Source organism: Arachis stenosperma, chromosome 5 (genome assembly GCF_014773155.1).
Source record: "Arachis stenosperma cultivar V10309 chromosome 5, arast.V10309.gnm1.PFL2, whole genome shotgun sequence".
NCBI lineage: Eukaryota > Viridiplantae > Streptophyta > Magnoliopsida > Fabales > Fabaceae > Arachis > Arachis stenosperma.
This window is the reverse complement of record NC_080381.1, coordinates 25209766-25353944: the sequence shown is the minus strand read 5'-3', so window position 1 is coordinate 25353944 and position 144179 is coordinate 25209766. Positions and strand designations below refer to the sequence as shown.

The following is a 144179-nucleotide window of genomic DNA, read 5'->3' as shown; positions in this document are numbered from 1 at the left end:
ACTTTAAAAAAAGTCTATAGCAGGCTGCAGGTGTAAAACCCTCGAAATTAATAAATAATTAGCCAATAAATTATTTATCATTTAAAGAAATAAAAAATTTAATTTAATAGTTTAGAAGGGAAGAAATAATTAAAATACGCAATACTAATTTTAAAAATTTTGACCCAAAATTAAACCAACAGGTCGAACCGATTAGACCGGAGCCAAGGCCTAACCTATTTCAACCTCCCTTATTAAGCTTCATCTCTTCTTCCCGTTTTTCATACGAAATGTGCTGGAAAGAAATGAAACCCTTGCTTCAAAGATTCAATTCTATGTAATTTTTAACTCGGAGCTCCGATTGACGAGCCGTCAGCGACCACATATTCGTTTCAGAATTCTCTTCAATTTTATTCGAACAAAGTGGTAAGAGATTTACATTTTTCACGCAGTTCTTCTCCTCCTCAATTTCGTAGGTTTTGAGTTTGGGTATTGAGGAATTGAATTATTTTGATGGTTTAGGTGAACTCTAATAGTGGGTAATCACTAGGTTTTATCCAATTGATTCGTGGGTAAGCTAAGAAACTGTTGAACTCTTGTGAATCATTGAATTAGTGAATCCTATGATGATTATAGTGATATTGTGTGAATTAGATTGTGCACTTGTTGATTTGAAGTTCAATTGGACGGTTCGGAACAAAATTTGGGTGATCAAGTTTGAGAAATTGACGTTTGGAAGCTTGAAGCTTGTGAAAGGAGATATTTTTAAGGAGTTTCGAGCTTAGAGCAGAATCAGCAAGGTATGGTTTTGGTTTTTCGTAGTTAATGTTTAATATCACGTGAAAACTTAGGCTAGAAGCCCTTAAGATAAAAATAAATTGAATGAATTATTGATGGATTGTGTATATAGTATATGATGTGTGTACAAAGGATGAATAAATTTGTATGAGTTGGATTATGATTCTGATGAGTATAAATTAATGATGATTGTTGATATGTTGAGGGTTGATGGTAGATTTGTGAAATTAAATTGAATGGATTGATTGAGAAATGTGCGATTTGATTTTGTAAACCATTTGATATTGGAGTTGGTTGCTTTTGAAAAAAGATTTAATATTGAAATTGGTTTGATTTTGAAATAATTTGATACTGGGAATGATTTAAATGACTGATAGGTATTTGGTTTGGTGGTTGAGACCCTTGAGGGGTGGCAGAAGTTTGAATTTTAGAAGAGATGTCGAAATTTTTATAAAAATTGGAGATTTGGTTTGAAGTATTATTTAGACAAGTATGGATAAAAGAATTACATTATTTGACTTCGATTTATAAAGAAAAAAAATGCATTATGTTTTGGAATTTGATTTATTAAGAAAAGTATTATGTTGGAGTTTCAATTTATCAAGAAAAGTATTATGTTTTGAGTTTTATTTAGTTAAGAAGAAAATTATGTTTTGAGTGTGAATTATTGATGAACGGAATGAGAAGTGTGATGATGATAATTGTTGAATGAATTGAATGATGATAGTTTGATATGGAAATGTTTTGTGGGGATTGTGGTTATTTACCACCCACAAGATTTTAAAGAAATTTGTTTTGTGGGAATCGTGGTTATTTACCGCCCACATGCGTGCTATTTTCCAATTGAAATTTTTTGTGGGGATCGAGGTGGTTTACCGCCTGCAGATGGTGGGGATCGAGGTGTTTTACCGCTCATCAGGTGAGGATCGTGGTACTGTACTGCTCACCAATTTTCAAGAGGACGATGTTCGGGTTAGCTATCGGACATGTCAGATTGGCTATATAACCGACAGATGAGACTCATTAGCCATAAGACAATTATACATCATATGCATTTGTTTGTTTTGTTTAAGTGTGCATTGTTTTTGTTTGCTTAACTGCTTAACTCTGCTTATCTGTTACTTGTTCTACTTGCTGTAATTGCACATCTATCTGTATTTTTCTTGCTTGAATTGTATGTGTATATTTTCTGAGAGACTCCTCTTGGCGGAGGTGTGAGGGAGTTGTTCCACTGGTAATTCGGAGGATTAAAAAAGACAGAAAGTGGAGTGTTAGGTTAAATTTAGATTCAGAACTTGAAATACCTTAGATAACTTACTTAATTTCTGGTTTAGTTGAATCTTTAAGCTGAAATCTGAGTATCGGAGTTCTAGGAATACCTCTGGATTTTCTGAGACATTTTATATTAACTATACGGGCATCTTTACCATGCTAAGAACTTCTAGTTCTCATTCCATACATATTTCTGTTGTTTTCCAGATGCAGGTCGAGAGATACCTCACTGAGCGTCTGGAATTTCCTGTGCAAGCGAAGTTTGATTATTTTGGGTTGCTGTATTTTGTATTGATGCTATGTATATAAATTCTCCTTCGTATATATTTTTTGTCCCTCCTAGAGGTTGACTTGGAGAAACAGGTATTTATTTTGTAGTATGAGTTATATTTTGGGTTGTATAAACATATATAATTATATATTCTGGCTGGCCTTAGCTTCGTAGGTCGAGTCTGGAGCTTGATATCTGTATTTTGGAAATCCGATTTGTATATTATGTTTTTAGCCTTCTTTTGATCTTACCTATCTGTTTTACGCTTATTTGTACGAGTGTGACGATTTTCTATTTTCGCTTTTGCTTAACTTCTCTTTCAAGACTACTAGATATGAATTTTTTTAGCTATATTTATATATGTCTTTTCTTTTAAAGGTCGTAATATGTCGCCACCTCTGTTTTACGACTTAAGCGTAAGGCTCTGTGTGTTAGGGTGTTACATTATGGTATCAGAGCAGTTCGTTTCTGTAGAGCCTAAGGGATGGACTGACTATGCTTATGAGCATACTCTGAGTCGTGTTTATGTGCTATTTAGAATATCTGACTGATAAATATGGCATGAATGTTCATGAGCATAAATTTGGGACTTTAAAGTATTAGACTTGCGATATTGAGACTGATCACCTTGATATCACTTGTTTGGTGTTAATAGGAACCAGATTGCGACTCGTGGACACAGTCGCGGGTGAGGCAGGGGTAGGATAGGTACCACAGACCCTGAAACAATGGGAGACGACCCTGTGAACTTTATGGCTGTCTTGGAAAACATGGCTGCGGCTATGCAAGCAACAGTCGAAGTGCTAGGGAATTAAGCTGGAAATGGGAATGCCGCTAATGGGATAATGGGCTAATGACGGTTGCAACTTTTCTGACGATACATCTACCGATCTTCGGAGGAACCAAGAACCCCACTGAGGCCGATAACTGGTTTCAAGCAATCGAGCGGGCTTTACAAGCACAACAAGTCCTTGAAGATCAGCATGTTGAGTTTGCAACTTATCAGTTAGTGGGTGAAGCTCAGTATTGGTGGCAATGACGCGACACCTTCTGTAGTAGGTTGATGCTATTATACCCTGGGATGCATTCCGAACTGAGTTTTACAAGAAATACTTTTCTAACTCGGTCAGAATGGCTAAGAAGCTTGAACTACTGCAATTAAAATAGGGTCATATGTCAGTCGCTGAATACACGAACAAGTTTGAGAAATTGTGCCGATTCTCTAGGATTTGTCAAGGGGCTCCAAGAGACTTTGAGGAGTGGAAGTGCATCAAATATGAAGGAGGACTTCAAAGTGATATATTGAGTTCTGTGGGCCCGATAAAAATAAGAGTTTTATCAGAAGATTGTTTAAAGAAGGCTGCTTTGGCAAGGGGTGAAAGCCGGGAGTTCCGCTGAAGGGACCACAAGCAGAATTTTACACCGAGAGGTCAAGAGTTCAAGAGAAGTGGCAGTGGCCAAGGGAGTGATAAAGGGAAGCAAGTAACGCCTTACCCAGAGGATGTGAGGTGCCAAAGTTGCGAAAGTTTTCATCCGAATAGGCCATGCCAAAAGGATTTAGGTCTGTGTTATAGGTGCGGGGCACCAGGTCATATCTCCAGAGATTGCTCCCACAGAAAGGCTCAAGACGCTGATCAATCGTGAGCACAAGAAGGAGGTAATCTTCAAAATGTTAACAGAATTCTAATTGCATTATATGATATTGGGAGTGCCGCGTTTAGACATAGTGTTAAGACTTAGTTGTGACTCTATTGTGTGTATACCAACTTCGCAACTTATAATATTTAGGCTCGAGGTTCCTTCTTGCTTGCCGCTGATAAGATTAGACTGGTTATCAATACACCACGTGCTACTGGATTGCTTTGAATATACAATTCGATTTATGTTCGAAGGGTCTGAAAAAGCTGATGGTCATGAGGGGTAGTGTTTGAATTCTATTACGGTGAGCTATAATAGAGAGAGATTGATTATGCGATAGGCTTATTATCCATGGACCTTCGTGACCCAATCGATTCTTTTTCCCTTATAACTTGCTCGAGGTTTCGTCTTCGATTCTTTGTTTACAAAAGATTTAATTGTCTCCCCAATTCTATTTCTTACTCACACGTAATTGTGCATGAACTTTGTACTCTCCGAAGTGAACCAAATTTTTTTTGGTACAACCAAGTGACTCTTGAATCTTTGAAAACTAGCAGTCGAATTGCTTTTCTCTGTGAACCTGTGATTCTTCAAAAATCGACGGAGACTTACTTAATTCAATATGCATTGCTTCTTTCTAAACAGAGTGTTTGATTTGGCTTCCCTCCGTGAGATACATCTTAATTCTTATCCTGTGTATTTAGTAAAATTTTCTACAACTTTATTTAATCAGAACACAAGACATCCTTCTGATTTCTTGCGAACACCATTTGGGTTGTTCCTTCGTCTGTCCTTTGAGCTTAGAATCTTTTTGGAAATCAACTCGAGCTTGATTTTGTATCATGCATAATTCTTAGATATAACCCTCGGAGCGTTAGTTCCTTAAAATACAATTGGTGGACGCAGAAGATGAAGCTTGAGCATGTGCAGGATCATGGGGAGTTGTGAAGTTTAATTTCCACAGATTGAACCGTAAGGATACACCTTTTGTTGGATGCCTGAATGCGAATGAAGCTTTCGAACCTTGAGAGAAAGGAATTAACTACAACATCATTACTCACGATTACCTGAACCTAATGAACTATTTAAGGCTTACTACGATACATTACCAAAGGGCTTAGGAGATATGCTGATGCAATGTTATGATCTATTGGTGATTCCCTGAGCAGGAAGTCTCTGAGTATTGTTTGGAGGACAATTAAGGAGAATGAACCATTAAGTAAGTTCGGAATATGAGGTTGGAAGATGAGAAAGTGGATGGAGGTGTTAGACTGGATCGATTGCAAATGTTAGACAATTGTGAGGCTGGGATTCAGAAAGCACAGTAAGACGATAAAGAGCTACCAAGAATACCGAAGCTTGTTGGGCAAGGGAATCAAGAGGAGATCAATAAAAAATAGGAATGGAATTTAAATGTAAAAGGAAAAACTTAGTGTGCCAAATGTCGAAAGTAGACACGTAAACCATTATCCGAAGCACACATGAGCGAACCTTTGATTCACCTTAAAGTTACTAAGATGTATCATGAAAGATAAAGTAGCGGTGCATATAACTCAGTGTTTTGACAGGTTTTAGGGAAGACTATTTCTTGGAAGCTCAAGCGTCCTAGGTCTCAAATCGAAAGCCAAGACACGGAGAAAAACTAAACGAATTCAAGTTAAGCTTTTAACTGAGCAAAGCCAATAGGAAATTTATGCAGACTGGGATAGAAAACCTAGATAGTTTAAGGAAAGAAGTTATGCATTCTTTGAGGTTGCTTCAATAGGCTGGAATTAAGGGGCAATCAAGATTAAGTGGATAAAACCGAGGTGTATCGAGCCGTTTGAAGTATTAAGACGGATTGGTGGCCGGCGATATATCAAATATTTTTACTACCGTATCAGTTCAAATAGAAAAAGATTTAACGTTTTAAGTACTTCCAGTTAGAATGAACGATACCAGTGTTGAGCAATGTTCTGAAAACCGGTTCAAACTGACCGGTTGAACTCGAAACCATTGGCAAACAAGGTTCAGGCAGAAGGCAAAACTGCCAGATTTAAAAACCAAAGTTGGACTGCCGAACTGGCTGGGAACCGGTCGATCAAACCGAACTGTGACCCGGCCAGTTTTTTAAATTTGGCCAAAAATGCTCTGTTTTGCTTTTGCATACTGAAAATAACCTTAGTCAATTAGTCACCCACAGACCCACTCACCCCTCTGGCCTTCTCCTTCTCCTCTTTAGCCTCCAGCCCTCCACTCTCACCTCTCGCTCTCAGTCTCCACCTCGAGCTTCCAGCAAAGAAGAGAACTCAAACGCAGCTTGGAAGAAGCACCGAAGCAGCCCTCCATCTCGTCTCCGTTCTTCAACTTCCAACCATTGCCGCCGTCCGCATTGCTACAGCTTCGGCGCAACATCGCCCTTGTTCGTCGTGCGACCGCCTCCTTTTTGTTCAAACTTTTACCTCTATTTTTTGGCCAACTCTTGTTCTTTCCCTGTTCGAGCTACTTAGCCCTCTGTTCAGCAATCTACGCCGCATGTTTGAGCCTCTGTTTTGCCACAATTCTGCCGTTGTTCAACCTCTGTTCAGCCATCTCCGTCGCATTTTAAAGCTCCTCCCTCTCCTTGTGCTGTTTGAATTTTAGAACTGCTCCATCCTAGGGTGATTTTTTTTCTTCTTCTTGTTCTATCTTGTATTAATTATTAAGTTATTGTTTTATTTGATTGTCGTGTTCATGATTAGTATGTTTTTTTCTAGTTCTTATTTTGTTGTTGGCTTGTTGTAGTTTAAAATTTTAATTTTTCTTGTTATTTTGATTTTCTATTTTAATTGATCTTATTAATTTTTTAATTTAATAAATTATTATTTTAGTGTTGTTCTTGACCTTTTAATTGTTATATTGTGTTTTGCCATTGTTGATTTAATAAATTGTTCATTGAGTGGAAGATGAAAACCTGCCATGTTAAAATTGTTCTTATTGGTTTAATATGGCTCAATCCATGCTTCCAAAGAGATTCTACCACCATGCTTGAACCTTCTCTCTGAGGTTGGCCCTGTGATGATTAAGGATATAAATCTTGTGACTCACTTTAGGAATTAACTTTTTAGTTTCTTTTTTAAATTGGATGTGTAATTTTGTTTGTTAATGTGTGAATATATTCTTTCATATTCCTCACTAAGTCATAGTAATCTATATGCCTTTGATCCCATAGTCTTTGTTAGTTATTGTTGTATATTGGTAGATAGAAGGCATTAAATTTTGTGACATATGGTAGTAACTAGTAAGTAGAATAGTTTATTCTTTTCTTTTCTTTTATAGATATGCCATATAGAACAATGTATATACTTTTGAAAACCAAATTGTTTCTTTTGAACCAAAATTTGGGTGACTACTCTTTTCTAAATAGGCAAGCAATTTTGTCTAGTTGGCTGTAAAAGCTTTCATTTTCTTTTTAGTACTAGCTCATGTTGTAAATGACATTGTTTTGCAAATAAAACTGTTGTGAAGTTAATGTGAAATAGTGGCGTGGAATAGTCTCTCACTCTTTCTCTAATTTATTTTCTATTTTTCCCTTTGAAAAATAATATATTAGGTATTTCCTTTGATTGGAATGTAGAAGATAGTTGATGAGCGGATATTTTATACGCTTTTTGGTAGTATTTTCATATAGTTTTTAGCATATTTCATTCACTTTTTGTTATGTTTTTATTAATTTTTAGTCAAAAATCATATTTCTAGACTTCACTATGGGTTTGTGTATTTTTCTGTAATTTCAGGTATTTTCTGGCTGAAATTAAGGGACCTGAGCAAAAATCTAATTCAGAGGATGAGAAAGGACTGCAGATGCTGTTGGATTCTGACCCTCCTGCACTCGAAATGGATTTTATCGAGCTACAGAAGTCCAATTGGTACGCTCTCAATTGCGTTGGAAAGTAGACATCTTGGGCTTTCCAACAATGTATAATAGTCCATACTTTGCCCAAGATTTGATGGCCCAAACTAGCGTTAAACGCCAGCCAAAAATCATTTTCTAGCGTAAAACGCTAGAACTGGCACCAAATCTGGCGTTTAACTCCAAGAATGGCCTATACACGTGAAAGCTTCAAAGATCAGCCCAAACACTCACCAAGTGGACTCCGGAAGTGAATTTCTGCACTATCTGCACTTAGTTACTCATTTTCTGTAAACATAGGTTACTAGTTTAGTATAAAAACTACTTTTAGAGATTCATTTAGGGACTTATGACATTTTCTACATTTCATATTGTATCTTCTACAACATGAGTCTCTAAACCCCATAGGTGAGGGTGAGGAGCTATGCTGTGTTTCAATGGATTAATGCAAGTACTACTATTTTCTATTCAATCACACTTGCTTCCGTTCTAAGATACTCATTCGTACTTCAATATGATGAATGTGGTGATCCGTGACAATCATCATCATTCTCAAACTTATGAACGCGTGCTTGACAACCACTTCCGTTCTATCTGAGCTCAACGTAGTCATTGGGCGACAGCTTGAATGCATATCTCTTGGGTTTCTGATCCATGAGTTTGATTTGCCTCTCCTGACAACAGAGCATTAGAATCCGTGAGATCAGAACCTTCGTGGTAGAGACTAGAACCAATTGGCAGCATTCTTGAGATTCGAAAAGTCTAAACCTTGTCTGTGGTATTCCGAGTAGGATCTAGGAAGAGATGACTATAACGAGCTTCAAACTCACGAATGTTGGGCGCAGTGACAGTGTGCAAAAGGATAAATGTATCCTATTCTGACACAAGTGAGAACCGACAGATGATTAGTCATGCGGAAACATACCTGGACCATTTTCACTGAGAGGACGGATGGTAGCCATTGACAACGGTGATCCACCAACATATAGCTTGCCGTAGAAGTAGCCTTGCGCGTTTGGAAGAAGAAGACAGTAGGAAAGCAGAAATTCAGAAGACAGAGCATCTCCGAAAACTCAACCTGTTCTCCATTACTGATTAACAAGTATCATTCCTTTCATGCTCTTTTACTTTTTGCAAACAAAACCCTTTTTATCATTAATCTCCTGACTGAGAGTTACAAGATAACCATACCTTGCTTCAAGCCGACAATCTCCGTGGGATCGACCCTTACTCACGTAAGGTATTACTTGGATGACCCAGTGCACTTGCTGGTTAGTTGTGCGGAGTTGCAAAAGTGTGATTGCAATTTCGTGCACCAAGTTTTTGGCGCCATTGCCGGGGATTGATCGAGTTTGGACAACTGACGGTTCATCTTGTTGCTTAGATTAGGAATAATTTATTTTTGTTGGTTTAGAGTTTTCTGTTTGAGTCTAGTTTCATGTTTTAAGTTTGGTGTCAATTGCATATTTTTTATCATTATTCGTCATAGTTTCGAATTTTTGTGTTCCTTGTTTGATCTTCAGTTTTTCTTGTTTGGTGTCTTTCCTTGTTTTTCTTGTGCATTTTTGATTTATTAGTATCCAAAGTATAAAAATTTTTAAGTTTAGTGTCCTTTGTGTTTTTGTTTTCTTGAAAATTTTCAAAAAGTGTTCTTGGTGTTCATCTTGACATTCAAAGTTTTCTTGTTTGTTTTCTTTGTTTTGATCTAAAAATTCTAAGTTTGATGTCATTTTATTGTTTTTCTCTTTCCTCATTAAATTCAAAAAATATCTTTTCCTTTATTTACTCATCATTTTCGAAATTCCTTAGGTTGACTTAGTCAAAATTTTAAATTTGGTAGTTTCTTGTTAGTCAAGTCAAGATTTCAATTTTAAAAATTTTATCTTTTTAAATCTTTTTTAAAACAAAGTCTTTTCCAAATTTCTTTTTATATTTTTCGAAAATCTTTGATAAAAATTTTCAAAATCCTTTTTCTTTTATTCCTTGTCCCATTTTCTTAATTTGATTGAAAAATTTTACGTTTGGTGTTTTCTTGTTAAGAAAATCTCAATCTTCAAAATTTTAAAATAATATCTTTTTCAAATCTTTTCTTTTATTTATTTTCTTACAAGTATTAATTTTCAAATATCTTTTTTAGGATATATCTTTTTCAAAACTTTCTAACCACTTTTTCTCTCTTCATTTTTCAAACTTATATTCAAATTTTTTTATTATTTTATTTTATTTTATTTTCGGTATATAAAAAAAAGAGAGAAAATTGTTTATTTACAATTCACATCATCTCTCTTTCTCCATCATGGACCTAAGTGGAAATGAACAGTCCAGAAGGACTCTGGGGTCATATGCCAACCCCACTACTGCTTCGTATGGAAGTAATATATGTATACCCTCCATCAGAGCCAGCAGTTTTGAGTTAAATCCTCAGCTCATTATCATGGTGCAGCAAAATTACCAGTATTCTGGTCTTCCACAGGAAGAACCTACTGAGTTTCTGGCACAGTTCTTACAAATTGCTGACATAGTACATGATAAGGAAGTGGATCAGGATGTCTACAGATTATTACTGTTTTCATTTGTTGTAAAAGACCAAGCTAAGAGGTGGTTAAACAACCAACCCAAAGTTAGCATAAGAACATGAAAACAGTTATCAGACAAATTTTTGAATCAATATTTCCTCCCAAAAAGGATGACACAGTTAAGGCTGGACATCCAAGGCTTTAAACAAGAGGATAGTGAATCCCTTTATGATGCCTGGGAGAGGTACAGAGAGATGCTAAGGAAATGTCCCTCTGAAATATTTTTAGAGTGGGTGCAGTTAGACATCTTCTACTACGGGCTTACAGAAAAGGCCCAGATATCTCTAGACCACTCAGCTGGTGGGTCTATACATATGAGAAAGACAATTGAAAAGGCTAAATAGCTCATAGATACGGTTGATAGAAATAAGCATCTGTACTTAAGTAGTAAGTCCTCCATGAAAGAAGAGGCTAAAATAGTATCCACTGAACTTAGTCTCCCAGAACAAGTTGCTGAATTCAATCAGCAACTATTTTCTATAACAAAACAATTAGCAGAATTTAAGGAGATGCTACAAGAGACCAAAGAGGCTAACCAGAATGTAGAAAAACAATTGAATCAGATAAAACAGCAGTTATCTAAACAGATAACAGAAGAATGCCAAGCTGTTCATTTAAGGAATGGAAAGACATTAAATGCCTCAACTCAAAGCAGCAGAAAGCCAAGAGAGAAACATTTGACAGAGGATAACAAATTCACTGCCCAAAATCCCTTTGAGGACAGTAAGAGCCCAAAGAAGAATGATTCTGGCATTCAAACGCCAGAAAAGGGCAGCAACCTGGCATTAAACGCCCATTCAGCAGCCAATTCTGGTGTTCAAACGCCAGAACAGGGCAGCAACCTGGCGTTAAACGCCCAAAAAGCACCCAGTTCTGGCGTTCAAATGCCAATTAGGGATCAGACACCTGCAAGTGCTGATAACAACCCCCTTAAGCAGGCTTCTCCAACCACTTCTGTAGGTAAGTTATCAGGATCAAGAGAAAACAGCATTCACATGTCCATCTGGAGTATTCACCTACAGAAGGATGCCATTTGGTCTGTGCAATGCACCCGCAACCTTTCAGAGGGGCATGCTTTCCATCTTTTCTGATATGGTAGAAAAATTTTTGGAAGTCTTCATGGATGACTTTTCAGTATTTGGAGACTCATTCAGCTCCTGTCTTGACCATCTAGCACTTATTCTGAAAAGGTGCCAAGAGACTAACCTGGTTTTAAACTGGGAGAAATGTCACTTCATGGTGACTGAAGGAATTTTTCTTGGGTACAAAATTTTGAACAAGGGAATAGAGGTGGATCAAGTTAAGGTATAGGTAATTGAAAAATTACCACCACCTGCCAATGTTAAGGCAATCAGAAGCTTTCTGGGGCACGCAGGATTCTATAGGAGGTTTATAAAGAATTTTTCAAAAATTGCAAAACCTCTGAGCCATCTGCTAGCTGCTGACACACCATTTGTCTTTGACCCAGAGTGTCTGCAGGTGTTTGAGACTCTGAAAGCTAAGCTGGTCACAGCACCAGTCATTTCTGTACCAAACTAGACATTACCATTCGAACTAATGTGTGATGCCAGTGACCATGCCATTGGTGTAGTATTGGGACAGAGGCATGACAAGCTTTTGCATGTCATTTATTATGCTAGCCGTGTTTTAATTGACGCGCAGAAAAATTACACAACCACAGAAAAGGAGTTGCTTGCCATGGTTTATGCCATTAACAAGTTCAGATATTATTTGGTAGGATCAAAAGTGATTGTGTACACTGACCATGATGCTCTAAAATATCTCCTCACAAAGAAGGATTCAAAACCCAGACTCATAAGATGGGTGTTGCTTCTGCAAGAGTTTGATATAGAAATAAGAGACAGAAAAGGGACAGAGAACCAAGTAGCCGATCACCTGTACCGGATAGAACCAGCAGCAGGAGCGTTCCTCCCTCCTACTGAGATCTCTGAAACATTTTCGGAATAGTAAATGTTTGCCATTCAGGAAGCATCATGGTTTGCAGACATTGCAAACTATAAAGCTGTGAGATTCGTACCCAAAGAGTATAGTAGGCAGCAAACAAAAAAATTGGTTTCTGATGCAAAGTACTACTTGTGGGATGAACCATATCTCTTTAAGAGGTGTGCAGACGGAATAATCCGTAGATATGTGCCTAGAGAAGAGGCACAGAAGATCCTTTGGCACTGCCATGGATCACAATATGGAGGACATTTTGGAAGTGAGCGAACAGCCACAAGGGTTCTCCAATGTGGCTTCTACTGGCCTACTCTCTACAGAGACTCCCGAGAGTTTGTACGTAACTGTTACAGTTGCCAGAGAGCTGGTAATCTGCCTCACTGTTATGCCATGCCTCAGCAAGGGATCTTAGAGATTGAATTATTTGATGTATGGGGTATTGACTTCATGGGACTTTTTCCACCATCATATTCAAACACTTATATTCTGGTGGCAGTAGACTATGTATATAAATGGGTAGAGGCAATTGCAACACCCACTAACGATACTAAGACAGCGATAAAGTTCCTCTAGAAGCATATCATCAGCAGGTTTGGTGTCCCTAGGGTACTGATTAGTGATGGAGGCACTCGTTTCTGCAATAAGCAGCTTGACTCTGCTCTGATCCAATATGGAATTAACCACAGAGTGGCAACTCCATATCACCCACAGACAAATGGGCAGGCTGAAGTCTCAAATAGAGAACTAAAATGAATCCTGGAACGAACTGTAAATACCCATAGAAGAGATTGGGCAAGAAGTCTGGATGATGCTCTATGGGCATATAGAACCGCATTCAAGACTCATATAAGAACCTCTCCATACCAGCTTGTGTATGGAAAAGCCTGTCATTTACCAGTGGAGCTAGAACACAAGGCCTACTGGGCAACCAGGTTCCTAAACCATGATGCTAAGGTAGCTGGAGAGAAGAGATTACTCCAGTTGAATGAGCTAGAGGAGTTCAGACTCAATGCTTTCGAAAATGCTAAAATTTACAAGGAGAAAGCAAAAAGGTGGCATGACAGAAAGCTGTCATCTAGAGTCTTTGAGCCAGGATAGAAAGTTCTGCTATTTAACTCTAGGCTCAGATTATTCCCTGGGAAACTGAAATCTCAGTGGAAGGGACCATATGTGATTACAAGTGTGTCACCATATGGATATGTAGAGCTTCAGGATATTGACTCTAACAAAAAGTTCATTGTTAATGGACAAAGAGTTAAGCATTATCTTGAAGGTAATGTTGAGCAAGAATGCTCAAGACTGAGACTGGATTAAAGCTCAGTAAAGTCCAGCTAAAGACAGTAAAGAAGCGCTTGCTGGGAGGCAACCCAGCCATTAGCGAAGGTCTTGTTATTCAAATAATAATTATACGAGTTTAATATAGTTTATTTTTAAGGTTTATGGTCAGTTGCAGAGGTTTACAGAGTAATAGAAGAGTCCAGAACAGAAAAATAGAGAAGCCAATGGAAAAGAAGCTTACTGGCGCTCAAACGCCAGTAAAGGTAGCAAACTGGGCGTTAATCGCTAGAATGGCTATCATTCTGGGCGTTAAACGCCAGAATGGGTAGTATTCTGGGCGTTTAATGCCAGAATGAATAGCCTCCTGGGCGTTTTGAAAAATGCCCAGTGATAAAGGTTTTTTGGCGTTTAACGCCAGCCAGGGTACCTGGCTGGGCGTTTAACGCCAGAACATCAAAAGGGAGGGAATTTTGTTGCCAATTCAAATTTTTTCGAATTTTCTTGCTTTAATTCATAATTTTCTACATAAAAATAATACAATTCTTCATCTTTCAATCTCCATTTCAAAAAATTAATAATCTTATAAAATCTTTGCAATTCCTTTTCAATTCTTTTTCGAAACTTTTTTTTTCAAAACTCATTTATCTCTCCAATTTCTTCCCAAATATTTTTCATTCATCCATATTATCTTTTTTTATGCATTAACAAAAATTCAGATTTTACTACCTCATATCTTTTTCATATCTTTTAAATTTTCAAATCCTATCTTTTTCACATCATATCTATCTTTTCTCAATCATATCTTTCTATCTTTTCTTTTTCAAAAAAAAAAAAAAATTTGAAACCCATTTCCCCCTCCCTTTTTAAAACACATTCGGCCACCCCCTAGACCCATCATTCGAATCTATCTATCCCTCTCTTCCTCTTCTTTCTTTCTTTTGCTTGAGGACAAGCAAAACTCTAAGTTTGGTGTATTTTTCCGTGATCACTAAGTCAAAATAGACCAAGATCATGACCCCTAAAGGAAAACAAACCACTCCAAGAGGCAAGAAAGAAAACAATTTAAAACCTTAGATACATGAGAGGTTCTGCACCAAAGAACATGCAGACCATTACTTCAAAATTGTGTGCCAAAGATCAGTGATCCTGGAAGTTAAATTTGATCTGAAAGAAGACGAATATCCGGAGATCCTAGAGCAGATTCAAAACAGGGGCTGGGAAATCCTGGCTAATCCTGAGATACATGTTGAAAGAAACATGATCCATGAATTCTATGTAAATCTGTGGATGACAGATAAGTAAAGAATGGAGGGAACTGCCTTCCACACCTTTCGGACTGTGGTCAGAGGAAAGATTATTTACTTCCATCTTGATAAAGTGAGAGAAGTCCTCAAACTTCCTCAGCTACAAGATGATCCAGAATCCTTTAATAGGAGAATGGCTAAAGATAAAAAGCTGGATCAAGTTCTAGAAAACATATGCCTCCCTGGAACCAAGTGGATAACCAACTCAAAAGGTTTCCCAAACCAGCTGAAGATAGGAGATCTCAAACCAATCGCTAGGGACTGGCTGGATTTCATTGGGCATTCTATACTTCCCACCAATAACCAGTCTGAAGTCACTGTCAAAAGGGCAGTGATGATTCACTGTATTATGCTGGGAAAAGAAGTGGAGGTTCATCAGCTGATTCCTTGTGAGATTTACATATTTGCAAACAAGGAATCCACTGAGGCCAAATTGGCTTACCCAAGCTTGATCAGTCTGTTATGTAAATATACGGGGGTGAAGATAGAAGTGGATGATTACATCCCAGTTGAACACCCAATCACCAAAAAGGTAATGGATGGACCTCAAATTCAAGACAACCTCATCAAGAGGAGGGCGCATGAGCTCCTCCCAGAAATTCCTCAATTTGACTATTGGGCCTGCTTAGAAGCATCTGTCACCAAGCTGCAAGAAGCTATGGATCAACTCAAAGAAGAGCAGCAGAATCAGAATAGCATGCTCTGCAAACTACTCAAAGAACAGGAGAAGCAAGGGAGTAAGATACAGGAGCTAAAGCGCCAGAAGCTGTCCTTTGATGAGCTAGCCGTCCCACAGATTGAGGGAGTACCTCTCTCTCAGAATAAAGGTTGTTGAGTCCCAACTCTATGATAACTTCTGTTATCAGAGACCTATTTTAGGATTGCATGAGTATTAGTATTAGAGTTGCATGAGCATTAATATTATTTTTATCAATTTGGGTATAATTTACTCCTCTTATAATCATCAAACATGAATAAAATAGTAGATTTTTTAGTAGAGCAAGGGTGCAAATATTTTGAGTACAAAATAAGAAAAATTCGAATTATTTATATGTGGTGGCATTACTTTAGCTCTCTGAATGAATGCTTGAACAATGCATATTTTTTATAGTGAAGTTTATGAATGTTAAAATTGTTGGCTCTTGAAAGAATAATGAAAAAAGAGAAATGTTATTGATAATCTGAAAAATCATAAAATTGATTCTTAAAGCAAGAAAAAGCAGTGAAAAATACAAAGCTTGCGAAAAAAAAAAGAAAAAAAAGAAAAAATATAGGCCAAAAAAAAGAAGAAAAAGCATGCAGAAAAAGCCAGTAACCCTTTAAACTAAAAGGCAAGGGTAAAGAGGATCCAAGGCTTTGCGCATCAGTGGATAAGAGGGCCCAAGGGAATAAAATCCTGGCCTAAGCTGCTAAATCAAGTTGTCCCTAACCATGTGCTTGTGTCATGAAGGTCCAAGTGAAGAGCTTGGGACTGAGTGGTTAAAGTCGTGATCCAAAGTAAAAGAGTGTGCTTAAGAACTCTGAACACCTCTAACTGGAGACTCTAGCAAAGCTGAGTCACAATCTGAAAAAGTTCACTCAGTTATGTGTCAGTGGCATTTATGTATCCGGTGGTAATACTGGAAAACAAGATGCTTAGGGTCACAGCCAAGACTCATAAGTAGCTGTGTTTAAGAATCGACATATTTAACTAGGAGAATCAATAATACTATCTGAATTCTGAGTTCCTATGGATGCCAATCATTCTGATCTTCAAAGGATCAAAGGAGATGCCAAAACTATTCAGAAGCAAAAAGCTCTAAGCCCCACTCATCTAATTTGAATTTGAGCTTCATTAAAGACTCTGAGATGTTATTGCACCATAATCTTCTTTTTATCCTATTTTATTTGTCTAGTTGCTTGGGGACAAGCAACAGTTTAAGTTTGGTGTTGTGATGAGCGGATATTTTATACGCTTTTTGGTAGTATTTTCATATAGTTTTTAGCATGTTTCATTCACTTTTTGTTATGTTTTTATTAATTTTTAGTCAAAAATCACATTTCTGGACTTCACTATGGGTTTGTGTATTTTTCTGTAATTTCAGGTATTTTCTGGTTGAAATTGAGGGACCTGAGCAAAAATCTGATTCAGAGGCTGAGAAAAGACTGCAGATGCTGTTGGATTCTGACCCTCCTACACTCGAAATGAATTTTCTGGAGCTACAAAAGCCCAATTGGTACGCTCTTAATTGCGTTGAAAAGTAGACATCTTGGGCTTTCCAGCAATGTATAATAATTCATACTTTGTTCGAGATTTGATGGCCCAAACTTGCGTTAAACGCCAGCCAGAAACCCTTTTCTGGCGTAAAACGCTAGAACTGGCACCAAAGCTGACGTTTAACTCCAAGAATGGCCTATGCACGTGAAAGCTTCAAAGCTCAGCCCAAACACTCACCAAGTGGACCCCGAAAGTGGATTTCTGCACTATCTGCACTTAGTTACTCATTTCCTGTAAACCTAGGTTACTAGTTTAGTAGAAAAACTACTTTTAGAGATTCATTTAGGGACTTATGACATTTTTTTTACATTTCATATTGTATCTTCTACAGCATGAGTCTTTAAACCCCATAGGAGAGGGAGAGGAGCTCTGCTGTGTTTCAATTGATTAATGCAAGTACTACTATTTTCTATTCAATCACGCTTGCTTCCGTTCTAAGATACTCATTCGTACTTCAATATGATGAATGTGGTGATCCATGACAATCATCATCATTCTCAAACTTATGAACGCGTGCTTGACAACCACTTCCGTTCTATCTGAACTCAACGTAGTCATTAGGCGACAGCTTGAATGTGTATCTCTTGGGTTTCTGATCCATGAGTTTGATTTGCCTCTCCTGACAACAGAGCATTCGAATCCGTGAGATTAAAATCTTCGTGGTAGAGGCTAGAACCAATTGGCAGCATTCCTGAGATCCAGAACATCTAAACCTTATCTATGGTATTCCGAGTAGGATTTGGGAAGGGATGACTGTGACGAGCTTCAAACTCACGAATGTTGGGCGCAGTGACAGTGTGCAAAAGGATAAATGTATCCTATTCCGACACAAGTGAGAACCGACAGATGATTAACTGTGCGAAAATGTACCTGGACCATTTTCACTGAGAGGATAGATGGTAGCCATTGACAATGGTGATCCACCAACATATAGCTTGCCGTAGAAGTAGCCTTGCGCATTTGGAAGAAGAAGATAGTAGGAAAGCAAAAATTCAGAAGACATAGCATCTCCGAAACCTCAACCTGTTCTCCATTACTGATTAACAAGTATCATTCATTTCATGCTCTTTTACTTTTTGCAAACAAAACCCTTTTTATCATTAATCTCCTGACTGAGAGTTACAAGATAACCATAACTTGCTTCAAGCTGGAAATCTTCGTGGGATCGACCCTTACTCACGTAAGGTATTACTTGGACGACCCAGTGCACTTGCTGGTTAGTTGTGCGGAGTTGCAAAACTGTGATTGAAATTTCGTGCACCAATAGTACATATTTTTATAGTTTTATTCTTTATTGTAACAATTTTTGAATAATTGTTGTTAGTTAATATGGAAACCTTGTTGATAGTTAGCTTATTTATTATTTTATTATAAAATTTATTTCGGTTGAACTACGGTTGAATTGGTTAGACCAGTAAACCAGTGAATCAGTAGCTAGAACGGTTCAATGATCGGTTCGGTGTTTAGAGCCTTGATCTGTTGTAGTGAGTGCTATGGTAAATTGAATTGATTAATTTCCAGATATACACTTGGTTAATCGGATGAAATATTGCGGGGATAGAGGTTTGTCCCACCTGCAGTGAGGACGGTAGTTTTATCTTGCTCACGAAAATATGAGGTTGATTAGTAATGAATAAATGGGGTTATGTTAGGCTGTATCTTCCAAAACTGGATGAAATTGTGACTTGGGTTTAAATGTGATATTGACTTTTTACCTCATAAGGACGGTGGTATTATTCAGCTTGCTCAATGCATAATTTACTGTGTGGAACAGTAGATTTTCACCCATGGTGAGGACGATAGTGTTATCTCGCTCACGAGAGAACAAAATTGAGTAATTGATGATAAAGAACTGGAGTTAATGAATCTAATAACTCATGAAATTGATTAAAGTAAATGATATGACTGATTGTGGTCTGAATGACCGATTTGATAAGGACGGTGGTGTTATTTGCTTGCGTGTTTGAAATCGATAATGATTATTGATTGGCAAGGACAGTGGCATTATCCCGCTTGCATGGCAAGCTTGTGGGTTTCGTTCCGCTTGCGTATTGATTTAATATTTGTTTCGGACAAGGTCGGTGGTTATATCCCGCTTGTTCGTGGTTGTTGATTTGGCGGCTGCACCAGGCAAGACGGTGGTTTCATCTCGCTTGTTTTTTCCTACACTCTCTTTGTCTGTAAGGTGGTAGGGCACTAATCCCTCTATTTGTATGGCACGACCTCACAAGAAAATGTAGTAGGACACTCTCCCTCGATTTATTTTTTCATGATGATTGCCTCCAAGAGAAGGTAGTGGGGCACACTCCCTCGATTATATGCCTCCTAGGGATGCACAACAGAGAGACAATATCCGAGTTAGCTACTGGGTATGTTGGGTTCTAGCAGTTTAACCGACACATGAACTCGTGGTCAGTATGACAGACATGCATCATGTGTATTTATTTGAAATTATTTGAGTGTGCATATTATACTTAATTTGCCTACTTGAATATTCTGTTAATTACTAATTGTATTACTTGCTATATTTATTTTCTAGCTGTGTTTGATTTGTATTGACTATTAATTGTGTATGCTACTACTAAATTGGATACTGAATTAAGAAATTACAATATCAAAAGTAATGATGACTTAGTAGTTGAGAGTATGTTAAGCTTAGCACTTTAACCACATATTGATTATTAATTATGATTGATCCAACTGTGAGATTGAGATTGTATTTGAGATATTGACTGCTTGAGATTTGGTGAGACTGGTAATAAATTAAATCATTGAATTGAATACCAGAATGAATAATTGGATATTAGAGTGATGCTGAGGTTATACTAAAAATGACTGAGACTAGAGATAGTTACAGAGTTGAGACTTAGTAATTTAACCCTGTTGGGATTAGTTGAACCTTAGGATTGAACTTGTGAATTTGGAGACTAGGACTGTCAAGTGGGTTTATGTATCTTTATATAGTCTCTATTTGGAACTAATACCCTATTAGGAATCTTTGGATTCTCACCCATTGTGAAAATTTCTATTTTACAGATACAGGACGTGACACATCTCATTAAGAGTGCAGGACTTGTTGGCGAAGTGAAGAAGACTGATAGCTTTACTTTATTTTGACTTATGTAGCATTTTTCTCTACTTTTAAATATTGTATTGTATATTCCTCTTAGAGGTTTTATTTTGAAGAAGTATAATGTATTTTTGTATATTTTTTATTTTTGTAATATTCTAACCAGTCTTTTCTTTGCAGGTCAAACCTAGATCCTATTATGTGTCTTATTCCAAAGCTTATATATATATATATATATATATATATATATATATATACCAACTCTTATTAGTATCATATTAATAATATAAATATTTAAATTAAGAAGAAATAGAGTACAAAAAAGTACTGTCAATAGGATAATAAAATCTAACAAACCAATAATGAACTAAATATTAATACTCACTTGATGATGGGATAATATGAACTTGTATTATAATTCAGAGGCTTGAACAAAATACAAAGGATGAATCTTTTAATACAAAGATTGCAAACGAAAGCTTAAAAGTGTTTCAGAGTATGAGAGGATGTGTGTAAAATTATGGATGATCTACAACCCCCTCCCCCTCCCCTTTTATAGTGGGCTATGCCCTTTATTCTTTTACAATTTAACCCCTGGATTTGCTAATCTGTTTGCTCTTTCTGTGGCTAATTCGGAGGCCCTGTCTTCGAGTTAATGTCTTCTGTTCTAGTTTTTTGAAAACTAGTAGCTAGTTTTATTTTTTCTGCTGTGATTTTGTTAGAATTCTGCTGATGACTTTTGTTCTTTTCTGCATGCGATGCTTTTGTTGCTTTCTGGGTTTGTCTTGACACCTTCTTTCTTGATTTTGTATAAGTGTCTGTTTTCTGATTTCATGACTCTTTTTTTTTACTCTTCAAATGGATCTTGGTATCTAGTATGTACAGTCCTGGGCTGGACTGGACTTCTTCATCTTCATCTGTTGATTCTGGTTTTATTGCTTTTAGAGAATGGATTTCTTCTTCTGAGGTGGCCACTGCAAGGGCTGCCATCATTTGTTTTTTATGGGCTAGAAAGCGAGTTTCTTTTTCGAATGATATTTTTTCGAACCCTGAACTGTGGCTCGGGGGTTCTGCTCTTTTTTGGGATATAGTCATCCAATTATCAATTGCTCTTTTATTAATTAAGTTTAGGTCAAATTTATTCTACCATTTCACTTTTATGTTTCTAATTAAATATTGCACGCTTGGAGTGTCTTCATATCCTGCGGAATCATATTCCTAGGTCATTATCCAGCATATTTCTATAGTGGGAATAAGAAAAATCAGCTTATATCCATCCAAAAATGATGTTTCGTTTTTGAAATATTTATAAGCCATGCTGGCTTCTTTTGGAAAAATTGCTTCTATTGGTCCAAACTCTTGAAACCATATCTGGAACCATTTGTGAAATTGTAGAGAAATCCCTTTACGGAACCATATGAACCAAGAGTGAAAATTTGGAGAAAGATACAGGGCGTTCCACGAGGCATCTATATAATCATAATAGGAGTAGTGTTGTGGTTCAAATTTTCTAGTAAAACTTTTACAATGAAAGAGAGGTTTTTCCCATTCTGATAAGGTTATTACTTTCATAATCTTAATTTTTGAGAATATTGTATCTTTAGTAGTCGGGTCTTTATTATGAGTTAATTCAATAGATCTTGTGTCCACTAAGATAAATTCATAAAAGGTTCGGATCTTTTGGATATTTGTTAGAGGATAATGAAATGTATTTGGAAAAACTATTTTATAAATGGTTCTTCTATCCATCTTAAACCACTCTTTTTCTAAAGCCATTATTTTTAGAGGTATGGGTTTTTCATGGTAAGGATGTTCTTCAGATAATGGTTTAGTTTGGAACAAATCTGATGGCTGCAATAATGTATATTTGTTAACTGTAGGAACCTCATATAAGCTCTTAGTTGATGCTGATGATTTTTCACTTTTAACAACCTGTGACATCGTCAAGGGTTTAATAGATAGTTGTTTAACTTGTATTGATGTTGCTGGTTGGTCAAGAGGTTGACCATAATCTTCACTGCTTACTTGTTTCTTGCTCATTTTTACCTTGCAAAAATTCTCTTGCTAGAAAATCAGGTAATGCGCATTTGATTCTCCTTTAATATGCTTAATAGTAAAATCAAAGCATGATAATATAGCTTGCCATCTAACAAATATTTGTTTAGAAACTAGATTTTTAACATCATTCTTTAATACACTAGGAGCTGCTTTGCAATCAGTTCTGATCAAGAAGATTGTATTGAACAAATCTTCTTGAAAATGTGAAACACATAGAACAATGGCTAATATTTCTTTTTTAATGGTAGCATAATATTTTTGGGCTGAATTCCATACACTCGAATGATATTTAACTATTTATTTTTTTGAGAAGTTTGGAAGAACTTGTTTAAGTATTTCTCCATACCCTAATTCTGAAGCATCTGTTTCTACGATTAGACTTGCCTTAGGGTCTGGTATACTCAGACAGGAAACTTCTTTTACTAAAGATTTAATTTTTTGAACTATTTTAGACATGTCTTCTGTCCAAGGAGAAGGTTGTTTTCTTAGCCTTTTATATAAATGTTCACATAAAGTTTTTATTCCTGGTAGAAATTCGGCTACATAATTAAGATATCCTAAGAATCTTTGTAATTGTTTCTTGTCGATAATTTCATTTGGAAACTTTTCTGCAAATTCAACAGATCTCTTAATCGGAGTAATTATTCCTTGAAAAATTTCATATCATAGAAATCTTACTTTTGTTATAAATATTTTCATTTTCTTTTTAGATAGGACAATACCATTTTCTTTTATAATATTAATAATTTTTTTAGGTGTTGAATATGTTGGTTTATGCTTTTAGAGTATACAAGAACATCATCTAAGTAGACTATGGTAAAATCTACATATGAATAAAAAATATTATTCATAATTTTTTAAAATTCACTTGGTGTATTTTTTAATCCTTGGAACATTACATTTCATTCATAATGTCCAAAAGATAATATAAAAGTTTTTTTATATCCATCTTCTTTTTTTACTGATATTGGATAGTATCTGAATTTTAAATCAAATTTAGAAAATACAGTAGCCTTACTTAGTATTTTAATTAAGTCATTTTTGTTTGGTAAGGAGTATCTTATCCATTTTAAGGCTTTATCTAAAGGCTTATATTAATTACTAAACTTGGAGTTCCTCTTTTGATTTCTAAAACTTTCATTACATAAAATCTTGTGCAACTCCAAGAAGATTTTGATGGCCTGATTAGTCTTTTATCTAAGTATTCTTGGATTTTTTTTACACTATGTCAATAATTCTTTGTTTATTTGTATCGATTTAACTTTAGTGGGGATATCTTTTTCATTAAAGTCATCTTCATAGGGTAGAGATATTTCATGTAATTTTCTATAATGAAAAGTTTTTGGGTTTAGGCTGCACAAGTCCTTTTTTATCCTATCTTCTATCCCTTTTATTAGAGTTTGAATTTTTTGGTTTTTTAATTATTGTTCTATTTTCTTATATACAATTTCTTGGTTTAGATAATTAATTTGTTTCTTTTTTCTTTCTATTATATTAATTTGTGAGGTAGCCATTTGTTGTAGTAAATTTAGTTCCTTTCTTTTGAATTTTTATATAAATTCAAATAGAATAGGTTGGTTTGGTATACAATAGGTGGTTACACCATCTACATCGACCGTAAAAAAGTATAATAGCAGTGTGAAAAAATTTTCTAATATAACTTGTTAAGATATTCTTTTTGCTAGGAAAAAGGTAGGTGAAAAGCATACATTTTTCTTACAAATTTTTGCTTTATAAGTCTTATAGTTTATAGTCATTTTATCATTTTCTGCTTTGACAATAGTTTCAGTTATTTTTTTATAGTACTTGGTAGGTATTAATCCTTCTTCGATACAATGTACATCTGCCCCTGAGTCTATTATAGCCACAAACTCAAATTTCTCTATTCCGATCATTATGACTATAGGGGTATACTATTTCTGGTTAATTAATAATATTAATTCATTAATATAATTAATTGGAGTTATAGTTTTTTCTTCTTCTTCTTCTTCTATTGATTCTAATCTTTCTTTTCCTTTTTGTAATCTTACTATGTTATCTCCTTCTAATTTTAGTATTCTATTGTCAAGAGATATATTTTGTTGTTTCAATTCAAAAATTTTGAATTTTAATATTTTTATTTCTTTTTGTAAATATTTTAAAGAAGTTTTTTCTTTAGGTATTCTAAACCTATTATATATTTCTTTCATTTCTACTAGCCTTATTTATTCTTTAGATTTTTCTTCCTTCCTAATCAGATCATTTAATTGAAATTAGAATTCATCTTTTAAGGAAGAATCTCCTAATTTATCTATTATAGAAATTAAAGTGTTTGTTTGTTTTCTAATTAATGTATTGATTGACTTTTAAGTTCACATAATTATATTTAAAGATTTTATACAACTATCACAGTTATATATTCCTTGTCTTAGACACAAATCTTCCTCTATTTTAGAAGACTCTGAAGAAGATGGTATATCTAATTGTTGTATAAAATTATATGAATCATCAGAAGAATATTCTTTTTTCATTTCAATTTCTGATTCACTATCAATTAGTATAGCCACTAAAGCTTTTCTTACTTCTTTATTATTAATTTTGTTTATTTTTTCTTCTATTTTGCAGTTATTAGCGTAATGACCTGATTTTTTACATTTTCAACAAACTATTTGTTTCTTATTACTTTTCTTTTGATTATTCCATTTTTGTTTTTTCCTGTAATTTTCTTTTGGCTTATTTTCTGTTGTGTAAGGTTCTTTTGATTGATACCTATACCTATTTTCATAATTTTTTGTGTAAGACCCAAAACTTTTGAAAAGTCTTATTATGATCAAGTCTCAAATCATATGGTTATTTATAGCCTTAATTTCAGAAATTATTTTATTAAAGGTAATTAAGACAAGTTTTGATTTATTGGACTTGAGATGAGTTATGATTATTATCCAATTTTATAATTATTGGATTATTTTCTATATTTGAATTATAAAGTTGGTAATTGTGAAATAATAAGAATTTTATATGTTTTGGACTAAGTAATTAATATTTTAAATATTAATACTGCTATTTTGGAAAATGAAGAAATTAATTATATTATTTCTAATTATTTGATTTGGACATTTTATTGAAAATAATTGTGATATTGATGAACAAATAGTATTTTATACATTATTATTGTTGGATTAGAATTTATTTCTAATTACTATACTATCCCTACTTTTATTTGAAATTACAAAATTAACCCTATTACCCTAATTCTTGTTGTCTAAATTACCAAATTACCCCCCTTAGCTAAACCCTAACCAGTTGCCCTCTTCCCCTAACCCAGTCAGCAACCGCAACCTCCTTATCCTGAACACATACACTCAGCTCACTGAAAGAAAGGAAAACAGAAAAGAAAGTATGGGAATGAGAGAAAGCAGGGAAGGAAGAGATGCACGGGCTAGCAACGGTGGGCATCGCCGTCACCGTCGAGTTACCAGCCGCCGCTGCCATGGCACACCGAAGGAAGAACGGGCGTGAGAGAACTCAGTCGCGGGAAGAGGAGGCGCGGGTCTGACCCGTCACTGTCACGAGGAGAAGAAGTCGCCGTCGCCGTTCCGTGTGGCTGCGCCATCTTCGCTGTCCTCGGAGATCCATAAGCAGAGGGTGCACACGCGGGGGTGAAGGACGGCGCTGCTGTCGCTGCCGTTAGAGCCACCGCCAGCTGCGCCGCCATCGTGCCTTGGCTCGCCACCATCGATCCCGCCGCAGTCCACTGCCTCCGGAGCTCATGTCACCGCCGTTAGAACCACGAAGAACAGAGAGCATGCTCGATGAGTGAGAAGGGGTGGAGGCTGGGTTTTGTCGCTGTATTGCTACCTCTGCCGTGCCCTGCTGAGGCTTCTGGAGCCGCTGCCATCACTGCTGGAACGGGCTGGAGCTCATCGCGAAAGGAGAGAGAGGCTAGAGCTGGCACCGTCTTGCCTGGGTTGTTACCATCGATTTAGAGTTGCCATAAAAGTGGCTGTTTCACTTTTAGTATTCATCCTTCTATGGTTAGAGTTGCTACGAGTTGGGGCCACTGGAAGAGTGTGGTTGTTGCCGGAACCACCACTTGGACTGTCGCTATATGGTTCAGTCACTTCTTCCTATTTGCGGTAAGCGTTTACGTTCTGGTAACCCCTTTAATTGCTGTCCTGTATACGTTGAGGTGTTGTGGCATTCATTATTATGAGAGTTAATCTCAATTGTTATATGTCACGATTAGAGTTGCTGGAGTTGCTACGAAAGTGGCTTGGAGCTGAGGTTTTGGTTGCCGGTAATTTCGAGTTGAGGCGGAAAGGACTCTATGAGACGTTTGAGTTACGGATTTGCGTTTTGAGGTAGGGGCACTTTCCAAAAACTATGTTTTATGTATTGGAATTATTACATATGGATACTGATGTGAGATATTGTGTATTTGGTGATTATATCTGCCTTATGTATTATTTGATTTGACTCGAATGATTATGGATGTTGATTTGGCTGAATTGTTGTACGGTTTGTGAAATGTAATGTTTTGAAGTTGATTCTTTAAAGATTTGAAATATGAGTTTAATCCGCTGAGGATTGATTTGGTTTGAGTTAATTATTTTGATGATTTGAAAAGTCGAATGCACTTTCGAATTCAGCCTGGTTTACTTTAATTGACTTGGTTTTGGACAAATGATTTGTTATTGAACCGTTTCTTTAAAGCTTTAGAAATGAGTTAAATCGGTTGATATTGATTTGATTTTAAAACGGTTTCCTTGAGATATGCCAATGAGGCGACTGTTGGATTTAGCTTGATTTTGAATTGATTTTTGGATTCTGGACTGTTGAAAGGGATTGAGGAACGGTTTAGTTGGGACCCGAACCGGGTGGCAAAGTCCAACTTTTAGGGGAGATGCTGCCGAAATTTTTATAAAATCCGAGGCTTTATTTGAAATGTTATTTGGGAAATTTTGAGTTTAATGCCTTTCCTATTTACTCGGAGGATTGTGAATTTAGGGCTTCTCTTATTATCTTTGCTTAGAACGATTATGAAAGCGATGAAGCTATGCTTTGAAAGAATTATCGAAAAAAGAGAATCATAATTTCTCCTTGTTTTCTAAGAAGAATAGTATGTTTTTGGGTACAAGTTATTCGGAAGAGAATTTTGCCTTGGGGCTGTTTTAAAAGGTGAAACGGGTTTATGTTTTTCTCTATTAAACATAAAGAGTGTCCATTGGAAGAGTTTTTGTGATTTTAAAGGGAATTGGATTTCGATTGATGAACCTCATTATTTTGACGTTTTGAATAAGATTCAGAGTACCCTTTGAACTCTAGTTTAACACAACAAAAAATGATTCTCTTAGCAGTTTGAAACGCTTCAGATTTAATTATGGAATTGAAGCCGGTTTTGTTTAAGTAAAGGAAATGGCTTTGAAAAGAGTAATTGATTACATGACTCGGATTGGCTTAGATCCTATTTTATTACTCAATTCGGAAAGCCAATGTTTTAATGATTTTAAATGAATTTGGCGAACTGAGTTTTATTATTCTCCCCTAAAGACTTGGGACTCTACCGAGAAGCTTTTGTTATAAAATCCCATTGTTGGATGGGTGATTTTGAATTCTTTGAATTAAATCCTTAACTTGCCATGGTTTTGGAAGTTTTGGAAAGAGAATGCCGAGAGTGGCTTTATTTTAAAAACAGAACTCACTTTGAGTAAATTTGGCCTATGAGCCTGAGGTGATTTGAGAAATGAGATCTTTAAAGCCAATGCTGAAAAGAGTTGAAATTTGATTTCAAAGTGAAATGCCTTGAGAAAAGTGATTTATGGCTTAAATGCCGGTTTTATGAATTTGATGATGTTGAATGGTGGAAGTGCTATTTTGTTATGGGCCGGAATGGCTATGTATGATTATGAATATTGGCTGGTTCTAGATTGAACCGTAAGCCGGAATGGCTGTGTATGATATTGATTTATGGCTGATTACCGAATGAGTTATGGGCCGTATGGCTGACTATGAATTATGAATTTAAGCCGAATGGCTGAGATGGATGTTGATCCATGGGTGGAATTGAATGAATATATGCTTGAGATACTGACAAACCCCGATTTGACGGTTTATCTTGTATTGATTTTAGGGGATTTTATAACCTTTTATCCTTATTTATCCATTGAAATAGCATGGTTTTGTGATTGTCTCTTTATTTGTGCTTAGATGTGAAAACATGCTTTTCAACCCTTAATTTGATGGTTTTAATCTCCCTTTGATTCCACTAGATGCCTTGATATGTTTGTTAGTGATTTCAGATTGAAAAGGCTAGGAATGGATCAAAGGAGTGAAGAGGGAAAGCATGCAAAGTGGAGAAATCATGAAAAGTCAAAGAAGTTGAACTCGCCCATGGATGCGCGCGCGCACCTGGCGCTTGCGCGCACCTGCGAATCACCCCATGGACGCGTACGCGTGCTGTGCGCGTACGCGTCGGTGCTGATATATAATTTTTTAATGAATTCGCAACCAACGAATTCTAAAGGGTTGTGGGGCCCAATTGCAACCAACTTTGGCACCAAAGATGCTATTTAAAGCCAAGGATTGAAGAGCAAAGGGGATTCAATTCAATATACACACTCATTAGGATTAGTTTAGAAGTAGTTTCTAGAGAGAGAAGCTCTCACTTCTCTCTAGAATTAGGATTAGTTCTTAGATCTAGGTTTTACACTTTGCTTTCTTCTACTTCTACATTTCAATTCTTTGTTGTTAGATTCATCTTCTTCTACTCTTTTGTTGTAATTGCCTTTATGTTGTTCTTGCATTTTGTTGTAGATCTACTATTGTTCCTTCCATTTTCTTTCAATTCAATAAGAGGTAATTCATAATAATTGTTCTTCTTTGCTTTTCCTTTGTTAATCTCTTTCCTTTGTAGTTAGATCTCTCTTTAATTCTTGCAATTTATGTTGTTTACTTTTATTGCACTTTATGTGTTTGTTAAAATGTCTCTTTTAGTTTTAGTGTAGATTTTGTTCCTCTTGGCTTAGGTAGAGTAATTAGTGATACTTGAGTTATCTAATTCCTTTGTTGATTGATAATTGGAGAGATTGCTAATTGGTTTGGAGTGCACTAAAGCTAGTCTTTCCTTGGGAGTTGGCTAGAACTTGTGGCTCAAGTCAATTCATCCACTTGACTTTCCTTTATTTAGTAAGGGTTAACTAAGTGGTAGCAATGAACAATTCTCATCACAATTGAGAAGGATAACTAGGATAGAACTTCTAGTTCTCATACCTTGCCAAGAGCCTTGTATAGTTGTTAGTTTATTTTCATTGCCATTTACTTTCATGCCTCTTATCAAAACCCCAAAACAACTCAAACCAATAACAAGACACTTTATTGTAATTCCTAGGGAGAACGACCCGAGGTTTGAATACTTCGGTTATTAATTTTAGGGGTTTGTTACTTGTGACAAACAATCTTTTGTATGAAAGGATTATTGTTGGTTTAGAAACTATACTTGCAACGAGAATTCATTTGTGAAATTCTATACCATCAAAAATCCAATCATCAAAATGGCGCCGTTGCCGGGGACTTGCAATGGTGTTGTGTTATTGGTTATTGTATATATGTGAATATTGTGAATAGCTTGATTTTTTTGATTGCTTGTTAGTTTTTGCTAGTCTTAGTATTTTGTTTCATTATTTCTTATTAGTTTTTGTTTCTTATTTTCTCTTGCTACCATGAATTCTCACTTTGGCTATGAGTGTAATTACAACTATGTTGTAGGTAATGAGAGCTTCAATGAGAATGTGTATCAAGAACGGGACAATCAAAGGTGGGAGGAGCCATATGCATATGATCAATCTTCATGGCAACAACCACCACCAATGCACTATGAAGAAGAGCCATTCTATGATGCATATCAATCCAATGGCTATGGTGAATTACCTTGTGACTTTCAAGAACCACCACCATATGCCTATGAACCATATCCTCAACATGACCCCCAACCACACTCACAAGCCTCTTTTTACCAACCACCTTCATATGATCCTAATCCATATCCACCATTCCAGCAACCATATGAGCCATATGAACCACACATAGAGCCACCACCATTCCAACATCAACATTTTCAAGAGCCACCCCCTCCATATTATTACCAAGATGAACCACCGCCAATATACGAAAATTCTCAACCACAAGATGAATACTACTTTCCACCACAACCTCCCATGGAAGAATACTCATATCCATTGAACCAAGAGCCACATGATCCTAATCATATTATCCAAGAGGAACAAGAGTCAAGGGATCATCTCAAGGAAGCATTGGATCAATTTCAAGCAACCATGGAGTGTGTTGTGCAACAAGTGGAAAGAATGGAAAACATTAAACCACCACAACTCTACCAAGAAGAACCACCTTCCTACTATGAACCCTTCCCCCAAAATGATGAACCCTTCCACCCACCCCAATCTCTAATGGATGAAACCCTTGGTGTTCTTGTTCAAGGGCAAGAAGAGATAAAAAGGGATGTGCAAAATTTCATGGCCGCCTTGGATGCGGTAACAAATCAATTAGCCTCCCAATGCTTGAACACTCAAGGAACTCCCATGGCTACATGTGGAGAATCAAATGAAGAGCATAGCATGAAGGAGAGATTGGAAACTCCGGTGGGAAATGAAGGAAGTTGCTTTGTATTGGAACAATTGGAGGAAGCTTTAATTGTTGAGGACAAGAAAGAAGTGGTAGAAGACTTAGGAGATGCGGATTCTCCATGGGAACATAAAGTTGAAGAAAATCCCTCCAAGATGATTGAAATTGATGCTAGGGAGGAAAGTGCACACCTTCCAAGGCATATTCCATATGAAGACTTGGATGGGATAGAGCAAGAATTGAGTTCCCATGGCAATGAAGAGCAAGCATCAAGTCCTAGTGGTGGAGAATCCTTTGAACTTGAAGAACCTTCTCCCGGTGCATTTGAAAACGTTGTGGAGGTAAACTTCTTTCACCCTCCCAATTATAGTTTGATTAAGGGAAAAGGCTTAGATAGTATTAATGAACAAAGGATTGAATTAGAGAAATCTTGTGAAGAGGTGGAAGTCTTTAGAAATAGAAGGATGGGAGTGGAATACGCTTTATCAAGATCGTTAGAAGCATCTTTGCCTAGGTTGTCATCTACTCCTTCACTTGAGTGGGTAAAATTCATTTCTATTAGCTTTATTGTCCCACTTGAGTATGGCTTGCTTGAAACGGATGGTCAACTTAGGATGCTTTGTGGGATGAAGCGTAAGCGAAAGATGTTTCGTGGTTGGCGTTGCAAATCAAGGCTCATTTTGGTTGATACTTCAAGAGTTGAATACAAAGGTGGGAATAGTGCTCAAATAGATGGGTCTAGGAGGATTGTTGGGCACTTCATAAAGAATTCATCTTATTCACTACCCGGATGGACTAATAATGATGATCAACCTCAAGATGGGTGTAGAAACAAGATATGGGATCCCGGTATACATGAGGATCAACTTTGGGAGCCCCAAGCTTGTGAAGAACTCCATCAACACTTGGTGCAACAAATAAGAAGTCTTGGGGCACAATGGAGAACCAAGCATTGGTGGGAGTTCCAAGATGAGTACAAGCACAAGCCACCTTGAGAGGAGCTCCCCATAAGTCCAACTTAAGGACAATAAACAAAAGTGCTAGGTGGGAGACACCCCACCATGGTAAAATCCTTTCATTTTCTCTTTTGTACATATTGGTAGAACTAGTTTAATTTCATGTCTACATTAGTTGGTTGAGTTTAATTAGTATTTTAACATGTTAAATAAGGTTTTAGGGTGTTTTGGTAGTAGCTTGGAGGTTTGGAATGCTTGGATTGGTGCAAAAACATAGCAAATATTTTTTGAAAAAAAACAGAACACTATCCACGCGTGCGCGCATTTAACGCGTACGCGCACCTGAGCATTTTTTTTACCATCCACGCAGACGCGCACTGTACGCGTACGCGTGGATGCAAAAAATTCGACCCCAACCAAAAACCCGAGAGTTAGGCCTGCGTTGTGCGAACATTGGGCCTAGGGCACAAGTCTATGCACGCGTGCGCGCACCTGGCGCGTACGCGCACATGATCTTAAACTCGCAATGCACGCGCACGCGCACTGTGCGCGCGTGCGTCGATTGCACAATCTGCACCCCCGGTACTTTACCCGAGAGTTGTGCCAGACTTGGGCCGACACTATGCCTCTGGCCTAACTCGATGCACGCGTGCGCGCACCTGGCGCGTACGCGTCCTTCGACCAATATACCCATCGACGCATAAACGTGCATGACGCGCACGCGTCGGTAAAAAAAAGAGTTTTTTTTCTCATCTTCCATTTTCTTTTGTTCACTGCATTCGCATACTTCTACTCTTTCCATTTTCATTTTGTTTCTATAGCATGTTTTCAGTTTTTTTTCTAAGTGTCATTTCAATAATGGTGTTGGATTCTTCCACTCAATTGTTGAGAAATTCTTGCATTATATTGGTGCTTCTTGACTTGTTTGATATTGTTGGGTGATGAAACTTTTAAATCAATGCTTCATCTTGTATGACTCTTATGTCTTTGTGCATTGATATGACCTCATATTGTCTTTCATGACCCACTTCTTCTTATGTGAACTTGATGTGCCATATGCTCTTCATGCTTCGATTTTACTCTTGCATCAAGTATTAGTTCATATGCCATTAGCTTATATTGTTTTCTCACTTACATGCGTAGCTAACATGTAGTGAGAACCTTACTCTTCTTTGGCATTAGCCCCGTCTATGTTCTATTCGCTTCGATATCTTTGTTATAGGCTTAACTTTTTTTCTTTTTCTTTCCTTTTTGGTTGGCCACCAAGGAGGGAGAAAGGAAAAGCTTTTAAATGGGGCAACAAACAAGTCCTCCGTACAACCTTGTGCAGAAGCTCATCAATTGCTACAACCCGTCCACCCTGCTCTTCTTTGTATGCACCGAGGACGGTGCAAACTTTTAAGTGTGGGGAGGTCGTCCGACCGATCGGCGATTTTGGGTGACAAACTTCTAATCCCAACACTTTTGCATTTCATTTTAGGTTTTTAGGATTCTTATTGCATATATATACACAATAAGCTTAGTCAAAATAATGAAAATTTTCAAGATTTCTATCTATAGGGCACCTTAATCCATTTGAGTGAAAACTTTTTCATAAAACTTGCTTGAATTATATATATTGTGGATCATGTTTTTGAGCTAAGAACACAAGCGAGTGAGATTTGAGCCTAATGGTGTGGTTACATCTTATAACCACTTATTTTTCCTTCTTGTGTGCATTATTCTCTTTCTATGATTGTAATCTTTGATTTGTTTGATTCTTTATGTCCATTATTTTGTGTATTCATGCATTTATATGATTGAGGCCATCATTTCATTAGCTCACTTACCCAAATAGCCTTACCTTCTATCTTCCATTGTTAGCCAACTTTGAGCCTACGATTAACCCACTTGTTCTTATTTTAGCACATTACAAGCCTTAAAGCGAAAAATAATAAATGTCCTTATTTGGATCTTTGATTAGCTTAGGCTAGAGTGTGTGAGCACCATTCAAGTGTGGGAACCTTGGGACATTGGGGGAATAAAAGGGTAGTTTTGTATTATTATTGGAAATATTGGGAATCGGGTATATGCTCATGTATTGATCAAATGTAAAACCTTATGCATTGATGCTCTTGTATATAGAAAGAAAAAAAAATGAGAAAAACAAAAGAAAAAGAAAAGAAAAAAATAATATGAAAAAGAATAAAAAAAATAGAAAAAGAAAGAAACAAAAAAAAGGAGAAAGAAATGAAAAAGGGGACAAAATGCCCCAAAGCAAAGTGTAGCTTAATAAAATCAATGCATATGTGTTGTGAAACGAAAAGGGATACATGAGCATGTGAAAAAGTGAGAAATGGGTAATTATGTTAGAACTTAATTGCATAGATTGTCATAGGTTAGGTGGAAAGTTTAAGCTTATCAAAGATTCAAATTTCAAATCCACTTGACCAAATATGCATCCTACCTTGACCCTAACCCCATTACAACCAAAGAAAAGACCTCATGATAGATGTATGCATGCATGAGATATATGTTGATTGTTAGAAGAAAAACAAATCTTAGAAAGCATGATTAGGAGAGAATTGAGAGAATCAACCCTAAACACTTGAGCAAATAGAGTGCAAACACATCCGGTGAGGGTTTGATGCTCAATTACATGTTTCCACCTATGATCATCTCTTCTCATGCAAGTTTGTAAAAATATTTAATAACTCAATTCAATTGTGGATTAGACTTGCTAGTCCTTAGCCCTTGTGCATATATGCTTCTTGAGAATTGATTTATTTTGACCAAGCAATTGCATTCATTTAGATAGTTGCATATAGGTAGATTGCATTTAGTTAGTTTCCATTGAATAAATGCCATACCCTTACTTCATTCTTATTTTAGCATGAGGACATGCTAAGGCTTAAGTGTGGGGAGGTTGACAAACCCCGATTTGACGGTTTATCTTGTATTGATTTTAGGGGATTTTATAACCTTTTACCCTCATTTATCCATTGAAATAGCATGGTTTGTGATTGTCTCCTTATTTGTGCTTAGATGTGAAAACATGCTTTTCAACCCTTAATTTGATGGTTTTAATCTCCCTTTTATTCCACTAGATGCCTTGATATGTTTGTTAGTGATTTCAGATTGAAAAGGCTAGGAATGGATCAAAGGAGTGAAGAGGAAAAGCATGCAAAGTGGAGAAATCATGAAAAGTCAAAGAAATTGAACTCGCCCATGGACGCGCGCGCGCACCTGGCGCTTGCGCGCACCTGCGAATCACCCCATGGACGCGTACGCGTGCTGTGCGCGTACGCGTCGGTGCTGATATATGATTTTTTAATGAATTCGCAACCAACGAATTCTGAAGGGTTGTGGGGCCCAATTGCAACCAACTTTGGCGCCAAAGATGCTATTTAAAGCCAAGGATTGAAGAGCAAAGGGGATTCAATTCAATATACACACTCATTAGGATTAGTTTAGAAGTAGTTTCTAGAGAGAGAAGCTCTCACTTCTCTCTAGAATTAGGATTATGATTAGGATTAGTTCTTAGATCTAGGTTTTACTCTTTGCTTTCTTCTACTTCTACATTTCAATTCTTTGTTGTTAAATTCATCTTCTTCTACTCATTTGTTGTAATTGCCTTTATGTTGTTCTTGCATTTTGTTGTAGATCTACTATTGTTCCTTCTATTTCCTTTCAATTCAATAAGAGGTAATTCATAATAATTGTTCTTCTTTGATTTTCCTTTGTTAATCTCTTGCCTTTGTAGTTAGATCTCTCTTTAATTCTTGCAATTTATGTTGTTTACTTTTATTGCACTTTATGTGTTTGTTAAAATGTCTCTTTTAGTTTTAGTGTAGATTTTGTTCCTCTTGGCTTAGGTAGAATAATTAGTGATACTTGAGTTATCTAATTCCTTTGTTGATTGATAATTGGAGAGATTGCTAATTGGTTTGGAGTGCACTAAAGCTAGTCTTTCCTTGGGAGTTGGCTAGGACTTGTGGCTCAAGTCAATTCATCCACTTGACTTTCCTTTATTTAGTAAGGGTTAACTAAGTGGTAGCAATGAACAATTCTCATCACAATTGAGAAGGATAACTAGGATAGAACTTCTAGTTCTCATACCTTGCCAAGAGCCTTGTATAGTTGTTAGTTTATTTTCATTGCCATTTACTTTCATGCCTCTTATCAAAACCCCAAAAGAACTCAAACCAATAACAAGACACTTTATTGTAATTCCTAGGGAGAACGACCCGAGGTTTGAATACTTCGGTTATTAATTTTAGGGGTTTGTTACTTGTGACAAACAATCTTTTGTATGAAAGGATTATTGTTGGTTTAGAAACTATACTTGCAACGAGAATTCATTTGTGAAATTCTATACCATCAAAAATCCAATCATCAGATACCTGGGTAGTAGCAAGGGTTGTGGTTTGTCCCACTTGCTCCAGGTCAGAGATTGTGACGCCTGGGTAGTAGCGGTAGTAGTGGTGATTCTACTCGCTCCAGGTTGAGCTTTTAAACACCCGCCTGGGTAGTAGCCGCAGTAGTGGTTATTCCACTGGCTCTGGGTTGAGCGGGTAGTAGCAAGGGGGTTGTAGCTCAAACTTACTTGCTCCGTGATGGGTGTTTCTGTCCATGGTTAGCTACCAGGACGTGTCGGGTTGGCTATATAACCGACATATGATATCATCAGTCACTAGGGACAGGCATGCATCATATGAATCTATATGACATTGTTTGGGTGTGCATATTGTACTTGGTTTGCCTATGTGATTACTTGTGATTTCCTGCTACTTGTTCTACTTGCTGTAACTGTTTGTTTGTGCTTGAACTTCCTATCTGTGTTTGCAACTGGGACTCTGTTGGTTTGTGGTGATTGGTTGTTGGATTGGATTGTTTGGGCCTAGGGCCGTGGATGGAATGAGATGAACCGATGGTTGATTTCGGTTTTATGTTTCTGGTTTGGAATAAAATATGAAAGGCTATTTTGGTTTGGCATAGATAAACCGTTTTAAAAGGCTTTTGAGTTTTGAGAATTGAATGGTTCCTCTTTTGGAAAAAGATTTCAGATTTCTCTTTTATTGTAAACCGTTGTTTTTGAAAAGAGGCATAAGACGGTTATTAATCACTGGTACGGTTTATCTTCATGTATCCTATTACAGTAATTCCCAATAATCCTCTACTGAGAACCCTTTCGAGGATGATGTTCTCACCCCCCTTATATTTTTCCCCTTTATCTTGAGATGTTCTGTAAGAGGGTTAGGAATTGTATTGGGTAATATTTGTAGTATTATTTATATATATGTATGTATGTATGTATGGATGTACTCTTGATGAGCTTTTGTAAGTTGTATGGTATCTATGGATGTATGTTATCCAACGAAAGTAATTTTTGGAGCGGTATTGCGGTTTAAAGTTTTTAAACAGGCTCATATTTTAGTATTAAATAGTATAAGTGTCGTCGTAATGTCCGAGCTATCAGAGTTGCGCAGCCGGAAGCGTGAGCTTTGGTAGTTAGGGTGTTACATTTTGTATTTCTTCTCTTAATGACTTTATTTTGGTTGCTAAGTGCTTTTTCAGTTGTAATGCCATTTTGTTGACAAAAATTTCCTAATTCTCTTTTATTGCTCATATTTTCTTTTCGCACTTTCTCTTGTAATCTAGTGTCAGTGCATATTTCTATTCCGATTTGTACTACTATATTATGTATTTGGCAAAAAATTAGGCCTTCATATGGTATTTGAGGACCAAATAGAAATTGTAGTTTTTGTAAAACTTTTTCTGAAAAGAATTTGGGTAGGGCAGCTATAAATATTTCTTTCTAAAAAAGGGTTGCTGCATCATCTCTCATCATAACTTTAGAAATAAGAACATCCTTATACCATCGATAGTCAGTCATTGTAGGGCATTGTAAGTTCATTAGTTGGGTTCCTATTCTATCTTTAAAATATTTGGGTCTCCTAGAAAATTTTTTATAATTGTAAACATTAAGGTTGATGTGGCGTCTTGTGATTGGTCTTCTGGTTTTATACTACTTAAGATTAATTCTCTTTCTGGTATAGTTAAAAATTTATCCCACCATCCTTTTAATTGTCCCATGAACTCTTGTGTGATCATGACTGCTGCTTCTCTATCAGTAGCTCGTTTTGCCTTATAAGCAGTTGCTGCTATAGTCATACTACACATTAGGTCTAAAATGGCTTGTTCACTTAAACCATCTAAATTCCATTCTACTAACTCGGATCCAATAAAACTATTTTGTACTAATTGTGTTCTTTCTTCAAGGCTTACATTAGTCGGGGTTGGTCTTGGATAATAATTTCTTAGCTTTGGATAATACTGATTCTTATGTGTCATTTTGTTAATTTCTATTGTATTAACAGCTATTTTTTCTAGACTTATAGACTTAAGTTTTTTTTAACTCATTAATGTCTGCTTTCACATTTGTTTTGAGTTTGATTACATTAAAACTTTGAAACTTATATATAGGTTTTTCTATAGGATTAAGTTGTTCATGTTTATGTTCAATTTTTTTAACTGATTTTTCATAATATCTAGGACTGTATTGGTGTAGTTAAGTTGTTGATGTATCTTTTTAATGTCTCTTTTGTCTACACTTCCTTCTATTCCATAATCTTTATATGGGATGGCTTCTAGTTCTAAATTGTGTGCTATGTAAAACCCAAAACTTTTTGAAAATCTCATTACGAGTCAATTTCAAATTATTTATTCATTAAGGATTTTAATTAGAAATTATTTTATTAAGGCTAATTAAATCAAGTGTTGATAATTAAATTTGAATTTTTATCTAATTTCATAATTATTGGATAATTTTCATATTTAAATTATAAAATTTAGTAATAGTAAAATAATAAAGATTTTATGATTTACTTTAAATAATTGAGATTTTAGAAATTAATACTTTAATTTTTATGAATAAAAAATTAATTATATTATCTCTAATTATTGAGTTAGAGCATTTTCTTGAAATTAATTTGTAATTTATGATCAAATAATATTTCCTTTAAAAATATTTTTTTTGAATTAAAATTTGTTTTCAATTACTCTATTACCCCCTAATTTTATTAAAAATTACCTAAACTACCTCTGCGGAACCCTAACCCTAATTTTCAAAAAAAATGAAATCATAACCCAGCTACCCTTTCCCCCCAGAACCCAGCAGCATCAGCACAGACACGGTTTTCCTTTTCCATGAAAGAAAGAAACAGAAGCAGAAAGAGAAAGGGAGACAGAGAGCTGCGGTAGGAGAAAATGGGAGGGACGAGCCAGCGTCGGTGGGGCCTCGCCATCGCCACTGAGCTGCTCGCTGCTCGCCGCCATCGTCACTGGTGTGATGCGGAGGAGGGAGCCAGAGGAGAAGAAGAACGACGCCGTTCCTTGTCGCGGCTGAAGCTCACCGCGTCGCGCTTGCCACAACCTCGCTGTCGCCGTGGAGCCATTACTGTCGAGCTGAGTCCAGATGAGGGTTCGAGGGAGCAGCTTCTGCACGTGAGCCAGAGGAGCCCGCTCTCGCCGATCTGCCGCCATTGGAATCGCGCATAGAGGACGCGCGAAAGGGAGTCGCCGTGAAGCCCGTCGTCGCCGTCACTTATGGCCAAGCCAGAGAGAGCTCGGGAGAAGAGGAGAGAGAGAGAGAGAGAGAGAGAGAGAGAGAGAGAGAGAGAGAGAGAGAGATCTGAGGCTGAGCTGGGGTCCAACCACCGTGCCCAACCGCTGCTCGCATCACCGGTGTCACCTCCGTCGGAACCCCCGCCGTTACTGCCAGCTTTCATCTCCGTCGTGGTAGATTATGGATGAGAGGAGATGGAGCTGCCTCTGCCATCGGAGAACGCTCTACTGGTAAGGGTTTTAATTGTGATTTATGTCCTTTTTAGATTCGAGAAGGTTTTGATGCTGCGTGGTTATTATAGCTGATCCACTGGAGCTTCTGGTCGCTACCGGAGCTGCTGCCGGGTCAGTTTGGGATGGCGACTCGTCCGTTCGGCTGTTATCGTAAGTATATTTTATTTCGAACTCTCGGTGTTAGTATTCGGTTATCAATTATTGAGAATTTTGCGATGATAATATCTCAGGGTTGAGTTTCGGAAATTGTATGATGAAATGAAAGCTGCTGCGATGTCGTCTTGCTTCGTTTCTCGTGATGAGACTAATTGGTTTCGTTCCTTGTTACCCCAATGTTCTATTAACAATTATGTTCTAATTTCATTTAATATCCATTTCTTATAATTCCAATTTACGTCAGATAAGTCGTCGTTGCTTTGAACCTCGATTGTCGCTGTTGGTATTGCTTGGAATCACTGAGGTTGCTGCCGCGAGTTAGGAATAGAAAGAGGACTCTTGACGCATTAACTTTAAAGGGTTCGACTTTGAGGTAGGAGTTTTTCTAAGGAGCCATTTTATATTTTAGGATTGTTATAAATGGATACTGATGTGAGAATTATATACTTTTTAGTAATTGTATAAGTCTTATGTATTGCCTGGCTGGCTTGGATGAATATAATTATATGTTTGATTGGATTATTGTTTGGTTTTGATAAATGGATTGTTGCTTAATTGTTTCTTTAATGTTTTAGAAATGAGTTTAATCGGTTGATAATGATTTGTTCTTGAAACGGTTTTCTTGAGATATGAAAATGAGGTGATTGTTGGATTTAGCTTGATTTTAAATTGATTTTGGATTTTGGACTGTTGAAAAGGATTGTGGAGTGGTTTGGTTAGGACCCGAACCGGGTGGCAAGTCCAAGTTTTAGAGGAGGTGCTACCAAAATTTCTATAAAAATCTTAGACTTTGTTTGAAAAGTTATTTAGAAAGGCTTGGATTTGAGAAATTATATTATTTGATTGAAATGAATTAGCTCTGTTTCAAGTGAATTAGTTTTGGATTGGGTTGGGACTTGTGACTTTATATGATTCGAATTTATAATAAATTCTGTTTCTATTTTCTTAAACCAAGAATCTATGATTTTAAGAGTTTCAATAAAATTTTAAGAAAATTCAGATAGGTTGTCCTTCCTTAAAGTTTTGAGACTCTGCTGAAAAATTTTTATTACCAAATTCTATTTTTGGATGACTGATTTTTGGGTCTTTTAAAAGAGATTTTTTATTTGGCCTAGTTACTGAATCGTCTGGATATTTTAGAAGGATGTTGTGGAGATATGACTTTTGAAAGAGGAAACTTCTTTTGAGAAAGATGGCTTATAAGCTATAAGTGATTTGAGAAATGTGGATTTTTAAAGTTAAGGCTGGAAGGAATTGATTTTAATTTCTAAGAAAAGAGATTTGAGAAGTGATTTATGGCTTGAATGATGATTTTATGAGTTTGATAATGTTGGATAGTGGAAGTGCTATTATGTTATGAGCCGGAATGACTATATATAATAATGAATTACTACTGATTGTGGAATATGTTATGAGTCGGAATGACTGTATATGATAATGAATTATGGCTGATTGTGGAGTATGTTATGAGCCGAATGGTTGAGTATGAATATGAATGATTTCTAGTTGATAAAGTGATTGTTGCACTTCCAATTATCTGAGATACGAGTTTTCCTGGGTGAAAGCAGTGGCTAGCCACCACGTGCTCCAGGTTGAGACTCGATACTCTGTTGACCCTATGTTGTAAGTGTGGTCAAACACTTTAAAAGTTCCGGATGAGCTCGTCCCCGTGAATATACACCAGTGAGGGTGTTGGATGTGAATTATGATTATGATTGTGAATAACTCGAGTTGGGGATGCACGACAGAGGGACAGTCCAGTGGTTAGCTACCAAGACTTGTCGGGTTGGTTTTGTAACCGACAGATGAAACTCATCAGCCACTAGGGCAAGCATTCATCATATGCATCTATGTGACATTGTTTGGGTGTTCATATTATACTTGGTTTGCCTATGTGATTAATTATGTTTAATTGCTATTTGCTCTACTTGAAGTAATTGTTTGCTTGTGCTTGAACTTTTCTACTTGTGTTTGCGACTAAAATTTTGTTGGATTGTGGTGATTGGTTGTTGTTTGGACTGTTTGGGGTTAGGGCCGTGGTTGATCATGAGGTGGGCCAAAGGCCATGTTTGGTTAATGTTTCTAGTTTAGAAAAGTATGAAAAACTAAGCTGGTTCAGCATATATAAACCTTTCGGAAGGCTTTTGAATTTTTAAGAAACAAAGAGTTTTCTCTTCCAGAAAAGATTTAAGCTTTTTAATAGTAAACTTCTACTTTTGAAAAGATGCATAAGATGGTTATTAATCACTGTAACGAATTCATCTTGCATATCATATTATAGTAATTCTGCAACCCTATAGTAAGAACCCTTTCGAGGATGATGTTCTCACTCCCCTACAGGTCTTTTCTTTTTCAGGTTACGGACGACGAAGTTCGGAAGAGCTTATTTCTTTTCTGTTAAACGATATTTTTGTTTTGTTTTAGTATTTATGTTTTTCTCGCCTTTAACTTTGCAAGTTTTGTAAGAGCTAGGGATAGGATTTTGATATGAGATGCTTGTAAATTAATATGTATATGTAAATATATATGTATTTCCTGTGAGTATTGTACTTTATATTGTAAGTATGAATGTATGTTATTGAATTATTCGGTTTAAGATTTGAACAGGCTCATATTTTAGTATTAAATATTATAAGAGTCGTCGTAATACCCAAACTATCAGAGTGGCACAGCTGGAAGCGTGACATTTTGATAGTTAGGGTGTTACATGTTACCTGTAGTTTTATGGTTTCTTTTGGTGGATATTGGAATTCTATCGTTTGTCCTGTATTTGTTTTTCAAGTAGTGGTTGTCTTAGTTAAAGGACAAAATTCTTTTTTGAAATCGTGAAAGTAATTTTTTAACCAGTCAAAGAAATATAAATTGATTTTATTTTTTATTAAGTAATCATAAAATTCTTTTCTTATTTCTATAGTTTTCTCTTCAGAATATCTAGTAAAATACCATTTTCTTAATCCTGTATTATATTCTGCATTAAAATCTTTACTAATCCAATTTTTAACAATCTCAAAAGGTTCTTTTTTTATTATAACTCTTAGGATTTGAGAGGTAGTTGGTGAATAATTATTTTCTGTCCCATATAAAGGAGTTGCTATATGTGGTCTATTATTATTTATTCCTGTAACTTCATCATTTATGACGGAATTATCTATAGAATGTCTAGGTAAAATTTTTTTTTTATTCTGGTAGTTTGGTATTCTAACTAAGTGTGACTTATTCATTCTTAGTCTAATATTTGGATCTTCTCTAATAATATCCGTAATTTCTATATTTTCTATTTTATCTTCTTCTACTATATCTTCTAAAATCCATTCTTCAAGAATATTCTTCATTAGTTCTTTATGTTAGAATTTTTTAGGTGTTTGAACAAAAGACCTTTGTAAATAAGTATAGATAATAATAGTTTCGTCTTTTGATGATTCTCTTCTAACCTTAAAGTTATATATATATATATATATATATATATATATATATATATATAATGTTTTCTATCTTTGATGCTTTGAGTGTAATGACAATTATCGTTTTTGTTTATTTTTTTTCATAAACTCCTAGATATATTATTCTTCTTTAAATATTATGTACTTTTTTTTTATTTAGGTGTCATAATGTTTTACTACCGTTACTTTACCACTTAAGTGTAAAATTTTGTGTGTAAGAAAATTACAAATAACATGACAATAAATATTCAATTACATAATAAATAGTTAAAATCAAATGTTCTAGTACATATTCATTTTTATTTGTTTAAACTCTCAATTTCAAATTTCTTTGAAGACAATACTTAATTTTTCACTTTATTACTTAAAATGGCGAGTGTATTTGCCAAAAAATGTGTGCAAGTGGTAACATTCATCTTTTCTCAAACAATTCCATTAAAAAGTTGTTAGCTATAAACATTTAGCTTGATTGAAAAGTTACAAAATGAAAAGAACCCAGAGGCCACAATATTCAGTAGTCATCAAACAAAGCAAATAATAATCAATAATAAGAAGTTAAGTATTCATAGTAAAAAGGCATCTTTATATATCGATTTTTCTTTCCTGTTGATAGAAGTTATCATTAACATACACACATACTTTAACAAGAATATGAATAATAATTACAACAACAATAATAATAGTAATATAATACTATAAAAGTAATAATCAATTATTGGTGGACCTACAAGTCTTCCTAACTTCTCCAAGAAGACCAGTGAGCACATTAAAAGTAGTCATCTTAGTGAACAACTCAGCAAACCTCTTTGGGAACAACGTATCATCTTCCGCCATCTGTCTCACGGTGGGACCCGTCCTAGGATCATCTTTTAACGAAGAATCCGACAGCAACAAAGCCTTGTTCTGTACAAGGTTCTTAAAGTAGCGGTTGTCCAATGCATAAGGCGTTTCATCAAAGTTCACATTAGGGTTTCTGAATTGTGGTGTTCCAGGATTAGCGCAAAGTCTCCTCAAATCTTCCACATATGGCAATGGAAGCACTGGATCAGGCTTCTGCGTATTTCTGAAGTTGTAAACCCTATCCATGAAAAGATCACAGTGTGCTGTACCAACGGAGTGTGCACCCAAGAGCACCACCATTTCCTCTTGATTGAAACCTAGCCTCCTAAAGATGGCGGACATCTGGTCTATCGTGGCAGTCGGGGAGGCCAGGTTCTGATCTGCCGCCGTAGCCAGGGAGTTGAGGGCGTCCCTGCGTCCTCCTAGAGGACGCTGGCGGACTCCCCCAGCTATTGCCATCGCCTCGTTGGCTGAAAAAGCAATTGCATCTGCACATGACACTGTCTGTGGACACTCTTCCTCCAATCTCATTTTTAGGTCGTCGATCAGATCGGCACCTTTGAGGCTCATTCCGTTGAAGATTGAACCCTTCTCCACTTTATCTCCTTGCCCAATGGAGTCTAGCAAGATCGAGGCATCACAACCCTATTAAAAATCATTCCCACAAATATAATTATTAAATGAGAAATGTAACATATCAATTATAGGTAAAAAAGGATAAATTTTGTTAATCATATAACTCTGTTCTTGTTAAATTAAGGTAAAAATTCACATTTTATTTTTACATAAAATTAATAGTTAAAAATTGTTGCATAATAATTTAATAAAATATATCAAATCATCTAATAATTCATAATTATTAACTTTACATGAAAATAACTGCATTGAATTTTTACTTTAAATTAACTTCTTTTTATATCAACATAAAATATTATCCATAAAACAAAGGTGATTGAATGAATGGATAAATTATGTTTCTTTATCTAAATTAAACTCTACATGTATATACAGTTACATAGGTTTTAAATAATTTTTTAGCAAAGTGCCTCATTAGAATAATCAAATGTTTTTATGGTGAACATTCATATATAGCTGTGAGGTTGATAGTTAAAACCCCTAGACGAACACAACTAAGTTTCGAATTTTGAATATAATAATATTAGTTTGGAAAGACTTACACCAACAGCACAATCATGGAATGCAAGACGAATAATGTTAGCAGGTGCAGATGGATTTGTCTTTATAAGTTCTGCCAACCAATCAGCCACAATCTTCTCTGCATTAGGGCAACTTCTATCGTAGAACCCCACCGACAGACCACCTAAGTTATTAGTAATAACCATCTGTGCAGGCTTAAAATCAGCCGGCTCTGCAGGCTGAACAGCCGGATCAGGAATTATCACTGCTTGAGGTGGCGGCGGCGATCCTCCCATGCCGTATGCACCAGCAATATATGAACCCCTGGGCTCGTTTACTTGGGCTCCCGGCGGGTCTTGATTATCATTTCCTTGAGCCTGTTGTTCTTGTTGTTGTTGTTGTTGTTGTTGTTGTTGTTGTCGTCCATGTCTGAAGTGAAAGCCGAAGCCGTTGAAAAAGTCATCCAGATCTGCCTTTGAAGGAACGACGATCAGGCTCAGCACCAAAAGCGCCACCAGCAGTGGCCGTGGCAACTTCATTTTAAGCAAAATAATGATAACTCGATTGGTTTGAGGTATGAGAAATTGAGGAAGCCTTTTTATAATTCAATAGAGTTTTAGCTCAAAACAACTATGATGAGTTGGTAGTTTCTAATATTGTTATGGTTAATTTTCTTCAAGTAACTATAAGGGAAATTGTTGTGTTCGCAAGAGCGAATAGAACATTGCTTTAGTTTGACGGTGTGTTTTATTAGGTTGCTGTCTATATATGGAGATTGAAAACCGTTGTGTTGGTTATTATGAACCTGTGTTAGTTTGTTTTGCGTTCAGAGATTGGCATGGGAAATTCCGTTTGGGTTTTCCAGATAAGAGAGAAGCCTTAAAATGGTGGATATAGATAAATTTGAGGAAAATTAATTAGGCTGCTAATTATAGTTTGAGGCTACAATTCATTTTTTCCACTTTTGATATTTAGTTTATGTGCGGTGGGCCTCCTCTCTTCCCTTTTTCTTATCCCATGGTTGAGAGCGAGACAATAATGTATGTTAAAAGTATTTCTACCCTCGTATCATTTAGAATTTTATAAGAATATATAAATATAAAGAGGGAATATATTTTCAAGTGAAAATTTTAATAATTGAGGGATGTTAAATACAAATTCAGTTAGATAAATTAAATTATTTAATAATTTTTAATTATTAATTTCACATAAAATTAACTATACTTAAATTTTTACGTATTTTTATTTGGAGCTTTATTGAGCCCTCGATGTTGGTTTAGGTTATGCGGCATTTATATTAACTAGCGTCTTGCTTAGCAATATTTTCCTGTTCTTTTGTGGGCATTTATTTTCTCTTTTACTATGACAAAAAGAAAGATGAACAAAATTAAGAGAATCTTCAAATTCAAGTCCAATACCAGGAGCTCGAGGTCAAATTATCAGTCAAGTACCATGTGAAGCGCGGTAGTTATAAAATCTCATCTAGAAATAATGAAAAAATAAGTTAAGGAAATAAAAAAAATAATAATTAAAAATCATCAAATATTTTAATATGTTTAACTAAACTGTTATATTTAACAGGTATCTATATCTTAATTATTATTCATAAAAAGAGATTTCTTATAAATAGTCACTTAAATATTAACTTGAGTTTAAAATATAAATATCACTTTTTTGTAAACTTCTTTTATATACATTATAATTTAGTGTTAAGAATGATTAATAAAAAATTAGAGAAGAGAAAAAAAAAGTATGCCATAAAAAGAAAATATACCAAATATAAATATAAGTTAAATATCATTTAACGTTCGAACTAATACTGCCAAAGCACACATCATGAATTAATGATAAACATCGTCACATTTTTTCATTGCAACACTGTTGGATTTTTTTTTCTCTTCATTGTGAGGTTCAAGTTTAGTTTTTTGGAATGTTTCTTTATACTCATTACGTCACAATTCTAATAAGATTTTTAGGAATTATTTTGATAGTAAGATTATAGCTATCAAAGTGAGAGAGAAAAGAAAAAATAGAATTTTTGTTTTTATGCAAAGCAGTAAATTTTAAATAACAGTTTCTCATTTATTCACCGTTGGATCGGTTTAAAATTTGAACTGCATTTTTCTCTTATTTTGTTCTCCATTTTTTATTTCTGGAGATGTTGATTAGAAATCTGCAGTAAGAGAAATTGGCTTTACAAGAGAGAAAATAGATTTCTCATTTTCATGCAAAGCATCAATTTTTGAATAGCAATTTCTCATTCATTCACCGTTGGATCAATGTGAAATTTGGGCTGCAGATTCTTCTCATTTTGGATGGTGGAGATTTAGATTTGAGATCTACAAAGGAAAAAATAGGCTTCAAACAACAGCTCTATTTTTTGGATATTTTTCATCTTATTGCTTCTCATTTGTAAGCTTTGTTGTTTTGATGTTTTGACTAGTTATATGCACGATTTGTGCTTTGTTTAAGATTCTCTTGTACCTCATTTGATTATAGTGAAGCTATTTTATTGGTCTGGATGACTTATGATTTTTACCTCTCACGTTGAGGAGGTTTTCCATGTTAAAATCTTGGTGTGTTCTTGTTATTGCTTTACTTGCTATATTTGCTTGTTCATAGTTAGTGCCATATTATGTTGTGAGTGCTTTTATATTATTCTCGTGTTGGATATTTGTGTTGTTTCCGCTGTTGTACTCTTTCATACTGGCATAAAAGCTTGTTGGTATTTTTTTGGGCTTGTGATTTTGTGAACAATGGAAGCTAATACTAATACTAGTAGAATGATCACTCTTAATGGTCCTAATTATGATTTGTGGAAATAAAAAATAGAAGATCTGCTTTATGTCAAGAATTTTAATTTCATCAACCAGTTTTTGGTACAGAAAATTCTAATGATAAATCTGATGACGATTGGACTTTGTTACATAGACAAGTTTGTGGATATATCAGGCAGTGGGTTAACGATAATGTGTTGAACCATATTATTGGAGAGACACATGCTCAGAGCCTTTGGATTAAGTTTGAATAGTTGTATACTCAAAAAACTAAGAATAACAAGATGTTTTTGATCAAGCAGTTGTTGGCTTTGAAATATACAGATGGGACATCAATGACAGATTACTTGAATAACTTTCAATGAATAATGAATCAGTTATCTTCTATGGGTATCAAGTTTGATGAAGAGGTTCAAGGATTGTTACTTCTTAGCTCCTTACTAGACTCGTGGAAAATTCTAAGAATTTCATTGTCCAATTCTGCTCCTGATGATGTAATCTCTATGGATCTTGCCAAGAGCAGTGTTTTGAATGAAGATATGAGAAAAAACTTACAAGACACATCGAATACACATTCAGATGTTCTTGTTTTTGAGTCTAGATAAAAATATTGAATGTCATCATTGTGGTCAAAAAGGACATGTGAAAAGATTTTGTTGGCAGCTAAAGAAGGAGAAATCCAAGGCAAGTAAATACAAGAGCAAAAATAAAGATGATGGTAGCAATGAAGACAAGGTTAATGTAACTTATGATAATTTTCTTCTTGTTGAGAAGTTTGAATCTGTTAACCTTGTTGATAATGGTGCTAATTGGATGATTGATAGTTGTGCTTCTATTTATGTTACATCTAGGAGGGATTTTTTTACATCTTATACTTCTGGTAATTTTGGTGATGTGAAAATAGCTCATCAAGGAGTTACAAAATGTGTCCGTGTTGGACAGGTTTGCTTAGAAACCTCCAATGGTACCAAGTTGACTTTGAAGCGTGTATAGCATATTCCAGATATTCGGTTGAACTTACTTTCTGTTGGTAAGTTGTATGACGAAAACTTAGATAGCTCATTCTCTCGTGATAGTTGGAAGCTCACCAAAGGTTCTATGATTGTTGCTAGAGGTACACGACACTCTACTCTTTATTTAACTCATGCAAAGATCGTGAAATATGTTATTAATGCTGCTGAGTTTGTTGATGGAACTGATTTATGGTATAAGAGATTACGTCATATGAGTGAGAAATGTATGAATATGTTATCCAAGAGGAATCTTTTATCTAGTTGCAAGATTCTTTTACAAAAGTGCAACCATTGCTTTGCTGGAAAACAAAACAAGATTTCTTTCAAGAGCCATCCACCTTTAAAGAAGTCGGAGATACTTGACTTAGTGCATTAATTCTAATGTATGTGGGCCGATGAAGACAATAACACTTGGAGGATCTATCTATTTTGTAACCTTTATTGATGACCATTCTAGAAAATTATAGGTTTACACTTTGAAGACCAAAGATCAAGTTTTGAATGTGTTCAAGCAATTTCAAATTTCTGTTAAAAGAGAAACTGGAAAAAAGTTGAAATGTATTCGTACTGACAATGATGGTGAGTACTCAGATCCATTTGATACTTATTGTAAAGAGCATGGTATAAGATATCAGAAGACTCTTCCTAAGACTCCTAAGTTGAATGGCTTGGTTGAAAGGATGAACAGAACATTGGTTGAAAGAGTTAGGTACTTATTGTGACAGTCTGGATTGACAAAATCCTTTTGGGGTGAAGCTTTGAGCACATGTCTTGAACCAGACACCATGTGTTTTCTTGCAATTTAAAGTGTCAGAGAATATATGGTCAAGTAAAAATGTTTCTTATGATCGTTTAAGAGTGTTTGGATGTAAAGCCTTTGTTCATATTCCCAAAGATGAGAGATCCAAGTTTGATTTAAAAACTAGGCAGTGTATTTTTATTGCCTATGGCATGGATGAGTTTGGTTACAGATTTTATGATCGTGTTAGTAAGAAGATGATTCGTAGTAGAGATGTTGTCTTTGTTAAAGACCAAACATTGAAGGATATTGATAATGTGGAGAAGCCAATGGCCCAGTCTAGTGATGATTTTTCTGACTTAGATTCCCTCTATGCTTATGGTAGAAGATGGTAAAGTTAAAGCTCAAAATAATGAGCATGATACAGGTGCAGGGGAAGATGGAACAGTTGATCCAACCCTTAATAAAGTTGGTGATGATGATTAAGATGAACAACTATCTTTGAAAATTTCTGCAAATGCACTCAGAAGATCTATAAGAGAGGGGAAGCTTTCGTCAAAGTATTCTCCACATGAGTTTGTTTTGTTGACTGATGGGAGAAAACTTGAATGTTTTGGAGAGGCTGTTGAAGATAGAAGCAAATTTCAATAGATTGAAGCTATGCAAGAAGAAATAAAGTCCTTGCCTGAGAATAATACCTATGAGTTGGTGAAACTACCGAAGGGTATGCGAGTTTTGAAGAACAAATGGATATTCAGGATCAAGAATGAAGAACACAATTCTAAGCCTCGATATAAAGCCAGATTGGTTGTTAGAGGCTTTAGTCAGAGAAAAGGTGTTGATTATGAGGAGATTTTTTCTCCTTTTGTGAGGATGTCATCTATTCGTGCTGTGCTCGAATTAGCAGCTTCTCTTGATCTGGAGATTGAGAAAATGGATGTAAAGCTAGCTTTTCTTAATGGTGATTTAGATAAGGAGATCTACATGAAGCAACTGGAGGACTTTGTTGTTAAAAGAAAGGAAGATTTTATGTTCAGGTTTAAGAAGAGTCTTTATGGGTTAAAGCAAGCTCCAAGACACTGGTACAAGAAGTTTAAATCTGTTATGGGAGAGCATGGTTACCGTAAGATAACTTCATATCATTGTGTATTTGTGCAAAATATTTATGATGGTGCTTTATTATTCTTTTGCTTTATGTGGATGATATTTTAATTGTGGGTAAGAATGCTTTGAGGATTAATAAGTTGAAGAAACAGTTGAACAAGTTCTTTGCTATAAAGAACTTGTATCTTACCAAACAGATTTTAGGCATGTTTATTACTCATTATAGAGATTCCAAGAAGCTTTATTTGTCACAGGAGAAGTACATAAAGAAGGTGCTTCAAAGGTTTGGCATGAATAATGCCAAATGTGTTGCCAGTTCTTTTGCTCCTCCTCATTTTAAGTTGAGTACCAAGTAGTTTCCAACCACTGATGAGGAGAAATAAGTAATGAATGTTCCTTATACCTCAGTTGTTGGAAGCTTGATGTATGATATGGTGTGTACTAGACCAGATATTGCTCATGCGATTGGTACTATGAGTCGTTTTCTCTCTAATTCATACATGGCAGGAGATGTTGATTCTCGAAAGTCTACTTCAAGTTATTTGGTCAAATTTGCAGGGGAAGCTATTTCATGATAGTCAAGGCTACAGAAGTGTGTTGTAATTTCTACCACAGAAATAAAGTTTATTGCAGCAACTAAAGTATGTAAAGAGTTATTGTGGATGAAGAAGTTTCTTGTAGTACTTAGTTTTAAGCAAGACCGTTATGTGTTGTTGTGTGATAGTCAAAGTGCTATTCATTTTGCCAAGAATTCTACTTTTCATGCAAGATCTAAATATATTGATGTTAGATATCACTAGATGCGGAATATGTTAGATTCCAAGTTGTTGAAACTTGAGAAAATTCACACTGATGATGGTGCAGACAAAAGCAATGTCAAGAGATAAACTTGAAACATGTTGTTTGATCGCCAGAATGGTGAGGGCCTCCTCCTAGTCGAGAAGGGGGAGATTTGTTGGGCTTTTTTTCTCTCCTTTCTGAGACCCAAGCCTAATTTTTTGGAAGTTTTTCTTTGCTCCCATTATGTCGCAACCCTAATTAGATTTTTTAGGGTTATTTTGAGAGTAAGAGTATAGCTATCAAAGTGAGAGAGAAGAGGGAAAATAGAATTTCTATTTTTATGCAAAACAGTAAATTTCAAATAGTATTTTCTCATTCATTCACCGTTAAATCCACCTAAAATTTGAACTACGATTTTCTCTTATATTGTTCTCCTTTCTGGACGGTGGAGATGTAGATTAGAGGTTTGCAGTGGGAGAAATTAGTTTCGCAAGAGAGAAAATATATTTTTCATTTTTATGAAGAGTAGCAATCTTTGAATAAACGCTTCTCATTTGTTCACTGTTGGATCAATGTGAAATTTGGACTACAGATTCTTTTCATCTTATTCTTCATTCTGGACGGTAGAGATTTGGATTTGAGGTCTTTAGAAGGAGAAATAAGATTCAAACAGCAGCTCCTTTTTTGGAAATTTTTCATCTTCTTCCTTCTCATTTGTAAGCTTTAGTGCTTTGATGTTTTGGCTGGTTATATGCACGATTTGTGCTTTGTTTGAGATTCTTGTATACCTCATTTGATTATAGTAAAGTTATTTTATTAGTCTGGACGATTCATAGTTTTTATCTCTCATATTAAAAAATTTTTTACGTTAAAATTTTGGTGTATTCTTATTATTAATTTACTTGCTATATTTATTTATTTAAAATTATTATCATATTATATTGTGAATATTTTTATATTAAAAATTTGTGTTATTTCTGCTGCTAGCTTCTTTCACACACTGCATGGATATATGTTTTTGACAGAAATATATGAATGAGAACGTTATTTAGTGAAATAGAGTGAAATAAGTGGTCATTATGCAGAAGAATAAGAAAAAGATGAAATATTATTAAAAGATAGTACTAATTCTTTTGCACTTTGACCAAAAATGTCATTAAAAAATTCATTATTAATAGATCTTAAAATTTTATTAGACATGAGATGACACATTATTTTTAAGGAGTTATACGAGAAAGACTATGCTATTACAATTGAAATATAGATGGTAGTAAAAAACAACACACATTTGATATAGTGGAAACATAAATTCTTGAAGTTTTTTTTAATTAAAAGGGGCCATAGGCCAAAGACAAAACAAAAATTAAGCTACAACTACTTTTGGGAATTAGCGCTGACAATGAGTAAGGTAGAAGTTTGAACCTTAATCTAATTCTATTCGCGAGTTGAGAATTTCATTAAAATTCTATTCTATTTTATCCATGAGTTAAAAATCTCTTAACCCTAACTCTACCAACACTCTAAAATTATAAACCCTATTCGCAAAAATATCAATTTTTTTTAAAAACAAATACAAAATTCAGTCATTCTAAATTTTATACATATTAATAAAATAAAAAATAAAAAATCAAATTAAAATTAAAATTAAAAATAATAAAATATTAAAAAAATCCAACATAAAATTATAAACATACATATTATTATATTAATAAAATAAAAAATAAAAAATTAAATTTAAATTAAAATATTTTATAATTATTTTTACTTTTATAATTATAAATGATTTATTTGTATATTTATTCTTTTCTTCTGGACAGCTCTTTTTAAATTTGAGTAAATAATTAAATTAATTTTGAAAAAATTATGTGATCTCTAAATTAATTTTTAAAATTTTTTTAATTAAATATATCTTTAAAAAATTTTAAATTAATCACATTAATAATTCTATCGCATTTTTTACTAAAGGAGTTAACAAAAATTGACCTTGTCATTTAAGTTGCCTAAACGACGTTTTTACGATAGAGGAGGAGTTAAATTAAATTAAAAATTAAAAAATAAAACTGAAAAAAATAAAACCCTTTTTTTCCTCTCGCTCTCGGGTAAGGGGACTCTTTTATGGTTTGTTTATGCTGTACTTTTTTCATGTTCATGAACTTAAGAGTGGTGGAGTGTTGTTTTTTCCTTATAGCCTTGGTTTTTCTCCCTCTTTCATGAGTAGAATCTGCTCTTCACTGTTGGGATCTCGTCCTCGTCTGTTCTTCAGAGGCCACGCCACGCAGAAACCAGGCCGTACAATGCGGGGGATGCGGAGGCTAAACAACCGACAGCTTTGTGTGCTTTAAGGAGAAGAACCCATGTGAGTTATTTTGCGTTTTTGCCTCTTCTTTTCTCCCATACGCGACTTGAATGTTCACGATTACCACCACCACCAATGAGCAAGTCTTCATCGGAAGGACCCTCGAGCTCTCCCATGCACCAGTTTGGGTTTTCCATCTTGACCACCACCGGTGTTCTACGGTGGCTCTCTTTTTCACCCAGCTGAACAAAGGTGCCATTTTTGTATATATTTTTATGTTTTTTAGAGGACTTTGATCTCTCTGACGAAATTAACCAGAAACACCACAGCCTTAAAAAAAGAAAGAAACAAACAATGGAAGAAGAAGAAGGAGGGTGAGGAAAAGGGACTAGAAGTTAAATGTCATTGTTGGTAAAGAAAAATAGAAAGAGGAATGATAATAGTGAGAGACGCACGATAAGAGCAGAGCAAAGCATCACTACACCATTATGACATTGGCAGCTAGAGAGACATCCATGGCTACTCAGGCAAGAGTTAGTGGCTACGGAGTTTCAGTAATGAGGAACAGATTCAACAAGGGAGAAGATGACTAATGGGTGAAATTTTTGGGGTGAGTGAGACTGGGTAGGTCAAGTTTACGTATTTGTTGAGCTAGCTCATGAAAAGAACAGCGCCTTTAGCACCGTCACTGGGAGCGACGGAAAGAGTAAGACTAACTTAAAATTTTTTAAAGATAAATTTAATTAAAAAAAAATTAGGAACTAATGTAAAGAATCCATAATTTTTAAAGACGGATTTTTTATCATTTATTTTTTTAAGGTTTTAAATTTATTGTATTGTATCTTAACTCTTAAGCTTCTTACTACACAACTATCAATCTATATTATTATTTATGTTTATTTTTGGGATTATAGGATGTATTTATTTTTGAGAATATAATAAGATAAGACATTGAAAATAAAACAAAACATAGAAGAGGGAGATATAAAATTTTATGTTTTTATATTTTGTTTGGTAATAAATTAGAACAAATTATAAAAATTTAATTTATTTTTATTTTTTCATTTAAAAATTTAAAAAAATATATAATAATAAAAAAATATAATTATAAAAGATTTACAAGAATAATAAAAAAAATAAAAAATAAGTTGTGTCTTTTGTAAATGTCTCTGTGTCATTCCTGTTAAGATAGAGACAAAATACACTAATTCAGTATCTTAATGTCCCGTAAACAAATGCAGCCTATAGGTAAAATTTGATCACTTTGAGTGATCAACAAGATTTAAACTGTATATTTGTAACATCTGAAAAAGTGAAAATTAATTTTAGAATCAGAAAATAAATAATGTGATAATTTCTAAAATATAATCTTATCATAATTAGAAAAAACATATATATGTACATATTTGAAAATCATTAATTTAGAGAGAACTATTTTGCATAAAGGGTTAGAGCATATTGGAGGAGACATGTTTAAAAGTGTTCCAAAAGGCGATGCCATTTTGCTCAAGGTTAGGTTATTAGCATTGTAGCTACAATTTAAAGCATTCAAATTTATTTATTTATATAACAAAATCTAATATATTGTCATCATTTCAGCATGTATGTCATAATTGGGGAGACGAAGAATTTGTGATGTTTTTAAGAAACTGCTATGAAGCTTTGCCAGCACATGGGAAGGTCATAGTTTTGGATACTTTATTGCCTGAAATTCTCACATGAAGATGTTTCTTCCCTTCATCACCGTATACCATCTCCATTTCGAATTTAACCTGTATGATTCTAGTAACTGCATCAATCTTTTTCTGGTTTTTGGCGCTTGAGAGTTGAGATTGTGGATCCTCAATCATTACTTCAATCTTCTCAGGTTGGAACCAGAGGTGCACAAATCAGCATTCATTATTCTTGTACATTTACACACAAAGAAGACACTAAAGATTTAAACTACCAAAATCCAAAAGGCCAAGAAAAAAAGGTACATCCGTACATGATTATGTTTAATAAACTATTTTCTATTAACAATCATTAAGCTGCATGAAAGCAAATCAAGGTAGATGTTGGCCTTGGCAAAGCTTCATTTTTCTTTTTTTTACCCCTTTGAAAGCTGCTAGAAAAAGCCGCATGCTAAAAGAGCTCTATCTCTATGAAGAGGATTTTCTACTTCTTTTGTCCTTATTTATTTTGAGGATGAAATTAATAATAATAACATTGTGTTCCTTTTTCAGATTTGGAGACTGGCTGATATAGAGCTTGCAAGGCTGAGAACCTCAAATGGCGGCTTGTTCGTCACCTCCTTCACTGTCAATGGGCATGAATCTGTGATCCAGAAGTAGGTGAATGCACTCTCTGGATGCCCTGGAGTGTTAGAGGTAAGACATATAAGTAAACATTAGATTGCCCTTGTGAGTTTTTCTTAGTACTCATTTGGAACTCATTATATTATTATCATAGGATAGAGAGTGAGGTTCCACTTCCACCCTATAGTGTTAAAAATGACAAAGTTTCAATTGAGTACATAAAACATGAGTCATTTTTATCACTACTTATAAATGAAATCCTCATTTTAACACACAATAGTATTCAAACTTAAACCACAGTTCACCTAGATGTGTTAGTGAAAGATTTAAAAACACACGAGTTTACAAATGTAATGTAAAATCTGCTGTAAATATATTGATACTTCAAAATGAAAAAACTACACAATGACAAGAAACTCATGCTGAAATATGGTCAATGAACCAAGTGAAAAGTGACTGGATATCTGAACTTTTTCAAGTCGATGGGATCTTGAAGAGAAGTGTGACATGACTAAAGAATGTTCATGGAGTATAATGCCATATAATACCCAGTAAATTTTCAAGAAAAATTCAACTAAATCAAATAAATAAAGGGAAATGGATTAACAAGTTCATGGATATTTCATATGAATTTATGTTCCTCTATGACAAAGGAGAGGCAATGAACATGGATCTATGAAAAAAAGCAATGCAAATGAAGCACTACCTCCATTGTCATGTTCAAAGCGTGCCCATGATTTATTTGGAAAAATGCCATGCGTTACATAAGCACTAATCTTTTCCGCTCCATGAGCTGCCAAAACTTTCTGAAAGATGAAAAACTTACAAGTTATGAAATAAAACATAGAGAAGCTTTCTTACAATAAATAATATAATATAAGACTTTGATTTTGTGTAGTATGTTAGGTATGAATCCTCTTACATAAATGTCTGTACCTGACATTCTACTAGAGTTCCACCCGATTGAACCAAATCATCAACAATCACAACATGCCGAGCACTCGGATCTCCCTCCTTAATACGAACAATCCGTTGATCTCCTTCCCTAACTTTTGCACAAACTATCTGCATATGCATTGTGTAAGTGGTAACAGATGGAAGCAATGCTGAATGTGGCACCAGATTGATACACATGACATTTGCTAAGTTAGAGAAAATTGTTAGAGCAATACCGTTGGAAAATGCTGGAGTTGCTTATGAAATCGTTTCCAAGCACCATCATCAGGAAAAGCAATTGATATCTGTGATACATGAATTCCCAACTTGTCAATGAAGAAGATAGTATGAAAGCAATTACTCATTCACTTTTTCAGTTAACATCAAATGAAATATAAGCATGTTTCTTTTCAGAATAATATCGAGAAGACTTGATGGTAAAATATGAGAAGCAAGTTTCAAAATGATAGGTTGATTACTTGCAAGTGCACAAGATCTGCAGTTTCTATCACACAAAGGGGAAAAGCCAGAACAATATATACAAAAAGAACACAAGTTTTCACAAAGGAGAAGAAATAAAGATAAATCCGTACATTGTCAGAATCAGGGAGATCTTGAAGCCTTCTTTTAAGCAATGGTATGCCACTCTCAAAGCACGGTAGAATGTTATCGCCAAAGTAGAATCTCTCCTGTGTTGAAGCAAATCATCAACCAATAAGGGAAAATAAGATATGAACCAACCAGCAACAACTATAAAAAGGAATTCATTCTACCAATATAAGGCATGAACCTGCAAAGCATGAATATCAAATGTCACCAAACTAGTAGGTCCTCCCCTAGAAATCGGTATATTTGACAAAAGCCTAGCCAAAGTAAAAGCCGTAGCAATATCTCCTTCATCTTCCATTCTTTCAGAAGTGCCAGTAGGGAAGAACGGAAGGACAAGGGTAAACGAGGAAATAAACAGTTTCGGCAATTGATAAATAACAGGTATCTGCTCAAAAATCACTGCTGGAGAACTGAACGATGCCAGAAAAGCTACATGCTGTCCACGAATACTTTGAGCATTTGGAATGAATATGTTGGGAAAACCATCAGGAAACTTTCTGAAGCATAATATAAAGCATTTCAGTGGAAACCCAAAAAATGTATTCAAAATGCAAACAAGGTAGGGGAAAAAAAGAACAAACAATACCAATGTAACATAGCAACAGTTTCAGTAACCTCAGGCATCACATCAAGATCATAATTTTAGCATCTTAAGTAAAATTACAGTTTAAGCCTATAATAGAAGAGGGAATAGGAAATTGGAAATGGTGAATTGAACTACTCCCTTAAACCCGTCAACTCATCATTGTTAACAGAAATTTCTGCATTTTCAATGTCGCTGTGAGTCCAACTAATTATTTTAAAATTATTTTGTTGATATTAAAATTCTATACCCTAATCATAAACTCTTAACCCTAAATCCTATATTACAAAACTAAACTCTAAAATTGTCTAATGTTGGCTATCTAAAAGTTGGTCCTGTAGTTTCTCCTATTTACTCTCTTAATGGGCATTTCCAAGTTCCGAAATTTGAACAACACACTACATCAATTCCATCACGAAACTGCAATTCAACTTAATAGGATCATAGAGACATTGAACTGGGAGAGTCCAGAGTCAACGAAAAACCAATACACATTACCACATTGGTCAAAAACACATATTGGCAAGACATAGCACGGGCAAGAAGAAAAGAAAAAAAAAAAAGAGAAACAGAGAAAATGAAACAAACCCCCAAGAGATAGTGCGGAGTTCGATGGTGTCAGATTCAGAGGCGATTTTCTGAGCAAGGGACTTGGTCTCGTCGCAGAAAAAGAGAACAACCTTTTTAGCATTCTTGGTGCGGAATTCAGATGAAGTAGCAGCGGAGACAGACACCAACGAAGAAGAAAATGAGGAGGAGGAAGAGTTGTTGTTACCGTGAATGGAAGAGTCTTTGTTCATTTCCCGCACGTGCTCAATTGACCAGTTGCGGAGGTTGCTCTTGATCTCGCACGTGGAAGAGAAGCGGTTTTTGTTGTTGCTGTTATTGGAATTGAGAAGGAGGAAGTGGGAGTGAAGGGGAGAGGAGGGTTTGAGAGTGAGGGATCTGTTTTGGGACAAGAAGAAACTGGGTGGCGCCTCCATTCTCAGCAGTCACCGGTTGCATCGCCGACACTATTTGTTAGAGTCACACACTATTTGGTGGCAGGTGCCAGTTGGAGTTTGAGTTTGGCACTAAACAAAAATACTATTAATCAGTAAGTAATTAATTCCGAAGAATGTTAGGTGACAAAGAATAGGGACGTCCATGGATCGGATCGTATCCAGATCCGCGTTAAATATTCGCATCCGATTTAAAAATTGTGATAAGATTCGATTCGCAAATTAATTGGATTGGATTCTACACCCTTTGCGGATCGGATCGCGGATATCTGTTCTACATCCGTGTATCTGATCCGCAGATCCGTAGATCCGCACAATAATAATTAAAAATAAATAAATATATATGTTTAGTATTATATTTATTTGTTTGTATATTTTAGTTAGTAATTATTATTCATATATGGTATTATTTTACTTTTGTTATTTAGAAAGAGTTTGATTAAAAATATTTTAGGAATAAATAAGTTTAAAAGTATAAAAGAAATATTTTTATTGAATTTTTTTACATAGAAATATGATTAAAAAGAGAAGGTTTAATTATACGGATATATCCGATCCGATTCGTACATTTGCGGATCGGATCGGATCTAGCACTACAAAGCGCGGATATCATATCCGATCCGATCCGATGAAAATTGTGCGGATCGGATCAAATTTTCGGCCATATCTGATCCGATCCGATCCGCGAACACCCCTAACAAAGAATTAGATCGTCCCACAATTTTTGACCATTAAATGATCCTATAATAAAATATATTTTTTTAATTTTTAATTATTATTAAATAGTTTTTATTTAATTTTAATTATAAATTAATTTCATATATTTTATTTAATTATAAAAATTATTTTTTATTTTATAAATTATTATTTTATCATTCATCTATTATGTTTATTAACAATCACAAACAAAAATAATAACGAATTAGATTTTCGATTGATCATAATAACTTTCGGCAATCCTAATCAATTAAAAGTTTATCTGTTGATCCATTACATCCCTCGAGCATTGTGAAATCGTGTTTCAAAGAGAATCGATCGATTGAATTTCAGGTTCCATAACTCAATCGATTGGATTGAGCTTCAGGTTATCACAAAATAATCGATTGAAATTGTAAGGCAGTATGATTTTCGCAAAAATCAATCGATTGGTCATATTAACAATCGATTGGGTAATATGAACAATCGATTGAAAGCTTCGAAGCAACTTGAAGTCTCACAATTCAATCGATTGGTTGTGTTGCCCAATCGAATTGAAGTCTTCAAAGCAATATGAATTTGCCCAATTCAATCGATTTGTTGTGTTACCCAATCGATTGAACTATGCACTACGCGCCGTTCTCATTTTTCTTATCGTTTTTATAAATTATTATCTTATTATTCATCTATCTTATCTTTCAAATTTATCTTCAATTTTTTATTTTTTATTTTGATTTAGATACTCTAATCTTATCTTTTCTTTAATATTAAGATTATAAATTGGTGAATAATCTATCACCAATTATTCAATTCCACAATTGGAATCGTATATCAATCTCTTTGATTATCAAAAATTTCATTGTTTTTCTTTCGGATATCCATTTACTTAATATCCAATTTTTCTTCATTCTTTATCCGTCTATTTAATATCCAATATTTGTTCATTACTAATTGATCATCACAGTTGCAACAATCAGCAAAGGTCCAATCAACTTTTTCATTATAGTGTTCAGAAAATAATCCACCGTTTTGATTACAAAATCAAGTTTAGTGAATAGAATCTCTAATTTTGCAATTCTTTGTTTCGATACTTTATTCGTGAAATTGATTGTGTAATGAAAAAATTTTTTATCTTTTAATAATTCACAGACATTGAAAAATACTAAAATGTAAATAAATTTTATTATTTTTTATTATTAATTAGCTAGCAAAGTAGCAATATTAGAAGCTATTTATTTTTTGTAATGTTATAAGACGGAGTGTACTAAATTTTTTTTTTCATTGGACATTTTTAAGATGTCAGATATATTTACGGACACTGAGATGGATGAGCAATACCAGAAGGACGATGACATTAACCAACAAGAAGAGCTAGTTTGTGACCAAGATATGATAGATGAACAGAATGAATTCGAATAAGATTTCGAAGATGAATTTATTGAGGGAGCGTATTTTTCTGAATATGATCCATCAGAAGATACTCTTGAAGCTGCTTATGCGGTTGACTCCGTGCAAGATATTACAACTTTGAATTTCAATGAAAATTGTGCAGAGAAAATTGGTAAATATCACTTTTCTACTTTGCAGCTTGCATTTGATTTTTATCTGAAGTACTCAAAGTCGAAGGAGTTTAGTGCAAGGAAGAGTAAGACTTTTAAGAATAGTATTGGCGAGATTTACAAACAAAAGTTTGTATGTCATAGGCAAGAATTCAAGGAGGAGAAATATTACACGATGGAAAAAAGGAAGAAGGAGCCTAAATTTGAAACAAGAACTGGGTGTGAAACCCGAATGGATGTTAAATTTGTACCTAAAACTGGAATGTGGCATATCTTTTATTTCTTTGATGAACACAACCATGATCTATTGGATACACAATTTAGTGCTATGTTGCCTGCCCACAGAAAAATGATAGAGGTAGATATTATGCAAATGATGAACATGCTAAAGTCCCGGATTAGCACTTCACAGATATTTGGTCTTCTAGCTAGTTAAGTAGGCGGGTATAAAATTGTCGGCTATGGTCCCAGAGATATGTACAATGAGATTGCTAGGCAAAAGCGTCAAGTTCCTGGTGATGTAGCACGAATGTTGAAGAAGTTAGAGAATATGCGGTTGAAGGAACCACAATTATATTTCAAGGCGTGTCATGATTCAAGAGGTTTGTTACGTAACTTGTTCTAGTCTGATGGGATTAGCCAACTAGACTACCAACTCTTCGGAGATGTCATTGCTTTTGATGCTACGTACAAGAAGAACAAGTATAGTTGTCCATTAGTCATATTCAACAGGGTTAACCACCACAACCAAACAATTATTTTTGCTGCTGCGTTAATTGTGGATGAAACTACTGATACATATATTTGGCTCCTGTGTCAGCTCATGTTTGCCATGAAGGGTAAGACCCCAACCTCAATAATAACTTATGGGCCATGGCGATTAGGAATGCAGTAAGAGATGTATTTCCCGAAGTCAGACATAGATTATGCGCTTGGCACCTTATTCGAAATGCAACTAGCAATGTTGGAAATCCATCGTTTACATCTAAATTCAGGAAAATCATGTTGGGAGACTATGAGATTCCCGTGTTTAAGCGTAAGTGGGTTCAACTTATTGAAGAATTTGGCCTTAAGGATAAGCCGTGGGTGAATAACATGTATGAAGAGAAGCATATGTGGGCTACTGCATATATAAGAGGTAAGTTTTTTGCTGGCTTTAGAACTACCTCAAGATGTGAAGGTTTACACTCAGTTGTGATAAGGTATATGGGGTTGCAGTATGATTTGACAAGTTTTGTAGAGCATTTTCAAAGGTGTGTTGCACACTTGCGCTTTAAAGAATTTAATGCTGATTATGAATCTACACGTGAGGTGCCCATCATGCAGACTTGTATAGAGCTGCTAGAGAGATTGTTGCTGAGGTATACACTCATGAGATATTTCTATTATTTCTGTCATTTCTTTCTAGAGCTGGATCAATGCGGGTGCTAAACATAGAGAATAACAATGATTGCTCAAAGTACATTGTGTGTAAGCATGGGAGGCCCGATTTTCTATGGACTGTTGAATTTTGTCAAGAAGAAATGATCATGTGTTTCTGTTTAAGAATGGAGTCATTTGGAATTCCTTGTGAACATATTGTGAAAGTTCTGGTTGACAGAGACATTTGTGTGATCCCCCCATCATTAGTGTTGGATAGATGGACAAAGACGGTGAAATTAGCACTCAATGATGCAAGTGGGTTCACCAGGGATGCTGTTGTTATTAGTCGTCAAAGTGACTTGATGAAATTTTCTAAACAATTGGCTGCTGTTGCTGCTAAAGTCCCATAGAGATTTGAAGAGACATGTGACATTATTATGGGATTGTATTCATCTTACAAGACTGCAGACGAAGGCATTACGCAACCTCAGTCAGGTGTAGCTAAAAGTAGGAATTCGTATGTACATCAAACCGATATAGGCTCAGGACAACCATCTAAGAAGAAGCGGCAACGTTGTAGTGTTTGTCAAATGGAAGGACATAAGAAGACAACATGTCCTTAGCAAAAGAACATTGACAACAACATTATGGAAGATGAAGCTAATGGTTCAGATAACGGCAACATGTATACCGATCCGACTCCTGGTTTAGATAGTGATAATTAGCAACCTCCCTGAACTTAATATTTTTGCGTAGAGAATCACTTACATATTCGTGTTTAATTTTTTTTACTATATTAATAAAATTTTCTATATTCTTCCAATATTCGTACTTATATTTTTAGTTGAAATGATTGTCAAATAAATCTTGGTTAGACAATAAACAAATTAATGATTTATTTAATTCATAGAGTTATTAATTTATATGGATTATTGTTAATAAAAATTTTATTGAATCCATTGGCATCGACAAATTGGTCGAACCGCGAATTGATATAAATTACGATTCGGTTATATATTAAAACCACAAAAATAGAAAATCAGAATTGAACCGTTAAATTGGCCAAAAACCGATAGATCGAACCGAACCGGGACCAGACTGGGTTTTTGAATTTGACCAAAAGCGCTGCCGTTTTGTGTGCTGATCCACTAATACCCTAACCATTACCAACGCAGCAACCCTAACTCACTACAACGGTGCAACAGCAGCAGCACACACTCCCTCCTTCCCATAAGCTTCGAGCTCATCGTTCCTCTCAACGCCAGCTCACTCACTCCCTCACTTCCGTTCAGCCTCCGGACTTCTCCTACCGCATCGCAAGTTAGACCTTCGAAGCACACTCCTTCACTCCTGCTCGTGCAGCTAACGATTCTGCAGTGGAAGCACAGTAGCCGGGCGAGCCTCCTGCCTCCATCGCGAAGCTCTGTTTCACCGTCGCCGGTGCCATCTTTGTTCCACCGGTCAGCACTGCTCTCCCTCTTGATAAGAATCTGCTTTGGTCTAGCTTCTATCTTCTAGGTATTTGTTTATAACAATAATTGTTGAATAATTATTGTCTTTAATTTCCTGCATGCACTTGATTCTGCAGTAGATGCATGTAAGAGATATTGCAAATTTCGTCCATCATAAGGTTCAGTCACCACCTATCTTAAATGCACATTCATTTGGAGTACTTATCATTCAGTATTATATCTCCTCTTTGGGAAGCAACAACCATGAAGGTACTTTCCAATTTTCTTCTGATTCTGCTACATGTTTTTATAGTCAATTAAGGTACCAGTATATTACTAATCCCCCATCATATGAATATCATATATATCATTTTAGTCTCAGATACCTACTTTCCTTGAAGATTTTCATCTGATTGAGTTTTATTCTACTAATACAAAATACAAATCCAAAGCTTAGAGGAGCTATCCTTGTCTGCTATGTGCCTCCTTCTAGTAACAGGTTAGTAACTATGATCACTAGTGTGTTACCATTACTTTTGAATAAAGTGATTGTAGCCTAACTCAATTGTGATTTCACTTGTTGAGAATTCTTTTTTATTTTTGTTAGTGGTCTTGTCTGGCGATATCTCTTTACCAAGCCAATTGCTGCCTTCAAGGTATTTTGAACAGACTTTCTCAAGAATGTGATTCTTCTGTATTTACCTTCTTATATGTATATATCCATTGACCTGGTCGCAGGTGACATGCAGCTTGGCAGTAAAAGCTTTTCAAACCTCTCTTCCTCTTTGTAGAGGGACATTTTTCTCAGCCACAATGGAGGATCATATTGTTAAAAGGTTTGTTTATGATCATGTCAATTGAAATTTGATATCAGAAGAACATGGATAGGAACTTAAGTTATGTTGCATGGAACCATGGAATTACAGAATCCATAATTTTTTAAAGAAGTAAAGCACACTAGTCTACCATAGCTATGACTTTATTTGGTTTAATTCAAATAGATAAGTCTAGAAACTAAACTTATAAACCCCCTTAACAAGAGTATGTATTTTTCTGTGAAATATCAAATGGTCTATTCATATTGAGTATCACTATCATGCCTTTAGCTTGGTTTGTGTTTGTATTTCAGATATCAGGAGCTAATGAAAGAAAGTTCGAGATTGCCATTCTTTGATTTAAGAAAGCTGAATGCATCACTTCCGGTTCCTTCGGTGCCAAACTGCCCTGTCGATGTTCTGGTTTTGGGTGCAAAAAATGACTTCATTGTGGTATGTTGTTCTATGTCGAACACTCAAAAAGAGTTTCTTTCTCCCTTAGATGATGTCAAACTCAAGTTCACTGAGCTATTGTTGTTTATAGGATGCCGAAGGACTAAATGAGACGGAAAAATTTTACATGGATTGATGGTTTGGACAAGTCAGACTTTGAGACAGAGGACATATTTTTTGTTCTTCTCTTCTTTAGCTTTAAGTAGTTGCAGATGAGCAAAGTTGAAGGTGTTACAAATCTTCAACTTAAGGCAATATGAAAGGTTTCAACCAGAATTTTCATTGAGCTGTAATCATTCAAAATTATATATATTTGCAAATTATTAAAATTATTTCGTTGTTGAAAAAATTAATTCAAAACTATAAATTTATATCATTTTATAATTGTTGTTAAAATTCACCTAATAATCTTTGTTAAATAAAATAATACAATTGTAATTTAAGTAAAACCACATATATTTCTCATTGGATGGAAATGAAAGAAATATATTGTTTGTTATATTAAATAAAATATTTTTCATTTTTTTTCTCACTTAATTTTCTTATTCTTCTCCTATTTTCACTTCTGAGTTTTATTATACAGATTAATCAAATATCAAGAAATACGCTCTGTGTCAATTATAGGATTTGAGGCAAAAAAATTGTTTGAGTGTGATAATTAAATACAATGGTCTTAGTAAACTTGTATTCTACAACTATTTTTGATATTTGAATGGTTAACATAAGCCATTGTAATAAATACTTCTAATTAAATTTGCTAGTTTGTAATTAACAATTTCAATCACATTTGCATCAAGAATATTATAGTATTGGTTAATATATTTTTAAAAATCCTTATTAATGGAAATTTCTTTTTATTTTGGACCTGAATAAGTTTAACGTACGCCTCACAAATATAAATAAGGAAGAGGATTTAAGGAAAAAAATCTTTTGGGAAGTGAAAAATCATTTATCATACTAGTTCAAATCTTGAATATATGAAAACATAAAAATAGAATGCACACAAATTAAAATATGGGATTTTATCATCAAAGTAAATTATTTGTATAAAGTAAAATATAATTCACCATACATAATATTTGTATGGCATTGTTGCTGAAATAATAAATAAAAATGATAGTACTTCATCATAAAAATATGAGTTTTGTTAAAGTAAGATATCTATATAATGCATAGAAATAGAGTGAAATTGTAAAAGTCACAAAATAAAAAATATCTATTTAAGAAGTCATTTTAAAATAACTAAAGAAGTACATCCACCAAACCTAACAAATAAATAATCAATAACCAAAGTATTATAATTTATCAAAGTAATTACTATTATCTTTACATCTCATGGTTTGTGTGCATATTCCAAAACTCATTGGTCGACGCTAAATTTGTGACTTTTCCTGGTTGATCCGACTCCTGAGTAAATGCACGCGGTTATCATGCGAATATCATGATCCTCAAGCTACAATTTATTTATTATGAATTAGTACAAAAAAATAGAGTATAAATGTTAGAGATTTGTAAAAGCTTCTCACATTATTGTTGTCCTTTGGTTTAAACTCAAAAGTCATATCCATCTACTTTATTACCCAAATTGCAGAGTTTCAACTTGAACTACATTGAGGTATATCTTCTAGCCTTATAATTTTGTAGTTATGAAATTGTTTATTATACTCTTGAATGCCATCATCCTTGTAAAAGTTTGACATGATGCTTTGCTGCAGTATATTTGCCTGATTTTAATTAACTAGTTAAATAATAGAAACAAAAGATCCAAAGCAAATAAGCTTATAAAAATTTTTTATGGCCTTACTAAGGTCTTGATAACACGTTCACGATAGTGAATTCTGTCATCATTAAAATGGGTGTCCAAGTGATAGATTATATAATCATCAACCGAGATTACCATTAGATACCAATGGTCATCCTCTTGATAGGAACATATATCTAGACCATAAAATTTGCCCGTGTGTTATGTATGTTGATAAGGAAAAATTATATTCAACAAAGAATATTAAAAAAAATCTTACAAATTTTAAATCAGTAGTAGATTGCATAAATTTGTATATATAGTGTTTCATCTTTTGCTCTAAATGTATCTTGCTGAAGACATTCACCTAAAAACATTAATGCATTCATATAACTATTACTACATGATAAAGCATGGTTCTTTATCAGCATTACATTTATAACTTATAATCAGTAAAATTATCTTTTTAGGTGTTATAGAACATACCACAAATTTCGGTAAAAGTTGCCATGTTTTCTTGAAACTTACATCAGATTGCTCATTGGTGTATCTCATTGCCACTAATTCAAGAATCTGAACCATAATCCAAATATATTACTAAATTGTGCGAAAAATCAAATGTAAATTAATTAATAGATGATTTGTGTACCTTATCTGTAATGGGTCTGTCAGGTAGAAAATGATCAAAATCTTATCTAGTAGCTCTGATTGTGTATGTTACCACAAGTTCTTCACTGTTTTAATTAAAAACCAAAACACATTAGATGGGTCCTCATTGATTGACAAGACGGATAATATCAAAATAACTTACGATGGATCTAGCGAGGCTGAAAATGCATATGCGCAGGTCTTTATCTGATCTTCTAAAAGACGCATGGTTGGAGTTGACATAAATTTACACTTCATTAACTACAAAGTTTAACACAAGAGTATTAGCAATACTCATTGTAGACTAGATGGTTAATTAGCACTACTCATAACAAATTAGATAATTAAAGATTGGTGCTTAAGAGGTAATTACGTTAGTGATGGAAAAGAAATAAATAGGTCTTCTATAGTCTTTTGTGGGTTGGCTCAGTGCATAAGACGCCTTAGATTTATTGAATAATTTGGGCTCAATTTTTGGCTTTCTAACTTCGGTTGGGAGAGTGAAAAGTAATTTTTTCTGTGTCCCCATAATAGTCTTACCCTAAGAAAAATAATAGGTCAATAAACACTTATTATCATGTTAGGAATATACTAGTAAAAAATATGATGCATGAATTTTACTACACATGCATATATCTTTGATATATTTTTCTTTTTTGTTGCAACTCTTATAGTTGGGGATACTGGTTTGTCCATATTGATTTTGATGTTGAACGCATCATCGTGAGTGAAAGTCCTCTTGTCCAGTTCAATAAGATCATCCTCATCATCTGATATAGCAGTATGAATATCAATATCCGAACTCTTAGCCTTCAACCTATTTGAGAATGGACATGTCTTTTGTGAAGAAAATTTGGTTGAAATCTCGAAATCATTGTTCAGACTCAGTTGTGATATCATTATCTCAATGTGGCTTACAGATTCAAGGATTTTATCAATTTTTTTGTCCCAGACCATGTTTATAACTCTCATTGACTGCAAACATTTTAGGTAAAATAATTTCATATAAATGTAAAAATACAAAAAGAGTGATGGTTGTTCTGCTGAAATTGTCAATGGAATAAGATAAAGATTTCTCTAATCACAACTAATAGCCTAAAAATGTTTATAATATATAAAATGTATTACATAATATAAATTGTATTACTATTTGTCAAATTAAATTACCTGCATGCTAAGGGGGACATCTTCCACTTTACTAGACAATTCTTCACTTTTATTTAGATCCTTGTTTTGAATAACATCGTCATTGATAACAAAGTTATCCCGTAGAAAGAAAACATAATAAATTAAATTACTCATAATATATTCTACTAAAAATTAAAAGCCCACTACATCTTATCTTAGCATTAGGAATTGTAGTTCCAATTTAATCACCAAAATCAAGTGTAATAAGATCACAGTCTATAGCCAGTGACATATTCTATGTATTACATGCATCATTAGGGACTAAATCTTCGTTAGGAGGAATATCCATGATTATTATCAACTGAAGAATATTGTATGAGTAAATTTGGTTGAAAGGCAAATACTTAAAATAATTTGTCAAAGTATAAAAAATTAGTCGGAGTGAGCATATATATATATACACCCAATAGAGATAATCAAATTTTAATTCTATCTTTTTTAAAACTTTTAAAGTGAACAATTCTAAAAAAATTTTTGTTATGGCCTGGTCACTGCAACCCCCTTTGTGAGGGGGCACCCCTTCTCCCGAAGTTACGGGGCTATTTTGCCGAGTTCCTTAGAGGGAGTTGTCTCGCGCCCCTAGGTATTCTCTACCTACCCACCGGTGTCGGTTTCGGGTACAGGTACCCTTTTGTTGAAGGTCGTTCGAGCTTTTCCTGGGGTAATAATAAAAAAAACTTTTTGAATTATGGAGACAAGAAAAAGAATTCAATACGTAAATTTAGCATTCAAAGAATATTCTTATCTTATCTTTCGGTTAAAATCAAAATACAAATTGAATTTTATCTTGATTTCTATTTTATAATTTAACAAAGTAAATTTATTAATTCATATGATTATATCTTATCTATAATTAGTTTTAAGTAGATAAATACTCAAATAATAATAATAATAATAATAATAATAATAATAATAATAAGATTAGACGGATCACTAATAATTAATTAAACTAGTTGAATAGCATTATACGTGTTCAAGCACTTACCAATCGATTGAAGCAAAATATTTTAGATATTTCAATCGATTTCATTAACAAAACAATTGATTGAATCAGTAATTGTGAATACTTCAATCGATTACACTAACAAAACAATCGATTGAATCAGTAATTGAGGATAATTCAATCGATTGCACTAACAAAACAATCGATTGAATCAGCAATTGACGATACATCAATCGATTTCGCTAACAAAAAAATTGATTGAATGCATACAAACTCCTAATTGCAAGCATTCTTCAATCGATTGGTTTCCTAATTCAATCGATTGAATGCATATCAATTGATTTCAAGAACAATTGAAACAATTTCAAGACCCTGAAATAGATTTTTTTCATTCTTCGACATATTTTCTTCATGGTCCAGGCCTTGGGATGATGCCCCTTGGGTTTGTGATGCCTAGATTAATGTATAGAAGATCAATTGCTTCTCCTTGAAGATTGATAGCTTTAATTTGCCTATCTTGACGCTGCCTCATATAAGCAAATTGCCCCTCCATATATAATCTTATGCTTTGCAATTCATCCATCAAATCTCGCATTGTTGGCGAAGGAGGCGGTGGTGGTGAGGGTTCCTGGGATTGTGCTTGCACTTCAGGCTCTTGTGGTTGTCTTTGGATCTGAGGTTCTTGGGCATCCGGATCTCTTCCCATCTGTCTCAGAGTGCTGTCATCAATCTTGGCTACATTACTCAAGACAATACTTTTCTCTTCACTCAAGTCAATTCCAAACCATTTAAAAATCTTGGTCCATTGGCAAGCATATCCTAAACCAACACTTGATTTTCCTTTCTTCATTTCAAGCATGTAATGAACCATAAAATAAGGCCAGTTTATCTCCTTTCCAGGCACCATAGCCAAAAGTACTAGAATATCTTCGTTAAACAAGATTCCATGATTATGTTTTCTTGGAATCAACATGTATAAAAATAAATACATCAATATACGCTGCTCATTATCCAAACCACTGCAACTTATATTACCTCTAGCGTCCATATGTGGATTCTCATACTACAAACTCTGCAAACCAACTAATATATTATATTCACCCCATTCCTCATCTGGCGCAATACCTCCAATAAATTTTGCCCCATGATAAACTAAATTCCATTGTTTAGCTAATTGTTCCAAAGTAACTCTATAATGCCGTGACCCTAAATCAAACTCAATCAGCGGCATTACTTCATCATCCTCTTCATCAGTTTCAGGAACAACATAATTTAAAGTACTATAAACAACCCTAACCAAGTGCGGATAATAATCATCCTTAGTTTGTACAAAATCAGTCAAGTGCTGTGTTTGTAAAGTATTCCAGACCAAATTATAATGTCTATCATGAATGAACTCGGCTGTTATGTACTTGGAAGAAACAATTGCCCTTGACTCAAACTTTTTCACATAGTTGTTCAATGTCCTCGGAGACGGCAGCCACCTTGCCATGTAATGGGATGAAACAACTAGTCTGGCAGATGCAGAACTTTCACCCTCAACCCTAGCTCTTTTGGCGTTCTTAGTTCTGGCCATTTTGGGGATATTGGTTTGGTAGGTTTTGTAAGGATTTGGATGAGGATTAATAATATGTATGTAGTTTGGAGTGGATGTTGGTGAGATTGGAGAAGAAGAAGAGAGAAGCTTTCTGGATTTAGAGAGAGAAGAGAGGTGCAGAAATGGTGATGTTATGTTTTAAAACAGGGAGAGAGTCTGAATACGCATGGTTACCAGGTTTAATATATAGCGCAATTCAAAATTCAACCGATTGAATTATCTTACCAATAGATTGAATGCAGAAAAAAACTTATTTACATCACATTCCAATCGATTGAATTCTCATACCAATCGATTGAATTGGAATATACCATTAGTCACGTACAAACTTCAATCGAGTTTGAGATATTTTGGTTGAGTAAATATGAGTTTTATGAGAGAGAACGAGTTTAGAGTGACATTGTTTTCAAAATTTCGGAAAACGTTATAAAAATTGGTTTTGGTTTTAAGAAAAATGATTTGAGAAAAAGTGATTCTTGGCATGCGGTAAACTGAATGTATATTGCCATTGAAGTGACTGGGAAAGTTGAGATTGAGGATTCTCTCTCTTGCTACGTTAGAAAAGTTGAGGTTGAGGATTCTCTCATTTGTTATGGTGGACAAGATTGAGGTTGAGAATTCTCTCTCTTGTCGCACCAGGGAGTTGGATAGAAGGTTGAGGATTCTTTTCGATCCAATTCTGTATTATTAATTCGATTTTTGGTTATTATTAAAATTATGTTTGACGAAATGAGATTTGGATTGATGTTGTGAGGATGGTGATTTGATCCTGCTCGCGAATAGACTAGTTAAGGTTGAGGATTCCCTCTTTTGTTACAGTGGGCAAGTGGGGTTGAGGATTCCTCTCTTGCTACATCGGTGAATTGATTGGAGAAGGTTGAGAATTTTCTTCAATTCAATTTCTGGCTATGGTGTAAACAAGTTAGATTGAGAATTCTTTATCGTTAGATTACAGTCTCTCTCTGATTGGGAGATTGAGGATTCCCTCCTGCAAGGTTGATGATTTCCTTCGTATTGAGAGACAATATCTAGGTTAGCTACCGGACACGTCGAGTCTGGCTGTATAACCGACAGATGATCTCATTGGCCATAGGGTAGGCATGTATCATTGCATTTATGTGCATTGTTTGGGTGTCATCTTGTATTTGACTTGCCTAATTGAATAATTGTACTTATATGCTAATTGAACTAATTGCCTTAACTGTCCTCTCTACTTGTGTATTCCTTGTATTGTTTTATCTGGGCTTGAGCAATTGAGAGATCCCTCATACTGGCGGTGATGATGCTGAGGATTGTTCCTGATGTGGCACTGGCAGTAATTGTTTCCTGATTGTGATTGCCTTATACCGTTTGATGCCGGTATTGATTTTATTTTGAGATTGAGTTTTGATGGTGATCTGATTTAAGTTGGGTCAGAAACCGTGTTTTGACTTGATTTGGGTTGGAGGCCGAGTTAGTTTGATTTAGAACGGAGACTGTAATAAGATTTGATTATATGTTTGGCTGGAGGCTCTAATTGATTAGGTTATGAAATATTAATTGAGTTTTGAAATTCTTATAACTAAAGAAGTGAACTTTGAATAATAATGAATTGTTAATGTTTTGAATAGATTCATAAGACAAACGATAATTACTACAGTTGAAATCAAATCTTTTATTTATACGTATTCTCTTATGACAATTCTTAAAAATCCTTTACCGAGAATTCTGTAAAAGATGATGTTCTCACTCGCTATAGATTTTCCTTTTCAGGATGAACGAAGAGTTTAAGGAGTTCTTTCTGCACATCTGACTGCGTTCTATATTATTGTATACATATTTGTTATAGTTTTCCCTCTTCTTTATTATTACATTTTTGTAAGAGAGATATGAGTTGTAATGATATTTGTAAGTTACTTGTATAAAAAGTTTTATATATATGTATATGTATGTTTGTTAAAAGAAAAAATATTTTCGGTTTTTTTAAAAAAAAATATTAAAATCGTTGTAATATTCTTATTATCAAAATGACAAAAGTAAAAGCATAATATTCTAATAATAAAAGTGTTACAAGCCGCAACTTTTTGCTACGGACATAGAATAATCGGCATCCTTTGGGGTAACATAACGACATAAGTGGGAGTAGAAGAGAAAAAGATGATTGTGCACTTATTTTTTTTTTTTTTTGTTCAAATTTACTGTGACTAACAGTAAAAAATGAAAATAAAATTAGGTTTCGATGAGGATGTGAGATGTTTTATGTTATTGAATTTTTTATTATTGCCCACGCTAAAGTTGGCTAATACCCTAATTGATTTTCTATCTTTTCCTGCATTTTTATTACGCAACCAAGCTACTTCTCCAAATTGTTTTTGCTCTATTTCATGAAAGCGTTCAGTCTTTTTGAGAGAGATCAACATATGCTGAATCAAAACGGAAGGAAAATCCAAGACAAACAAAGATGAACCACTCTTGCTAGCAAGTGAGATTAGAGTGCGACAGAAATGACAATGACAAAGACACATGTGTATTTTTGAAGCACAAGCAGAGACCTCACCATTCACCAACAAAATTCCATAGCCACTGTTATCTTCACCAACACCACAATTCATGCAAAGCCATTATCCCTTCGACTTTTCAATATTAATCCGTTTCCTACATTTTCCTCTTTTTTTCAGTGGCTCTGCTTCTGCCATAGCGTTTAACTAACTGCCACTGCCACATACTTCTTTTTTCCGCACCAGACAAAATAATATTAATAAAAAAAATAACACCTTACACTATTGATTTGTCAGACACGTATAACATTGAGAACGAGTTTTGTATTTGACACTTAGCACTTTCACACTAAAGCGTGGGTGGTATTCTTCTTCTTCTCAGTCCACAAACTCTCTCCGGTTCCCCAAAGTGAAGCTTCATAGTTCATACCACTTTTTACAGGTATTACTTCTATCGATTCCGATCTTTCTACGCTACTCACTTGCAATTACAAGTTAAAAATTGAATCTTTTCCCTTTTGGGTTAACTGGGTTTGTGTCACTTGAAATGATACTTGATTCCATTATCCTAATTCTTCTTATTCTTGTGTTTAACTGGGTTTTCTTTGAATGATTGATAGTATGTTATTATTGTTATGTATCTTACCGTTGTCCACTGGCCTCTGTAGTTCCTTTGTAATCATTCAATTTTATATTTTATATGTTCAGAATTTCCAATGTCATTTTCACAAATTGGACGTGGGATCTTTTTTTTTTCCTTTTTTTCCTTTTGGGCAAATTTATTGACGTTGCATTTGATGATGTGTGTTCCATGTGGCATATTGGATGAACAAATGAGTTATTATATCACATGATATCTGTGAATGATTCTATTAACTTGTTTCATCTAACTATTAAGCATTTTTCTTTGATGAAGTTATGGCCAAGAAACCGAAGTCTAGTAAGTAATAATATTGGGGCTCTATTGTTTGCTTTTCAGCATTTTCTTCACTGGTTAGCTTGAGGTCTGTTATTCTAGAATCAATTTAGAGTGCAGTGGCCACTACCGGCATCACTTTAATTTGTTCGAAATACTAAAATTAAAATAATTTCATATGCATCATAATACTGTATTTTTTGTGCTGCTTAATTCCAAGAATCATGGAGTTTCTCTTTCTTTTTCGTTATATGAGCTACCCTGGTAGATAAATGGTTTAATTTGTTGATAATTTTTTTTTAAATTGTTATTGTTATTATTATGCAGATATATTGTAAGAAGTTTTCTGCTTCAACATGCCACCAAAGCCCTTAGACTATGAGTCTATAAATGAAAACGTGAAGAAGAGTCAATATGCTGTCAGAGGTGAATTATACCTTCGAGCTTCTGAGCTTCAGAAGGAGGGCAAAAAGGTAAAATAGGATTTATTGTCCAGCCTATGTATGGAGACAGTTATTTGTTTGCCTTGGATTCAATGGTTGGAGAAGGAGAAAATTGTCCATGATCATTGAATTCATTTCATCAAACTCGTCTTCGATTTAACAGTATAAAGGAATATAGTTTCCTACAGGATGAATACAATCTATTAAGTAAGACAATAAATTCTGCTTTAGCAGCTTGTTCAGGTATCCTGATATGTTTTAGATGTATACATAAGTGTGAGCAAGTTCCATAATATGCAGTTGTTTCATACATGTTGTCCTTCTTGAAGCTATATGATATGTCTTACCTGCACCAAATTGGCAATCGTTCATGTTTGTAGAACTTTTTGAAATGAAATCAGTTTATATATGTGCAAACAAATTCTGAATCGTGAGAGTATATATTTTATCACAATTATCAATACCTTGATTATGATTACTGATTACTTTCTTAGTAGCAAAGTTGGTTGCTCAAAAGATATTTGGATTCATGTAATATCTATACTGACTTATTTTCAATTGATGACAGATTATATTCACCAATGTTGGCAACCCACATGCTTTGGGACAGAAACCACTGAGCTTCCCCCGCCAGGTTCAGCATAACTATCATAATTCTACTTTTAACTGATCCAATGTGAAGGCTAAGCTATTTTTAACTGTTGATTATGCTAAACATCTGAAATTTTTCTATTGCAGGTGGTTGCTTTGTGCCAGGCACCATTCCTACTTGATGATCCTAATGTTGGTCTGTTATTCCCTGCTGATGCAATTGCAAAAGCCAAACATTATCTGTCAATGACTGGCGGTGGTTTAGGTATTGATATGTAAACCAACTTAAATGAACAATTTGTTTCATTTTTGATGTTGTGCTTTGCATCTTATGTTATGATACCATTGATTATTTAAGCATTTGCTATAGAAAGCTTAAACTGTAAGCTACTGCCTGGAACTAAAGACTAAATTGCTGAAACAATGCCACCAACCAGCTGAAATCTCTTTAATTGCTTTTTCAAGGAACCTTTTGCCAATGGGATTTCCTTTATAAATAAAGATCAAACTGTACTAATTGCTTCCAACAGTCTTAGAAAGTTTTCAGAACTAGCAGGCACTTCTTATCTTGCAGATATTTATTGCTGTTTTGACGTTCTAACTTACACATCTTACTATCATAATTTGGTGTTCACCGATTCGTCTCATTATAACAGAGGATTAAAGATTTTTCTATTTATTAGAATCTCCAGTAACTGACTGCCATAATGGTATATTTTAGGTGCTTACAGCGACTCCCGCGGCATTCCAGGAGTACGGAAGGAAGTGGCAGAGTTCATACAAAGGCGTGATGGTTACCCCAGGTATTTATTTATCCTCCATACTTTTACTCAGCCATTTGTTATCCTGTCTTTCGTCATGGTAAGGCTTTCAAGCTAAATTTCGAAGTCGATTAATGAAGATGTTAATTGCTTGTTACTCCATTCACAGTGACCCAGAGCTTATTTATCTCACTGATGGTGCTAGCAAGGGTGTGATGCAGATCTTACAAACTATAATTGGAGGTCAAGGGGATGGGGTAATACAGTCTTTTTATCGTTATATTACTTCAGATATCTATATCCATTGCCATTTTTTTAGTATTGCGTAACACTTCCTATTGCCAGATTTTGGTTCCAGTCCCACAATACCCGCTCTACTCAGCAACAATTGCTCTCCTTGGTGGTTCTCTTGTTCCATACTACCTAGAAGAGACTGCAAACTGGGGTCTAGATATCAATGAACTTCGTCAGTCGGTTAACCAGGCTCGCTATAAAGGAATAACTGTAAGTGTCCTGGCGTTTCTAATGTGGTATTTTCCACTATGTTTCTAGAATCTAGATTAAACTCATAACGAATCCAGATGCTCATAGGCTTGAATGAAGAGGATAGTAAACAATCTAAAGAGAATGAACTTTCTTGAACTGAAACCGTATTTTGTTGATACTTTTCTTGTTCCCGTCCCTTGTTATGGTGACAACCACCACTAACTTGGCTGGTTGCCTCATCCAACGGATGAATGAAAAAGAATCTTCCTGGATGTAGTTTAATAGGAAGATTCTTTTTGTGCCAGAGATGGAATAATCTATGATGAATTAGTAGCTGCTATATTGATTAAAACTCAGCATCTTTCTGATAAGTTCTTTATCATTTGTCAAAATCTCGTATCCATTGTTCTTTGACGGAAGCAACAAAATTATGATACTTTGAAATTTGATCAGGTTAAAGCAATGGTGATCATAAATCCTGGAAATCCTACTGGACAATGCCTTAGTGAAGCTAATCTAAGAGAGGTTTTGCAATTTTGTTTTGAAGAAAATTTAGTCTTGCTTGGAGATGAGGTTTACCAGCAGAATATATATCAGGATGAGCGACCCTTCGTTAGTGCCAAAAAGGTATACTTTGCTGTTTGCTGTTCCTCTGATCTAATGTTTTTGCATCAATCGTTAACTTGATCTAATCTTAATATTTCTTTACATAATAAGGTTCTGATGGACATAGGCCCTCCTTTAAGCAAGGAAGTCCAGCTTATTTCTTTTCACACTGTGTCTAAAGGATATTGGGGTGAATGTGGACAGCGTGGAGGATATTTCGAAATGACCAACATTCCTCCCGAGGTTTGTCTATTATATTAAACATTACTACATTTCCTTGAAATATTTGAGTTTCAAGCTTGGATTCTACCAAATTTGGGATATGTATATCGAGATGTCATTGTTACAATATGATATTGCTACATCACTGATGATTTACTATGATTATCGCTCTTTGTTGCAGACAGTTGATCAGATCTATAAAGTTGCATCGATATCACTCAGTCCTAATGTTCCAGCACAAATATTTGTGAGTGCTGAATATTTTTGTGATATTTTAAGTTTGACTCTTTTCTTTCTGTAATAGTTGACTATTGAATATCTATCTCCTTTCCCTCTCACTGCAGATGGGGCTTATGGTCAATCCACCTAAACCAGGAGATATTTCTTATGACCAATTTGTTAGGGAAAGGTAATATTGGCAAGAATAATCTGCTAAATATTAAATTTTTATGTAGTGAATTGACAAATATCTATGATATGCAGCAAAGGAATACTCGAATCGTTGAGGAGAAGAGCAAGGATCATGACTGATGGATTCAACAGCTGCAGAAATGTCGTCTGTAATTTCACAGAAGGTATAAATGATAGTGTTCCTTGTTGCATGTTTCTTCTTCAACCTATGGTTGTCTTAGCTTATTAGTAATGCGAGGAGTTTTGTTCAGGTGCAATGTATTCATTCCCTCAAATTCGGTTGCCGCCAAGAGCTATAGAGGCTGCTAAACAGGCTGGAAAGGTTCCAGATGTGTTCTACTGTCTAAAGCTTTTGGAAGCCACTGGCATATCCACTGTTCCTGGTTCAGGATTTGGACAGAAAGAAGGGTACATAACATATCCATTCGTTTTTCTCATATTCATCCCTTATTTAGAATTAATTCCAATTTTTATGAAGTGATCCTACATGCCTACTCTGTATTGCTGTTATGCATTGAAAAAATTGATGGGAATTGATCCATTCATGTAAATATCTCACATGACTTTTACCATTGATGAGGAAGGTGAGGCCTAGTATAGGACCCATGAAATCTAATCGATGGCGAACTTTAATAAATGATCCTATCATGTAAAATTTTCATATCAGAGGATCCATTTCTGAGTTCACTAGGAAAGGCATACACAATCATTTTTCCATGATCATGAATGGAAATTAATGGAGCAACTCTTTCTAGGTTTATTATGTGGTAATATTGGGGTTTAATCAAACACATTCAATGTAAAAGTATTTTACGCAAACATTCAATTATGTATTGCTACGTCAGTAGAACTAGATACGAACTATTTTAAAAGTTTAGAAATACATGCATTTGATTGAATGAACTGATAAATATGGACACAGAAAATACCTGTTACCAATGGTTTCCTATTTTTATTTTCTAATGCTTTATTTGTGCCAAACATTTTTTGCATATAGGGTCTTCCATTTGAGGACAACCATTTTACCTGCTGAGGAAGACATGCCTGCTATTATGGATAGTTTCAAGAAGTTCAATGATGATTTCATGGAGCAATATGAAGATCATAGAGGTTACTCACGGATGTAAACAAATCCTGGGGTGGAAAAGAAAAAGGTTGCATTATACTCTCATTGCACATTTTTAAAGCAGTTCAGTCTCTCTTAAAAATCATGAACTCCTCTTAATGAGGCTTCTACTTGTAAACCTTATACTTTCTTCTATATCATTCTGAACTGCTAATCTTTATTTCATGTATATTTAATCTTCCTTGTACCTTTACTATGTTGTGACAATACAATCATCTTGAATTTCATATACTTCTCTATTAATTTCTTGTGTCATATAAATATGGTGTGTGTTGGTAGAGGCAAGGTTCTTTTGGAATAGAAAATTCTATGAAATTGCTTTTTCTTCTCTTTTCTTTTTTGGCCCCCTCCTCTATCATGTTGTTAATATAATTAATTGTGACATAAAATGAAATATTCATGGACAATAAATGTGACACAAATGAGAATGACAACTACACATACCTTTTCCTTTGACTTCAAGTCTTCAGTAAAATTGTTTGATAAAGAAAACAAAAAAGTAAAACTGTAAAGTTCTTTTTCTTGGTTGGTTACTTAGTTATGAACTTATGATTAAAGATATTCTCGGAAAGTGTTAAGATTAAAGATATTCTCTAATAATTGCCTCTCTATATTTCAAATACCAAAGTTTTTCACATATAAGAAATTAAAGCACTTCTTGAATGGTAGTTGCAATCTCAAGCTATCTAAAGCCCTTGTTGGCACAAAATCTGGTACTGTTCCATGGCTTATACATACATAATGGAATAATTGGTACAACAATGACAGTTGCAAAATATGTGCAACGGGATATAATTTATTAACTTTTGCATTCTTTTGAAATTGGATAATATTATTACTTCAAACTCTCAGGATATTTCTTCACATTGTTATTCCAGAAATGGATTAATTGGCATAGACATAGGCCTTTCTTTACTAGGTTGTAAAGCTATGGGAATCAAGATTTAAAGCTATTATTAAGATAAGATATGGAATATAATATGGGACATTTTAAAAGTTACTTTAAGCTTTTTTCGGTTGTTTTCGCTCCATTTTATTCATATACACTTTGGTTTATAATGAATTTTATGATGTTTATAATTTGGTGCCTAATTTTTTTTAACTTATTTGTTATGACACATTTTAAAATATTTAATAATTATTTATTTTTATATTTTAAAATTAAATATTAATTTTTATCTCTTTTTGATAAACATCTAATTTGATTTGCTATGAATGCATGTCAAACCAAATTAATTTACCTTGAAACTCATTCCAATTTAAGTTGAACGGGAATACGAACTTATTTCGATGATTTTCATTCAATTCTCATATTGTAGTATATGACTATTGTTTATTCATGAAAAAGTCGTCTAAAGAAGAGTTATACTTTTTCACCAAATATTTGCTTCAAACAAGAAAAAATCTTGAGTCTACATTAAAATTTAAAACCCTTATTTTGATTGTTTAAATTGTTTTATTAAACTACTATTCCACCTTAGCTCATGATAACAATAAAAAAATCTCGTGTCTTACAAATTCAGCCCAACAGAATACATAAATTTAATTACAATTTAAGTTTTTATTATCTTATCTTATTTTTATTTATTTTTATCTTTCTTAATAACGAATGAATATTGTAAAGTGAATATCAAAGAATCCTTGTCAAGAAAGAAATGAATATATTTCTTGTTAGGTTTCAGCAAAAAAAAATAAAATAAATAACCATTGAACTAATAATGTTTGTGTTACACGGTAAATTAAAATTAAACTCAAGACACATTAAAAAGGCCTAATAAAAGAATCAATTTCTTAGTGAATATTTTTTTCCCGTGAAAGCTTGAAACTTTGGTTCTTGTGGCTTCTGGGTTATTTCTGCCTTGTCTTGATTAGTGGATTTCTGAGAGGCCTTGTGTGATTTTGACCCAAAGAAAAGCTTCCCAGAAATTGTAGATGAAACATTATTCGATGAAGATTTGGAATCAGAATTCTTGTGTTCATTGTCACCTTGCTGTTTTGCCATACAAGAGGAAGAAAAAACTTGTTTATCTGATGGTGTGGATAACTTACCATCTAAACGCCTTGCAGAACCAGAAAATGGTGCAAACTCTCCAATCTTAGTTAGAATGTCAATGTCATCAGCTTCTTGCTGTTGTTTCCGGTCAGATGAAGTAGCTGGCAACTCTTTCTTAAATTCTTCTTTATAATCAAGAGGGGGGACAAAATCAACTTCACAGTCTGTTTCAATGATGCTGATAGCATGAGATGGCTTAGTTTCAATCACATCAATGTAGTATTCTTTGTTGTTGTATGGAATCATTATTGTGTCACCAGTTGTTACACATGAGAAGCTCCGCAGATTAATCTCCAGCGTTGCTTTTATATTTGAGAGATCCATGAAATCCTTTGTGTGAGGCTGCAGCTTGAGATATGTTCCTTTTACAAGTGTGGTGCTTTTCAGAAGTACAAGATCTCCATCTTCTAACTGCATATTTTTCATCATCCAGTTCGGTACACAAATTTTCCCCTCTTCAGCAGTGAATTCTAGGACCCCACAGTGAGAAAATTTTCCATTAGAAAGATGTCTCATTTCAAATAACATAGGGTATTCCACTCCAGCATACAAAAGCTTATTAAGTGCTGAAGGAGGCATGATAATCTTATTGCCCGATTCCAAATTTGACTTTTCAGTGGAAGAAACAGAATGACAGTGGTAATAATTTTTAAAAGCATAATAATCCTCCTCCTCCTCGCCGTGTTCCTCATCATGACTCACGTAGACTTCTTCATCTTCTTCGCTAATGTAGTAATCACCCATGCCAAATTGGTCCATTGATATTTTTGGCAATGCACGATGATCAATATGAAACTGTGAATCCAAAAAAATCCTACTGAAAACAATTAGAGTCGGGCTTGGATTCCTTGCCTACTTAACTTCGCGGGAATGGATTCACCGGGTTTAATAATGGAAGCCTAGAACAGAGGCAGGGAAAACTATTAACACAAACACTATTCTTATGAATTTTTTGATCGATTGAATTGAATTGAAGTGTACATTATAAAGGTAAAACTAAATATATATAGAGTATTGGTTTAAAAAAGATAAAAGTAAATAAAGAAAAGATAAGATAAGATAAGATAATAAAGACTAAAATTGTAATTAAATTTATATATTTTATTAGGCTGAATTTATAGGTTACGAAACTTCTTTATTATTATCATGGGTTAAGGTAGAAGATTAGTTTAATCAAAATTGTTCTTTAGCATTGTAAAGTATCAGTCCCGAGCTTGAAGGAGGAGACTAGTGTAACAATCAGATTTTCAACAACGCAGTTAAATTTAGTTTGATGAACGGATTTTGAATATACAAAAAAATAATAATATTTTATAGTAATAATAATAATTTATTTAATAATAATATTTTTGAATAATAATATTTTATTATAATAATATTTTATTAATTTATTTTGATGATTCACTTTAAATATTTGATTAATTATTAAAATTTTATTAAAAATAAAAATATAAAGAATTTTATTAAAATTTAAGAAAATAAATAAAAAAATTTAAAAATTGTTTAAGATTATGTATCATCAACAAATAATCCCAATCTTACTAATAAATCTCAAGTTTTTACACATTTTCTCTCCTTCAGATGGAGCACTAGCAGCTCACTAATAACATATGATTATGCAAAGAGGTGATGGATAATATCATACATTTTGACAATGTTCAGTTTGGTCCGAATTTTGAAGACCTAAAGTGTTATTCTCTCGCCTTTGTAGTCTAGAGGGATTAGGTATATATATATAGTTAATAGCTATCTACTCCTAATTATGTTAATCAACATGCCATATATGTATATGAAAGTTCTGATTCTACTTCATCTATTATTATCTGTGATTTTATCTTTGAATATTTTTGCTTATCGAACGAAATAATTTCAAAAAAAAATTTCGGCAAAATAATTGCGCTTTAATACCGAAACAGGCTCATATAATAAATATTAGTTATTAAATAGGAAAGCAAGTTTGTAACGTCTAACTTATAGTGTGACCATGACTTGTTAGAAATTGGGTCGTTACAATTTGATATCAGAGCAATTCGTCCTTAGTAGAACTTGGGGAATGGATAGAATCATGCTTCACTTCATGCCCTGCTTACGTGTTCCATGCTGTTAGGGTATCTTTGAGAAATATTTGGCATGAATGAGTATAATTGCTCATTTTAAAAATATTCATACTTGACTTGAGATATTAAGACTGTTCAGCTTAATGTTAATTGTTTGGTGCGGATAAGACCTTAATGGCTGCGAATAAGCATAACTTAATCGAGTACCGAAACAACAAAACGATATGAGGCACATCTATTTTCATAGTTGTTATAATCACCATGGCTATTGGCTATTGCTATGTGAGATATGGTTGCTGTACGAAACGAACTCTTCTCTTCATTAAGATAGCTCGAAGGAAATATATCGCTTGAAGATGGATCTTCCGCAACTTCTTGCACATGGCTAAAATTTTGAGGACAAATTTTTTTTAAAGAAGAAAAATTGTAATAATCCAAATTTTTAACAACATAATTCTTAAGCTCTATATGTTAGCATTTGCAAAATCCGAATGATGCGGTCACATTTAATTTGATAAGATCATTTTGAATATGCAGAAAAATAAATAATAATATTTTATGACAATAATAATAATAATTTATTTAATAATAATATTTTTAGATAATAATATTTTAGTATATTAATATTTTATTATAATAATATTTTATTAATTTATTTTGATAATTCACCCTTATAACTCCCACAATTCTTTATTTTCAGTCACCTTCTGCTTTCCTTTTTTTTTCCTTTGTACATAATCTCAAAAACTATTTCTTCCTTTCTTTTCTTTGTACGTGATATTAAGAAAAAGAATGAGAGATAAAAGTTAAAGATCGATAGACGATAAATTTTTTGAGACTCGGCCGTTCAATTTTAAAATTTTAAGAAAAATTTTAAACCGATTAAAGTGTTCGTTTTTTCTTTCTCTCTACAACCGCATTCGGTAAGGTAGGAATTTTTGAACTTACGATTTGTTTATCTTGTATATAGTGGTTTAAATATTTCTTTGATTAAAATTAGAAAAAACGTAAGTTAAAGATTATTGGAAGAATCGGTTTTTGTGAACTAACTTCGAGGGGTAAGATTTTTAAACATGAATGAGCTGTATTTTATTATTTGATTCCTGGTTGAAATTTTTTTAAATACACGAAATCGTATTTATTTGATGTTGTAATATTTTCTAAAGAGCACAAAAGAACATGAGCGTTGGACTTGAGATCAGGGTCGCCGTCCGTTCCTCTCTGGGACACTTTAGACGCCAGACGCGGTGTTGAGTGTCCAAACAACTAAAACAAATCAAGGTGCCGAGCGCCCCTTTTTAATAATAATAATAATAATAATAATAATAATAATAATAATAATAATAATAAGAAGGACGCTGGCATCTAAAATACACACACGAATAATATATAATTATAACATATAATGTAAAAGTACATATATAATAGGTGCTGTCTATGGTAGTCATGAATGTGCTGTGGCTACAATGACTATGGCCTTTCTTCCAATTAGTAAACTACATGTGGATAGGAGAAAGTTGTTTGACTTTAAAAGCGTATCACTAAAAGTGTTGTTTAAAGAGAAAGTGTTACCCTTAACTTGGCTCTGATACCAAATTTTTAACTTTAAATAAAAATAATTTGTAAATTCTATAGTATTGACCATTTCTACTACTTTGATGTATATTTATAACTTTTTAATCTTGTTTTAGTTTATAATATTCTTTTTTGCATGGATTACTGTATATAAAATCTTTTATCTGTTTGTCTTTTTCTTTAATATAATTTCTCAAATCTTCAATAACTTCTTTTATTTCTACACTTTCTCTTGTTTCTAAATATCTGTTTAATTTTTTAATTTCATTCTCCATTTTTTCTTTCAGCAGCTTTAATTCTTTTAAGTCATAATATGGTTTTCCAGGTATTTATAAATTTTTTAAGTTTAATTCCAACTTGTTTATATTTATTCTTATTTCTATCCTTTTTATTATAAGATCTTCAATTTCAATCTGAAGATTATTTAATTCCCTTTTATACTCCTTTATTTTACTTTTTAATTTTCTCGTCCTATTTCTTTTTATTTTATTTTATGGTTTTTCAATCTTTTTATGCTTCATTATTTAAAATTTTCGCAAACTCTATCATCGATTTATCACTATTTTCTAGAGATTCTATTAATTTTTCTAGCTCTTCAACTTCTCTTTTTAACTTGTCATAGATTATTTTTAGGGTTTCAAATGCTCTTTGATTTATTTCAGAAAACTGTAAATAATTCAAACGATTTTCTCTTTCAAAGAGCTCTTGTTTTTTGTCTTGATAAGTTACATATATTTCTTCTTTATTTATTGTCATAGTTTAGTGTTTAGGGTCTCATTTAATTTTTCGACCTTTTTTGTTAGTTCTTTTATTTCAGAACTTTCTTCTTTAATTTTTAACTTAGATAAACTTAAAGGGCTATTAATTTTAGATTCTCTTATTTGAAAATTCGATGAAACTAATTTTCCTGATGGTTCTTTTAGTAATAGAACTGGGTTTTTAATAGCTTTATATTTTGGTATTTCTGTTTTTACAGTTTTCTGAAATAATTCATCAACATAAATCCTTTCTCTGTTTTTAAATATTATACTATGATGCCTATTTGTTAAAGCATAATTTATTGCATATGTAATTGAAAATGGTTCATTATCTTGTTCCATTAGATTTTTTCTGTGAAATTTATAAGCTAAACTTATAGATCTTCCAAGATTTTCAGTTGATAAAGGTATAGCGTATCCAAGATGGGCATTGAATTTAACATTTACGTTTGCCAAGTTTCCATGAACAATTCCAATTATTTGATCTATTGGGTCATCAGTAATTCTTTTGTCACAGATTGCTAAACTTATTGGTGAATTAATTCCTTTCATATATGTAGATTTGATTAAGACTTGTATAGTACTAATATGAATCCATCCAATTTTACATCTTTTTTGTTGATCCTTAATTTTCTCAATCTGTTTACTCAATTCTTCATCATTTATCAAAGCTATTTCGAGTTCCCCATTTGCAGATTTTATCTTTATAGGGGCTTCAAGTTGAATTTTTCCATAGTATATTATATTTTTTCTATTAAAAACTTCTTTTAAAAGATTTTGTTTATTAAAATTTTCATTTGATTTAAGGTTTAATTGTGTTTTTAGAATAGCCTATTTTTCATTATCTAATAAAGCAGATAATCTATAATAATCAGATTCTTCCGTTAATTCTAAGCTTTCTAAATAATTCATAACTAAGAGATTAGGATAAAGGCGTACCTTTCTGGAGAAAAACTTCCTTTATTTAGTATATTTTACATAAGATGTTTTTATCTCCAGAGGGGAGATTATAGATATTAACTCCAGAGGGGAGTTTAAAACTATTTTTCCCTAAGGGAATTCTTTTTTCAGACTACAGAATCGCCTCGACAGCTTCCTCCTTGCTCTCCTAGCATATGAGTACTCTTAGCCTCCTGCTTTCTGTTTTCTGATGCCTTCTACAATTGCCTAAGCAACCTATTTATAATGGTTGGGTCTGATGGACAATTCCCATCCTTACCCTTCTTATGACGTCATTGCTTACGTCATTGTTTATTAACTTGCACCAGCTACATTGTTGGTGCTCTATGACCTAAGCGCTTACGTCACTATGCAATAATATTGAGAGATGCTTCAGATGTGCTGTCCTCTTCTTTCATTATGTGACCTTCAGATGCGTTGTCTTCTTCCTTTATCATGTGGGTTGATTCCATTTCATTATTGCTTTCTTCAGATAACTCTGAGACACATAGCTGGCACTTGTGGTCTTCTCTGTCTTTTATCAAATAGCAGAGATTCCTCTTTATCCCTTCGGGGAGTTTTTCTAAGAGTCCAGATAAGTTGTAGAATGCTGATTCAAGTTCTACTAAGAGTCTCATCTCTCTTTCTTCAATTTCATTCCTTTTACTAGACACAAGCAAAGTATTTCTGCTTTTATAATTGATTCTTGTGTGAGATTCTCTTGTTATCTTTTGAGTTCTTTCGAAGACCCTTGCTAGTGTACTGGCTAGTCTTCCTTCATGACTGTAGATTGTTAAATCTTGAACTTGATCAATTGGTTGAAAATTTCCTGGGAAGACGGACATGAAGATTACTTGATGTGCTGGAACCAAGCATTCTTCTTCTTCATTAAAAATAGGTTGACTATTCGTAAATTTTAGGGATATATCCCTTGGATTTACGTTGTCAATCATATTTTTAAATCTCTTTACTGCATCAATGAATCCTACAGGAAACTCACTAATAATTTTCAAATCATTAAAAATTAAAATTGTATCAATTAATCAATACTGGAAAAATTGATAGGTGTCAGATGGGGAAGCATCTGGAAATATAACCAGCTTTGTTAGCTGTTCTTTGGCAATAGGATAATATCCCAAGATTGCCCTTTTTTCTTCAGTCCAATTCAGGACTATGTTAAGGGTTTCTCTGAGATTTGATCTACAGACCCTTTTCTTTTCCTTGATTTCACCCCTTGTAGGAATGTTTCTTATTATTCCTGTTCTCTGGGTTTGAATTGGAGCTTTATTTGCTCTTTTTAGGGTTTGCTCTGGATGAAGAGCTTCATATTCCCTGAAAGATTCCTTTGCTTCTTCCAGTGTTAAAAACCCTCCTTTATGAATTATCTTTGATTGATGTGTAAATGGTGCTGCTTTTTCCCAGGCATCATATACTCCTTTCATGGGGCCATTATAAATTACATAATATTTTTTTATCTTGGGTGGATTTTTTGATAATTTCAGCAATTGTTTTATTTTCTGGAATTTTTTCTTCACCTGATTTGTCCACCACGCTTAGCTGGCTGAACTCTGATGGTTTTGGTTGTTGTGTTGATTTCATTGCTTCGATGGCCTTCTTGAGGGATTGGATCTGTATTCTTATTTGCTGACAATGCTTGCATTTTTCGAGTTCTTGTTCGTATTTCTGAATTTCTTGATCTAATGCGTTGTAGACGACCTCCATTCTCTTGTTAATGTATCTGCAATAACATTTTTGTCACCCTTAATATATTCAATTTTTATTGGATATTGTAACAAAAATAATTGCCATCTTACCAATCGTCCATTATTATAATCAACTTTTAAATTATATCGTATGAAACCTGTTAGGTAACTTGAATCTGTCCTTAATGTAAAATCTCTGGGTAGTAAATCAATTTTTCATTTCTTAAGAGATTTAATTGCTGCTAGAGTTTCCTTTTCATGAGTGGTATATCTCTGTTCTGTTGGAGTAAAAGTCCCTGAAATATACCTGCAAAGTAATTCCTTTGGGGAATATTTAGAATCTAGTGATTCTTTTTCTTGTTCCAAACTTTTTATAGCTTTCTTAGCTTTTAGACATCCTGACCAGGTTATGTCTGAAGCATCTGTTTCTACTATTAAGTAGTCATTTTCTTCTGGAATATAAAGTTCTGGAAGTTTTTCACAAAGTTCTTTAATTCTTTGAATTTGCATACTATCTTTTCATCCCATTTCCATTCTTTTTTAGTACTTATTTTTGGAAATAAGCTTTTAGTGTATTCTGTTATATTCTTTAAAAATCCTTGATCGGAAATATAATTTATACACCCTAAAAATCTTTGTAATTGTTTTCTATCTTCTATTTTATTAGGAAATAAATTTACCTTTTCTAGAATATTTGGTTGAAGTTTTAGCTTACCTTGAGTAGATAGAATTAATCCAAGAAACTCTATTTCTTGTTTTGCTATTCTTGCTTTCTTTTTGCTAAGAACTAATCCTTTTTCTTTACATCTTTCTAAAACTATTAATAATTTTTGAAGATGATCTTCTTTATCCTGTTTTGTAAAAATTAGTATATCATCAATGTACACTAAAACAAATTCATTTAACTCTTTTAGATTTTCTTCCATAAATCTTTGATAAATACCTGGGGCTTGTTTTAATCCGAATGGCAATACATTCCATTCATAGAGCAACACACTTGTTGATTCTTTTGTTGGGCAAGTAAAAGCAGTTAATTTCTTTGTTTCTTCGTCTAAACGAAGTTGCCAATATCCTGATTTTGCATCGAGAGATGAAAACTAAGTTGCTCCTTTGATTTTTTCTAAAATAGAATCTTTTCTTGGAAGTTTATGGGCATCACCAATAGTTGCTTCATTCATTTTCTTATAGTTAATAACCATTCTTCGTTTTCCCCTTTTAATTTCATTATTGTTTTCGACATAAAAGGCTGGAGCCGCATGAGGACTTTTACTTAATCTTATAATTCCTTTTTCCAAAAGATCTCTACATTCTAATGAAAACTATTCTCTATCTCTTGCGGAATAAGGGATTTTATTTGGAACATTTATCTCTTTTGTAGGATCTTTTAATTTAATACTTACTAATTCGTTGTTTGTATTTTTAATATCTAAAGAAATTTCAGCACAAATTTCATCCAAAAGTTCTTCTATCTTTATTTCAAGATTATTTTTTGGGATATTTATCTGAAAATATAAATTTAAATAACATGTCTCTAATATAGAAAATATTTTAAATTTTAAGATCTTATCTATAGTAGTAGTTGGTATTTTTATACGTTTTGATTTTTGATTTATTGCAGAATCGTGTGGAGCTTTTAAAACTATATATGTTAATTCTTGAATGAATGGATGATATAGCTTTAAAAAGTTATTTCCTATGATAAAATCCATTCCAGAATCTAACATATATATTGATGGAACAATGAACCTATAATTTTGAATAAAAATTTCAACCATCTCTGTTTTTTGGTCAATTTTATGTATTGATTTGTCATCTATTCTAACTCTTAATGGTTTCTTTAATTTTTTCCAATCAAGTTTTATATTTGAACTAGCAAAGCATTGTGTTGCTCCAGAATCTATGAAAGTATTTATAAACTTTTCTGTTATTTTTATAGTAATAAATGTGGCATTATTACTCAGTCTCTGAGTCTGTTTCCGAGACATATTCAAAAATATAGTCTAAGTTATCATCAGATTCCTCTAATGGTTCCATGAAACAAGACTTAGCAATTTCTATTTGTTTAGTAAGATCCTTCTTATCTTTCTTTTTCGGGCATTCATTTGCATAGTGTCCTTTTTCTTGGCAATACCAACATTTACAATTTTCTTTTTTATTCGGGCAATAGTCATTTTTTTGTCTTTTGTTTTTATCGTTATTTCTTTTTCTAAAATACCTCTTTTTTCTCCAGTTTGGATAGTATTTTCTTTTTCTAAATTGATATTTTCTTTTTCTTTGAAAATTTTTATTAAGACCATATTTTTGGGGTATTTCTTCATTATCCTGACAACAAATTCTAATTATATTCGCAAATCTTTTTTGTGTTGCTTCTTGCATACAACGTTCTTTTATTTCCTCTCTTATTGCAGAGGTTGCTCCACCAAAATTATTTTCAATTGTCCCTCTATTTATTTCTCTTATAAATCTTTCCATTATAAATTCATTAGCAGGATATGGAAGTTTTGTTATATACATACTAAGATAATGATTTTTATCTTCTTCTTTTAATTTGTAATAATGTATTCTATATTCGCATATATAAGATTCTACATTACATAGATCATATATCTGAATATTAGTTAAATGGTTTTTTGCTTCTTGATATTCTTTATTATAGACTTATTGTTTATGATCTATAATATTTTTTCCAAAAAATTCTTTATATAGCATCATCATTATATATAATATCTTATCATAAGCTGTTGCTTTTGTTGCTAAATCTTCTATTATTTGGTTTTCTATTGATGTCATATAATCTCTTATAGTTCCTTTAGTATGAAACCCTATGTAATTCCAAATATCTCTTCCAGACAATTCACTAAGCTTTGGATTAGTAAAAGCTTCTAATAAAAAGGAATTCAACCAATTTTCGAAAATTTCTTTTTCATTCTTTTTACAGTCTAAGTCAAGCATTCTTTCTCCTTCCATTTCCTGGATTTTAGAGACGTATTTTGATGGTATTTTTGTATATTTTGAATCTTTATTTATAAACCCTTTTTTAAAAGCATAATTATCAAAACCTGTTTCCCATTTAAATTGAGATTGATTATCCTTAGATGTTCCGGCTTCATTTTTAACTTGTATTGGAATTGCTGGTTCTTCGTCACTTGAATAATCTAAGATATGTTCTTTATTTTCTATATTTTCAGAATTTACTAATTCTTCTTTTATTTAAAATTCCTGTTCCGTAATATCATTTTCTTGAGCCATTTTTAATTGTTTAAAAAGCATTGTAACTTCTTCTAATTTTTCTTCAATATTCATAATTTTAGTGGTGGTTTTACTTTTAAATCTGTTATGTTGATTATGTTTTGAAATTTTTCTTCCTTGGGATTCTCTTTTTCCTTATTTCTTTGAAATTTTATGGATGTTAATATTTCTTCAAGCATATCTACTATAGAATTTAATTGTGGATTAAAAGTATGATATAGATGTGGGGAATCATTTCCATAGTAACATTTTTTAGAAATTCCATGTGAAAAATAAGTTTTTTCAGGTTTTTGATGTCCTTCAATAAAACTTATAGTAAAATAAAGATTTTGAGAAAAATCATTTTGTATTGATTTTAAGAATTCGGTGTCATTACAGTTAACATTAGTTAAAATCATTAATTTTTGATCTATTAATTTTGATAACTTAATTATTTCTTCTCTTAAATCTTCTAATTTACTTTTTTCCATTAGGTGACGCTTTTGTGAAGAGTTACGGTTTTAAGTGAAAAGTGTAACTTTAGAATGTGTGGTTTTGATTTTGCCACGTAAACACATCTTTGAAAAGGTGCATTTCATAGCCACCACTAGTTACCATAGGCATAGTCACCAGAGACTTGGCTTATATAATATATAACGCATAGTCGCATAGTATAATATTATATATAATAATCATTAACATATATATATATATATTGTATATACTATATAATTATTAATATATATATTATGTATAAGAATATATTTTATTAAAGTTATAGAATTAAAACGTTACTAATTTTAAATACAGAAGAATTAGTGTAATTAGTGAAAAAAATTGGATAGTTAAAGTATAATTAAGTAAAGCTTATGAACCAAATTATAATTAATTAAAATTTTGAGATTAAATAAAATGTAAATGTAATATTTAAAAATTAAAAAATGTAAAAAGAATTTAAGTAAAAATTGAGGTAACTGTTGTAAAATTTAAAAATATAACAATAGTTATAATAAAACATGTAGAAAGATAATTTAGTAGCCTAAATTTTAGAGACTTTTTTATAAAACACGTAGGAAAAGGTTCAAGAAGATGCTTATAATTGGTTATAGTACTAAAGAAAGAATAAAAATATCAAAAAAAGATATTAATACAAGAGACAAGAGAAAAGAGAAATAAGATTTTTAGAAGTGGGCTATACCTTAAAAGATTTAAGTGAGGCAAGTGAAAGAGATTATGATTAATTAAGATTATAAAAGAAAATAGAGAAAGAATAATGACACATGAGAATAAAGGACGGAAACATGGATATGGAAGACTATAATTGAGGGAAAGGAATAAAAGAAAAAAGAGAAACGAAGAGGAGTTATAGCGATTGAGAACTGATAATTGAAAAGAACGGTTAAGGAAAAATGAATAGAGAAAGAATATAGGAAAGAATTTAAAAAGATTTATAGAAAAGAAAAACTGATAGGTAAATGTTGATTGAGTCTTGGTGTTGATTGTATAGTGGGACGCCCACAGATGAGAATTGCTTTCCAGGGGTACGCATATCTGTAGAAAAGGGGTTAAAAGTCAATTGATGTGGTTTTGGCCATACAACTTCAAGTCAACTAATGTGGCTTTTGGCCACATGAATTTTATGCAACTGAAAAGCCATATCCGGGACTTGTGCCCAGGTAATGTCGGGCTGCAAAGTGTAAACCAACACGTGAGCTCATGGCCTGCATAGGACAGACATGCATCAGACTTGTTTGCCACATATATTTCTTAATGTACATTCTGTACGTGTGTGTGCTTTCCTTGTTGTATTCTATATTCTGTATTCTCTGTCTATTTACTATTTTTCTATATTTTCTGTTTATTTGCTATTTCCTATATTTTATGTTCAAGTACGGTTATTTGGTAATAATAAAGATTTATTGAACTTAACTAACAACTTCGACCTTACTTTCCTCCCTTTCAGATAGAGCACCAGCGGCCCAGTAATGACTTATGATCGTGCGGAGAGGCGATGGATGATATCATGCATTTTGACAACATTCAGCTTGGCCCGAGTTTTGAAGACATGGAGTGTTATTCCCTCGCCTTTGTAGTTTAGAGGGACTAGGAAATGTCATATATATATGTAAATAGTTAATAGCTAGTTATTCCTAGTGATGTTAATCAACATGTAATGTATATACATAAAAGTTCTGACTCTACTTCATCTATTATTATTTGTGAACTTATCTTTAAATGTTTCTGCTTACTGAACTAAATGTTTTCACGAAAAAAAATTTTCGACAAAGTAACTGTGCTTTAATAACAAAACAGGCTCATATAATAAATATTAGTTACTAAATTGGAAAGCAAATTAGTAATACTTAGCTTTTAGTGTGATCATGGCATGCGAGAAATTGGGTGGTTACAATTAGAGTAGAGAGAGAGAATACAAGAGAGAAAAGAGTGTTATTGCTATAATAAATTCATCCCAAGTTTTTACACAAAGTGAAATCTATTTATAGGAGAGTTATGCTGACTCATTACTCTAACTAACTTATACATATTAACAATGACTCTAGCCACTCTCACTAATCACAATCACTTCTAACTAACGTGTGACACGTCAGACTTGCTCTTTACACTACCATCGTCCCTCAAACTCAGGACCTGACACGGTTGAATCCTAAGTTTGCCTCTGAAGTTACTGAACAGTTTAGAGGAGACTGCCTTAGTAAAAATATCAGCCATTTGAATACTACTGGGAATATGACTCACTGCTACATTGCGTTTTGCAATATGGTCCGCAAAACACTCAGATCTATCTCAAAATGCTTTGATTTGGAGTGAAGGACAGGAATAACTGCTAATAAGACGGCACTGAGATTGTCACAGAAAAGTTGAGGAGGACTTTGGAGTGGCATGTGGAGTTCGTTCAACAAGTTGCAAAGTCAGGTGGTCTTAAGAATCAGAGCAACTAAACCCCTATACTTCGCCTCATCAGTATTGCTGCAAGACACTATATGCTACTTTTGGGAAGACCAAGCAACTAGATTCTTACCATAGAACACACAATAACCGTTTGTAGACTTGCGATCATCAAGGTTACTGCCCTAATCGCTGTCAGTATATCCAGTGATCCTTGCATCCACCAAGGGAGAAAGATGAAGACCAAATGTGGTTGTGGCGCTAAGGTAGCAAAGAATTTGCTTGACAACCTTCCAGTGAGTATCTAAGGGTTGTGCATGAACGGGCAGACCCTGTTAACTGCATAAGGAAGCTCTGGACGCATTACAGTGCCATATTGAAGGCTGCCTACGACGGTTTTGTAGAGACTCGGATCTGAAAATGGAACACCATCTTTGCTAGACAATTTTATATCCGAAGGAAGAGGTGTAGGACCTCCTTTGCAATTAGACATTTTTTGCCTTCTTAATGACCTCATGTATGTACTTGCTCTGACACAACCTAATCCCCTTGAGCTTGTAGGCATGACTTGAATACCAAGAAAGTAATGCAACGACCCCATATCTTTGAGTGCGAATTTCAGACGAAATTGCTGAACAATTTGATCAATCAGGGATGAAGAACTCCTAGTAAGTATGATATCATCACTATAGACGAAGGCAAATGTCTTCTCAGAGCCATCAAAGCGAGTAAACAGGGACACGTCAAACTTGATCGGCTAAAACCCAAGTGACTGGAAAGCACCACACAACTTAATGTACCAAGCGCAGGGAGCCTGCTTCAGGCCATAGAGAGTATTGGAAAGCTTGCAAACAGTGTTGGTATCACTAGCTTCATAGCCCTTTGGCTAGAGCATGTAAACTTCCTCATCTAGTTGAATATTAAGGAAGTTCACATCGAGTTGATAAAGCTGCCAATTGTGTGAAGCAACAATTAAAAGCACCATTCTTATAGACGCTGGCTTAATAACAGGGCTGAACATTGTTTGAAATCTTGGCCAGGGAGCAGATGAAACCCTTGAGCCACAAGGCGCGCCTTGTACTTTTGAAGAGAGGCATCTGCATTGAATTTGGCACGAAAAACCCACTTACAGTATATAGCATACTTGTTAGGAGGTAGCTGCACCAATGTCGAAGTGTTATTTCTCATGAGTGTTGTGTATTCATCATCCATAGCTTATCTTGTTTCCAGTGAGGAATTGCAAGCGCCTGCTTCACCGTCTTAGGTTCTAAAGAAGCATTAAACACCTTAGGTTTGAAGATCCCAGCTTTGGCCCATGTAGTCATTGGATGTGTGTTTTGAGGGAAAGAGGAAAGAGAATCAGAAGAAGAAGATTCAGTAGTGGATGCTGGTTCAGGTGATGTGTGAAAAAAGGGAGAGGTGGTGGAAAAATGATAATTAAAGATGAGATTGTGTATGTGAGGTAAATGATGGTAAGGTGGTTGTTGGTGTGGTATTGGTGTGAATCTGAAGTGGAGGTATATGAGATGAGTCGAAGGGGGGTTGGAGGGTCGGGACTATGAGTGGTACGTTTAAAATGAAAGGAGGTCTCATCAAATACACAATGCCTAGTAATGATTACTTTATCCTTAAGATATCGAAATCCTTTATATTGAGTTCTATATCCCAAAAAGATAGAGGGTTCTAATCTAAATTCCAGTTTATGTTGATTATAGGCTCTTAGATAAGAGAAACATAGACATCCAAACACTTTGAGATTCTGATAATCAGGTTTCTTATTCAGTAACTTCTCCATTGGTGATACATTGCCCAAAATAGGTGTTGGGAGAATATTAATGAGTTGTGACGCCGTAAGAAAGGCTTCACCCTATTACTTTAGAGGAACAACTGCATTTGCCATTAAAGTCAGTCCCATTTCGACAATATATCGATGCTTCCTCTTTGAAGCTCTATTTTTTTTATGAACATGGGACCAAGAAAACCTATGCAATATTCCTTTGTCCTAAAAAACCTTAGACAAGCTTATGTATTTCTTTATGCTTACGAATTTCTTAGCATTATCAGTTTAAAACACTTTGATTTTAGCATTCAATTGAAATTCTACCATGTTTTGAAAACTCATAGAAACTTATTTGAGTTGAGAGTAGGACAAAATTAAGTATAGCCAAGTGAACTTGGAATAAGCATAAAGAAATTGAACATAGTAACGTGCACCATTTATTCTAGGAAAAAGGGAAGGACTCCAAATACCAGAGTACACTAACTTGAGGTTGAGAATATATTGTAGAAGAGTGAGAAAATGGTAAATTGTGTGATTTTTTCATACAACAAGCTGAAAAATTGACTTAGAAACATCAACTTTAATATTGCAAGATTGCATGACTTTAGTTAAAATAATGTAATAAGGATGGCCTAATCAGTTGTGCCATAGCCTAAAAATATTAGAGGGGCTTGTAGATGCTAGTAGTGCTTTGAGTGCCGATGTAACTGCCTACCATACAAAGTTTTACGCTTAAGTTCATAAATCAGAGGTGGTGGAGTATTACAACCTCTAAAAGTAAAATACGTACACACACACACAACACACACGTGCACACACACACACATGAAGAATAGTTTACTAGGAGCCTTGAAGAAAAGTTGAGAAAAACAGAACTCAAAAGTCGCATCACACTTAAACGGTTAAAAATAAAACGCATAAATAGTGAAACAGAAGAAACGCAATACATACGAGATAAGAGTTTCAAAAGAGACACATTTTAACAAGCTCCAGACTCAATCTACGTAGCAAAGGCCAGCCAGAGTATACGTATATACATATATACAATCTAAAAGTATCCCAAAAACAAAATATAAATCTTGATTCTTCAAGTCAACCTCTAAGAGGGACAAAATACAAATTCCATATATATATATATATACAAACCATAATATCCCTAAAGTAGATTTTCACTTCAGCAAAGTCTTCAGCACGCTCAGCGAGGTTCCTCATGTCCTGCATATGGAAAATAATAGAATATGTATGGAATGAGAACTGGAGGTTCTCAGTATGATAAAGGTGTCTATATAGATAATACATAATGTCCCGGGAAGTCAGAGGCATTCCAAAATCTCCAACAACCCATATCAAATCTTAAAGTTTTCACCAAACCAGAATTATGGTAACTATATCTAAGGATTCTAATATAATTTTTCGTCTTTCATTCTCTGAAACCTCTAAATCACCAAGTGGAACAACTCTCAACGTCACCTCTGCCAGCATGAGGGATCTCTCAGAAACAAACACATACAAGACAAACAAGAAAAACACAGATATGGATAGCAGATACAACAAATAGATTAGGTAGCAGTTAATTACAATTAAGCAAATAGGCAAGCCAAAATAAATGCACACTCAAACAAAACGTACAAGTGCATATGATGCATGTCTATCCTATGACTGATGAGTCTCATCTGTCGGTTATACAGTCAAAACCCGACATGTCTAGCAGCTAACTCAGACATTATCTCTCTATTGCGCACAATTATCTCAACATATCGGTTGACCGTTAGAGGGAGAGTACCCTGTCACCATTAGAGGGAATATGTACCATGTCACCATGCAATCAGAGAGAAAACCACGAACAAGCGGGATTTCACCACCATCATTGATCGAGTTATAACCACAAGTCAAACTGCAAGTATGATAACACCACTGTCCTTGCCAAACTTATCACATTCATTGTCTTTTTATCTATTTCATTCTTAATATTATCTCACTTCGTCCATAGTCACTATCATAATTAATCAATATCATCATTGCTATCAATCATCTCTCAAAGTCTCAACTTTCATAAGTATATTTATTCACGTAATTCTCATCCTCATCATCATCATCATCCCACAACCATATATCATAATCATTATTCTTCAATTCGCTATCTCAACCCATTAAATTTCATCCCTAACCCTTCTACCCTTTAGTACACCGGCTTTAGACTCATAACAGGGTTTAAAAGGCTAGAGGAATGATAAAAAAAAAACACAAAAAATTCATTTAAGCCAAAACAGGGAGTCGCGTATGCAACCTTCTTCTGCATACGCGAGCAAGTCAAAACGCCAAAGTCGTGTACGCTGCCCTCATCTGCGTACGTGAGTGTGTAGGCAAAGCCCAATACCAGCGTACATATGACCCTGCCACGTATGCTCGCATATCAACATTCCCAAAAAAACTGTTAAGTTCAAAAATTAGTTTTTCACATCAACTTCAAACACGTATAATTTTTTCGTAAAAAATCATTTTCAATCTGTTCTTTGAACGTTATAAACTTCACAAACCCAATTTTATTCAAAACAAGTTTCACAAGATTTGTGGATCCGGAAGCCAAATTATGGCCAGCTGAAGTTAGTAAAAAAATCAGTTTTTACCAAAATTTTACCAAAATTCTCCAGTTTCAAAATCCTCAATTCAATTCCAAATTTAACCATACTAATCTCTAAAAATACTTAACACACATATCATGGCATCGAATGGTAATAAGAGAGGATTAAAATTAGCTAAATTAAGACCAAAGAAACATGTTTTCAATCATAGAACAAAATCAGGATGGAAAATGTAAAACATGCAATTTTTATAAATAAGTGTGAGATTAGTGGATAAAATCCACTCAATTAAGCACAAGATGTACCACAAAATAGTGGTGCATCACATACCAATTCCATACTAAATATCCCACACCATAACAAATACTGCTCAATTACTTCTCAATTATTCCAACACCTAAACCATTCAATTCCCAGTTGATTCATTTCAACAACTTCCAACAATTACCATCCATGTAATAATCACACCAAATATACACAATTCCAATCCATCATAATCATTATACATCAATATAACGTTCAAAAGCTCATATCCAACCTCCATTCAATTAGTCACATATCACACAAAATGTCATCAACCAAAACATGCAATTCAATCCTCATCAACACCAATGTTTAATTTATCATTCAATACTCATTAATAATGATCATCAATCTATAACATCATAACAACACTCCTTCAGTAGAACCTCATTCCACATTCTACATCATCCTATTCATTCAATCAATTAATTCATGCAATTCAACTTATTTTAAGGCTACTAGCCTACTAGCCTAAGTTTTCACGCAATATTATATATTAACTACAAGAAACCGAAATTGTACCGTGGCCGATTTCTCCCCAAGCTCAAAACACCACAATTTAAGCTTCCAAGACTCTGAATCAAATCCAATAAGTTCCAGTCTGAATCAAATCCAATAAGTTCTAGCCACCAAAGTTTTATTCCAAGTACTCCAATTCACTCCAATAAATAAGAAATTCAATCTAGTTCATACAATCTCACCATAATCAAATACTAGGGTTCACTAATTTAACAATTCACAAAGATTTAGTGATTCCTTACCTTACCCACAATTCATATGGATGAAATCTAATGATTACCCAATGCTAGATTATGCCTAAACCATCAAAAACACAAATTTTCAATACCCATGAACCAAAAACGTGAAAATGGATGGAATGGAAAACTGGGCAAGAAATTTAGAGATTCTTACAACTTTGTTAGGATAGAATTGAAGAGCTCGACGAGACGAACGCGTAGCCGCAAACGGTGCGGCGATGAGAGATATGTGTGATTGAAGATTGAATTGAAAATGGAGGTTAGGGTTCTTGGCTCCCCTTCTTCAATCCAGTGTGAATCAGAAATAGAGAGAGAAAAGAGGCTGAGTTTGGTTTATATATGTTGGGCTTTGGGCACAATATGGGTCTAATTCAACTGGTTCGATCCGTTGGCCCAATTTCGGGCTAAAATTGTTAAAATTAGTATTTTAATTATGTTTACTTCTTCAAATCATAAAATTTAATTCCTAATTCTCTAGACTCATAATTAATTTATTAGTTAATTATTTATTAATTGATCGATTTTATAACCGAAACAGCAAGACAGAAATTGTTGAACTTATAGAGTCCATTATCAACAGAACCAAGGAGGAGCATTTCATTAGTCTCCTGAGATTTAACACAGCAAAGATGACCATGGAGATAAAAAAAATCTTATTGTCTTTGGAAAGCTTATTTACACTAATAAGATTCTTTATTATATTAGAAACATGTAATAAATGGCTAGCTTAAACAATTTTATGCTCAAATTAGATTTAAATAATGAGTTTCCAACATGAGTAATATGCAAACGTGAACCATTTTCAACCATGACCTGTTTTGAACCATCATAAACTAACTTTTGCACCAAGTTATATGGATCGGGCGTCATATGATGTGTTACTTCGGAGTTCAGATACCAATTCAGATCACTAATTATGGCAGGAGTAGCAAGTGTATTGCTCATGGCAAGATTTACCCTAAGTCCTCCTCTCTGACCCTGTGAACTTGATCCAGCATAGTTTCTTGGTTCGAAACTTTGTTGCTCATGATTCCTAGTCTCAAATGTCTGATTAAACCGATGCCAACACTGAGCTGCTAGATGTCCATATTTATTACATAGCTGACACGAGATTCTTGGGGTTGAAAATCAGCCTCCTCCTCTGAAGTTTCCAAATCTATCACCTCTGCCTCCTCTAAAATTGCCAAATCGGCCACCTCCTCAAAATCTGAGTGAGGATTTTGCCTATGAGACTGTCTTTTAGATTGATTCTCATACTGCACAATATTAGCTTGAATAAAAGAGTCAGATTTCTTGAATCTCTCCAACATGCTTTCATCAGCCATCAACAGGGCTTCTAGTTCTCTAATCGATACTAGTTCAACTCTTGACACCACAGATGTTATTAACGCACTAAATTCCTATAGTAAGCCATTCAAGATTTCCATAACATGATCTAATTCAGAAATTTCAGCACCAACCGAGATCAACACATCAACAGTTTCTTTAATTTTCAGTAGATATTCATTAACTAAACTAGTTTTCTTCACCGTTTCTAATCTGTTCTTTAATTGCATGATTTTCGCCCTCACTTGTGTAAGAAAAAATGTATTTAACCTAGACCAAATTTGATGTGAAAATTCGCAGTCAACCATTTGAGTTGTGAAATTCTTACTCATAGGCGTAAGAAGCTAGGCTTTGATATGTGCATCTTGATTCTTTCATTTCTTGTATTCTAATGAGAGAACTTCGATTTGCCTCTTTGATATACATGATTTTCCTCTTTCAAATATCTTATTTTATCATTTTTGAAATCAAAATTTTTCTTTAGAGTTTATCTTCATTATTATTCTTCATCATCAATCTTCAAATTATTTCTCTAACAATAGATAATTGTAACGCAAATTAATTAAATCAAAATCAATTGATTCTATTATCTCAAACAACTTATACAAAAGAGATTCGAATCTTAATCTAGCTAATTAGTAAATATGATTTATTTGATTTTTAGATGTTTTTTTTTTGTTTTTTGCATAATTTTGGAAACAACCAGCTATGTGTTTATTACAACATAATTTTGTATTTAGTTTAGTTAGAATATATCGAGCTGAGTTTTTTTTTTTTTTTCTTTGCTGGAATTTATGTATTCAGCTAGCATAAATTTCTATATTTTTGTGTTAAAATTTTTTACATTTGATTATATTGTCTATGAAAATATGTCTTTCTATAATTCTTGTAAAGCAACTGCTTTACAAAAGTTGTGCATATTATTTTAAAACTTGCTAGATAGAGTTGAATGAGTTTTGTTAATATTGTTTTCAGTCGTAGATTATAATTTTATGGACTTAATTTTAGAGTGTCTAATTTACTAAAGAAAATAAAATTTAATTAAAATTTTTTGTTAAGTTTTGCAAATGTGGATTTAGTTAAAACGTTTTTAAGTAATGTATAATGTCTTTGTGTTTTTAATTTCATAATTTTTAGGGTCTAAAATTACTGCGTATGTTCTAAAGTTTAATTCTAAAAATTTTTTAGGAATAATATTCTATTTTAATAGTAAAAATAATTGTTTTTTGGAGCAAGTTTAATAAACAAAAATGTTGACCAAATTTAAATTTTTTTATTTTTTTAATTATAGTTCTTAATCACGTATACAACATAATTTTTTATTTATATGAAAATATTTTATTATATATAATATAAATTAAGTATACAATAACATATTTTTTTATTCGTGTGAAAATATTTCGTTACATATAATATAAAATTATGTCTTATACTTTAATTTTAAGTATTTATACATTTTTTTCATATTTGATATATCAAAAAAGAATGCTAAAAATTTATATTATTTATTTATAAAATTAAATTTAAAAGAAAATTTTTTTATAATTTTAAATATACTTGTTGATACAAGTATTCTCTCTCTTTCAACAAAGTACCCTTGGACACCGCTTTGAAGATTGTTACTGCCGCCCTGAGTTTTAGTAGCGGCGGTTCTCTATTTCATCTCTTCTCTCTCACTAAGCTTTCTTTTTTCTTTCTCCTTTCTTTTTCTCACCCTTCTTTTTCTCACCCGCTTGTCTCTCAGTGTCCTCAACCCTTTCCCCCTTTTTTCTGTCTCTAGTTTCACATATGAAAAGATTTTTTTCTTTCTCTTTTCTTCTTTTCTTTTTTTTTTCATTCCTTTTACAGTTTACTCTTACAGGCTCTCTTCTTCTCCTTCTCTTATTGTACTGATTTTCTTTTTATGGATATTCTGATTTTTGTGGCGCAATTCTTATATGAGAGGAAGATATTTTGAAAAAAGCTGAATATTTATGTAATTTTTTGTAAATCTAAAAAGTGATCAAATCTATTTGAGTCGAGAAAAAATTATCATACTGTAATGCAGGATATTGTATAAATTTAAAAATGAAAAAGATTTAATTTTATTTTTATTTTTATTTATTAAAATTATTTATAATTAAATATTACATTTTTTTAATTTATAGTTTAACATATAAAATATTTTATCTTCTGATTTAGATATAAATTTAATACTCTTGCTGTAATTTGTAGGTACCGTATGATATTTTTATAAACGAAAGTTATTCTTTAAAAAAAGAAAAAAAAAACTCATAGATAATCATCTTTGTATACACATGAATGATCATATATAGGATGACCTCTTGCGGGTACATTAAATTTTAAACTTGTATGCACTAAAATTGGAGAAATTTATGTAATCATAAGAGTGTGAGAGATAGAATGATATATATATATATATATATATATATATATATATATATATATATATATATATATATATATATATATGTTTGAAAGTGTGAGGATTTCTTAGTGAGCATTTGGACTAATAAATTAGAACTAATTTAATTGAACTTAATTAATTAATCGAAATGCTTGATCACGTAGCAAAATTGTTTGTTTTAAAGGACACATGTTTGGAAAAAGGGCAAATTTAATAAAGAAATAACAGAAGTTAACTAATAATAATAGTTAACATAAATTTTAGATATTTAATATTTAATTTTTAAATGTATAAAATTTTAATTAATTATTTATTAAGTATATTTTTGTTTGAAAAATTACATCAATCAATCACTTGAATTAATTACATCAACTGTGTTAACGCCTTAATTAAAGATAATTTGTCAACTAATGTCATTGTTAAGACGTCGAAAATGAATTGGAATATAAAATTATTACACCTTCGAGTTACATTCAGGCCAGGTCTGTTCCATTTTCGAGTCTATAATGGTTAAAAGTATAATTTTTTTAGTTCATGAACCATTTATAAATAATTTGTAAATTAAAAATTTTAAAAGTAATAACTTAAGCTTTTTTCCCCCTATTTTTAATAAAACACTTAAGTTGCTGCCTGTTGTTAGGGGATAGCAACGGAATGAGTAGGGACGAGTTTTCTTTTTATCCGATCTCGTTCTGCCATATAATAATTCGTATAAAATTCGTTCTGTTTTTATCTGCGAATAGTAAAAAGTTGAATCTTAACCTGTGTACTCGTCCTGTCCTTACCCGCCTCTATAATTATTAAAATCTAATAAGTAAAATTAAATTTTAAAATTTATATAACCATCATCACATACATAATATAAATTAAAGTAAAATTTTAAATATGATACAATATTATCAATCATTTTACTAATTATTTTATATATATTACACATATTATATATTAAAATTATATTATATATCGGGACAGGTAGTACCTAAACTCGACCCTAAACCCATCCCGTCCAAGAACCCGTCCTACCAAAAACCCGTCTCGGTGTGGGACGGATAATTATCTGCCCCGAATGGATAGGAGTGAGGTAGATACCCGCAAGTTCGAGTAGTGTTGCAATCCCTACCTGTTGTGAATGAATCGATCTTTAGTGACAAAGACTTAAATTTTTAAGTATTTATTGAAATATATTATTAGTTTAGGATGGAGCCGATGCCACTAGTGCCACCACGAGCCCCAGGACTTCTCGATGGAGCCGATGACGATGACGGTGACTTTATGTCAATGATTATGTGTAGTATATTTGTATTTTTTGTTTTGATGATATTTTTTATTTTTGTTTTTCTATTGTGTTTGAGTTTTGAATAATTCTATAAATTTAATTGCTATCTATTTAATTTTAGTTTGAATAAAAACTCTTTTATATCATTTACTGCTTGCCAAATTTAATCGTATAACAGAAATTTAGTTAAGAATTTGATATATGTATATATGATTTACAAAACCCACATATTAGCCGTCGGTAAATTATGTTAAAGAAATAAAAAATATTTTTTAAAAATTAATTAATATTTTATTATTTTTTTATTGTTTGTGTTATTGATGACTAAATCATCAGTATAATAAAAAAATATTTTCATTTATGACGGTAATATAAAAATAATATTGTCGATCGTTTATAGTCATCGATAATATTGATCGAAATTTATTAATGACAATTTTGTCGACGGTCTTTGTCGTCAATAAAATTAATTATTGATTCTTTAGCCGTCAATAAAATTTACATCACTTCTATATATATATGCGATTAAGTGGTTTCTATCTTAATTATTATTGTCCTTTTAAAATTTTATTATTCTCGAGCATAAAATTACATTAATATCTTTTAAAATATTATTTGTAGTAAGCCTTGATAACTGATGACCATTATAATAAGAATTTTTATTCTTAGCTTTTTAATAAATAAATTGATGGATTGTCCTTTGTTTTGTAGTTTGGATGGAGTGCTGATAAAAAATATTAAGCGAACAAATCCTGTAACGAAGCGTCAATCAAAAAAAAAAAAAAAAAAAACACCAAAGTGACAATACAAGATTTTGATTGCATATTGGAAGTTTTAGGGGAGAAAAATATGATTTTATTCTGGAAACCACATATTCAAAAGGAAAGGGGCCCGAAATTAATAAGAAATGGAAAAAGGCTCCTTTATTTCATATCGCATTGCATGTAGAGCCGATAATACTAAATTATATCCGCAAATATTTATTCTAACCTAATTTGTTCCCGTAGGTTTGGTAATTTGACTCACAACAGGTCAGAATTAAAAGCAAAATAGGTTGAACTACGAATAAAATTAGGTGTTAAATTTAGGATTAATTTTATCCGATTTACTTGAACTCTTGATATAATATAGTAGATAATTAAAAATTATTATACATATATAATAAAATTGATAAATATCAAACCTAATTTTTTTTGTAATTTTAATATAGTTTATATTAGGATTTTGTTTTTTTTTTAATTTTAATATAGACTTAATTTTATATTTTTTATTTTATTAGTATGTTTATAAAATATGAAATTATTAAATATTGTGTTTAGTTAAAAAAATTGATTTATTTAAGTAGCATCAAGTGGAGAACCTAGATAAGATTAAAGTTAAAAGATTCTCAAGTCACGAATAAAATAGAATTGAATTTTAGAAGAAATTTAAACCAGCAGATAGAGTTAGAATAAAGTCTAAATTCTGCTCTATCCATTGTCAGTACTAATTGCATGAGATTTTTATAGAAGGGTACATACTACGATTAAAAAAATAATAAAAAAAAGATGAAATTTATTTTTGCAAATTGTTAGATAACAACAACAACAACAACAACAACAACAACAACAACAACAATAAAGTCTTGTCCCACTAAGTGGGGTCGGCTACATGAATCAAACGACGACATTGTGCTCTATCATGTATCATGTCTACAGAGAGACCGTTTACGTGTAGATCTCGTTTGACCACCTCTTGGATGGTCTTCTTAGGTCTTCCTCTGCCTTTCGCCCCTTGTCCATCTTCCATCTTATCCACCCTCCTGACTGGATGTTCTATCGGTCTTCTTCTCACATGTCCAAACCACCTGAGACGCGATTCAACCATCTTTTTCACAATGGGTGCTACTCCAACTCTCTCCCTTATATCTTCGTTCCTTATTTTATCCAATCGCGTATGACCACTCATCCATCTCAACATCTTCATCTTTGCCACACTCAACTTATGTTCGTGCTCCCTTTTAACTGCCCAACACTCCGTACCATAAAGCATAGCCGGTCTTATAGTGGTGCGATAGAATTTACCTTTAAGTTTTAAAGGCATTTTTTTGTCGCATATAAAACCAGATGCACTCCGCCATTTTGACCAACCTGCTTAGATCCTATGATTTACATCCTGTTCAATCTCTCCATTATCCTGTATGATGCACCCAAGATACTTAAAACTTTTAACTTTTTGTAGGATGTTTTTTCCAATCTTCACCTCTATATTAGGGTTTTTCCTTCTCAGACTGAACTTACATTCCATATATTCCGTCTTGCTACGGCTTATGCGCAAATCATACGCTTCTAGAGCTTCTCTCCATAACTCCAACTTCTTATTTAGGTCTTCCCTTGACTCTCTCATAAGGACGATATCATCGGCAAAAAGCATGCATCATGGCACAAGCTCTTGGATGTGCTCTGTGAGTACTTCCAAGACTAATGTAAAAAGGTATGGATTTAAGGATGATCCCTAGTGTAATCCTATACCAATAGAAAATTCCTCTGTCACACCACCTTGAGTCTTCACACTAGTTGTGACCCCGTCATACATGTCTTTAATTGCACGAATATATGTGATGATTTGATTTTTGATGGTATAGAATTTCACAAATGAAATCTCGTCGAAGTATAGTCTCTAAACCAACAATAATCCTCTCATACAAAAATTTGTTTGTCACAAGTACAAACCCCTAAAATTTATAAACCGAAGTATTCAAACTTCGGGTCGTCTCTCAAAGGACTTGCAGGGTAGTGTTCTTGTTATTGGTTATGGATTTATTTATTTTGGGGTTTTAGATGAGAAAAATGAATAGTAAATGGTAAGAAAACTTTATTAACAAAATGGTCTTGGCAAGGTTTGGTTGTCAAGGGTCTTCATCATTATCACTAGCCACAAGTATGGTAGTTGCAAGGATTAATCCCACTTAGTCATCCTTAAATCATTTAACAAAGAAAAGTCAAGTGAGTTATATCAATCCTAGTCCATAAGTCCTAGCTTTCCACTAATTGGATTAATGAAGGCTAGAGTTAATGGCTATCAACTAGCAATCAATTGGACACTAGTGACTCAAGAAATCCTAAGTTACCTTCTCAAGCCAAGAACATAAAATTCTAGTCTAACATCCTCTCAAGCATTTCATCAAACACTTGGAGGGTAATGAAAGAAAGCATTTTTATTTGTAAGGAAAAAAGAATCAACAACTAACAATTACAAAGAATTAACAAAACAACATCACAATCACATGAATTATCTCAAATTGCATTATTGAAAGAAAACAAAAGAAAAAAAATATCTCAATTACAAAACCTAGAAACAAAACAAGAGAAATTACAATAAGAGGATAGGGATAGAAAGAAGAACCAAAGTGTAGCAATCATCAATTGAAGGTAGAAGTAGAAGGAGACTTGAATTAAACCTAGAACTATGAGATCCTAATCTAACCCTAATTCCTAATCCTAGAGAGAAGTGAGAGCTTCTCTCTCTAAAACTAACTCTAACTCCTAAAACTAAGCTAATGATCAAAAGTATCTAAAAGTATATTGATTCCCCTTCAATACTTGACTTAAATAGCATCAGAAATGAGTTGGATTGGGCCCACAAGGCTCCTAAAACCGCTGGGGACGATTTCATTAAAGTGGGCCACGGACAGAATCGGCGCGCGTGCGCAAAGTGCGCGTGCGCGCCCCTGAAAGCGAAGCAACATATGGCAAAATTTATATCATTTCGAAGCCCCGGATGTTAGCTTTCCAACCCAACTGGAACCGCATCATTTGGATCTCTGTAGCTCAAGTTATGGTCAATTAAGTGCGAAGAGGTCAGGCTTGACAGCTTTTTGGTTCCATCATTTCTTCATGAGTTCTCCACTTTTACATGCTTTTTCTTCATTCCCTTGATTCAATCTTTGCCTCCTAAATCTGAAATCACTTAACAAACATATCAAGGCATCTAATAGAATCAAGGTGAATTAAATTTAGCTATTTTGAGTCCTAAAAAGCATGTTTTCACTCTTAAGCACAATTAAAGGAGAATATACAAAACCATGCTATTTCATTGAATAAATGTGGGTAAAAGGTGATAAAATCCCCTAAATTCAATACAAGATAAACCGTCAAATTAGGGTTTGTCAACCTCCCCACACTTAAACCAAGCATGTCCTCATGCTTAAGCCAAGAGAAAGCAAAGGGCGTCAACATCTATTCTATGTAAATGAGCTATATGCAACCTAAACTATATGCAACTAAATGCAAAATGGTTTTACCTACTTGGTTAAAAATAAATCAATCCTCCAAGTGCATGTATAAACGGGTAGGGCTAAGGTCATATGACGATTCATGAATCCTACCAATTCAAGTGTGGAAATGAAGTTCAAATAGACTTGCGAGAAGAACGCTCATGAAAGCCGGGAATCAAGGAATTGAGCATCGAACCCTCACCGGGAGTGTTTGCACTCTAGTCACTCGGTGTTTTGGGGTTGATTCTCTTAATTCTCCCCTAATCATGCTTTCCAATATTCGTTTTTCTTCTAACAATCAACAATTATTCAATGCATGCATACATGTATCATGAGGTCTTTTCTTTAGGTTGTTATGGGGCTAGGGTCAAGGTAGGATCATATATGGCTAGTGGACTTTAGGATTTGAATCTTTGATTAACTTAAACTTTCCCACCTAACCTATGACATCCTATACAATTGAGTTCTAACCTAACTACCAATTTCTCACTTTTTCACATACTCATGTATCCCTTTTCATTTCACAACACTTGTGCATTGATCTTTATTGGACTTTACTTTGGGGCATTTTGTCCCCTTTTATTTCTTTCTTTTTTCTTCTTTTTTTTATATTTTTTTTCTTTTTCATATTGTTTTTTTTTCTTTTCTTTTTTTTTCTTATTTTTTTTTATATACAAGAGCATCAATGCATAAGGTTTTTCATTTGATCAATACATGAGTATGTACCCAATTCCCAATATTTACACTAATAATATAAAACTACCCTTTTATTCACCCAATGTCCCAAGGTTCCCACACTTGAATGATACTCACACACACTAGCCTAAGCCAATCAAAGATCCAAATTAAGGACATTTATTGTTTTTCGCTTTAAGGCTTGTAATGTGCTAGAATAAGAACAAGTGGGTTAAGCGTAAGCTCAAATTTGGCTAACAAAGGAAGATAAAAGGTAAGGCCATTTGGGTAAGTGAGCTAATGAAATGATGGCCTCAATCATATAAATGCATGAATACAAAGAATAATGGACATATAGACTCAAACAAAGCAAAGATCACAATCATAGGAAGAGAATAATGCACACAAGAAGGAAAAATAAGTGGTTATAAGATGTAACCACACTATTAGGCTCAAATCTCACTTGCTTGTGTTCTTAGCTCAAAAGCCATGTTCCAAAATAAATTCTTTCAAGCAAGTTCCACAAAAAATTTGTTTTAATTGGTAGGGTGCCCTAGAATAGTTTCTCGGAAAAGAATTCATTACTCTGACCAAGTAGTCCTAATAAGAAGAAGGTAGTAAAATATGTACAAATTCTAACTAACATGCAACCTATCATGCAAATGCAATAACTAACTAACATTGGTGTTGAAAAAGAAAATTGTTACCCATGGAGATCGGTCGACGACCTCCCCACACTTGAAGATTGCACCGTCCTCGGTGCATGCAAAGGAGAGCAAGGTGGATGGGTTGCTACAATTGATGAGTTCCTCGAACGGTTGTGCGGATGACTTGTTTGTTGCCCCATTTAAAAGCTTTTCCGTTTCCTCCTTTCTTGGTGGCCAACCTAAAAGGAAAGAAAAGGAAAGAAAATTAAGCCTATAACAAGGATATCAAGGCAATTAGAATATAGGCGGGGGCTAATGCCAAATAAGAGTATGATTCTCTACTACATTGTAGCTACAACATGTGAGTGAGAAATCAATATAAGCAAAAGGCATATCAACTGATACTTGATGCAAGAGTAAAGTTAAAGCATGGAGAGTATATTGAGCATCAAGATCAAATAAGGATTGACACAAACAAGATTAGTGATACGCATGAAAGCATTTGATTCTATCCTAATTCAATGATGAAGCGGTACAAGAAAAAAAACAAAGGGTAATGAATTAGGAAGGACTAAAGCACTAATCTTGTGTGTTGACAAATATTACAAATAATGTAACAAGTCATGAAGCACCAAAACAAATGCAAGAAATTCTCAACAATTGAGTGAGAGAATTCAACACCATTATTAAAATGAGAAATTTAGAAAATAAAATGAGAACAAATTATAGAAACAAAATTAAAATGCAAAGAATAAAAGTATGCAAATGTAATAGACAAAAGAAAATGGAAGAAGAGAGAAATTTTTTTTTATATTTTTAATTAATTTTTTTTAGTATTTTATTTATTTCTTTATTTATTTATTATTATATTTTTTTGTATTATTAAAAAAATATTTTTTTCTTTTTTTTTTTATTAAAAGAGAAAAGAAAAAAAATCTTTCAAGAGAGGAAGAAGAAAAAAATGAGAAAGAAAGAAGAAGAGAAGAGGAAAGAAGGAGAAAGGAGGAAGGGGAAAAGCAGGGAGCAAATCCGCGCGCGCGCACAGCGCGCTTACACGTGGATGAGGTTGGGACAATCCGCGCTGTGCGCGCGCACTCACGCGTGGATGAGCTTGTGTTCCCAGCACAATGCTGGCACAATGCGCGCACAACTCTCTGGTTTTTGTACCAGAAGTTGCGGAAGTGCAATGTGCGCGCGCGCGCACAGCGTGCTAGCGCGCCGATGGCCGTTTTTTTTTTTTGCCCAAAAAGCAGAAAAAATGCCCAAGAGCTCCCTATAATGTCCAAAACTCTTCTTTATTCAATCAAATATCAAACAATTCACAAAAATGCAATTTGATTTTAGAATTTATTCATCTACTACTAATGAATACAACATACTAACAACCAATCTTTACTAACAAATCAATATGAAATGAAAATCTACCTACAATGGCAACTCAAATCACTTATTAAACAAAACTAAAAGAGGATGGAAAAAGTTTACCATGGTGGGGTGTCTCCCACCTAGCACTTTTAGTTTAAGTCCTTAAGTTGGACATTTGAGGAGCTTATTGTCATGGTGGCTTATGTTTGTACTCATCCTTGAATCTCCAAGGATCTTTGCTTCTCAATTGGTTGACAGAATTTCCAACCATCTTCACCAAACTTGGGCAAAGTTCTACCCAAGATATGAGCTCCCAAAATTGGTCTTCATGTTGTGATCCGGGATCCCATATCTTATTTTCACACCCATCTTCTAGTTGATCATCATGATTCAACTTGGGTGGTAGGCATATAGAATTCTCCTTTATGCACCAAATTCTCCTTCTAGACCCATACAATTTAGCATTCCTCCAACCATAGTATTTATGCCTTGATGGTTTAACCTTAATGAGCCTAACATTCTCTTTCCAACCATTACACCACTCCCTCTTACTCTTAACTCCACAAAGAGCTCTAAGTTGACCATCATTTTCAATCAACCCATATTCAAGTGAGAAAGTGAAGCTTAGGGATAGAAATTTTACCCACTTGAATGTTATGTTAGGTGATGGTGGCTTGGGAAGGGGGACCTCCCCACACTTAGCCATTGCGATGTCTACGCTCTTGTGCTCTTCCCTTGTAACTTCCACCTCTTGACAACTTATATCAACTTCAACCTCTTCCTCTTGGTAGCTTCCTTCCAATTTAATATTTTCTTCGTGGCTTACCAAGGGTATGGGAGGTGAGGTATCTTCTTCCTTACCCTCTATGTCAAGCTCAATGGGAGAGGATTCAATTGTGGATAGGAACTCATCAATAATTGAATCCATCTCTTGATCAACCTCTTCAAAGTCTTCAACCATGATATGCTTTGGAGGTTGTGCACCCTCCTCAACATCAATGTCAAGCTTCTTGGAAGAGTTTTCCATGATGCTACATTCCCATGGACTCTCAACGTCTCCTAATTCTTCAACCACTTCTTCCTTTTCTTCAATGATCATAGGCTCCTCTAATTGTTCCAACACAAAATTTGATTCCTCCTTTTTCACCGAATTTTCTAATTTCTCCTTCATACTTTGCTCTTCTTTTGACCTTTCACATGTGGTTACGGAATTACCTTGAGTCTTCAAACATTGATGGGCTAGAGTATGCACCACCTTGGTCAAATTGGTCACAAACTCAAGTGTATCCCGCTTCATGGCTTCTTGTCCTTGAAGTAACAAAGTGAGAGGATCGTCTATTGGGACTTGTGGTGGGTAGGAAGGTTCATCATTTTGGAGAGAGGGTTCATAATAGGAAGGTGGTTCTTCTTGGTAAGGTTGTGGAGATTGTGTGTATTGAGGTGGTTCTTGGTAGTAATCTTGATAGGGTTGTGGTGGTTCTAAGGGTTCTTGCTCATAATGGTCATAAAAATATGGTATGGATGATTGGTCATATGATGGATATGGATCATAGGAAGGTGCTTGGTATGGAAAGGCTTGTGAGAATGGTTGAGGTTCATGTTGAGGATGAGACTCATAGGCATATGATGGTGGTTGTTGAGTGTCACAAAAAGAGTCATCATAGCCGTTAAATTGACATGCATTAGGATGGAAATTATACCTATAAGTATTCGGAGGTTGTTGCCAATAGGAGTGATCAATTCCTTGAGGCTCCTCCCATCTTTGTTGGTTCCATCCATGGTACATGTTGCCATTAAAGTCCACATTTCCTACAACACAATTAGAGCCAAACTCATAGCCAAAGTGAGAATTCATTATGGAAAAACAAAATAAAACTAACAAAATCTAGTAAGCAAGCACAAGACAAACTATTTACACTATTCACATATGTACAATAACCAATAACATAACACCATTGCAAATCCCCGGCAACGGCGCCATTTTGATGATTTGATTTTTGATGGTATAGAATTTCACAAATAAAATCTCGTCGAAGTATAGTCTCTAAACCAACAATAATCCTCTCATACAAAAATTTGTTTGTCACAAGTACAAACACCTAAAATTTATAAACCGAAGTATTCAAACCTCGGGTCGTCTCTCAAAGGACTTGCAGGGTAGTGTTCTTGTTATTGGTTATGGATTTATTTATTTTGGGGTTTTAGATGAGAAAAATGAATAGTAAATGGTAAGAAAACTTTATTAACAAAATGGTCTTGGCAACGTTTGGTTGTCAAGGGTCTTCATCATTATCACTAGCCACAAGTATGGTAGTTGCAAGGATTAATCCCACTTAGTCATCCTTAAATCATTTAACAAAGGAAAGTCAAGTGAGTTATATCAATCCTAGTCCATAAGTCCTAGCTTTCCACTAATTGGATTAATGAAGGCTAGAGTTAATGGCTATCAACTAGCAATCAATTGGATACTAGTGACTCAAGAAATCCTAAGTTACCTTCTCAAGCCAAGAACATAAAATTCTAGTCTAACATCCTCTCAAGCATTTCATCAAACACTTGGAGGGTAATGAAAGAAAGCATTTTTATTTGTAAGGAAAAAAAAGAATCAACAACTAATAATTACAAAGAATTAACAAAACAACAATCAACAACATCACAATCACATGAATTATCTCAAATTGTATTATTGAAAGAAAACAAAAGAACAAAAATATCTCAATTACAAAACCTAGAAACAAAACAAGAGAAATTACAATAAGAGGATAGGGATAGAAAGAAGAACCAAAGTGTAGCAATCATCAATTGAAGATAGAAGTAGAAGGAGACTTGAATTAAACCTAGAACTATGAGATCCTAATCTAACCCTAATTCCTAATCCTAGAGAGAAGTGAGAGCTTCTCTCTCTAAAACTAACTCTAACTCCTAAAACTAAGCTAATGATCAAAAGTATCTAAAAGTATATTGATTCTCCTTCAATACTTGACTTAAATAGCATCAGAAATGAGTTGGATTGGGCCCACAAGGCTCCTAAAACCGCTGGGGACGATTTCATTAAAGTGGGCCACGGACAGAATCGGCGCGCGCGCGCAAAGTGCGCGTGCGCGCCCCTGAAAGCGAAGCAACATATGGCAAAATTTATATCATTTCGAAGCCCCGGATGTTAGCTTTCCAACCCAACTGGAACCGCATCATTTGGATCTCTGTAGCTCAAGTTATGGTCAATTAAGTGCGAAGAGGTCAGGCTTGACAGCTTTTTGGTTCCATCATTTCTTCATGAGTTCTCCACTTTTACATGCTTTTTCTTCATTCCCTTGATTCAATCTTTGCCTCCTAAATCTGAAATCACTTAACAAACATATCAAGGCATCTAATAGAATCAAGGTGAATTAAATTTAGCTATTTTGAGTCCTAAAAAGTATGTTTTCACTCTTAAGCACAATTAAAGGAGAATATACAAAACCATGCTATTTCATTGAATAAATGTGGGTAAAAGGTGATAAAATCCCCTAAATTCAATACAAGATAAACCGTCAAATTGGGGTTTGTCAATATGCGATCCTTACTCTCCTCTTTTCTAAAACCTTCCATAAGACCTCCCTTAGTACTCTATCATACGCTTTTTCCAAATCAATAAATACCATATGTAGATCCTTTTTATTACTACGATACCTCTTCATCATCCTTCTTAATAGGTATATGGCTTCAGTGGTAGATCTGTCTGGCATAAATCTAAATTGGTTCTTGATGACTAGTGATATTGCCAATTGCTTGGGTTTGGATTTTCACACTAAAAGAGGATTAACGTTGCAAGCATAGACCAAACTCAACAATCGGTCACCGATCAAATTGGAAATTCACAAGATGTGTCACAACTCAAAACCAATTTAAAACCGAGAGTATTTGGCTCCCAGGTCATTTTCCAAGGAATCACTTGAGGGCAATGGGTGTGCAATGTCCGGTTATAGTAATCAAGGGGTTGTCAATGAAGAAATGAACATATAAAGTAATAAAAGAACATGTAAAATTGTAACGATTAAACTAATAAAGAAATTAAAGAACCGACTATGTAATATAAACAAGTAAAGTATAAAAGAGATTAACATAGCAATGTATGAAAGGTTAAAGGCATAAAAAGGGGTCTTGGCTTGGAGTGAGCTAAGGGTCATTTCCTTGTTGGAACCACAACTATGACAATTATAATGGATTAGTCTCACTTGATCAACCCTCACATTGGAAGGTAAGTTAAATGAGCATAAGTGTTCTTAACCCACAAATCCTAAATTGCTTGCTAATTGCTTTAGCAACAAATTAGCGTTAGTGGGAACAAGAACAATTAACAATCCAAGACTTGACACTAAATGTTGGACATTCCAACTCTAGGAACCCAATTGCTCACTTTACCCAAGTCAAGAGATAAAAATTTAGCCTAAAACCATGTTTGACATTTTGTCAAATACTTGGTGGGCAAAAAGCTTAAACATGAGAAAAAATAATAAAAGACTTGAAATTAAAAGCAACACTTGATCTCAATCAACAAGAATAACATAAGAAAGCATAGAACAAACATCAAACATCAAATTCATCAACAAGAAATTGAAATTGCAAAAGAGAAATAAAATTGAACTCTAACTTGAAATAGAAGAAAGAGTAATGACAATGTAACTATAAAGAGTAATAACAAGAGAAAACTTACAATGAGATTAGCAAAATCTAAGATAAAAAAATGGAAATGGAACTTGAATGTAAAACTCTAATAGAAACCCTAGTAGAGATTATGAAAAACTTAGAGAAACTAAAACTAAAAACCTTCTACCACTACTTCTAAACTATACTAATGATATGCTATGTTATGTCCTTCATTCCCCTCCCAATATGAGCTAAAAGATTTCATAAATGGGCCTCCAAAGTCCTCAAATCGCGAGTCACGTGCCTTTTTAATAAAGTCATGCGCAGACACCTGTGCGGATGCATAGGCGTGTGCATCCGCACACTTTGCGAAAATCCCATTTTGTGCGTACGCACAAGTACCTGTGCGCGCACAAGTACCTGTGCGCACGCACACTAGGCGATGCTGGGCTGGATGCGCTCGAAATGATCCACGCACTCTGCTTGGGCTCCTGTGTGTACGCACAAGAGGCTGTGCGCACACACACGTCTCTGAACTCATCTCCTTTGATTCTTCATGTTTCCTCCACTTTGCATGCTCTTCTTCCATTTTCTCCAAACCATTCCCACCTTATACACCTGGAATCACTCACAAACAAGATCAAGGCATCGAATGGAAGGCAAATGGAATAAAATATATCAAATTGGGCACAAAAGAGCATGTTTTCATAATCAAGCACAATTTAGAAGGAGAGTTCAAAAGCATGCTATTCAAGGCAATAAGTGCAAGTTTATGTGATGAAATCCATTCAATTCTAACAAAAAATCATCATCAAATATGGATTCATCAGTTCTCTATTACTTGTGTCTCTTTTCTCAACCTCCGTTCTATTACCCTTTCCCATAACTTCATGGTATGACTCATAAGCTTGATCCCTCTATAGTTTTCGCAACTTTGTATATCCCCCTTATTCTTGTAGATAGGTACCAAGGTGATCTTTCTCCACTCATCGGACATCTTCTTTGACCTTAAAATCTCATTAAAAAGCTTGGTTAACCAGTTGATGCCTTTTTCTTCAAGACCCTTCCAAACCTCAATCGGGATATTATCAGGTCCTACTGCCCTGTCATTTTTTATCTGCTTTAGAGCCTCTTTTTCCTCGAAGTCTCGAATCCTTCGATAGTAGTCAAAGTTTTAATCTTCTTCCCTTGTGCATAACCGACCAAGGCTCGGAAGAGTCTTCTGTCCCTCATTAAATAACTTGTAGAAGTAGCTCTTCCACCTTTCATTAATCTTCTCCTCTTGAGCCAACACCTATCCATCCTTATCCTTAATGCACTTAACCTGATCCAAGTCTCTCGTTCTTCTTTCACGGCTCTTTGCGATTCTATATATACCTTTTTCTCATTCTTTCGTGCCCAAAGACTGGTAGAGACCCTCATATGTTCTTGTTCTTGCTTCACTTACAGCCACTTTTGTCTTTTTCTTAGCCGCCTTATATTTTTCCCAGTTATCTGCATTGCGGCATAAAGACCACTCTTTAAAGCACTCCCTTTTTATCTTTATCTTTTCTTATACACTGCATTCCACCACCAAGACTCCTTGTCTCTTGGCCCTATTCCTTTAGATTCACCAAAGCTTTCTTTTGCTGTTCTTCTAATAACTTCTGCCATCTCCCTCCACATCTCTTCCGCGCTTCCATTCCCATCCCACTTTGCCTCTTCTCCTACCCATCTTAGGAAGTTTCATTGTTCCTCACCTTTCATCCCCACTACCTTGTCCTTGAGTTCTTCCTAGGATGTCTTTTCCTCAACTTTTGCTCAACGTGAAAATCCATGACGAGCACCCTATGTTGTGTTGTCAAACTCTCTCTCGGGATAATTTTACAATTAATGCAAAATTTTCGGTCGACTCTCCTCAACAAGAAGAAGTCAATTTGAGAGCTTGTCAAGCCACTCTTATAGGTTATAAGATGTTCGTCTCTCTTTTTAAAACATGTATTTGCGATGAGAAGATCAAACGTTGAGGAAAAGTCCAAAATAGTTTTACCCTCGGCATTGATCACTCCGAAATCATGGCCTCCGTGAATACTCCCATATCCAGTCACCTCTCTCCCAACATGGCCATTTAAATATCCTCCTATGAAAACCTTATCTCCCAAAGGTATGTCTTAAACCAAACTCTCTAGATCATCCCAAAACCTTATCTTGTGTTGTTCGTCCGAACCCACTTGCGGTGCATAGGCGCTAATCACATGGAAAGCACCACAAGTTTGATAGAAATGATCCGATCTTCCACCCTCTTGACATCCACTACGTCCTTCTTCCACTGCTTATCCACAATTATTCCAACCTCATTCCTATTCTTCACCTTTCTTGTATACCAAAGTTTGAAACCAAAAGTATCCAACTCCCTAGCCTTCGCACCAATCCATTTTGTTTCTTGTAGGCACATAATGTTAATCTTCCTCTTTTTCATGGTGTTCACCACCTCCATGGACTTTCCTGTTAGAGTGCCTATGTTCCATGTCCCAAATCTCAACCTTCTGTCGCTCCGACCTTTACCTTTTACTTTGTGAACTAGCTTATTTACCCTTCCCCGTTTACGAAAATACGAGAATCGTTTAAAAAAATAGTCAGATATTTATTTTAAAAAATGCTATTTTATTTTTATTAATTTTTTAAAATATACACTCCTTTTTATTTTCTTGATTTCTTCACACACACAAAATATTTTTATCATAGAATTATCTTTATAAAATATAATATAATGAATAATAGGACGAGCATATTAGAGAGAGATAATAATATTAATTAATAACTTTATGAATAATATTATATATATTTTATATAATTATTTAATTAAATCCGTTTCTTATAATAATAACCACTTTGTGATAGAAATAAAAAAAATTGGTTTTTAATATATACATATTGGTGATCCCAATATACCCTGAAAACTTGGCGGCAAAATCCAAACTCCAAAGTCGCTTAATTAGTTTCAGTGTTATAGATAGAGATATATGGTTCTCAATGTTCAGCAATTGTCACGGGCACTCACATTTTCTCTCTTTTTATTTACAAACATTTACACTGTGCCCAGGTCTCTCGTATCTCTTTCTCAGACAATGTTATTTAATGGTTTACGCTTATGTCACGGGCTTCTTTGGGGGCACCGTCCACTATCTACCATTCTTTATAATTTTGGAAAACTTTTAAAGTATTACCGAAATTATGGTGTTCTAGAGAATCGATAATTTTAATTATATATATTATATATATTTTTTTTATAATTAAAATTAATGGTTAAAAATGATTAAAACACTAATGTATGATACATTTGAAAATTTTTCTATAATTTTATATAGCTCTCATAAAGATTCAAGTATTCAATCATGTCTTATTCTTCCATATTTGAAACCTTTATATTTTCTCTCTCTCTCTCTCTCTCTCTCTCTCTCAATTGTCATGAGTCCATTATGTATTTGGCTAGGAATTTCAAGACAAGGACAGTGTCTTGATTCTTGGAATGTTGCTTTCTTTTTTTAAGAAAATTGGAAATTAGGAGTTCCCTACTTCCCTGAATTATTCTAGCTAGGTATCAAAACTATTTTTATTTGGCGTATCAGAACCATTTTCTCTTCGTATAATTAAATACTATTTTTTTTTTTAAAATGGCAATTGATATATTAAGAGAAAATACATATATTACATATATTGTTAAACTTAATCAAATATATTTGCTCAAACATATTAAATAATCTAATAATTCATAATACATATTATAAAGGTTTCTTCATTTAATAAGTAACTACACACACATATATATCGCACATTTTTTATACATATAAAACTAATCGAAGGGTAAAAATTAATATTGTTATTATTATTTTTACAAAAACACTTTTGACGGAGTGCAATTTTTTAAAAATCTTTTTCTGATAAAAAATATTTTAGAGAATGAAAAAGCATCTTTTTAATATTATTTAGAGATAGTTTGAATTAATTTTTTCAAGAAGTACTTAATTTTTTAGTTTTTTTATATAAAAAAGGTTTTTTACAATTGAAAAGATTTTTAAATATTAAAAAGTTTTTCTATTTTCTAAAAACAATATATTACTGACTTTTAGAAAAAAATAAATAGTTTATTTTTTAATAAAAGTATCATATTCTTGTTAAAATATATTTAACATTTAATAAAATCACTTTAATTTAAAAAAAATCCACACAAACATTTATCCGAAAAAAAAAAGACTTTTCCTAAATAAAAAGGCTTTTTGAAAAATGTAAAAAGCATTTTTTATTCTCTCCTTTTCTTATAGAAAAGCATGTCACAAGAGGCAAAAAGTAATAACATACACCTATATTATTATAAATCATAATCTTTTTCAATAAATCTGCATCTCACCATTTTTACTTTACTTCTATTATAAAATAAAAAAAATGACTAACTTATTCTGTTGTTCTAATTTAAAACTTTGTTTGTTTTATACACAGGCGGACACACGCGCACGCGCATATATATATATATAGCAATAAAAATAAAATAATTAATTTGACATAATTAAAAAATGAAACAGGGTAAAAAAATACTCATATAAGAATAAAAGCGGGATAAAATATTATTTGTCTTTAAATTTTAGACTGAATTTTAATTTTATCATTAATATTTGAAATATTATATTTTTATTTTAAATATCTTATTTTATTTTATTTTGGTCTTTTGATTAAAATTATTTTTTTCAAAATTTTTTTTATTATAATTTTCTTTTAAATAGTAGCAAAAATCGAAATTATAATAGTTATAACTATAGTGGTAGTGATTTATTGAGTGTAAACAGCAAAAAAATAAGAGAAAGAAAAATAGAATAATAAAATATAATGAAATAAATATTTAAAACAAAATTAAAATGTTTTAAATTCTAAATACAAAATTAAAATTTAACCAAATATTTAAAAATTAAAAGAATATTTTATTCCATAAAAAGTACCTAGAATCAGTATTCTTTCTTTTACTTATTTTCTTTTTTCTTTATTTGGGTACAAATTCCTTGAATGACTTTAGAAGCAAGGCGCACCAAGTGTATGTGCGCCTATTATCTATATAAAAGTAGGTCCTTAAACTCTTCATTCCACTTTTCCTATGTCCCCTCACCTTCAACAACCAACAATGATATTCAAAGCACAATAATAATACTACTACTCTTCCACTCAAGACTTGAAAACCCTTCTTTGTTATATCATATCTTTCTCAGTGCAAAAACTTTTTTCTTCCTTTTAATTTTTTCCCCCCTCACCCTCTTTATTCCTAACTTTCACCACTCCTATAATATAGTCAACACTTTCTTACCTGTTTCATACTTAGCTTTCATCATCTTATTCCTCATACCATTATACCATTCCCGGCATTTAATTTTACATACCCAAAAGAAAAGTGAAAAAGAGAGAGAGAGAGAGAGAGAGAATATAATAACGTAACGTATCTAATCTTCTTTATAATTATACATTCCCTTCCCATCCTATTATATATTCTCTGTGCTATATATATACAAACACATTCCTTGTAACACTTTTTTATTGTTTATTGTTATAATAATAATAATAATAATAAGAATCATGGGATTCTCTGAGAAGCCACCACAAATAACAGAAGGAGGAGGAGGGGTAGACTCAGATAACAATAACAGAAAATGGGTCATCGCCGGAACGTCTTTGAGAGCGCCATTGAAGCCAATTTACACCGTGATTCCGGTGGATCAGAAAGCTAAACAACAAGAAGAAGAACAACAAGAGGAGTTTTCAACTTCAACAACTCCAACGGGAAAAGAAGCAAGGGTTCCAACAACTTTGAAGTGTCCACCGGCTCCGAGGAAGCCAAAATCTTCTCTCAAGTGCAACTACCACGGCGCCGGCGGTGGAGCTAGGGAGTTCTTCACTCCGCCGGACTTAGAAACTGTCTTCATTCGCCATGTTGTTGAAAGGGCTAATTGATTGATTTCATATATATATATATATATCACTCTTGCCTTGTATACTTATGCTACGGTGGTTATGGTAGCATGATTCAAATTAATGTAACCCTTTTTTACTAATTTTTTAGATAATTATTCATGTAATTAATAAAAATAATAATTATTTTGGATGATATAATATTAATTAAATATACATGTAAAATTATTTTATATTAACAGTATATTAAAATTAAATTCATATATATCTCATTTAATTTTTTTCCTTAATTAAGTCTTAAGCATTTTTCTGTTCTAGGTAGCAACTTGATTAACTCTGTAGTTTATATAGAAAGAGGGATATTAACCAGGTCTATTGTGTAAAAAAGCAGTGCAAAGTACAAATTAAACAAATAAAATTAGGCTTATTTTCTTGCAAGATGTTTGGTTTTTTTTATTTTAAATGCCTCTTAAAATTTTAACTAAATCAATTTAAAAAGATGTGATTCTCTTTTTATCAGATCGTCATAAGTCCTTTGTTTTATTTTTTATTTTTAAATAATTAGGACTTTAATTTAGAGCACCCGCGTATTATTAAAAATGAGGCAATTATATTTACTTGTGTTGATTGTATGTTTTATCTTGAGCATGTTGAGGATATATATAATTTAACTTTGTCTTCCGTGTGTTTCTTTTTGCTTTGTTTGATAAATCATATGTGGGGTTATGGAATAAAACATGAATGAGTGTTTCCTTATCTAGTAGGAAAATGGAAAATAAATCTGCGATTACTAGCGATTCCAATTTTATGTTCTCGAGTTACGGAGAACAATTCGAACTTCTGTCTTATTTTTGTTGTGCAAAAATGGGATATGCATCTGAAATAGGTGTTCGAATTAATATATATATTATGAGTGATATGGAAATGAATCGAGTAATTTCTTTTTTTATTCAAGAAATGGCATTTTTTGTTTGTATAGTCCAATCATTGATCTTGAAAATTCAATTTCTACAATAAATTTTGGTAGGTCACTGACATAATTAGTTCCTTATCCATGATTCGGCTATTTACTGAAAAACTATTCTTGGAATATGGGAAGAATCTCTTGGGTGGTGGCGATAAAGAAAAAGATTGGAATGTTGCTTAACTTGCTTTTGTAAAATGTAAAAAATAAAAATAACAAACTTTTAAATTTGACCTAACCCGCGGATCTTTTTTTCAGTTATTTATTGAATGATAAATCACGACAAGTGATGGAGATACGCGATTTAAATAACAAAAAATACCGCCTTGTTTTCCATTGTAATTGCCATTATAGCACATGTGTGGCCCAGTCCATAAGAGCCATATGGACTTGACGTCATCCCCACCTTCCAATATATCATTGGCAGTCCCTCGTGAGTGCATCGTCTTGCACTTTTTAGTTTGTGTCGGAGTCGTTTTGGTGGAGCATACTAAACCCACTACGTACCACACTACTGGGAGGTTCACTTGAATACCGAGTCTTTTTCCGTTGCGAACTTGACGTCATCGTCACTTGCAAGATAAGGCCGACTGCATTAAACAAGTGAGAAAAACCCTTTCTATTTAATAAAACAACAAACAAGAGATTGAGCTACGCAAAAGTCTACTTTAGAAAAAGACTAATGAACAAGCAATGACTTCTAACATAGGGGACACACTTGCGCGAAAGCCTACTTTAGATAGGCTAACAACGCACATTTGCTCGCTAGTTGCAATAAAAAAAATAGTGCACGCTAGAAAGTGCTTTGAATTTGAAAGGCAACCATATTAATTTTTCTTCAGACAAAAAATTAGTCCAGACTCTCCTCTTTCGTCATGTCAAAATGCATTTGGAATGTCTAACTGATGTCTTACTCTCTAGGTGTCAGCTGTCCTCGTATAGAATTAAAATCTAACGCGTAAGACTCAACTGCCAAGTATGCTCCCTCTTGCGAAAGATACAATGCTCTTGTGTGAACCTAGAGACACCAACTTCGCTCATGTTAAGTTGATGTGGACACTTGACTTTCAACCCGGTATGACAGATTACACACTAAATTCTCATTGTATCATCCCCTTTTATTGATAGGTTAGTGGATTAATATCATTGCATTATTGATAATCCATCCATGGCAATTTAAGTAACTGAATTGAAGAATTGGCCCAACTTATTAGCGTATATATGAGGGAATATGTGATTCTCCTTTTCATAATTATTCTCAGAAAAAAATTGCAAGTCCAATTAAAATTTAACGTGCAGAAATTTTGAAACAAGTTGTATTTTGATGTGATGTGCACAACACTAAATTAATTCTTATACAAAGGGGTGGCAAATAGGGAAGCTTGTCTCGTCCCGCCAAAAGCTTGCCAAAGTTCGTTAAATTTTTCTTTTTTTATAAACCATCAAATATTAAACAATATATATAATCTCACAACTATTTTAATAAATTTATAATTTTTAAAGACATAAAAAAATATAATTTCTAAATTCACAAACATGAAAGTTTTTATAATTATGAATATGTAATAAACATAATTATAAACAAAGTTTTTTGAAATAAAATAGTAAAACTAACATTGTCCAAAGTAAAACAAATATTGTCCAAAATATATAATTAAACATCTTTAAATTTACAATCAATCAAACATAAAATATAATCCAAAATATAACTTAGAACATCTTCAATTATCATCTTTATCCTCTTGTAGATCAATAACATCATATAAATTTGTAAAAAAGTGGCCTTGACAAAAAAAATACCTGGCCCGCCCTGTCGAAGTCCGCCAAAGCCCACGGATTATGCGCTGCAGGTTAGGCGGATTCAAATTTCCAACCCTGCCTGTCTTTTTTGGCCGGTTACGCAGGCCAGCCCGGTAAATTTTGGCCTGTTTTCCAGCCCTACTTACATATACTATTGGAAGATGTTCACATATGGCAGGATGGTGGAATGGTATGCGGTATTACGTACTTGCGAAGTGTTGAGATTTATTTTATAAAATTCTGACGGGGCAAATGGAGGTCATGTGAGTTATATTGGACATAAGTAGGGATGGCAATGGGTATTTATGGATCGTCTTCATTTTCGAAATTGTTTTCCGTTAGTGGGGGCTAGATACCAGTTTAGAATTTCACAAGTTATAAAACTCGAATTCATCATAAATATAGTTTTAAACCGGCAAACAACCCTCAATTAAAGTTTAGAAATTATCATAATTTAAATCAAATAACCGGAAGTTTTAAATCCTGGGTCATTCCTCACGGAATTGCAGTCGGGTGTGCGTATCATTGGCTATGAAAAATCGGGAATTTGATAGCAACAAACAAGAAATGTAAATAGCAAGAAATTAAATGAGCAAGTAATAGCTAAATAGCAAAGGGAATTGAACTAACACAATTAAAGAAATTAACTAAGAAAGATCTTGGTAAAGATTGATAGTTAAGGATCACTATCCTTGTCACTAACCACAACATGATAATTACAAAGAGCAAATCTAATTCGTCAACCTCTAAATCGTGAAAAAAGTCAACTGGGCTTAATTAATCCCAATCCATAAATCCTAATTGACTTACTAATTGAATTAGCAAAATATTAGCATCAATAAAAATAAGATTAATTAAAATCTCTAAATTATCAATCAATTTTGACATTAATAACTCAAGGTCACCCAAGTTAACAATCCAAGTCAAGAGTTAAAAATTTTACTTCATAACTTGTCCAAGTATTTTATCAAACACTTGGAGTACAAAAAAGTAAAACATGATAAATTGAAAGAATTAACTAAAATAATGATAATCTACTAAGATAATTCAACCAAAACAGATCAATTAAACATTACTAGAACCAATGTTCTGAAAATCGGTTCGAACCGACCGGTCGAACAGGTTGAACCGTGAACCGAACGCTGAAGCAGTTCGGATAACAAGGAAAACCGCAGAATTTGAAAACCGGCATTGAACCGGCAAACCGGCCGGTTACCGGCCGGTTACCGGTCGGTCGAACCGAACCGGGACCCGGCCGGTTTTTGAACCTTGCAGCAAAACGCCGCCGTTTTGTGTTGTAGGAACCCTAATTCGTCCCTTTTTCCCTTCGCAGCCTCCACTTTCGTCTCCAACCTCCCACAGAAGACAAAACAACACCCACACCACGACTCCACAAGGCCACGACCCACCAGTCCACCACAGTTCAGCAAGGGTCAGACTTCAGAGAGAGAACGCCTGAAGCCCTCAACGCACTCACCTCCGTCGCACCTTCAGCATCGTCACGCCATCAGCAGTGTCGCGCCGTCAGCTCCGTGGCGCCGTTGGGTCCGTCGCGCCTTCAGATACCTCGCGCAATCAGCACCGTCCCGCCGTCAGCTCCGTCCTGCACTCAGCTCCGTCGCGCCCTCAGCCACTTCGCATGTCACCTCCGTCGAGCTCTGCCTCTGAGAAAGCAATAGAGAAGCGTTGAAGCGTTGAAAATATTAAAGCCTGAAGTCCTTTGAGCTCTGAGAGAAAGCAATAGATTTCCTCATTTCCAGGTAATTTTTCATTTAGTTATGAACATGATTTTGTGATGAAAGATTGAAATCTGATACTGATTCTCTGATGAACTCTGATGAACTGAACTCTGATGAATTCTGATGAACTCTGATTCTCTAATTTCCAATTTTGTGATGAACTCTGATGAACTGAACTCTGATGAACTCTGATGAACTCTGATTCCCTAATTTCCAATTTTGTGATGAACTCTGATGAACTGAACTCTGTGAACTCACCGCCATATGTGCAGATGGACATGGAGCAAGTCCTTGCACTTGATTTTGACATTAAAGATATCCTTTTCTTTTGTGTTTGGAGGAAATTTTGGTTAAACCCTGTTAATACTTCTGAGTTCTGACTCTTTTTAATGATTTCGAAACAAGAGAACAAGAACATATTCTAGAGACATATTGTGATAAAAATGTACTTTAGTATTTCTGGTTTTACTTAGCTTGCTTACAGATTCCTAAGATAGTTAATTGGGAGGAATATGTTACTTTTCCTAAGATAGCTTGTGCAGTAACCTTTTATTCTTTATTCTTGTAGGCTTTTGTCTAGAATTTCCTACTACTTTTCCAATGGACCATTTCTAAGGTTCTGGATCAAGAAAGGATATGATCCACGCAAAGATCCTGATTCTCGCATGTATGACTTACTCCTTATTTGTTTATTTCTTAGTATATTTGTCTGTAGCTATGATTTAGGAGTTCTTTTCAGCATTAGAATCTTAGCTGGGACAGGATTGTTTTTTATATAAATATTAATAGTTTATACTTTTCTCCAGGGTTTTGAAAATGCAAAATCTTCATCATGTCAATTAGTCTTTATAGGTTTTGTTATGTATATATATATATATATATTGGATCTGATCTGATCTTCAATTAGTCCTCATTGGTTTTGTTATGCATCCTAAAACTGGATTTTTTCATGTACCTTGATATAATAACATTTGATTTTGGTGGCTGTCACTATCTATGATTAGTATATTGTTCTTTGTGCTGTTTTCTCATTTCTTAAGGCATTTGTTTTATTTAGGCTAAAACCTAGATGGGAAGATATATGCACCTTTCGAGCATTCCCTTACAAGCTGCAGACATCTTTACAGTTATTCGAGCTTCTTGATGATTATATTCAATCAGAAATAAATAAGCTTCCATCACAGGCATCTTGCACTGTAAGTTTTGTGAACCTTTATTGAATATCTCAACTCAGATATGTAAGTTAGCAAAGTACTCTACTCTGCTCTTCATTCCCCTAGCATGAGGTAGAGTTCTATGTTAACTATGGATGATATGGACTTTGACCTTTTTTTCTTCCTCCTTCCTCTTTGATTGAATGAGCAAATAGGTAGCTGTTTTACTCCATAAAATTTTTTTCTATTCTGAAATTTTGTGCATATTGACGTTGCTATGTTATGTTTGATTGGTTATTTTATTTTTTGACTTTTGAATTTGTATTTGAATGAGATTATAACATTCTGGTTTATGTAGTATTTTTAATTTGAATGACATTTTAAAGTTTACATTAGAATATAATTATATTTTCATGTGTTTATTTATATTTTATTTATTATTTTATTATAAAACGATTTTTTCGGTTTAACCACGGTCGAACCGGTTGAACCTATGAATTAGTGAACCAGTAGCTAGAGCGGTTCGATGACCGGTTCGGTTTTCAGAACCTTGATTAGAACATAAAACATCAAATTCATTAATATAAACCAAGAATTCACAAGTTTATGAAGTAGTAAACAAAGTAAACTACAACTACTAAATTCTAAGAGAATTGTAGTGCAAGAACAAATAAATAAGTATCAAAACTACAATTAAACAAGACAAACTTAAAACTAATAAGAAAATTAAGTAAAACCTAAGGGATTCTAGAGAGAAGTTAGAGTTTTTCTCTCTAGAATCCCACTAAAACCTAAGAAAATAATGTGTAAAAATATAAGCGTATGAGTGTGTGTCCTTCCTCTATCATCTTGGCACCCAAAGTACTTTAGAATATAACAAGTGGGGGACTTTTGAAAGTCCAAAACGAAGATGCACGTGTTTTATTAAGCCATACATGTGGAGATTTTTTGCTCACGCAGAAAATGCTCGCGCACGCGAGAGAATGCTATTCACGCGAGCAATTCACACACGCAAGAAAGGCTTGCCTACGCTAGAAAGTTGCTTGCGCGAAGATTGCTCGCCTGCACGAGAACTTCAGCAAGCTCCACTCCAAATTGCTTCCCAAATTCGCTTCTTTGCTCCGTTCTCTTCGATCCTTTGAAACCATTGAAATACCTTAACCCTGAAGCACTTAATCAAAATTGATCATGGTATCAAATGACATAGAAAGGAATTGAGAAATCAACAATTAAGAGAAAAAAATAATATTTTTCACTCATAAGTTCATTGGAAGCAATAATTGAAAAACTCTATGAATTAAGCCAAAATTATGTGATTTAGTTGATAAACTCCATACTTTTCAATACAATTTATAACGATAAAATGGAGTTTATCATCCGTCTTCGCCTCATTTCCGTCGCGGGTTCCCACTTATTTTCCCCCGCGGATATCTGTGGATTTTAAACTTAAAAAAAATTCATACAATTCAACTAGAATATATCAAATTAAACACATTTAACATTATCAAATCCAATTCAACATTATTCAACAAAATCTTTAACAAACAAACTAAATAAAACTGTAATGATACAAATTTAAATAATTAGTTGATGCAAATATATATATAATGCACATTATTAATTTATTTTTAAATAAAACTGAAAAAAGAGAAATTAAACATATACTTATATCATCATCAATGTCAATAGCTTGTATAGTAAAGTATTCAAAATTCACCTTTGATGTTAAAGAACCTAAAATGTTAAAAACAATTAGAAATTAACATAATTATTCAACCATAATAATGTCAAAAAAATATTAGTATTACTTATCACTTAATTATATTACTTTTGAACTCATTCTAAAATTAATCTTGACATCACATCAGAGCCTCTAATATACGTAGAAGTAGTTTATTTTTATGTGATATGATAACCTAGCCACCATATTAAAAGAGGACTCCAAAGTAATAGTAGAAATTGGAATGGCAAGAAAATATCTTGCAATTTGTTACAAGATTGGAAACTTCAACCCATTTGTCTTTCACCAACCATGTTTGATTTTTTAATTTAAGTAAGACCTTTTCATCCAAATAATGATCCAATTCAGTCCTTGTATTAGTAAATGCTGACTTTTAGTTAATATACAATGCAAAATAAACTTTTCAATCTTCATCCATGTTAGGATAAACAAATCCAGACCTTGGGGAAGTAGATCTTAGAGTAATAGATGATGCATTTAATCCCTTTCTCTTCCTATCCTTGTTTATATATTCTTTAACCAAATTTTGACAAATATTTTTTACCTTTTCTATTTTATCAAATGCACTTGCTTCATATATCTTAGAAAAAAAATAGTTTAAATAATATATTTTGTACCTAAGATCCAAATAGTTTTCAGAACCACACTCCATTGATTACACCCCAATACTTCTTAAATTTAGTAATCATGCTTGTTGTCATTTGTTCAATAACCTCATTACTACAAATTTTTCATTCTAGCAAGGCTAACTTAATACGAAAAATTTTAGAAAATTAAACATTAGAGGTAGGATAGTTAGTACCAAAAAATAACTCCATCACACTATAGAACAACTTCAACCTTTGACAAATTTTCTTTGCCATTTTCCAATTAGCATCATTAGTCAATGTCTTATATTGAGACTCATGGGCAGCAAACGATCAAACACATCCTAATATTCTATTGCGATCTCAGGCATAAAATATGTAGAATTTCATCTAGTTTTACAATCAAGTGCAAGGAATTTACCAACGAAAATGTCCAACTGTTGACAAGTTTCTTTAAATTTTCTCTTCTCTCTTAGGAGTTAGTTGTTGTTTTCCCCCCTAAAATAAATTTCTTAGGTGTCAACTTAGACAAAATATGTTCAATCATGACATCATTAGTGTTGCAATTATCAACTGTTAATATAGATTTTTTTTTATCAAGATTTCAATCCATCAAATATTCAACCAATATATCAGAAAGGGAAAGAGTAGTATGAGGAGCATGTATGTAGATAAACCTAAAATTATTAATGTGCATAATTATAAGTACAAAAACAGTAATCATATGTATTAAAATCTATAAAATCAGCAACCATATGTATTAAAAACTACAAAATCAGCAACTATAAGGATTCAAAACAACCTATTATATCAAATATCATCTCGTTGTATCTCTCTTGGTTACCCTTCTAATTTATTTCTTCCATGTTTACCTCTCTAACTACGCAAACTCTCGTTGATCGACCCTCAAACATATTGAAATTCGAGACAGATTGGTCAATTTCCTGCTCATCCACTTCTTAGTGTTCCATCCATACCCAATACTCATCCTTGAATCCATTACGATAGAGGAGAAATATTATATCTGAAGGTATTAACCACTTAATCAGCCAACACTTATAGCACGGACACCTAGATACCCCTTGAGACCTAAACGATTCCATGTTGAAAACATATGGAACAAACACGTCAACCCCCTCAAAGAATTCATGTTTTAACCCCTCCCCATCCACTGTCGTCCCTATCATATATCCACAGACGATGACTTGGAATCATCTTACAATAAATACCGAAGAATTCATCCAACAACTCAACTTATTAAAATTTTTAGAAATTCGGCAAGGTGTCTCCTATAATTAGAATCTCCAACCAAAATTCGATTATCGTTTTCTCACAAACCAAACATATTTTAAACAATTTAAACAAAATTTTGGAATAACTTTCCCTCAATTTAGAGACATTCACCAAATAAATTTAACAATTTTCATAGAGAAAACAGCTGTAGGCATGAATTAGAACAAACAGGTATTCAATAACACATCAAATCCTAATAGTTCTAGTGCGCAACCCCTTATAACTCCACAATTTTCTGACAAATAAGGGTTTCGAGAAGGCGTCTCTACGCGACCTTTTTCCACTTCCGTCCTAAAACTCTATACTAGGAAATGTAAGTCCGGCATAAAACTCAAAAAATTGATTATATTTAGATATAGAAAACCTACCTGGAACCTGCTTTCACAAACTCCAGAAGAAGTGAACTCCAAGTGATCTCAGAATAAATAGCATAGTCCTAATAAAAAAAAATAACTTATTAAATTCACAAAGTGAAACTAATTCAACAAACTAAATAAAATCTTTCAACAGCTCAAGAACTCTTAATCTCATCCTACTTAACCTACTTTAACTTAACTTAATTTCTATTTACATTAAATTAACATAACAAATTCTAATCACAAACTTCATTACATTAATTTAATCAATAATTTAATAAAATATCTAACAAAATCCTAAACTCAAAAAAAATCTAAAAAAATAAAAAACTATGACAAATCCTAATCACAAACTTTATTACACTAATTTAATCAATAATTTGATAAAATATCTAACAAAATCCTAAACTCACAAAAAATTCTGAAAAAAAAAAACAATAGCAAAATTACCTCTGATGGTGGCTGCAGGATGGTGGAGACATGGTGGTGACAGGAGGCAGCAATGATGGCGACAACGTGACCACCACCGACGGCCACAAACACGAACAGTGGCGGCAGGGCCAACAGTTCGTAGAAGTGAGGGAGACGGGTTTCGTATTTGAATTTTACCCTAATTTTACGGTTAGATTTACTAGCAGAAATTTCTGCTGGTAACTCATCTAAGCGCAGCATTTCACTAAAACGATATACCGGCAGCTAACTCCGACGGAAGATCTATGTGTGTGTGTGTGTAATTTCTGCCGGTAACTCACCTAAACGTAGCGTTTCACTAAACCGATATATCAGCAGCCAACACAGACGGACAATCTGTGGGTGTGTGATTTACATAGTAGCCACAAATATTTACATATTAGATTTCTTTTTTCATTTATAAGTTAGAGAGATTCATCACTGCAATAGAAGAATTTTGTTGCGATAAATGAACTCAAAAATAATATAATAGAATGCAGAGATTTTTGTGAGGTACAAGTTTATGCAATTTTTTGAATGATTGATGGATGAAAGTAAATAACTAGGACTTTATTGGTTTTGCAGATGGGTCTGATTTGTTTGTAAATGCTGAGATAATGGTCTAAAAGAAAACAAGGTTTTACATAATTATTTGATTCAATTCTTTTGGTTACTTCACTGTATGACTAACTTTCTTTGCTTGACTCAGTACCCTATTGAACCATGAGGTCTGATTGAAGAACTTAATCATTTCAAGCTCAAATATGGCAATCCCCCAATATTCATTTATGAGAATGGTACACATATTTCTCTCTTTATCTGCAATCAATGTTTTTAAGGGAAAAAATATCATCTTATGATGAGATAAAACAACATGATAGAATAAGACATTGTGCATTTCAATCATGTTGATTCCTACTCATAACAATGGCTTGGTGTTGATAAAAATTATGCTTGTATTTTGTGTGGTTAGGTCAAAGGACAGCAAGCAATGCGTCATTACAAGATGTGTCAAGTGTGAAATACCTGCAAGGTTACAGTGGTGCCACACTTAATTCCTTGATGTATGGAGGTGTATTTAGATAAGCTTTACAAAGCATACCTTTAATACTGTGTTTAAATTCTTTGGAATTAATTTCATCAAAAGAAAAAATTATTTTGATTTGGATGCATTATGATAATATTTAATTTGTTGTGTATTATTCTGCAAATTTAGTTATTATTGAATTTACATGGAAAAGACTGGAGAAGAAAAATATGTGTATTAGGTTCTATATAAAAATAGATGTGATAATAGACTGAATGAGATTATAGAAAGGTTGTCTACAGATAAATGTGAGGTATGTTCCTTTTGTCTTTAAATATGTGATTTAATTTTAAGTTTAAGAAGCTGGAAGAATAAACTCTCAGTTGCTACTATCTTACAGGCAGAGTTGTTATGCAAGAAATATGAGGAGATGTATGAACATTAAAGTAGAAATAACATCCAAATTGATTGTTAAAGAAGCTAAATTTCGTGCTATATAGGTAATTAGAAATTTGCATTATTTGACAGATAGTAAAAGGTAGGATTAATTGACATGCCTTGTCCATATTTCTCTGCAAATATGACATTTCAGTGCATTACTTAAAATGTATATGTGTTTTTGTCACTGTTAACTTTAATTCTTCCCCACCCTCAACCTCTCTCAATCCTCTTTCTTGTTAAAGCTTTCATTTTTTTTGTGAAATATCTTTTTCATTCTCGCATTCCTCTTATCTCCTTCTTTTGATCTTCATCTAACTAAATCTTCTACTGCAAAGATACTAAACTCAGAAGTGTGGTGAATTGAGTGAGAGAAAATGAGAAAGAGAGAGTGAGAGAGAGAGTGTGGGTGGGAAACATAGGGAGGGGTAGAACGATAAGTCAGGTCAAGGATCCTAGAATTTGGAACCGAGATGAGTATCGACGCTTGGAGAACGAGTCCTTCTCCATTTTTGTGGATAATCTCCCATCAGACATTTCGAGAAGAGAGCTGTTTCAAATGTTTAACTTGACTGGGCCCATAAACGACATCTACTTATCGAGGAAAGAAAAGAATGGTGGCTTATACATCTTTGCGTTCATACATTACCCCACGAAAGTAGGGGCTTTGAAGGCAGATGAGCGGATAATTTGTACGCTTTTTGGCATTGTTTTTAGTATGTTTCTAGTAGGATTTAGTTAGTTTTTAGTATATTTTTATTAGTTTTTAGTTAAAATTCACTTTTCTGGACTTTACTATGATTTTGTGTGTTTTTTTGTGATTTCAGGTATTTTCTGGCTGAAATTGAGGGACCTGAGCAAAAATCTGATTCAGAGACTGAAAAGGACTGCAGATGCTGTTGGATTCTGACCTCCCTGCACTCGAAGTAGATTTTCTGGAGCTACAGAAGCCCAATTGGCGCGCTCTCAACGGCGTTGGAAAGTAGACATCCTGGGCTTTCCAGCAATATATGATAGTCTATACTTTGCCCAAGATTTGATGGCCCAAACCGGCGTTCAAAGTCACCCTCAGAATTCCCAGCATTAAACGCCGGAACTGGCACCAAAATGGGAGTTAAACGCCCAAACTGGCATAAAAGCTGGCGTTTAACTCCAAGAAGAGTCTCTACACGAAAATGCTTCATTGCTCAGCCCAAGCACACACCAAGTGGGCCCGGAAGTGGATTTTTATGTCATTTACTCATCTTTGTAATCCTTAGGCTACTAGTTCCCTATAAGTAGGACCTTTTACTATTGTATTTGACATCTTCTGATCTTTGGAACCTTTTTCTTTAGATCTTTTGATCACTGGGAGGCTGGCCTCACGGCCATGCCTGGACCTTGTTCTTATGTATTTTCAACGGTGGAGTTTCTACACACCATAGATTAAGGTGTGGAGCTCTGCTGTACCTCGAGTATTAATGCAATTACTATTGTTCTTCTATTCAATTCCGCTTGTTCTTATTCTAAGATATTCATTCGCACTCAAGAACTTGATGAATGTGATGATTATGTGACGCTCATCATCATTCTCACTTATGAACAAAGTGACTGACAATCACTTTTGTTCTACAAGCAAACAAGGCTCTAGTGTTTATCTCTTAGATTCCTGATGCACGATGCATGGTTGATCGCCTGACAACCGAGTGCTCGCCTGACAAACGAGCCAGCCATTTCGTGAGATCAGAGTCTTCGTGGTATAGGCAAGAACTGATGGCGGCATTCAAGAGAATCCGGAAGGTCTAACCTTGTCTGTGGTATTCTGAGTAGGATTCAATGATTGAATGACTGTGACGTGCTTCAAACTCCTGAGGGCGGGGCGTTAGTGACAGACGCAAAAGAATCACTGGATTCTATTCCGGCCCGATCGAGAACCGACAGCTGGATAGCCGTGCCGTGACAGGGTGCGTTGAACATTTCCACTGAGAGGATGGGAGGTAGCCACTGACAACGGTGAAACCCTTGCATAAGCTTGCCATGGAAAGGAGTAAGAAGGATTGGATGAAGACAGTAGGAAAGCAGAGAGACGGAAGGGAAAGCATCTTCATACGCTTATCTGAAGCTCTCATCAATGATATACATAAGTATCTCTATCTTTATCTTTATGTTTTATTCATCATCTATACCCATTTGAGTCTGCCTGACTAAGATTTACAAGGTGACCATAGCTTGCTTCATACCAACAATCTCCGTGGGATCGACCCTTACTCGCGTAAGGTTTATTACTTGGACGACCCAGTACACTTGCTGGTTAGTTGTGCAAAGTTGTGTATGCCATGGTATTGAGCACCAAGTTTTTGGGGCCATTACTAGGGATTAATTGAGTTGTGAAAAGTAATGATCACAATTTCGCACACCAAAGGCTATAGCGGAGATGAATCATATGAGATTGAGAGGTAAAGTTGTTTTTGTGGGAGAAGCTAAATACAGAAGAATGTCTGATGTGAAAGACACGAACAGGATCCCTCCACGAGGTGATACTCGAAATGCTATAGATCGCCAAGTGCTAGAAGAAAGAGGAGAGACTAAGAAGAACTCAGATACACTCAACAAGGTTTTAACAAATGATACTACAGTTAAGATCCACAAGGCAATGGGTGGACGAAGAAGGTGGAAGTAGCGGTGGTGAATGAAAATCTGGTCTGGTTGCAGAGAAGCCTGGTTGGGGGAACGACGAAGGCTATTGACTTCAGAGAGCTGAAGGAATCGGTTGCGAGAAATTTTCCCCATGTTATCCACGTGCGAGAAATGGGTGCTTATAAAGCACTGTTGACTTTTGACGGTCTCTTGAATGCAGAAGAGGCTTACACCTTCAATATAAATAGTCTATTGAAGTTGTTCACAGTGTATGGAGGTCGGATAAGTCGAAGAGAGGTGAAACTCGAAGGGTGTGGCTAGAGTGCTTTGGGGTGCCTTTACATGCATGGTCTGTGGATACTTTCGGGCTAATAGGTAATCAATGGGGTGAGGTGGTTGGCTGTGATAACGTGATAGAATCGTGCATCTTCTTTACTGCTAGCCATGTACAAATTGATACATGTGTAATGGACGTGATCAAAGAATGGGTCCATATTACAATAGGCACTAGTGGCTTTGATATATTGGTAAAAGAGGTAGGTTGTGAAACATATGGAGGGGATGTTAAGGTGGAAATGATGAGGATGGTAAGGATAGCGGTGAACACCAGAGGAACATATCTACAAAGTTCAGTGATGATGTAGCTATAACGTCGCCAAGGCCAATATTTTCGACAGGTGGTGCAGATCAGGCAGCGAAAGTGATTATCGAGGTGATGCGAGAGGAGGTAGAAGACCAGGTTAGAATGGTAAATTCTAAAACAATTTTGAATGAGTGGAGTTATGATAATTTAAGGCACAATCAATCGAAATTGGTAACTTATCAACCTAATAAAAGTGCTAATGAAGGCATGGCAGATTTTGTGGGATATGATGAAGTGGATTCTGAAATGACTATTCCTTGGGATTATGGTTGTAAATATTATGGGCCAGGAAGGGGAGAAATCATGCGCGATAGAGGTGTACATACAAGGAGGCCCCTCAATAGTTATACGTGCTATAATAAGGCATTGGGCCTTGAAGTGCTATGGCCCGAGGAAATAAGCACATGGGAGTAGCGGACGGTGTACATGGGCCTACTGGGGAGAGCTCGGGTCGGGTCTGTACCGGGTCAGTTTTGCAGACAGCAGGTCGGAGGTCAGCGTGCAAACCAAGTTTCGCTCTACCAACCAAGGAAGCCGCTGCGACTGGGGATCTCAGGAATTTAGGGGCTGCGATACCTAGGGCAGGGACAGCACGAACCTGCCCTGATAAAGGACGGGTAGTGACCGCTGGTTCAAAACTCGTACGTCGGCCAGTTCACAATATGGGGAACGATTGTTGGGAGAATGGGGTTGGAGCTCACCGGGGAGAAGGAGGCCGAGTTGGCTAGGGAAGCGCAGCGAGATCGACAGCGCATGAGTTCCAGCAAGAGGACAACCCAATCTCTGGTTGTGATGTGCCGGTCGTGACACGGGCTGGTGGACAGAATGAGACTCGACTAAGGACATGCACGGTAGAGGAGGGAGGAGGTAGATTGGCTGATCATGGAAGAGAGGTTGATGGGCATCTAGAAGCTGCAGGCGCGGAAGGCAATGCCAAAACACACCACGGTAAGGATGACGAACACAATGGTGAACATGATGAAGTGCTTGGAAAGACTGGGTCGGGTACAAAAGCTTTTGTGGATAGAAAATTACCAATGCCTAATGAAGAAGATGGATATGACGAAGACCAAGGTGAATTGGAGGATGAAGCTCAGGCCAATTATGCTGAAGCCAGTGACAATGAGGGTTTAACATTGGAGGAGCAGTTGTTAGAAAACAAAAGAACTTGGGACTTAGCAACGGAGTCAGGAACAGTGCTGTATGACGAAGAAGATGACATTATGGCGATGCTTCAGCAACAGAACGAAGAAATTGCTCTAAAAAAAGCTGGCAAAACAAAAGGCAAAAGTGAGGAGGAGTAGACCCAAAACTTATAAAAAGGTGTGCAATAACTTATTGAAATGATTTTTAGCTCTTGGAATATTAGGGGGTTGGGGGATGAGAAGCTGAGGATGATAAAGGGCTTGAAAAGAAATTTTAGATTAAACATGTTAGGCCTGGTGGAGACTAAAAGACAGTTAGTGACTAAATTTGATTTACAAAAAATTTGGGGAATTAGTTGTGCGAGATGGGATTTTGTTGAATCTAATGGTACATCTGGTGGGTTACTGTTAATATAGGATGATGATTTTTTTTTAAATAAGAAATAGCCACAAAGGGGAGAGATGGATGTGTGTTGAAGGGGAGCTGTTGAAGTATAATTTTAATTGTGCTTTTATTTTGGTGTATGGGGCGCATACTAGACATGATAAGCTTGTTGTATGGGAAGAGTTAAGCTAAATAGCTGGTCTATGCCAGGTCTCCTGTTTCTTCATGGGGGACTTTAATGAGATTATACAGGTGGAAGAAAGACGGGGCACAGATAGCTTACCCCTGTCAGCCGAAGACTTCAAGAATTGGATACATGACATGGGTGTGGTGGACTTGCCGATTATAGACCGCAAGTTTATATGGTTCAGAGGTCGATCCTGCAGCCGTATTGATAGGGTTTTGGTTAGCCTGGAATGGCTTGAGAAATTTTCAAAGACTCGGATACGAGGTGGCCCTAGGAGTTTGTCTGATCATTGCCCTATTATGTGGAAGGTAGGAGGTAGAGAGATGGGCCGATGCCTTTCAGAAGTCTTGACTCGTGGTTTACATATGAAGGTTTCCTGAAAATGGTCAAGGAGGAATGGAGAGGCCTAGGTGAGGCACAGTTCACAGATAAATTGAAGGTTGTGACAGTTCCTTTGGGAAGATAACATAAAGATAACTTTAGGGACATGGACAAGAAAATCATGAAGTTTGAGGAAGAGATCAAGAAGATTGATGACATGGTGGGTGATGGTGTTTATGATGGAACAATGGAGGCAAGAAGAAAGGCGCTAGTGACTTTTTGTGAGAAATGTTTTGTAAGGAAGGAGCTACATTGGAAGCAGATGTCGCGCTCTAGACATGCGAAGGACATTAATAAGAATACAAGGTACTTCCACAATCTAGCATCTGCGAGAAGGAGAAACAACAGGATTGATGCATTGCTCATTAATGGAAGATTGGTAAGGAATCAAGCTCGGATTAAGATTGCGATTAGAGATTTTTACAAGAATTTGTATCATCAGGAAGCATCTCCTTTGGTATAATTCAGGGATGGCTTGGTGGAAATGATTGGTGAAGACGATGCTTTGGCTTTAGAGGTGCAACCAACTCCTGAGGAGATTAAAGAAGCGGTGTGAGATTGTGAATCATGCAAAGCACCAGAAAGTGATGGATACAATATGAACTTTATAAAGAGGTGTTGGGCTGAAATTGGCTCTGATTTTACGGCGGCGGTGATGAATTTTTTCTGGCTTCCAAGCTACTGGCGGATGCAAATCTCACTTGGATGGCGTTGGCTCCTAAGTTCACTGGTGCGAAGGAAATTAAAGGCCTGGGACCGATCAATATGGTAGGTTGTGTGTATAAAGTCATCTCAAAAATGCTGGTTAGGAGGATGCGAGCAATCATGCCACAACTGGTAGGTGAGACTCAGAGTGCTTTTGTCAAAGGACGAAAGATTCATGACGGGGCTCTTATCGCTTGCGAAACTGTTTAATGGATTAAAATGACGAAGAAGGAAGGGGTAATAATAAAGTTAGATTTCTAGAAAGCATATGATAGAGTCAGGTAGAGTTTTGTAGACTTTGTGCTATAAAAGATGGGCTTTGGACAAAGATGGAAGAGTTGGATTATGGAGTGTGTAAGCATGAGTTCTATGTCAGTGTTGATAAACGGATTGCCATCTAAGCCATTTAAGATAGAAAGAGGTTTGCGACAGAGGGATCCATTGTCTCCATTTCTATTTGTTCTAGTCACTGACGATCTACATAGGATGTTCGGGAAGGCGGCGAGAAATGGGCGTATCTCGCCGTTATTGGTGGATAGAGATCATGTCGAGCTGTCACATCTTCAGTTTGCAAATGATACTGTTTTGTTCTGTCCCCCGGAGGAAGAAACCATAAAGAATTACAAGAGACTACTGCGTTGTTTTGAGCTTATGTCAGGGCTGATTATTAATTTTGATAATTCTAGCTTGATCCCTATTAATTGTGATGTTCAGTGGGTACAGCATATGTCTAGAGTGCTGGGCTGTAAGGTAGCCTCCCTTCCAGTGAAATACTTAGGGATCCAGCTAGGAGTGAACCCGAGGTTGGTGAGGACTTGGAAGCCCATTATAGACAAAGTGGAGCAGAAGCAGAGCATTTTGGAGGCCAAGGTTCTCAATAAAGCCAGTAAGCTGGTGCTTATTAAATCCGTTTTGAACAGCCTGCTAGTCTATTATTTGAGTTTGTATAAAATGCAAAAGGCTGTTGCAGAGAAACTGATCTCCCTACAGAGAAGGTTTCTATGGAGTAAAGAGGATGGTAGGTTTGGTATGGCAATGGTTAGGTGGGAGGTGGTGCAGGCTCCCAAAAAGCTAGGGGATTAGGTGTCGGGGATGCCATGGTGCGTAACACAGCCCTTCTCTTTAAGTGGTGGTGTTTTTTGAAGGAGGATTGACCCTTATGGAAGAAGGTGGTATGCTTGTGTAACAATCTCAACCCCAATGTGATGTTGTCATCCCAGGTGTTACCTGCATGGGGGGCCATGGAAGGATATTTGCCAACTACAGTTCAAGGATCAACAAGTAAGACAGAAGATTATTAATGGGTTGTCTATGGAGATTGGCGATGGGAGAGGAACTCGGTTTCGGGAGGATGTATGGCTGCGTGGTGGGACCCAGAAAGATCTTTTTCCGAGACTCTTCTCAGTTTTAAACCAAAGAGGATCCGTCATAGGGGATTGTGGGTTCTGGGACGGGTTAGAGTGGAAATGGAACTTCCAATGGAGGCGACAGCTTTTCCAATGGGAGTTGGACTTAGTGAACCAGTTGTATGAAACACTAAGACTGGTTAATCTTGTATATGGAAGAGAAGATAGAGTTGTGTGAAAATTTGATAAACAAGGTGTATTTTCTACTAACTCCTTCGTGCAGGTGATGTAGGTGGAAACGCTTCCGGAGGATATAGCGAGTTACAGCTTTACTAGGATAGTTTGGAAGGGTTTAGTCCCACCTAGAGTTGAATTGTTCATCTGGTTTGTCTTGATTGGAAGGTCAATACAAAGGAGAGGCTGAGTCGGCTGGGAGTGGTTAACCAGGAAGATGTTGTCTGTGTGTTGTGTAATGAAGGTGTTGAATCTGGTTACCATTTGTTTCTTGGTTGTAGATTTTCTTGGCAGGTTTGATGTGCATGGCTGTCTTTTGTTGGAAGGCTATGGTCGTGCTCGGGAACGCTAAAGGAACATTTTCAAAGTTGGACTAAGTTATCAACCAGTAAGCAAGAGCGTAAGAGGTGGATGGTATATTTCTGTACGATTATCTGGAATTTTTGGCTAGAAAGGAATAGGTGAATTTTTCAGAATGAAGGAAAAGGGGTTGACGATATCATCTACCAGTCCTCCATGAACTATAAGGAGTGGATAGGTGTGGATCCCTTCTGTTGTTGATGACAATGCCAAAGATGACAGGGGATATCAATTTCTATTTTCGTATAGCTTACTTCTTTGACCAATGGTTTTTCGTTTGTTACTTTCTGTGCTCCACTTGTTGTGTTGAGCTTTCCCTTTCAAAAAAAAAAAAAACTAAACACAGAGATGTTTAGTGTGGATTTGAGGCAAGTGGTGGTTGGTATTCTTATCCACACCATGTTTGTTATGCTCATTCATATGATCAAAAGAGACCATTTTGATCCTGTTCAAGTAAGTATCTTATTCTGCAGCATGAAGTTGAAGCGAACATGTGTTAGGAAGCCAGCAACTTGTGATTTGTAGCCATCAAAGATGATTTTAATTATGTGAGATTTCATCCAATAATGTGAGATTACTCATTTTTTTTGTTACATACTGATCAGAATTTAATAAAGTTGCTGGCCTTTTAGACTTTTCCTTTTGCTTTTTCTCATTTCATCTTTACTTAGAAAATTCACATATTTTACAGTTGTACTGGAAAGTTAGCAATCTATATATAATAATCCATTTGCTACTATATTACCATGAAATTAATAGTTGAGGATTTATACTAAAGCGGGAAATAAGTGAAATCTGAACACACTATGTATATCATATATACAATGCTGCTGAACTTGTAAATAAAGTAGATCTTTAATGGAGACAATTTTTTACTATTAAGGGAGACAATGGTTTTAATAAATAATGAATAAAATTTACATAAACTGAACTTAAAGCTAAGTAGCTTTTGGGATGTGGTTTAATCATTTATTGTATTCGAGAGAAGACATGAATTATTTGAATTGTGATGCTTCAGTGTCTAATTTGTGTTAACCATTACTCTTGTATTTTCTCTAGCATGGAAATGAAGTGAGCTTCGAAAGTGAAAAACATTCTCTATTTTCGATTCTGACGAACTTTCAAGTTTCAACCAAGCTAGGATCTTTTCCTTCAGCAACATCATATTTCTGGTTCATCTCCATCCTCGTTTTTTAGAGACCAAAAAGGCAAAAAAGATTGAAAAGCATCCTAATAATAATATTTAGCAAATTGTAATGAGAGTTACCGGCAAACATGAATATATGTAATTAAAATGCTAGTTGAACCTTTTAATTTTTTTTTTAATTAGAACTTTATTAGTTATTAAGATTGTCTTTTTTCTGAATTTTATTGTGTGAAAATTTATTTAATAATTAAAATAATTACACATCTCTTTTATATTTTTTACTATAGAAGCACCCTTATTTTTAGTTAAAAAAAAACAATCCTTTCAATGATTGCATATTTAGTTTAAAGGCAACAACAGGTTACAAATTCAAATAAATAGGCAACATTTT

At 34.3% G+C, this 144179-nt stretch overlaps 7 protein-coding genes and 1 long non-coding RNA gene across 15 annotated transcripts in view; 5 read left to right on the top strand and 3 right to left on the bottom strand.

Moving 5' to 3' along the window:
* LOC130981710 (uncharacterized) overlaps nt 1-4027 on the top strand; it is a 10104-nt gene extending 6077 nt beyond the window's left edge. For 4 of the 8 annotated variants that reach the window (XR_009087014.1, XR_009087013.1, XR_009087012.1 and 1 more), the window contains 2 exons: nt 634-779; nt 2257-4027. This is a non-coding gene — a long non-coding RNA (uncharacterized LOC130981710). Of the gene's footprint in view, nt 1-182; nt 406-501; nt 552-633; nt 780-2256 lie in introns of all 8 variants that reach the window. The other 4 variants (XR_009087011.1, XR_009087009.1, XR_009087015.1 and 1 more) reach the window with 4 other exon arrangements.
* Nucleotides 4028-44046: 40019 nt separating this feature from the next.
* LOC130980598 (peroxidase C1C-like) lies at nt 44047-45854 on the bottom strand. Its single transcript, XM_057904258.1, has 2 exons — nt 45357-45854; nt 44047-44823 (listed from the first exon to the last, which is right to left on the bottom strand). Exons 1-2 carry the CDS (start codon nt 45852-45854, stop codon nt 44047-44049), a joined length of 1275 nt encoding a protein of 424 aa, XP_057760241.1.
* Nucleotides 45855-55593: 9739 nt separating this feature from the next.
* Nucleotides 55594-59509, bottom strand: LOC130979120 (ribose-phosphate pyrophosphokinase 4-like). Its single transcript, XM_057902484.1, has 7 exons — nt 59038-59509; nt 58048-58363; nt 57851-57946; nt 57494-57562; nt 57258-57386; nt 57028-57127; nt 55594-56379 (listed from the first exon to the last, which is right to left on the bottom strand). Exons 1-7 carry the CDS (start codon nt 59430-59432, stop codon nt 56246-56248), a joined length of 1239 nt encoding a protein of 412 aa, XP_057758467.1. The 5' UTR covers nt 59433-59509; the 3' UTR covers nt 55594-56245.
* Nucleotides 59510-64658: 5149 nt separating this feature from the next.
* On the top strand, nt 64659-65929 carry LOC130980597 (uncharacterized). Its single transcript, XM_057904257.1, has 6 exons — nt 64659-64792; nt 64952-65017; nt 65126-65174; nt 65257-65354; nt 65648-65786; nt 65878-65929. The coding sequence occupies exons 1-6, from the start codon at nt 64659-64661 to the stop codon at nt 65920-65922; spliced, it is 531 nt and encodes a 176-aa protein (XP_057760240.1). The 3' UTR covers nt 65923-65929.
* An 8640-nt stretch (nt 65930-74569) lies between these two features.
* Nucleotides 74570-80185, top strand: LOC130981692 (glutamate--glyoxylate aminotransferase 2). Its single transcript, XM_057905335.1, has 14 exons — nt 74570-74822; nt 75624-75769; nt 76308-76373; nt 76478-76595; nt 77052-77133; nt 77261-77348; nt 77437-77595; nt 78031-78204; nt 78295-78426; nt 78587-78652; nt 78750-78814; nt 78889-78980; nt 79068-79224; nt 79814-80185. The coding sequence occupies exons 2-14, from the start codon at nt 75653-75655 to the stop codon at nt 79941-79943; spliced, it is 1446 nt and encodes a 481-aa protein (XP_057761318.1). The 5' UTR covers nt 74570-74822; nt 75624-75652; the 3' UTR covers nt 79944-80185.
* A 1540-nt stretch (nt 80186-81725) lies between these two features.
* Nucleotides 81726-82646, bottom strand: LOC130980596 (uncharacterized). The gene has a single exon (XM_057904256.1). It carries the CDS (start codon nt 82572-82574, stop codon nt 81726-81728), a length of 849 nt encoding a protein of 282 aa, XP_057760239.1. The 5' UTR covers nt 82575-82646.
* A 40070-nt stretch (nt 82647-122716) lies between these two features.
* LOC130983291 (cyclin-dependent protein kinase inhibitor SMR6-like) lies at nt 122717-123242 on the top strand. Its single transcript, XM_057907509.1, has one exon. It carries the CDS (start codon nt 122758-122760, stop codon nt 123130-123132), a length of 375 nt encoding a protein of 124 aa, XP_057763492.1. The 5' UTR covers nt 122717-122757; the 3' UTR covers nt 123133-123242.
* Nucleotides 123243-141013: 17771 nt separating this feature from the next.
* On the top strand, nt 141014-142633 carry LOC130980595 (uncharacterized). Its single transcript, XM_057904255.1, has 4 exons — nt 141014-141696; nt 141922-142246; nt 142340-142431; nt 142576-142633. The coding sequence occupies exons 1-4, from the start codon at nt 141014-141016 to the stop codon at nt 142631-142633; spliced, it is 1158 nt and encodes a 385-aa protein (XP_057760238.1).
* Nucleotides 142634-144179: the final 1546 nt, after the last annotated feature.

Coding starts and splice junctions, on each gene's coding strand:
- LOC130983291 (XM_057907509.1), top strand. CDS start 122,758: ATGGGATTCTCTGAGAAGCCACCACAAATAACAGAAGGAGGAGGAGGG.
- LOC130979120 (XM_057902484.1), bottom strand. CDS start 59,432: ATGGAGGCGCCACCCAGTTTCTTCTTGTCCCAAAACAGATCCCTCACT. Junction 58,364..59,037: donor CTCCGCACTATCTCTTGGGG/GTTTGTTTCATT, acceptor ATTATGCTTCAG/AAAGTTTCCTGATGGTTTTC. Junction 56,380..57,027: donor CTTTGAACATGACAATGGAG/GTAGTGCTTCAT, acceptor CTAACACTCCAG/GGCATCCAGAGAGTGCATTC.
- LOC130980595 (XM_057904255.1), top strand. CDS start 141,014: ATGGGCTTTGGACAAAGATGGAAGAGTTGGATTATGGAGTGTGTAAGC. Junction 142,247..142,339: donor TGTATGAAACACTAAGACTG/GTTAATCTTGTA, acceptor CAGGTGATGTAG/GTGGAAACGCTTCCGGAGGA. Junction 142,432..142,575: donor AGAGTTGAATTGTTCATCTG/GTTTGTCTTGAT, acceptor TTTTCTTGGCAG/GTTTGATGTGCATGGCTGTC.
- LOC130980597 (XM_057904257.1), top strand. CDS start 64,659: ATGCATGTAAGAGATATTGCAAATTTCGTCCATCATAAGGTTCAGTCA. Junction 65,018..65,125: donor GTGCCTCCTTCTAGTAACAG/GTTAGTAACTAT, acceptor TATTTTTGTTAG/TGGTCTTGTCTGGCGATATC. Junction 65,355..65,647: donor GAGGATCATATTGTTAAAAG/GTTTGTTTATGA, acceptor TTTGTATTTCAG/ATATCAGGAGCTAATGAAAG.
- LOC130980598 (XM_057904258.1), bottom strand. CDS start 45,854: ATGAAGTTGCCACGGCCACTGCTGGTGGCGCTTTTGGTGCTGAGCCTG. Junction 44,824..45,356: donor TCCATGATTGTGCTGTTGGT/GTAAGTCTTTCC, acceptor GATTTTTAATAG/GGTTGTGATGCCTCGATCTT.
- LOC130980596 (XM_057904256.1), bottom strand. CDS start 82,574: ATGCCTCCTTCAGCACTTAATAAGCTTTTGTATGCTGGAGTGGAATAC.
- LOC130981692 (XM_057905335.1), top strand. CDS start 75,653: ATGCCACCAAAGCCCTTAGACTATGAGTCTATAAATGAAAACGTGAAG. Junction 75,770..76,307: donor TTCAGAAGGAGGGCAAAAAG/GTAAAATAGGAT, acceptor AATTGATGACAG/ATTATATTCACCAATGTTGG. Junction 77,134..77,260: donor AGGCGTGATGGTTACCCCAG/GTATTTATTTAT, acceptor CTCCATTCACAG/TGACCCAGAGCTTATTTATC.